The 144,179-nt window shown below is 38.4% G+C and overlaps 1 long non-coding RNA gene across 1 annotated transcript; it reads right to left on the reverse strand.

Annotated features, from left to right (window-relative positions):
- Window positions 1-41,686: 41,686 nt before the first annotated feature.
- On the reverse strand, window positions 41,687-107,855 carry LOC122794734. The gene is made up of 2 exons (XR_006363682.1): window positions 107,756-107,855; window positions 41,687-42,019 (listed from the first exon to the last, which is right to left on the reverse strand). It is a non-coding gene; the product is annotated as an uncharacterized LOC122794734 (long non-coding RNA).
- Window positions 107,856-144,179: the final 36,324 nt, after the last annotated feature.

Below are 144,179 nucleotides of genomic sequence, written 5' to 3' on the forward strand. Positions count from 1 at the left end.
ACATATATATGTATGGTTCCCCTTTATAATTGCGAAATACTGAAATCTCAAATTTCAATATTTTGCGACCATAAAGGTGAAAAGGTGAAACCTTCAAACTTTGAACCTTCACAATCCCGAAACTACAAATCCCAAACACACTTCATACATCACACCACACATAAACCACAACACCCACACTACAAAACAAAAAAACAAACAAAAACAAAATACCACGCATCCACATACCTACACTACACATAAGCAGGGGGCAAGCCCTCCTGTACCCCACACCTCCCATACTTATATATACTAACTCCGAGATTGCACTAACAGTAAAAGACAGTACACTCACACCCAGACATTCCACAGTCCCTTGCACACACACACATCATACATACACAAACACCAACACATCCAACAATTACACACTCATGCATTCACCTTCCTACCCTAACCCACACATACAACTTACAAACAATCTCACATACACTCAAACTCCCACCCAAAACCCTTACAAAACACTCAATTACCTTACATTCCACGTAAATCCATACTCTGCGCTGAACAGCATCCAAACCAAACAATGCATGTCACATAACGTAAAGCCATCATCGCAAATTCAAAATATTTGAATTTGCAATTATGCACTTTCAACATTCTAAAAATTTGCCTTTATAGTCGCGAAATACTGAAATTTAAGATTTCAGTATTTTGCAATTATGAAGGGGAACCATATGTATGTGTGTGTGTGTGTGTGTGTGTGTGTGTGTGTGTGTGTGTGTGTGTGTGTGTGTGTGTATATATATATATATATATATATATATATATATATTGGTTTCAATTAAAGTTTTTTTTTTACCTGATAAAGTCAATTTTGTATTGAAGATGAAAGTATTCATTTATTTTATTAAATCCTGTCTGCTTATGCTAAGTGGTCATTTAAAACTTTTTTGGGGCACTGCAGCATTGGTTACATAACACAGGTGGCAACATACTTTCTGAATCTCAACCCTTGTACTCATTTAGATGGAAATGACTTGTAATAGAAATAAAAGACATTGAATCACACTTGGACACAGAAGGGCATATTACTCAGCAGTTTTTTTTTATTTAATATTAGAATGGACATACACAATACTGATAATATATGCAGTTGTTAATAACAACAGATGCAGAGAAATGCTAGCCAGATAGATGAGCATAAAAGGATCCATATGTATATTAATCTCTATCATCATCATTTTTTTATTCAAGCCTGAGCACTTTCCATACCATAAAAGCAAAATATTCAGTAGTATAGCAGTAAATAAATAAATAGAAGAAAGGTTAAAAGTACAATCTAGAACATAAAATATTGAAATTAGATACATTTAAACCCCTGTACCGAGGCTGTCTTTCCTAAAGATATTGTGTGCTCAGCATACTACCTAAAAATAAGCTATAAATATGTTGGGTCTTCAGATCTGTAATAACTATATATATATATATATATATATATATATATATATATATATATATATATATATATTATACACTTCATGAGAAACACTATAACATTCCCCCGGATTCAGTAATCTTCCATGCAGGACTAGCTTAGTCCTGCACAGAAGCGACCGTTTAGTGCACATTAATGAAGGCTTGGACACAGAGCGTGGACGAGTGCAGGGGGCGTGTCTGAGACCTGAACTCTCACAATATACATGTCCCTGAAATCAAGAACTGCAGTTTAGCTATAACAATGAGTGAGAGCACTCATAGGGGGTTGCATACCCCCAACACCCCCCAAGTTTATAAGAGCAATAGTTAAAATATAATAATATAAACAAGTTAATTGATTTTATCAAACAGATAACATTTAATCATAGGTGCATGGGTTTGCCTATTGCTTAGCTACATTACTGCAGCTTAAATGGCACAAGAAGATAAATATCAAGATATACACAAATGAAGCAATACTGCAATAGTATAATGGTCAGAGCATTCGCCTTATGAGTAGTCATTCCCGGTTTGAGTCTCACTCCAGTACATTTCATGTCAAATCACTTTATGAACAAATATTGTTTTGCTGCATAACCTACTAAATAACATATATTTGTGAACTGGAGTACTGCATTAAATGCAGATGTGAGGTGTCATTGCAATAATGTTGTAAAATCCACAGATAAACACAAGTGCCCCATACAGTACATGTACACATGAATCAGGGATACAAATCGAAGGTATAATGTGTAATGAATGATAAATCCATAGAGTGTCCAAATCCACCATCTCCCCAAGAATCATTTTACATTTCTGTCTACATTAGTGCAGGGGTAAGCAGAAGTAAGCACTATTAAGCAGTAGTAAGCGGGAGTAAGTATAGTTAAGCAGTAGTAAGCGGGAGTAAGCATATTTAAGCAATAGTAAGTGGGTTTAAGCCCATTTTCATGGGGTTAAGCAATGCCCACATAGGTTAAGCAATACTGAAACTAACTCTCTGTAACCATATTTAACCAGAAGTTAGCATTGCTTACCATCGCGCAAACCCACACAACCTGCTTACAATTGCTTAAAAGTGCCTTAATTACTCTGTATGCAAAAGCCGTTGTTCTGCCTGGCAGCAAAAGAAACAGCCCTTGCAGGTCTTGAACCCAGGACCATGTACATTTAGTCACAGTAGTTAACCAGTAAGCCATCACAGCAGTACATAAGACTAAGATATCACCAAACAGATCCTCACTATAGGAATATTAAACTTAACATGTGAAAGGAATTTATATACAGTTTTATGTTGTATAACCTACTACATAACATAAATATGTGAACTGGAGTTCTGCATTAAGTCCAGACGTGAGGTGTCATTGTAATAAAGTGTTGAAATCCCCTAATAAACACAAGGACCCCATGCAGTGTACATACACATGAATCATGGATACCAAACACATATATAACATGTAATGAATAATAAATAAATGCCAAACAGCAAATAGTATGCAAATTAAAAATTAAGCAATGCTAAGCATTGCACAGCACTGCTTACTAGGTGTAAGCAATGTGTAGGCCAGCTAAATCAGTTTGCCCATTGGTATACCTCTTTAAGCAATGCCAACTTTAGGTAAGCAGGTTTGCCCATAGCTTAACATTTTCAAAAAACATGCAATCATGGCAAAATGTGGGAAATCAGCCCTATTTAAACCCAACAGGTGGGAATACATCTCATAACTGGTTGCAGCTTCCTCCTCCAAGCACTATGACCAGTGTGGAAGAAGGAGTGCAATTTATGGCACAGCGCTGGGGCATGCAGGAGTCCAAAGTCTTGGCAGGACTCCTTGTTAAAGACCATGACCAGAGACTGCTGCAGGGCAAGTACCAGAGTTAGCAATATAAAGCAGAAACCTGGGTCTGTCTCACTCATGACCTCACCAGTGCCACTAGCATACCTCAAACTGGTGAGGAGGTCAGGCATCACTATGTCGACCTGAAGTGGAGACAGAGAGAGCTCCTGGATCAGTGGATCCAAGATGCTAGGTGGATGGGGGATGTCCCAGCCATATGTAAGTATCAGTCCACTACCTGTTTAATAATTGCCAGCTCATGTATATTATGGATAGGTATGACTAAATATTCCTAGGTATGACTAAATATTCCTCTTATGTCTTTGACAGCAGCAGATGAGTGGGCTGTGAACCGGGAAGCCCGTGCATGTAGATTGCAGAGGTTGCGTTGCGAGGCAGGTTACTAATACTCTTGCATGTACTGTCATAAGAAATAAATCTAAAAGTAGTAGAAAGTTAATTGCCAGTATAAAACCTGTAGTATTTAAGGCATGTACTGAATACACAAGACAATATGGCAGGAAGAGTCTCATATAGGTTGTATGTAAATAAAGGTTTAACAGCCTGACAATAAAGATCTAACTTCTGGACTGCCTGTGTTTACTCTGGTATCATATGGTAATGTAGTGCTGCAATCTCTTAATACTACTGTTGTATTAAGAACTGTTGCCCACACTGTGCTACATAAATAAAATGTGTAGGAATGTCTGTGTACAACTGGTGTAATCACAAGACGTCATATTGTACAACTGAGAGAGAATTAGAACATAGTGAAAAGATAGACAACATAATCCAAACAGCACACTCAAATGAGACATGAGCTGTTGTATTTTTAGCACACACAGCCATGGTTCGAATCCTGGGAGTGGTAGTAAGCTGTATGCAGAATCATACCCCACAAGTGTACAGATTTGTCCAGAATATCCAGTTAATTGGCCCACATCTGCTGGCTGTTACCCTGTCCCCCTGGCATATCAGTGTGCTAATTCTGACATGTAGGCAGCATTTAATGACATACAACTGACTGTCAGGCCTGTACATATTTGGAAAATGTCTATGAAAACAAACCTGTCATTGTACAACTCACCAAAGATTTATGAGGGCAAAACTCAAAATATGTCCCGGTTTCACCTGCATGTTGTCAAGACATGCCCAGAGTGTGTGAAATAAGAGATGGACAGGTATGTGCATAACATCAACCTGGAATCTGGGAATATGTGTAGAAACAGTCAGGTAGTGCTAACAAACAATATCTCCAAAGGTATACCAGGTAAGAGGTACCTACTGCAGGTAAAACTCAGTTCATGTATATAGTTGTCTACATCCATACCACTGTCCAAACTAAGGCCATAGGATAGTGTAATAATACCTGTAAGGTACAGATCACAGCACTGACTAGGAAAGCAATGAGAACTGCAGGGATATACAAGTTGTTAATTCACATCTTTCTCACCCCCTCACCATATCTGCAACAATAAACTAAATAAACAACTCAGTTGGTGTGTGCTCTATTAAATCTACTGTTGGGACATATGTCCTATTGTTTGATAAATATTTAAATTTGTTTCTATGCATGTCCCATGTTGAAATACTCCCACATTGGTGGCATGCTGCCATCAATGTACCTGCATGCTGTTGTAATGGCCACTGTGGTTCCATATATGAATGTGTTCTGTTTGCTATGCAACTGTTACATATCCGGTGTTTCGGGTTAATGGGAATATCTATGCATGCTGTTATACCTACTCCTGGAATGTATTGACTATTACTAACCCACATATGTTGTAAAATTGAAACACAATAGCATGTTTGGGAAGGCCGGTCCCAGCGGACCCACCCCTCCCACCTCATCTGGCCGTGGCACCGGCCACCAGCACATCTGTGTCCTACCCTGGGACCTCCTAGTCTGCTGGTCCTGCACCACCTTTGCGTGGGACCACCTCAGGGGATGGGGTCACCTGCCTGGGAGCGGGCACAGACAGGACACTGTCACTAGTCACCAGGTCCGGGGTCTGATGTATAGTGAGCTCCGCAGGGAGTTTGGAGATCTGCTATGTCAACTTGAGGGCTGGGTGCACAACCAGAGGGTCAGCCTGGTCCTACTACTCAGTCCCCAGCACAGCCACATTTGGGGCCATGAAGGTGCAGTGGTGACTGCCCATGGGTGAAGACCTCAGTCCCACTGTTTCCACTAGGGGGCTCATGGGCTTCTGACTTCCAAACACCCCTCCCCATCCAAGATGTTAACCCCCGACATGTGTCATATACCACTCCTGTATGCGGTCTTGTCTGTTATCCTACCTAACCTACCTCCCCAAATATACTTACTATCCCTCCCCAACATCCCACTCTCACCTTAAAAAAGAAGGGCAATCTGTTCCCCCCAAAAATCTTGCCCCATATGTAGCTGTCCATTTCGCACATGTGTCAGCTGGACACATGTAATCTGGTCTAATTGGCTTCACAATATATTATTGTTGTCCTCACCCCTCTCTCAGGGGTGTGAGTGTCCACATCTACCTCCAAATCAATGTTTATGCACAGCTGTTGCTGTAGAAGAAATGGGCAGCTATGGACCTTCCCTAGACCCCTGCTGCACATCCCTAGCTATTTTTCCTACTGTCTTTCCCTCTTTGAGCCCCTTTTTTACCACTTTCCTATCAACCCTTTTTCATTTCTTTTAAAGAAATTAGCATAGGGGTAAGTGAGAGTAAGCACTCTTAAGCAGCAGTAAGTGGGTTTAAGCTTGTTTGCACAGGGGTAAGCAATACCTATACAGGTTAAGCAATTGATAAGCTAAATCAGTATAAGAAACTGTAACCGGAAGTTAGCAGTGCTTACACATATATATATATATATATATATATATATATATATATATATATATATATATATATGTGTGTGTGTGTGTGTGTGTGTGTATATATATATATATATATATATCTATATATATATATATGTTTATATATATATCTATATATATATATATATATATATATATATATATATATATATATATATATATATATATATATATATATATATACAGATATATATCTATAGATATAAAAGAGAACATAACAAATACATATATGACCAAAGGCACCATTAATGGGGGTGAGGGGGCCCAAGCTAAATACGTCTTATAAGTATTATCACCCCATCCCCCACACCCAAACAGATCTGCCTGCAACACAATACCAACTGTTGCAAGTTCCATACCCAGGACACTACACAACATGGCCACATGACGTTAACAGTAATCCATCCTACCTGTATGATGTCTGGATGGTATCAATAACATATCATGCAGTACAGTCTGGCTACCATAGGGAATGTACAATGTGGAAGAAATAAACATTCCAAAGATATATATACACACACATATATGCAGATATATACACACACACACACGCACACACACACACACACACACACAAGTATATATATATATATATATATATATATATATATATATATATATATATATATATATATATATATAGATAGATATATATGTAACTGCACATACACATATAGATATGTATAGGAAGATACATATTTAGAGGGTCGCCAGTATTACTAGAGTTGCCACCTTTTCAAATGGACAGTGTATGAGTCACTCATACAAAAGACAACTGTTGCCTGAAACATATAGCCACAGAGAAGTCAAAGGATATGACACCACACACAGGTTTGCGTCCATAAGAAAATTTTATTTGTGTACTATTACAGTTGAATATGCCATGTCATATAGCTGTTAAGACTTTGAAATACATACTAACTGATTAATACACCTCTCAAGCAGATCATTTTATACAGTAATCCAAAAGCATAACATATGTCGCTGTTCAGGCCAAGGCCTTCAAATAGTATAACAGTAAAGACAGACTGGGCCAGAGGATAACAATCAATCAACAGTAAGTAATGCAGATGTATAGTCCAGCAGCCTCTAATTACACTCTGTACTCAATCCCTAAGCAGAAAAGACATAAGTTGACAGAATGGGATGTATCTGTTACATAATGCATAACTGAAAACATCACAATCCCACTGACAAACAGAAAAGTCTGTATGGCAGTAAGCACTAGGCCACCAATGTTCCCAAGGTAAAATGTATGGTAATGTACAGCAATATAGCTTAAGGCAGCTTACTACTGATATCCCTCACATGTTATAACAGCCTAGGTTATATATGGTGCATACCCCTCCCCCATAGACTGACTTACAGGGGCATATAACACTGTTACATACACTGACCTCTGGACTGCAGAAGGGCAGACATGTCTTGTGCAGCTGAAGCCCACTTATATATGGACCCAACCCCACAATATGTGTGGGAGCCACAACAGCACTGGAATGATGGCAGGAATGGCAGCATGACATAAATACAGGCCACTACATAACAACCCCTTACTGCATGTTATGAACAAAGCCTGGTATGTAGGTGGAGGACACAGGCTGGAACATAGGCCCATATGAAATAGTGTTGTCATACACTGAGTAAGTTGCTGGTGTTACAGGATAGTCTGCAACATACCCTTAGTCAGGAATATGAAGTCAGAAACACAAATGGATTTAGCCAAGTACTGATAGCACTCAAAACACACAATTCCAGTGATATATCTGACACAAGACCTGTGTGGTGGACAGACAAAACATAACAGGCACACCTCTAGCCATCATGTGGATAGGCCCACAGTTGAGAGCTATGCAGACAGACTGCAATCCATGTTAAACTACTATGTACACACAAACCCTGTAACACTGGTGCTATACAATGTATATAACAACAATACTCACACTGTCTGTAGTTCTGGAAACTTATACAAATATATAGCTGGACTGAGTCTGCAAGTCCTCTTGTAAGATGTATTGCTATCTGCAGTCTGTAAGAATGCTGCCCACACACAGGAAGGATGTCCTCCATACAGGAAAGGTAAAGGGACCATGCCCACATGATGTAGGGATTTATAGTAGTGGGTTGCCATGACTGTGGTAATTGGAAGTACTACACAGCATGCTCATGCAGGTAGCAAGTGGAGGACACTGATTGGTGCAGAGGCCATCACCTGATCATGTGCATCACTTACAAAATCCATGCTGCAATCTATTCAAAGCAGCTTAATCCATTTACTGGAGAGAGAGAGAGAGAGAGAGAGAGAGAGAGACAGCTAAAGCCAAAAAAATAAAACAAAACACAACCAAAAAAAAAACATCCATCCAGCAGACATCATTCCCACAACAGGTATGCAATGTATATATGCTTGTAATTGAATGTAGTACTTGGTCCATAATAATGGGTTAGATTATGTAGAATGATTTATATGTGTCATTAGGTGTTGTAATGATGTTCAGCTGAACAACTGCTATGGACAATAGTGTCTGTCCCTGTGGGTAGTGGGCCATACCCATCAACTGTGCAGATCAGCACTGACTAACAAGATGTAAGCCATCATAGTATGTGTTGTGTAATGCAAAACATGTATATTAGTGTGGCCAATAGCTGGTGGTGGAAGTAATGCCATTATGATGGACTCATTGGTTCCAGAGCCCACCACTTGCAGGACAGTCAAGTAAATGTGTAATGTAGCATGCAGACATGCCATAGGTGTGTAACAGGCTTACCTGTAATCTGTCCCTATATATACCCCCATAATGTTAAGCTGTGTCCACATGTGGCACCTGTCTGTGCTGTAGCAAGGCAGAACAGTGCAGCTGTGCAGGAAGGAGAGCTACAGAGTGTGGAACTGATGTCTGAATGCACCCTATATACATATATATATATATATATATGTATATATATATATATATATATATATATATATATATATATATATATATATATATATATATATATATATATCTCATAATATATATCTACACATATATAGATATATATATATATATATATATATATATATATATATATATATATATATATATATATATATATAAGTCATAATATATATCTACACATATATATTTTTATATATATATATATATATATATATATATATATATATATATATATATATATATATATATATATAAACACACACCTATGTATATAAATACATGTCCCCTAGTTTTGTATCACAGTGCTGCATGCTATATGTGAGGGAAAATCACACATATCAATACACACACACACACACACACACACACACACACACATATATATATATATATATATATATATATATATATATATATATATATATATATATACAGCAGTAAGTGTGTGCAACATGGAAGGATATGTCACATGTGAACTCCATGTTGGGAACACATTGCCCTTGTTTGTGAAGGTGGGACTGGGAATTTGGGGAAGGATAGTAGGTATATTTGTGGAGGTAGGTTGGGTTAGAAGATAGAGAAGACAGCTTACAGGGGCAGTATATGACACATGTGGTGGGAAAAAACCCTGGATGGGGAGTGTCGTCTGCGATGTGGAAGCCTCTTGAGCCCCCATATGGAAACAATGGGAACAAGACCCCCACCCATGTCCAGTCACAACATCAGCCTCATGGCCCTGAAAGTGCCTGGGTTGGAAGCTGAGCAGGAGGAGCATGTGGACCCCGTGAGTGTCCTCCCCTGTGAGTGTGTACTGAGGACCTCAAGGCACTGTAGCACATCCCCCAACTCTCTATGGAGCTCCCAATGCACCAGACCCTGGACCTGACCTCGGGTGACATGATCGTGTCTGTGGGTGCTCCCCGGGGAGGGGACACCATCCCCTGAGGTGGTTCCATCTGAAGGTAGTGCAGCACCAGTAGATGAGGAGGCCCCAGTGTGGGTCCCACATGTGATGTGGCCTGGTAACATGGCCGGATGAGGTGGGAGAGGTGGTTCTGCTGGCAAATGTTCCCTAAACATGCTACTGTGTCACTGTTATAGAACATATGTGGGTAGTAATAGTCCACACATTCCTGAGTCATGCCCAGCAATGTGCATAGGTATCCCCAATAACACAAAACAATAGATGTGCAGCAATCACATAGCAAACAGACCACATGCATATATAGAACCATAGCGGCCCTTACAATGGCATGCAGGTGACATTGTCTGTAACAGGCCAGCAATGATAGTGTCCCCACAGGGAACATGGCTACAAACACATAGCACATAGTGTGGTCGAATACGATATATGTCCCAATGGTAGGTATTCTGTAGACAAACCTATTGATTTGTGTGATCAGATTGTTGTTGCAGATATGGTGGCGGGAGACAGAGATGTGTATTAAGAACTATGATAATCTTGCTGTATGAGCTGCTCAGACCTGTTTCCATCTTTACATCTTTCAGGCAAGATGTCTCATGAGAGGCTTCCTGTTTATACAGTGGATGAGAATGAGGTCATTATCACTCACCTGGTGCAGCACTACCAGGTGTTGTTTGGCAGAACAGCCCATGAGTAGCAGGAGCAGTCTACCCTGTGGAACGATCTTGTACACAGGGTAAATGATGTTGGCCTGCATAACCGCAGATATTAGCAGGTCCGGCATCATTGCACTGACCTATTTCACAATGCCCATTGGCATGCTGCTGCAGTCAGGGGGGGATCACCTCGCAACGGGGGGGGGGTCATGCCATCCATTCCCCCTGACACATGTTGAGGAGCTCCTTGCTAGCCTCAAGACACGTGCCTGTCTGCACACACAACACCTAGCAGAGAGCATAGTGGAGGTGGGTGCTACCCACACAATGGAAGGGGAGGATGCAGGTAAGGCCACAGGGCACATCAGTAGACCACTGTTGTGTATCCATCTACATCTGTACAGTTAGAGCATGCATTTGTGAGATGACATATATATATAGTCTGTTGCTGCATAGTAGTAATAAACAGATGTGCATAAGCTGTAGTATTGTGGGCTTGTACTGTTAATGTACTGTAATGCTGCACCCACCCTGTACCAATGCCACAGCTGTGGCTTCTGAGATCACATCTCTCACAAACTTATGTAGGTCTCTCTGGTATACCTCGAAGGCAGCAGCCTGTAGCTGGTGAGTATGGTTTTTGTTCAGGTTTGCCAATACACTGGTCATGTTAGGCTATGGTATATTTCATGCACACATTTAACACACCTACCAATAATGCATGCCATACATGTTCATGTATTATTGCTGTTAACTGCACTGTATCAAAGTGGTCACCATGATGGTGTATCTGAAGGGTATGTCACACTTCTGCAATATAACTTACATCCTGTCATTGCAAAATGTGTGCACAGAGATGAACATAATGGTGGAATAAATGGCCTACAGAAGGGACATGTGTGAAACATCACCCTTATACAGTGCAATAACAGTGTATATATCAGTATTACAATGGCAATTGTTACAGATCTACACTATGGCATATAGAAATACTGCAGTCCACAACCCTTACAACCTGCAATGTGGTCCTAACATGAGCAATGACTGTTTAATATGGAGATGTATGTTAGGGCAGCAAATATGGGGAATACATACCTTTACAAACACTGGAAGCATATGTGTGCACACACTCCAGATAAAATATAATGGAAGCAGTTGTTGAGATACTGACTGCATGCATTTGTCATGGAAATGCACCTTCCAGCAAGTACACGTTCTCAATGTTGCACCGAGAATTGGTCTGCTGTCCAAGATGTTTGGCCATCAAATGTGCACACTTACCTGCAACAGAGGCAGCTGTGGCTTGCACACATCTTACATGCCATGGCGTGGGCCCCATACCCAACAGGTAGCACCCATGAGCTGGACATGTAGCCATACCTCACCATTGCATATACCATGGCAAATAGTGCAGACAGTTATGTATGTGGCGAGGATGTATGGGACAGGAATAATGTAGGAAATAAACAGATGGCCATCCAAGACAGATGATGTCACATGTAGCAAACTGGTCATGCAGGCTTCCTAGTAACATGCCACAACATTGAAGGGGTTGCAGAGATGTCTAGCAAGTACTGGGTGTGCAGTACCCGTGTCAGCAATTGCCTGGACTCTGCAAACATGTGGCCCATGAGTTAGGGTAATCAGATGTGACAGTTGTACCACAGAAAACATCAGCCAGGCCTCTCTACAGGTAGCGTATGCATAACAGAAGAGGTCCCCAAAAGGCATGCATTGCAATGTGTACTGGTGTACCAAGACCACACTGTAAACCTACAGACAGTATCATGTACGATACATGTGCTGCACAACCCCATCTGTACAGTGCCAGTGCCAGTGTACACCTGCATGTTTGCCATTCATTAGCTGGGACTAGGCTGTTACATGTGATGTTCAGTGTTTGGGCACTGTAAACTGACACACATGTGTAGGCCATCGTTGTCAATCATCTGCAAAAAGGCTGAAGGTGGGGAGGGGGTGTCATCATGACACAACAGTGCATTGCAGCAGGGAATCAAAGGATGCTACGAATGGCTGCATCTGCACACATGCAGGGTCAGGAACTATGGCAGACTTAACCCTGACTCCACAGCAATAGTGACGGCAGTGTGTAAACTCCAAGGGATGTGCACATGAGCTGACCTTGCAATCATGCACAGTTGGGGGACATGTGTAGGGCAGACTGATCATATACTGGCAAATGCAGATGGCCCATGCTAGTATACCCCTGTCAGGAATACTGACTGCTGTACTACACATAACAGTAGGTGCAACAAACCAGCATGGTGAGGGATTTTACAAACATGCACCCATGAAGTGTATGCATCTCAGTCAGCATCAGCACAACTAATACATTTGTTTGACACTGCATTTGATTGTACAGAATATATGTCACATATCAGGCTCATGTAATGTTAACATATGCAGTAATGTGGTCCCATGACATATCAAGGAAGAGGGTGTCATATCATAGCCACAGTAAGGGTTGATGATTGTCAGTGTAATTGTAACATGTTGCTCATACATGCACCACTGATGATGCCATCTGTAAATCAGACAGCAGGCATTCACAAATTACATCTGTCCACATATTATCCCAGGTATGTGTTGGACAAACACATAGGGACTGTGAGCAGCAGAACAGACATAACTGACACAGTACTACAGATTCAGCAATGGTGTGTACACCTGTGAGGTATGGCACACTGTACATGGCAGAGTGCTGAACAGGTGCACAACAATACTGTGTACATGTTTGCAGTGTTTTCCAGGGGAAGGGGCATCACCTACTAACACAGCCCATGCACCACGCACATGTATATTGTTGCTAGCATGGATTGACTATAGCTGCACTGCATGCTGTTGAGTACCATATGTTATGCATGTTGAGAGATGGGCAATGGGAAGACTGTGTGTAATATCTTTGTGAAACCTCCCCTGTAAGTGTGTGCGTGTGTGTGTGGGGGGTTGGGGGCATTCTTTTGTCTGTAAGTGCAATCTGGTGGAGTGGAGGGGGTGGTTGATGCATGTAGGATGTGTGTTTGTATGTGTGTGTGTGTGTGTGTGTGTGTGTGTGTGTGTGTGTGTGTGTGTGTGTGTGTGTGTGTGTGTGTGTGTGTGTATTATGCACATGTGTGAATGTGGTGTTGTTCATACGTCTCAACTTCCCTTTGGAATTTTACAGTTCATGGACATGGACTGACACATGAGACACCAGGAATACTTGTCTGATATATAATCTCAGGACAGCTGATAGTATAATAAGGTATGTAGCATGGAACATGCATTGGGAGGGAAACTAGACACCAGGTATACTGTTAAAACTGCAATCAGCAGACAGGTGAAAGAATATCCACGTGTGCAGCACTGCAGATGCATTGTGGAATTACTAGACAACACCAGTGAGTGTAACCAAATATTAATGCTGTCCACATAATAAGTTAATAGAGCAACAGATCTTACAACTACTGAGCAATAGTTACATATGACACTCCAGTGCGTGACATTATTAATTGACTGTAGTAGCCCCTAACATATGGGGGCCATGCTCAAGATGTCTGGATAAACCCAGAGTGAAAACTGGATGACAGCAGTGAGTCCTTACAAAACCGACTCCAATAAAGTCAAAAAGGTAATGGAGTAACAGGTCATGTTTTGTGGTCACTTGTCTAGGCAATTAGAACAATGATACATTAATGACTGGTATTAATGTGTAGGTTTCCAAGTGTGATGCAGGATGGGGAACTTAAGAGAATAAACTTGGGACATATTTCACAACAAATAAAATAAAAACAAAAGTAAAATCCAAGATATAAATGACCAAAAACCAGGATCTTCCACAATAAATATTTAATCCAACCTCTAGCACCTTGGCAGTAGCCTTCTAAGGAGAATACATACACAGAAAATACAGCACATATTTATACAATAATATAAATCAATGAATCAATAAATCAATAAATCAATCATTTAAACATTAATTAACTAATTAAAACATTTTAAATACAAAATTCATATAAAAACTTTCCAGTTGCATTCTGTATTAATGCCCCTAGGGGCTAAAGTGCTATATTTCAATATAAAAAGAGTTTTTTATATACATTTTTTTCTTTACATTGCTATTATACTGTGTACTAGGAATATGTTCCAAAACTGTTCCTAATAAGCCTAGTGGGTTACTATTGTGATGTTTTTTAAAATGCATTGCACGTGGGCTCTCCATTTTCTTATTTCTGATGTCTCTGACATGTTCCTGCATCCTGGTTTTGAATGCCCTTTTACTTTCACCTATATAGAACATTTCACATGGGCATCTCAATGCATACACAATACTTTCTGTATTACATGAAAACTTAGCATTAGGTTGAAAATGTATTACATTAATACACTGAAATGTCCTACATATATATTGACATATTATACATTTAGTACATGGATATGTTCCCAAAAAAAATCAGGATTATAACTTAGACCTATACTAGGTCTTATAAATCTAACATGGACTAACATGTAATTTATATTTTTACCCCTTCTGAATGAGAATTTCAAATTTTTGTCAAATATATCTACTAAATCCCTGTATTTAAACAAAGAAGTCCAATAGAACTTAACAGTTTATTATACTTCTTCTGCTAACAAATCATAAGTCATAACTGTATACATTTTCTTTTGTTCTATTCTGATATTTTCTATTATAACTACTACTAGGTTGGCATATAATGCCTTTCTTGACCTTGTCCAAGGAAAATTGCACTTCATCTACACTATAGCCCAGTTTGATAAACAATTGTGAGGTTTTCTCTAACTCACTATTTACTTCTTTTGTGTTATTACACAGCCTCCTTACCCTAGTCAATTCTCCATAGGGAAGAGATTTCAGGAGATGGGGGGGTGACAACTGGAGGCATCCAAAAAATGTAAGCCATCCTCAAATTTCCAATATACCTTACTAACAATTTTCCCACTCTTACTTCCTTCTAGACTAATGTCCAAAAAATTCACTTTGTTTCCCAACTGGAAACCATTAAATTTCAACAAGAATCTATTCTCTTGGATGTCATCCAGAAAGTTTGTCACTTCATCTTTACCCCATTCACATATAAAAATGAAATTGTCAATATATCTATAATATTTGACTACATACTTTTTAAAGAACTCTATTTGATACAGAAATTCAAGTTCAAAAAATACCATCATAATATTGGCATACATCGGGGCAAATGCTGCCCCCATGGTTGTGCCCTTTAACTGATGAAATATTTGATTATCAAATTCAAAATAGTTGTTTTTCAAACAAAATTCTACTAATTCCAAAATATAATATGCAAGGGTGCTGTCTCCCAAGATATTATGCAAAGCTTCTAGACCATACTGGTGACTGATACTTGTATATAAACTTTTTACATCTGCTGTTAGCCAATACATATCTCTAGTCCATGTCAAGGGCAGTACCTTATCTAGAAAATCAGCACTATCTTTAATATAAGAACTTTGTTTAGTGACATATGGCAAAATAAAGTTATACAGAAATATGCCCATATTATTGAGAAAATAGTTACATGCCGACACTATAGGATGACCTGGTGGGTGCAAAATGTCTTTATGTAACTTAGGCAAGCAGTAAAACTTTGCCATCTGACAGTTATCAATATTAAATCTTTTATCTACATCACCCTTAGTAAAGTATCCCAAACGTTTTCCTTTTTGTAACAAATCTTTACATTTCTGCATAGCTATTTCATACTCTCTAGCAGTACACTTTTTATAAGTTTCATCATCTTTTAAATCGTCAAAACACATCTGCATATATTGTGAAAAATGCATTAATACAACCTTGTTCCCTTTGTCTGCTGGTTTTACCACAAGATCTTAATTTTTACTAAGTTGTTGCAGTGCTTTCCATTCTAATTTAGTTAAATTAAATTTAACACACTGTTTTTTATTATTAATAAAATCTAAGTATACTGATTCTACTGCAAAGTCCACCATGGCTGCAAAATTCTGTATACCCTCTTGTGTACATGGTTGCATAAATTGACTTTTAACCAAAATTTTAGATGCATCTAGCTTACAATAAGCATTAGCAGCTTCTAAACGTTCATTACTTTCATCATTTGAAGCACAGGAGTAAAAACTTTCTTCTGAATCTTTAGAACAAGACATACTGCTATTTAAATTATTTATCATGCTATTAACATTCTATTTATCCTTAAAAAAGTAAGCTAAATGCAGTTTGCATATCAAACAGAACATATCTTTCTTGATAATACGTAAACTAGGCATAACAGTTGGAATACATTTTAAACCATGATTTCATGCAGAAAATGCACTGTCATTTAATGTGCAACCTGATAAATTCACCACATATGCATCTACATTATCCATTTGTTCATTATTACATATTACAGTCACTAAACAAGCCGTTTTGGAATTCATTCCATCTACTTCTTTTGTACATTTGTTGTACTGCTGACTGTCCATCATATTGTTGTCTGTTTCCCGGTTCAGTGGTCGCATTGCCATTTCTAGCCGTTTCCCTCTCTGCAAACTCAGTTCTCTTGTTCTTCTGAAATGGTTTCTGTAGAAAATGAGCATCCTGGGCTGCTGGAATGCCAGGATAATCACCAGATTCGCTCTCCCATTCAGTAGAGACATCCGAGCCGACACTCGAGTCGCCATTATGTCTCTGGTCTTCTATCTGATCAACAAACCGGATGTTCCTCTGTTGTCGCTTCTTATTGGTTAACCGGGAAAAGGCAGACCCACTACTGTAATCTTTGATGTCACGATTCAACTTACATTTCTTAGTATTCAGCAATTCCTTCTTAAAGTCTATCGGTTTATTTTGAATGTAACACTGTTCCGTACGTTCAACCCCTAATATGCTAGATAGGGATTCACAAGTGGAAGCAATATCATTCAGAAGTTTAACTTGTTTTACTCTATCTCTTTCAACCAGTATATTAATCAATTCAATAGAATAGGCAGTGGCTACCACCCTAGATTGATTTTTTTTTATCATTCTCATCTTGCATATCAAAAGGGGTAGTAGGATTTTTAAAGGCTCTTAAGCCATGAGGTGTAATGTCCAATTCCAAATATCTCTGTAAACTTAGATAGTTCAAGTGGACTGCCAGTTCTTTTGACATTAATTTATCTAATTTGTCAAATACCTCTTTTGCTTCTGCTGTTAAAGAGTTGCCTGCTCGTTGTCCAATACAGGAAAAAGGATTATTAGTTCTTCTTTGCTATTCTTTTTGTAGGAACTTCTTTCAAAAATTAGTAGATTCATCCTGGGCTGGTCTTACACCTGTTTTTTCACCCAAGGACATGGTAAATTGTTCTATGGTAGTTTGACTAGAATCCATAGAATCAAGCATAAGAATCTTAGGCACTGTAGTAGAAGGATCACTGGACATAGATATACTTCACAACAAATAAAATAAAAAACAAAAGTAAAATCCAAGATATAAACGACCAAAACCTTGGGACAGTCTGGAAACTCAGGGACAGGTAGGTATTATGGTGGAATGTCAGTGTGTGTGTGTGTGTGTGTGTGTGTGTGTGTGTGTGTGTGTGTGTGTGTGTGTGTGTGTGTATATGTGTGTACTGTTAAGCAATGATGTACAGGTCTTAAAGTATGTTTCTTGTTTTCCCCTCACAGGTGGCGAGGTGGGTCAGGGTCCCTCCTGCATGCAATCTGATGTTGGTGTTCATACAGACACTGAAAATGATGATCGGTGTGTTGAGGCACAGGCGGGGTTGTCAGAAGCCGAAACTGCACCATCGTTTGACATCCCCCTGTTGTCCACCCCATCCCTGCACACAGTCACAGTGCCTATAGATACCCCATCACCAGTGGCCATAGCAGACAGCCAGTTGGTGGTTGGTGGCAGTGCACTAGACAGTGTTGTATCTATGGCTGCTATGTCTGGAGACATAATCGGATGTCCGGCAGGGTACCACACAGGCATATGTACAAGTACATTATCCACACAACTACTACAATTTTAACGTTAACATTTATTTATAATTATATTTTATATTATATGTATTATGTATATGATATATATTAATATATATAATTATTTGATTATACACACAACATACACAAGTTTTAGTTTATATGTATTTATTTTTTTATTGTGTGTTGATATGTTTTAACATTTTATTTTTTAATTATTTATTTAACAATTACATTAACAATAATTTATTCAAAGTGATAATTAATGTAATTAGTGAGTAGTCATTATTGATTTGATTATTATGGTATACTAACACACTCTGAAGAATTTGTTTTTGAAACCTAGGTCAGTTGTGGAGAGAAGTTTTTTCTCATTCTTTTTCCAGTTGGTGAAGCTGTGCAATAAAAGTACTGTGGTGGTTGTTGAGCTTCAGACTCGCGATTTCTTATTAGTGGAGTGTGTGGGTTTTGGTTCCTGGTTCGATATGTACAAGGGTGCTCATGGGAGATCCGCTGGTCATCGTGCCCTGCCAGAAGTGCCTCATCTGGAACCACCAGACACATGTTTCAGGTGTCATGGAAGCGCGGGCACATATGGAACGGTACACCAGACAGGGTCTGAGGCTGCAGAGAGCTGCATTTTCAGCTGTAAGTGACAACATCCATGATCTTGCAGGTGCCCTCCATTATTATACAGAGGTCAAGGATAGATGGTGGGGTGAGATGGTGGGCCTCCTTGACCGTGGATTGTCCATGCTAGAGCATGTGGTGGGACTGGTACGAAGCCACATGGACGTAGACCAGCAACACCAAAATTTGGCGGTCAATGTGGGCTTTCAAGGACACCAAGCCACTCCCATAGTGGCAGTACCAGCCACAGTACTGCAGGGGTGGGCGCTGTCCACACCACACCACAGCAAGCCATGTGCACGTGGCCCTGGCCAGTCCCAGGAGGGACCTAGTTCCATCATCGGGGAGAGTAGCATATTGAAGCTTTTACCTGGACTTGCCCGGGGAACCCCTGGCAGGAACAGTTCTCATGTCTGTGACTGGAGGCAGTGAACTGCACACCATGCCAGGTATGGTCTGCAGCTGTCCAACAAATACCTGTATAGGGCAGCCACATGGCAGAACTGTGTGCATGCATACCCACACACAATACAAACATACCTAGGGCAATCCCATAAGTGCACACAACACATCACCATGGCCATATCAGTAACTTAAACCCCTCACTCACACACATGGTGTCAAATGTATGGCCCACCCTAGGTCTCTGGCAAAACAACAACACACCCTGTGCATATGATGATACCTGTGACACATCCCTATCATCCATAACATTGATACAGGGACAGGCTAATATGGTTCTAATGCACATGGTGACTGTAGTACAGTGTACCAATGTACTGCTGTGTAACATGTTGTCAGCAGTAATGCTTAATGCTTACATGTCAGGTAGTTTAGCTGTCCAGTCATGATGCATTATAGATGTTAGTAACACCTAGTGATTGTGGTCTCCATAATGTTATCCATTTGTGTTGTAGGTGTTCATGTGTCAGCAGGAGGATGGTCTGCTGTCATATCTCACAAGGGATATGGCACTATGGTGACACCATATCTGTACCATATCCTGGGTACAGTTGAACATGTGTCAAAGGTCTGTATAACAGTTACTGCCTGTGCCACATGGACAGATGACCCCCCTGGGACATGTATATTCAGCAACCTAAAGTAGATCCATCCACATACACACACACTCTTACTTGGCAACACTGGGACTAGACCCCTACATAGGTATGTAGTGCTACTGATATGTGTGGCTTTAATTGCACACACCACACAGTGTTTAGGATGAAGTGTGTTCCAGATTATATGTTACATGCAGAACATCCCCAGGCATATACAGTATGGTAATGGGGGATGTAATGGTTGTACATGGACAATACATAGTGTGACATACCATCATATACACATTAACAAACACATAACAGGCACATATCCAAGAGACCTGGGCCTTGTCAGTGTATCCAATGTGTTATAGGTAGGATGCAGACAGCACATGCATAACTGGGCTGGATAGTGTTATCAGATACTTGTATGGTTGATGGTGACAGTGGTCACCATACAGTGGTACATGGACATGTACTGGGGGTATTATGGTGTAATGACAGTATACTCAGTACCACACCCCACTGTGGATATTGTATGCATTGGATCCCATGATGACACTCTGACATACCCACCATCACACATTGACCAGGACTGCAATACAAACCCTTGTCCATCCCAAGAATGGTACTACAGGGATAGGCATCCAATGCACATGCCACAGGCATACTAGGGTGATGCATTGTCATGCCTCTCCTATGGACAGCAACATCACTATCCCTAATACTGTGTGGCAATGCATATTGTAATAGGAGTATGTGGCCTCAGAATGCTGTACCCTACATATATACACACATGCACACAGCCACACACTTCCAGGAACAAAGTGGGTATCCCATGCCTATCAACCCATTTGTACAACAGTGTTGTGCTGGTACTGCAAGGCCCAGGTAGCCCTTAGGGAGAGGAGCATAACAAAGTACATGCAGTGTTTAGTACAGCAGCAGCCACATCTAACTAGGGCAGTGGGTGGTGCTGTGGGTGGGAAGGGCCTCAGGGTATTCCCAACTACAGTTCTACTAACACACAGACACTGATATCCTCAGTAATGCACACGTACACATTTGTCAGTACTGGGGAGCATCGGTGCAGGTGTTCATAGTTGTGTACCTGGCTATTGTCCATGGAGAAATGGGAAGTGTAGGGGGTGTGTACAGTGGTATCATGCCACCCGCCATGTGCCAGCAGGCCATCTATCTACAGACACCACTGTGGTGACCCTCAAGGTGAGAGTGATATGCATCAGTCAATCCTCTGGGTGCCTCCTGCAAATGGTCAGTGAGGTGCTCCAGTTGACATGTATGCAACATGTATTACATAACATGGTTAGTGTCTGTCTTGGTGACCTGTACCCAACCATGTTCTGTTGACTGTGATAGTGTAGTGGAGGTATCCATGGCATGTGGTGCGTACAGGGTGTTGAGTCCTATCTGTGCCAGTTATAACACAAATGGGCAGACATATCAGTGTCAAGCATAGATTGCCTGTACATATCCAAGATCGATACCTGACATCTGCACAGGGCCATCTGTACAGGGACTGACAGACATCAGCTTGCCAACTAGCTATGCAGTTATTGCATGCGCCACAGAGCTTACATGTTAGGGAGCTCTCCAAAGGTATATTCGATGGTGAGTGACATCTGCAGTAATGATAAAGGAGGGATAAGGTAGGTGCAGTACATGTGCCTGTCCACATAAACAGGTGTCAAGGTCGACACAGCCACACTCTCACAGGGACTCACACACATTATCACAGTTGGCAGGGTCAGGATTAGAATTCCTAACTAGCTAGTTTGCTACAATACAGTAATATGCAGGTATCACATGCATCACAGGGCTTATCAGGATGATATATGGGCAAAGGGTACGTCAAGGTGTCTGACATCAGAAGGCATGCTTCAGTACACCATTCGGAGGTGTAGTGAGTGTGAATGGTGTCCAAATCATTATAATTCACACATACGCACACAGACACAGGTTGCCAGTACTGACATGCATGGGTGCATTACTTCACACACGTGTAGTGGTTGACTGTGCCAGAAGGCTGTACAAGACTAGGTAAAGGGTATACCTTGGCATCAGGCTACATGGCAGTGGTCTGCAGTGTGGCTCAGGGGTGTAGTGTCTGGATTGGCCCACACAGGTGGGTACTGTATACATCATCCAGTCATCTGGGTTACTATTGTGGGTGGCCAGTGCTGTGCAATGTTTGCCATGTATATTTTCTATAGTCCATGATGTGGACAGTGTCTGGGATGTGCACATGTCCCACATGCATGTTCTGTGACATGTGGAAGTGTGCCTGGGGTGTCTGGGGCATGTTGTGTAGACAGATTGTTATCATCAAATGTGCCATTCCTGACCTCATTTGGTGAGAACTGGCAATGGACACCAGGTTGACCCTGCACCTACACTGACAACATGATACAGGTATTCCCTGGTGTCAGTGGCATCAGTCCATATATACGGCATGGTATGTCCTTTGTGGATTACATTTGCTGGCTCTACAGTTGTTGCAGGCATCCAGTGGGGAACATAGTGAAGGAGCCCTGTATGCAATGATTTGCCTATTATAGGGATGGGACAGGGTACCATGCCCTCTGTAGTCCACTGCAATCACACCATGGTTACTATCTGTGGGCAATATGCAGGGAAATACCAGCATAGTGGTTGTTGCCTAGCCGACTGTGTTTGTGTATGAGATATGGGTGGAGAGTGTTCTCTGAGTAATACAAGGGTTGCCTATATTGTTCACCAAGCCATGATGTCACATGTAGGGGTATGGATTGCCTACCCCAGCCTCTCTGCTGTTTGACATCTGTTATCCTTGTAAGGTGGACATTGAGACATATAATAAGCCCACCATATAACAAATTTGCAAAACCCACTCCACAATGAGTCCACTTGTTACACACTCACAGCTACCTCCACACAGGATGCGAATGACAAACACACATGCACACAGAAAGTCTCACAGTTGCCATGTCTGGGATTAGAATTCCTACCTAACTAGTACATCATACTACAGCATTATGCAGTTATAGCACACGCCACAGAGATGAGTGGGCTACTTTATCCCCAAAGGTGTATTTTAAAGTGAATGACATCAACAGGCCTGCCAAAGTAGGGCAATGGAAGTTGTAGTGACTGTGAATGGCCTCAAAAGCATTGATCCCTACACAGACAAACATACACACAAACCATTACACTTGCCATGTCTGGGAACAGAACTCCTACTTAACTAGTGTATCACATTACACAATTATAGGCTGCTGTACGGGGATTACTGGGCTACTCCTTCCCCAAAGGTGTATTTCAAACTGAGTGACATCAGCAGGCTTGCCAAAGTAGGCAAATAAACACACACACAAACACACAAACCCTTACAATTGCCATTTCTGGGATTAGTACTCCTGCATCACACTGCATCATTACGCAGTTATAGCACATGCAACAGAGATTACTGGGCTAAGCCTTCCCCAAAGGTGTATTTCAAAGTGAATGACATCAGCAACCTTGCCAAGGTTGGGCAATGGAAAGTGCAGTTCATAGGTTCATAGGTTGATACTAGGCTATCGGCCCTAGGACCTATACATGCCTCAACATGACAATTCCCTGGCTATGTCTTCCCACAATATTTACTTCCCTGGACCCCTGTCTAGCAGGGCAGCTGACATGAAACCAGTGGTCAATTTCCTATCTCACATCCAATCATCCAGGTACCTTTTGAAGAGGACCAAAGAGCCACACTGCTTGACATGTATGGGCAGTCTATTCCAGAGTCTGGGTAGTCACTGGGTTAGGAACACATCTATCCAGCATGTATTGTTCATTGTGATGATAAGATTTGGATCCCTGGAGCATGTGGCTTTGAGGGTTTGGAATTCTTTAAGTGTAGCATGTCCAACAGCTGTAAGTTTGACATGGCATGGTATGTTATGCAGAGATCACCTCTGAGAACACAGTATGTGACAGAGTATAGTGGGATGATTTTCAGACGGTCACCATAGGGTGTCTGGTTTAGGCCTGTGGTTCATTTCATGAGGTATGTCTGCAGCCTTTCTAGTTGTTGCAGATGTCTTGTGAGGTACATACATAATAAACTGTTGTAGTCTGTACTGGGTCTCCTGAGAGATGACTACAATGGGACAATGGCCTCCTTTTCCTGGATGTAAAGCCCTTGGTGGTGAGGTGTGCTACATAGGTGGGTTTGCTGACTGTTGGGGCAATGTGGTTATCAAAGGTGAGACCACTGTCCACCTATGTCCCTAAGTCTGTTATCACACTTTAGGTGTCTAGTGTACTGCCACCTATGTGGTACTTCACAGGTACATGTCCCTTCCCAAAAGGGATAACTATATATTTCTTGGCATTGATCTTGAGGCCATGGCTCAAGCACCAAGCATGTCTTTCTGTAAGGCCCTTCTGTAGAATATTCACATCATGTGGGGATTCAATATTGGCTCCCAGTGTGCAGTCATCTGCAACCTTTGTTTGCCAGAGTCCCTTACTGTTGGACTGTACTTCAGAGCAGTAGATGCCAAACAAGGGCAGTGCCAGGACTGAACCCTAAGGTACTCCAACTGTCACTTGTCTGGGGCTGGGGTTGGTGTCACCTACATTTATAGTGTGGGTTCTGTCAGTACAGCAGTTGCCAGTGCATCAGGTGACTTAGGGATTAATGGCCAGCTTGATATATTTATCTATGATTCCAGACTGGGGGATGGTGTCGAAGGCCTTGGCGAGGTCCAGATAGGCTGTGTGAACCACCTTACCTTCGTCCACAGCTCTGGAGATGGATTCACAGTTGTCAATCAGGTTGAGGTGACATGATTGGCCCTTCACAAACCCAACCTGGTTGGGGTCCAGTGTTTGCAGGTTGCCAATGTCTTTATTTTATTTTCCATGATAATACATTCCATGGCCTTGCAGATCAGGCACATCATACTGCTGGGGCTGTAGTTCCCAGGATCCAAGGTGGATCCCCCTTGTGGACTGAGATAACTTGTAGCTGTGCACCACACAGTGGGCATGAAGCCTGTGGTGTGGCTATGATTAGACATGGCATGTAGGTGAGGTGCCAGTTCAGTTTGTAGCTCATAGTACACAGCCCGGGATCTTGACTGGGCCCATGGCTACTGTTGTCATAGCTCTGGAGAGTGTGGTTTTTACCTATGTGGCCATTATTACTGGAACCTGGCAATCTCTCTGTGTTGAGATGGGCTTTTTGGGGGTGGGAGGGGGTGCAGTTGGCACTGAATCGATCTGCCAGGATATTGGCAATATCACTCGGAGTAGTATATTTAATACCATCCTGTTGTTGCTCAGAGCAGATCTGAGCATTGCCGTTTAGATTCCTCACATTGCTATGGAATGGCTTGCAGTTGTTTTTGACATCTTTGGCTATATTATGTTCGTAACTAGCTTTGGTGGATGTTATGAGGGATCTCTGCTTTTTACTGTGGCTGTTAAGGGAGTATTTTGCATCCTGGAAATTCCCCTGTTTCTGCAACAGTTTCCTCCTTTTGTTGTACAGTATGTTTATGGCAGGGGGCCACCACATTGGCTTCCTTTCTTGGTGGGGAGTGTCTTGGTTCTATACTGGATGGCATGATTCATGCATGAGTGGATGCGCTCGTATAGTCCCTTAATGTAGGATTCAGCAGTCGTTCTTTCAGTTCCCATCTGCATGGGTGTCATGATGTTAGTCACGTCTGACATGTGTAGCATGACGTTGGCTTTGGAGATGTGCGTTACAGAGGTTTCCTTACTGGGGTGTGGGGGAGGGATGTTGATGTCAAGAGTGATTAGCTCATGGGCAGACCTGACCACCAATGGGGTGACCATAGGTGTGGAGCATTGATTTCCCATGTTGGTAATGACCAGGTCTAGGATATTTGAGCCCCTGGTGGGAATATGGGTTACTTGATCCAGGGCAATGGGAGTTATGACGTCCATGAACCGTTGAGCACACGTGTTGGTACACAAGTAGTTTTCCCAGTTAATGGCAGGTTAGTGTAAGTCACTCAGTATTAGGGTGTTTGCTTGTAGCATAATATTTCACAGTATGTTTTAAAAGCTGTAGTGGGAAGTTATGCTATCAAGTACTGTCAGGTATACATATTTGCTTGCAGTGATGTCCTGGGGAACATAGGGTGAATGCAGCTGTGTCCAGTATTGTGGTCAGCAGCCTACATATTCTTGCACAATCATGCCATTCTGGAGGGGAAGCTGCAGACACTTGCTGGTGGGTCTGTGTAAATGGTTCAGCACCTTGGTGCAGTGGTGGCTGAGGATCCCATGCTTGTACATCCATCAACGTGACAGCATGGCCATATCCTGCTGTGGCCATACCTTACAGCAATACAGATTCATACAGGTTACCCAAAGGCAGGGGTCATAATTCTAGACATTACCCCTTCACATTGTGGTTTATGAGCAGGTTTTTAGCCACCCATTCTTGTGTTTGCAGCCAGGGATAGTATGTGCTCAGGGATGAGTTTCAGACTTCACACACTCCATGCTGCCCATGCACCTACCCCAACCCCCATTAGTCTATCCTCACGAAAACATTATCTGATATGTTCCCTATTGTTATCACCTCATCCCAGCATTAATTTGGTGTTGGTCCACAGTTCATGCAGTAGGACATGGTGGGCATGTTACTGGGATTTGTCCACATGGCCTTGCATTTGGGTTTTGTGGACTGTGTTATGTTGTTATTTGGGAGTCCATGACATAACATACATTGGCAGTACGGGTGAGACACAGGCTTTGGCAGAGGACTGGAGGTCATTTGGTATTGATGCAGGCCAGTTGTAGCAGGCCATTGCATTCTGTCACTCCTACAGTCCCAGACAGCAATACACTATATTCCTCTGGGGTGACAGGGTAGGTGTGCAAGGTGCTCATGCCAATATTTTTTGTCATTATTGATCCAGTGGTGTGGATGCTGGCAGGGTGCTGCTTACAGCTAGGAACACACCTGCATGGGACACCTGTTCTGTATGCTGCATTCTTTAGCTATTGCCATACAGAGGTGGGGGTCATATTGTACTCATTCCCAACAGCAGGGATAAGACTGCAGAAGTACCTGTGGGTGATGGTGGGGTGAGCTGGGTGCATGTGTGCTATGGACACTACTTGCACCTGACTCGCAGATATGCATGGGGCATTCCACTTATGCTGGCTTGTGGAGGGACATCAGCTGTTTCTCAATACTTCATACCTGTGACCTTTGTGGTCTGCCAGTGTTTGGCCAGATGACATCGGTATTCCCCTACTACAAGCCCAAATAATGTGCTGCTAACCTGTATGTACACTTCCAAGGGTGTGTCCATTTGACAGTTACATATTATACACTGTCTGTCTGGGGTACTTCCCCCTGTGTACTGCTTGTATGTCTGGGCCCATATTCATGCCATGTCCATCTTTCAGATGGTGACACATATTACTTCCAAACATTTAATATGGCTTATTGCTGGAATGTGTTTTGCTGGGAAGCATTGTTTTTGGCACTGCAGTTGTGAGAACTTGGCCCTGTCATCAGCAGTACTGGCCAGTGGCCACCAGGACAAACCTCACCATGCATACATACTGACCACTCTCACACAATATACAACACACAACAACCTAACACACACAGCCCTGCATATTGTACATGTGCTACAATATATCCTGCTACCTTGGCCAGCTGAGGTAATCTGTGCTCCACTATTATTATACCTACACATACATGTTACTACATTTCTACATAGGATTGGTGGGGGGGCACACCTGACTGTTATTACATTTCCATATAGGACTGGAGGGGGCACACCTGACTGTTACTACATTTCTACATAGGATTGGGGGGGGGGCACACCTGACTGTTACTACATTTCCAGAGAGGATTGGGGGGCACATCTGACACTTTTACACATTTGCTATGATTGTACTGGTATTTCAAGTGCTCCATTTCATTCTGTATTCTGACCTATCATGCTGACTAGAGGCATATCAGTGTAGTGCAGGTCTTAGGATCGATTGACCTATATTTCAGTTTCAGACTTCTTACCCTTCAGAACTAACATCCCACTGCCTGACCTGTTGTAGTCTGTCTGTGTAGGTCTGGGGGAGATATTCTCCATAGCCATCAATCAGAGGCCTTAGCACAGCCTTTGTTTGTGTTTGTCTATGCCTGTCCTGCTGGCTGAGACTGTTGTTGGATATGTGAGCCTCCCTGACTGGCATGTGTGTGTCCTATGGACACACATGTGGCCCAGCACATTTCCTGCAGTGAGTTTTGTCACCTTGTCTAGTACTAGCTACTATGGTGACACCAGTATTTGTTACAGATCTCATGCTGCCAGTAGAGGTGTCTACTATCTGCTGGCATCCCATTCAGCCACACGATTCCCTTGCATGCTCACATCCATACCATAGAGACAAGTAACAACACATACTACTCCATTCGGCAATTGATAGGGAGAGTGACTTACCTTGTGGCTGTGCCAGTATTGACAATGGTGCTGGAGGGCTGACTAAGTCAGATGCACATAGTACACTCTCTATACATGGTTAAGCACAGGTAGTGTCATGTTTGGCATCCCTTCTACTGTATGTGCGAGTCAGAGAGAGGTGTCATTCCCTGGGTTCCTACCATGTCAGTGTATGTGCTATGCATTGCCTCTTTGCCACAGCCTGGGCTTACTGGACACACCTCCTTCTGCCTACTGGGGCAAGCTCAGGTTGTTCCTCCTCCAAGTCACTCTGTGCCTGTGCAGGTCTTGGCAATGGTGGGGGGCTGTGTGGCCCTGCCCCATGCTGTTCTTGCTGCAGCTGTTTCCGCAGGATCATATTGTGTAGCATGGCACATACGATGACAATTTGGGTACATTTAGCTGATGAGTATTGCAAGGCTCCACCGGATGTTTCCAGATACTGGAACTGTGACTTGAGCATTCCAAACACACACTCTATTATGATTCTGGTCTGTGTGTGTGCATCATTATGGAGTTCTTGTTCAGGTATGTGTGTGTGTGTGTGTGTGTGTGTGTGTGTGTGTGTGTGTGTGTGTGTGTGTGTGTGTGTGTGTGTGTGTGTGTGTGTGTGTGTGTGTGTGCATTTCTGATGGGTGTTATCAGCCACGGCTCCAGTATGTAACCAGCATCCCCCAAAAGGTGGCCATAATGAATGTCCCCACTGGCAAATCTGTGGTACAGCTGTGTCAGATGCCAGATGTGGGAGTCGTGATAGCTTCCAGGGCAGCCAGCACACACATTTATTATAATGCCCTGGGCATAGCACACAACCTGGCAGTTGATGGAGGGGAAGCCCTTGCAGTTGATGTAGACCCTACCCCACTCACCAGGTGGTGCTTTGATGCATATGTGCATGCAGTCTATAGCACCCACTACCTCAGGGTATTCTGCTATTTGGTGTAAGAGAAGCATATTGCTGGCCAATGCCTCACGGCTGTTGTGGAAATATACACACTCACTGGCATGTGCTGACATGTCTTTCAGGAACTGGTGGAATGCCCTGGATGCTGATGCCTGTGAGATCCCCATGATATCCCCAGTTGGCCTTTGGAAGGTACCTGTGGATAGTATTCTTAGACCTACACATACCTTGGTATCCACTGGGATGGGTTCCCCGCTGTTGGTTCTGTATATTAGGTGTAGCTGGCAGAGCTCAACAATTTGCTGTAGGAGATCCCTGTCCACCCTATAGTGCTCCACTATCTCCAGCTTATGTAGCTCCTGATAGGTTACCCTGGGTCTGTACACTCTTCTCCTTCTCCTCACTGTAGGTTGGTCATCAGCATCCTCATCCTCACCACCCTCAGCCTCTTCCACATGTTGGTTTATGATAGCTGCTGCAGCTCCTATCATTTTGTTGCTTTTGTTTGGTAAAATTTTCCTGCTTGTGTACACCGGTGGTGTAGAGATTGTGGGAAAAAACAGAGGGAAAGGTGTTTGCATAGTTTATAGTGGTGTGCTGGGCTGGGTTGGGCTGCTGCCTGTGTAATTGGCTGATTCTGATATATTTCACCTGCCAGCTATGCTAGTTCTCCTTGATTACCTTCCTACTGCTGCTTTTCCTTCCCATTACCTTCCTGTTTAAGCACAGGGGTGCACCGTTCAAACACAGTGCTCAGATATGCACGGAGCAGCTATTTCTTGGTTTACTTTTTTTTTTTCCTTTAAAACATGGTGCGCGGCACGCACACCTGTTTAGGCAATGTAAAGAGTGCTAGGCAGCCTCAGACACACCCCCTTGCTTAGCTCTGCTAAACTAAAGACAAACCCGAGCCACAGGGCTCCAATAAATACTAAAATTCAAGATTTCAGTATTTCGCAATTATGAAGGGGAACCATATGTGTGTGTGTGTGTGTGTGTGTGTGTGTGTGTATATATATATATATATATATATATATATATATATATATATTGGATTCAATTAAAGCTTTTTTTACCTGATAAAGTCAATTTTGTATTGAAGATGAAAGTATTCATTTATTTTATTACATCCTGTCTGCTTATGCTAAGTGGTCATTTTAAATATTTTTGGGCACTGCAGCATTGGCTACATAACACAGGTGGAAACATACTTTCTGAATCTCAGCACATATAATCATTTAGATTGAAATGACTTGTAATAGAAATAAGAGAAACTGAATCACACTTGGACTCAGAAGTGCATATTACTCAGCAGTTCTGTTATTTAATATTAGATTGGACATACACAATATTGATAATATATGCAGTTGTTAATAACAAACAGATGCAGAGAAATGCTAGCCAGATAGATGAGCATAAAAGGATCTATATGTATATTAATCTCTATCATCATTTTTTTTATTCAAGCCTGAGCACTTTCCATACCCTAAAAGCAAAATATTCAGTAGTAGCAGTAAATAAATAAACAGAAAAAAGGTTAAAAGTACAATTTAGAGCATAAAATATTGAAATTAGATACATTTAAACCCTTGTACCGAGGCTGTCTTTCCTAAAGATATTGTGTGCTCAGCATACTACCTAAAAATAAGCTATAAATATGTTGGGTCTTCAGATCTGTAATAACCTTGTATGCATATATTATACACTTCATGGGAAACACTATAACATTCTCCTGGATTCAGTAATCTTCCATGCAGGACTAGCTTAGTCCTGCACAGAAGCAACTGTTTAGGTGTACATTAATGAAGGCTCGCTGCCTGAGCTCCTAAATGGACATGGAGCGTGGAAGAGTGCAGGGGGCGTGTCTGAGACCAGAACTCTCACAATATACATGTCCCTGCAATCAAGAACTGAATATTAGCAGGAAAAAGAGCAATCACTGCACAGGTTGTCTAAAATGTTTATAAGAGCAATAGTTGTATTATCTCAATATAAACAATATTTTTTTATCAAACAGATAAAATTTATCCCTCCCTTGTCTACATACACAAACACACTTTGCTGGAAAATATGCAGGGCTGTAATGCTGGGGAACTTTGGGGGAGTTCACATACTTGTCCAGAAATAAGTTGTGCATACCACCTTCTTATAAAAAGAAGGGACTACATAGCAAGGATATCTTCTCATAGAAAGTGAATATTAAGTTCAAGGAGAAGAAGCCAAATATAAATATTATTGGAAGGGATCCTGAAGCAGCAGATACGTTATGACATTTAGAACATAAGTTGGACATGCAACCAGAAGTATAATAATTTGGATGTTTTCCTACTGAAGAGTTAAGCCTGTTTTCATTTCATTGTTATATTTGACTGTATATAGAAACACAATTCTTTTACAGAACAGAATATCCAGCATGTTCATATACTATACTACACTGGTGGAGAATGTGGGCACTGTTTGGTTTAATATAGACTACTCTACAATATTATATGTTGCTGCATTACCATCCAAATGTCCTAATACCCAATGAGTTAGTATCCCCACTTGTAAAACTGCAGAGTCTGTTAACACGAGGCAGGTTAGTAATACTCTTGCATGTACTGTCATAAGAAATAAATCTAAAAGTAGTAGAAAGTTAATTGCCAGTATAAAACCTGTATTATTTAAGGCATGTACTGAATACACCAGACAATATGGCAGGAAGAGTCTCATATAGGTTGTATGTAAATAAAAGGTTAACAGCCTGACAATAAAGGTCTAACTTCTGGACTGCCTGTGTTTACTCTGGTATCGTATAGTAATGTAGTGCTGCAATCTCTTAATACTACTGTTGTATTAAGCACTGTTACTCACATTGTGCTACATAAATAAAATGTGTCACTGCTGTTTTTCCTTCCCATTGCCTTCCTGTTTAAGCACAGGGGTGCACCGTGCAAACACAGTGCTCAGATGTGCACAGAGCTGCTATTTTTTGGTTTTCTTTTTTTTTTTTCCTTTAAAACATGGTGCGCGGCATGCACACCCATTTAGGCAATGTAAAGAGTGCTAGGCAGCCTCAGACACACCCCCTTGCTTAGCTCTGCTAAGCTAAGGACAAACCCAAGCCACAGGGCTCCAATAAGTTTACAGTATGCCTGACACACCCCTCTATGATGTCAGCAAGCTCTTAGGCTTACACTATGGTCTTCCTGCACCGACACAGTTGGGTGCAGGCTAGCCATGAGGGGGGAATCTAGGATTCAGTATCATTCCCCTCATTTACATAGGATTGCCTGCTAATACCTAGTTACAAGTCCCACACTGAGTCTTTCCTTTTAGCAACCACTATTCACTGGCCTTGTTGTCTTCTGCCTGCCATTGAGTATAATGGCAAAATTGTGATTCTGGATCGAATGCTTATTTCAAGTTTTTTTTTTTTTATTTTTGGCCCGATCCCATTTGCACACTGCTACCCTATGCTTAAACAGTCAAAATCAGCTAAAAATATATATATTTTTTTAAATTTTTGCAGCTGTTTTCCATGCCAATGGCCATATATTTGGCCATTGGCATTTCCATATTATATACACCCTTTATTTGGAGCTGTTATGGCTCCGTGTTGTAGTTTGCAGAAATGTACTCGCTTACTAACCGAATACATTTTTGTAGACTACACTAGTCCTGCACAGCCGGCTGCCAGCTTCCTGGATCACAAATTTACCTCATTTGCTTGGTTTTCACCTGCAAATGAGGTAATTTGCATACAGTAGCTGTGTCCATGCAGGAATAGTGCAGGAGCACTTGTGCAGTCCCAGGAGCTTATTCCTGGATTGCACGGTGGCCATATTGCCTCCAGCAGCTCCTGCACTATTCCTGCACACTGTGCAGAGCTTGCTGAATCCTGGGGATTGTTAATATAGTGATAATACTGTAAATTATAAATCAGGCTGATTTAACATATTAATGTTGCTTTAGCCCCTCTTTTTTCAGCTTGGTGCCTAGGAAAGTGTGATGTGTTGTCTACACTGATGAATGGAATTTGGCCAACTCAGAAATTAAGTATTACAGGAAAAACACTAACATATGTGCATGAGATCAGAGCATGGTGAAGGCACTGCTGTCAGTTCTACATGGAATAAGGAACACCACATTGTTTGAAGTTAATGGCAAAATTATACTTGGAAGTTGTGTATTAGTGTGTGGAGACAAGATACATTTGTGATATCAGAGGCTATGGTGTATACACACACACACACACACACACACACACACACACACACACACACACACACACACACACACACAAACACACAAAACTGGTGATATATGATGCTATGACAGATGCTATAGCAACACTGACTCTTGTTTGTGCTGCTTAAAATGTATAAAAAAGGGACTTGAATAAGGAATATCAGGGTACAAAAAAGCAGAGTTACAGAGTTAGGGTTTTGCTTATTTCATCTGTCCATTTATTCAGGACATTTTTAGTACCACATGGATTTAGTCTCATAAACATTTTCTTTTTTTTTTTAAACAAGTTTATTAGTTTTAACATACAAAATAAATATTATAACAATCTTATGCAAGCAGTTAACATATAAACAGTTATAACATTTGATAAAACAACTAAAGTATTTACAAAGACATCCACTCTAAATCAAATCAATGAATTAAACTGTAACATCTTACTAATGAAACTAAGACTGTTTTAACAAGTTTTGTAAGGTATCCCATATATTATAGTAAGATGTTTTCCTAATGGTTCTTGACTTTATTGTCATTAGTTCCACATGACACACTTCAATCATAACATTTTTAAATTCATTAAATGAAGGAGGAGTATCTGAAATCCAGTTTCTGGTTATTATTTTTCTAGCCACTGCTAGAATTGACCATAATAAAGGAAGTTTAACTTTTTTAACACATTTAGGAACAGGGGTGTTAAATAATATAAGTGATTTAGAGACTATGAAATTATCTGTGAAAAGAGCCTGCAAAAAATCATTGATTAACATCCAATATTCCTTCAGTTTTATACAATCGTAAAACATATGTGCCCAATCAGCATTTATTTCTACAGTACATCTCTTACATATGTTGTCTTTATTGTTTATTTTATTCATCATTAAGGGTGTATAGAAAGATCTATGTAAAAATTTCCAGGTAAAAAGTCTCCAATTAATAGAAGAAGTAGTTTTATAAGCAGATTCCAATATATATTGTTTATCTTGTTGTTTTGGTGATTCACCATTAATGGAATTGAAATAATTCCAGTAATTATCTGAACTATAATAGGTTTCATCTCTAATAATTTTATGTATGTGTGAGAGCTTACCTTTATCAGAAACCCTATGTTGTAAATTTAATATCAAGTAGTCAATCAGTATTGGGACAGATTCTTTAACTGTTAAAGACATTAAATCAAGTTTGTTAGTAAGATGTCTAAAAGTTTGAATCTCTAACCAACATGTTTCTCTCAAATCAAATTCTTGCTTTAAGAAGTCTAAAGTTTTTACTTTATTGTCAGACAGCATCTGATACCAATACTTTAAATTATTCTCTGTGACTAGAAGAGTTCTTTCAGAGGTGGATGATAAAAGAATACCTTGTGTATACATTATAGGAAACAAGATAAAATTCCATTCCTTATACTTAGGATGTATATATATATAAAATTACAATATCTAATAATAATATTTAATGGGTAACTAGCTATATATTTTGGTGTAATAGATGAGGTACAAAACTCTTTTAGTAACCATAACATGGGATTGTTTATAATAGTATTTTTGTGTATTAACGATATTTTTGTGAAGTGCATGCTAATTAATTCCCAATATTCCTTCCATTTTGCAACATATGACTGATCTATTAGCAATGTTATAACTTTTATAATAGAAGAGATAGCATATAAATTAAAGTCTGGAAATGATATGCCCCCTTGAGACCAACTATTAGTATGTTTCTTTAATGCAATCCTAGGTCTATTAGGTGCCCAAAAGAAATTTAACATTTGTGAATTTAATTTCTTAATAATTATTTTTGTAGGTGGGAGTATTATTGATTGTATTATGTATAATATCTTCGAATATTATCATTTTAATAATTGTGAGTCTTTCTTCCATGGTAAAAAACATATTGTTCCAGCTATTGAAATGATTTTGTATATTATGAAGACAATTATTATAATTATTATGTATAATAGATTTAATATCTTTAGTTAATATTATGCCTAAATAAGTTATTTGACCTGAATTGGGTATGTATTTGAGAAAATCATTAGTGAGAACATTTTTCCCTGTGTATATTGATAATATTTTAGTTTGTTCTTCATTAAATATCAAACAGAAATATTCTTGAAATCTGTCATCTTATCAAATAATGACTGCATAGAAGAATTTGTTCCCGCTGATGTAATTAAAACATCATCTGCAAAAAGTAGAGTTAAAGTTCTCCTTATATTATCAAAAGTATTTCTATTTATAATAAAGCCTGTCTGATCTATATCTATTATACTTGGAATGATTGTCTTTAATCTGTCAGCAAATATATTCATGAACATTTTATAGTCAACATTAAGTAATGAAATAGGTCTATATGAAATTAATCTAGTTGGATCTTTATTGGGTTTCAAAATTGGTGAAATAAATGTGTATTGCCAGGATGGGGGAATTGACAATTCATTTTGAGCTGAAATGAAAACCTTATGTATTAATGAGTAGGTACTCTTAGGAAGGATTTTATAAATCTCAGGAATAATACCATCATTACCTGGTGCTTTGTTTGATTTAAGTTTATTTATTTGTGTGATAACCTCTGTATATGAAATATTTTTATCTATTAATCTAGTCTGTTGTTTATTAAGTTTTTTGTTCATGTTTGTAATTATAAAGTTCTTTATCTTATCTTTAGAATCCATATTAATGTTATTATGGTTAATGTTATGAAAGTGATTTCTAAATTCATCTAATATTTCTGGTAAACTAGAGACATTCTTCTTTTTCCTTGAAGAGAAAATTTCTTTGATGTGATTTTGTTTATTCAGCCTTTTTGTTTTATTTTTAAGTCTATGTAAGTATTTGGGACTTATTGAGTAAGACAAAATTTATATTTCTCTAATGTTATTTTGACTTTGTGACTTAAAATTTCTTTGTATTTCTCATTTAATTTATTTATTTCCTCAATTACATTTTTGTCCATAATATTTTCCTTATTATTATGTTTATATGAGTCTAATTTGTTTTGAATGTCTATTAATTCCCTGTCCCAAGATTTCCTTTTATTATTATACCATTTGATACTTTGTCCATATAAATAAGATTTTAGAGCATCCCAAATGTAAATAATGGAGACGCCAGGTGTAGTGTTTAAGTCTAAGAAATGTTGCACCTCTGTAAGTATATAATCTTTATAATCTTTTAGTTGAGTTAGGTATGCTGGTATTCTTTTGATCTGAACATTATAAGTAATATTTACCATAAATTCGAAGACAATTGAATTATGATCTGATATAGGGCATGAAATGATCTTAGAATTAATTAGGTCTGTTACCAGTTGGTTAGAAATAAAGACTCTATCTATTCTTGAATAAGTTTTATGTCTGTTAGAAAAAGTATATGGTAATGATTTAGAATCTGTCTGATTATTAATATCATTCAAATGATATAAATTAATGAAATCCTTTAAATGTTTTGCATTGGATGTGATTTTCCTTTTTCCTATAGTAGTAGTATCTTTTTCATGCAGGATACAGTTAAAATCTCCAGCTAAAATAATATCTCCTTTAGAAAATGATATAATCTTATTGAGATGGTGTTTCACTGTATTAGTGCCAATTCCTGGTATCCAGTATACATTAATCAATGTATATGTTTTCCCATTAATCTGTATTGTAACCAGGCAGAACATTCCTTTGTCATCTTTATATGACTTAATAGTTTTAGGTATGGGCATATTTTTGTTCCATAAGATAGCCACTCCTCTTTTTTTCTGTGTGTGTTCTGAGCTAACCAAGACTGTATATTTATTAGTGGCTAATTTATCTATATCTTTTTTCAGGAGATGTGTTTCCTGAAGGAATATTAAGTTGGCTCTATGCAGATTAATATATCTCATTAAACTTGCCCTTTTACATGGGTTATTCAATCCATTAATGTTTAAAGAAATTCCTTTTAAAGTTACCATTTAACTTTTATAAACATATAAAACTTATAATCAGAATAACATTTACTAAAGTAAGTATTATTATGTCTCCTCCTTTAGGTGTTCTATTAATTATAGCTGTATTTAGTGAAAATCTTATGGAATTTTGTGAGATTTTAACTTTTATTTGTAGTGACAATGAGTTTATAAAATGTGATGTGGATGTCAAAACTATATACACATAACAATAATCAGGTGAAAATATTGTTTGGATTAAACAATGCATCCAGCCTGGAGTTAAAAACTCCAACTTCGAGTAGCAAATACCATTCAAGTTATCCCCCTATCCTAAGCAGCAGTACTCCAGCTGCCACCAAATTAATTAAATACTAACTATTATTAACTAAAGTTAAACTAATTTATTTTGATTATCTATTATAGCAAGACTTAAACAATTTATATAACAGCTTCATATAATCATATAAAACTTTATAATCAACTTAATAATGCTATGTACATCTATTCTATATAATGAGTTCATTATTATAATAGCATTCTAACAATCTTGAAAGTGGGAGCAGAGAAGAGAGAGAGAGAGAAAAAAAAAAAAAAAAAAGAGAGAGGATACCCATTTGGCAGTTTAATAAAACTTGTAATGATAGGTTCTTATTATATGTTTATGCTCATTTGAATTCAATAACATTTGTTATCTCAGGCTATTATGACTCAGACATTACTTACATTAGAGTATTCACATTTTCTGCCATAACAGTACTGTTAGTAGTTTTAAAACTTTAAACTACATGCACTAGAAGCTTCCTTCTCTTACTTATTCTTACCATTTAAATAAAAATGATTATTCTCAGTATATAAGCTAAAAGAACATACTACAAAGCAATGTTGATCCCTAGTTATGCATAAATCATTGTGATGAAAGCCAGCTATATCTTATATATCTGCACTGCAGTTTTAAAATGTATCACATGACATTTTCTTCTGAAATAGAATCATAATAATGCACATACTTATTTATCTTAGTTAAAATAAATGCATTATAATATTATATATCCTTAAATTATAAGCATCTATATGCATTAAAGTGCAGCAATTATATAAGCTTTCAGAGTCATATATGCATAAGTTTTAGCTTCTATGCATTCTAAATTATCTCATTTGTTTACTATGGCATATTAAGCCATTTAAAATCATTATAACTTTTACATTTTATAAGTTACATCTTAAATAAGTAAATTATTATAAAGAGAAACTCACATTTTGTTGTCATAAAGTTAGTTTTTCATCACAATACCGCAATTACAGCAGTTCTACTTCCTGAAACAGGTTTACTTCTTGAATTTGCGACGAGTCTGTGTGAAATCAGGGGTCAAAGTTCAAAATGGCTGCTTTCAGCTTCTCTGTGCATTTTCTGTATGTTGAAGCTTTTAAAACGGCTTGAGGACACTATTCACGAGGATACCTGTAACTTAAATTGTCTCTTATAACATTCTGGCAGGAATTTTAATAAAAGTAAGTGACAAACATTCATTTTGAATGCAAATGGATTTATACAGTATAAAACCTTCTCGAAGTACTTCACAAGTCATTGCAGTCTCTATGGCAGTGAAACCAAACCTTCAATTATTTAACATATACATTACTTATATTTATGTGTCCCATTTCATTTTCTCATTCAGAGTATGTTACAAACACATATCAGTATTATCAGAACCTTGTTATCTTAAAAAAAAAAAAAAAAGTACCTACATAGATATTTACTTGCTGTTTGTTTTAATAAAGTAAAACCTGAGACATATTACTTACAACTGCTTTAGTTCTAGTCAACTGCAGTTATATCATGACATATTATTTAATATCATGTATTTAAGCAATTTAGTCATAGTATAATATATGGCAGTAATACTTAAACAGCATAAATAATTTTAAAGAGATAATAGATTATTTTTCCCCTTTTTTTTCCTTCTTTTCATCTTTCCCCCCTCCCTGCCCTCCCTCTCCCTCCTCTATGTGTTTAGTTTAAAGAGAATGTTATTATTTAAAATAAGAAAAGAAAGGAAATATATCATATTACTAACCTTAGGTCTCTTTGTCACAAAAGAGAAACAAGTTGATTTATATCAGGTTATTTGTTCCTCATGAAAGTTTGATTATTCATAAAACAAACTTCAGTTCTTGCACAGTAAAATAACTTTGTACAAATCATTAAGATATTTGTGGTTTTCTTGTAAATGCAGAAACTGTAATTAAAGAGTCCAAAGAAATATAAAACATGTCATTTGTTTTTTAGTCTTTTTTGTTTCTCTGATGTCTTCCAAGAAGTTCCTGCTGCCATTCTTTTTAACGAAGGGCTTGCCCATTCCATATCCTCTATTTTATCTAATATTTTATTTTTTTTAATATACAACAAAGCAGAGTCCAGGTGTTCAAAAATTTTAGGGCCATCAGGTAAAAAGATTTTTAGTTTGGAAGGAAATAAAAGATGAGTTTTGAACTGTGCTTTCTTAAGCTCTCTTATTAATGGTAAAAAGACCTTTCTTTTTGATATTACCAAAGAAGAATAGTCATTGTCAAAGCACAGTTGCTTCATTAATTTTATAGGTGATTTAGCCCATGCAGATTTTAATACCATCTCCTTGTCATAAGATGATAAAAATCTTACAATAACTGATCTAGGATACTTTTTATTTGTATTAGAAATGGATAAAGACCTATGGGCTCTTTCAATGCCAAAAGAAAATGCCTCTGACAGATCTAAAGTTTTGGGAAGCCAAGTATTTAAACAAGATGTAATGTTATTACCTTCTATATTTTCTGGCAGTCCAAAAATCCTTATATTGTTGTGCCTGAATCTGTTTTCCAAGTCATCTAGTTTGGATTGAAGGTGCGTGTTTTGTTTCAATAAGAATTCAGTGTTTATTTATTCTTCCTTAATTCTGTTGTCCATATCATTAAGTGTCTCTTCTATACCTGTAATCTGAGCTTTCTGATGTTGTAGATCTTGGTGTAGCACATCCATTTGTTTTGTGGTTTTCTCTATAAAGTTATCAATTTTAACATCCAGTCTGTCCATTTTAGTTGTTAGTTGCTGTATAGTTGATAATAATGTCTGAAGCTCTTTCTTAATGCTGGAATCCTGACTGTTAGCCTTGCTGGAACTCATTCTGAACAGAAGTGATGAGAGAGAAATTTCCAAAAAGATTTCTGACAGGAAAATTAGTTAAATTTTCTTTCTTTTTTGGATATTATTCAAGGTACTGATATTCCAAACGTTTTTAGAAAGAAAATTATTCCATTAGTTGAATTTTGAAGTAATAATTTCCTGTTAATGTAGTTATGTTGGTGGAGCTGAAGAAATCTGCTGCTATCCTGTGTTCATCCTTGGCCACGCCCTGTCATAATAAACATTTTCTTGATAACATACAGAGCTTTTTCTATATCATCCTTTCCATCAGGATTCTTTTCCAGCCAATAGATCAAAGCCACAGGATCTATGTACAGATGTTGTTCTGTGAGCCGTGTCAGTACTTCACGTATGTTTCCCTGTAGAATAAGAAAGGCTTCATTACCATAGAACCAGCATTTCATATAACTGCTGGCCATATCTACAAGACTTCTAATCTTATCTCCATACTCTTTTTCATTGAGCTGTATATATTCAACAACTGATGGGATGTCAGTTTTCCATTTTCCCTGAATATCAATTTGAATACTTTTCAGTTTTGTTGGTTTTGTCAGTTGTGGTGTTGTTGGTTTTGTCAGTTTCTGTTTCGTAGTGTTGTCAGTTTTGGTTTTGTTAGTTTCATCAGTTTCGGTTTCGTCATTTTTTTCAGTTTCATCAGTTTCCATTTTTCTGGAAAACCAGTTTGAATACTTTTAATTAATAAAGGGTATTCTATTTCCTTGTACACCTGTAGGTCTTTAAGTTGCTGGACTGTAGTCAGGTTAGAAAAATTGCATTTTCGTAAGAATGTAGTCACAATATTGTAATAGACTTTCAAAACTCCTTTGTTTATAATATGTTCAGATTGTTTAGATCTCGTATCTCTCTTTCTGGGAAAACTGAAGCGGTCTGAAATGCTATATTCCATTTCCATAATAATTTTTTTCACATATTCATTACACTCTTTCGTGAGGTTTGCACTTTCCAGCACTCTTTCCAGACATTCATGGGCTTCTTCCATAACCTGTGAAAGACAATTAATATTAGCAGGAAAAAAGAGCAATCACTGCACATTGTCTAAAATGAGCTTTAGCAGCACTAATTGTATTATCTCAATATCTATCTCTATATATAACATAGATATTTATCACTCTCTTGTCTACACATGCAAACACACTTTGCTGCAAAATATGTGGGGCTGTAATGCTGGGGCACTTTTGGGTGAGTTCACATACTTGTCCAGAAATAAGCTGTGCATAGGACCATCATACAAAAAGAAGAGACAACATAGCAAGGATATTTTCTCATAAACAGGGAATATCAAGGTCAAGAAGAAGAAGCCAAATAGAAATATTATTGGAAGGGATCCTGAAACAACAGATACTTTATGACATTTAGAACATAAGTTGGACATGCAACCAGAAGTATAATAATTTGGATGTTTTCCTACTGAAGAGTTAAGCCTGTTTTCATTTTATTGTTATGTTTGACTGTATATAGAAATACATTTCTTTTATGGAACAGTATATCCAGCATGTTCATATACTATACTACACTGGTGGAGAATGTGGACACTGCTTGGTTTAATATAGAGTTCTCTACAATATTATATGTTGCTGCATTACCATCCAAAAGTGCTAATACCTAATGAGTTAGTATCCCCACTTGTAAAACTGCTTTGCGTCTGTTAACACAATAACCTGCAAAGACAGAGTATTGTATATATGCTTGAGACACTGCTACCTTTTTGGTAAGCAGTTATTTCTACAATGAGTAACCATAATGAAAGGATATAGGAATGCTTCACAGATACTGTGAGTCTGGAAGAGAAGGATTACTGACTAAATTCTTAACTGAGTATTAAGCAGAATCAGAGACTTTTTCCACACCAAAAGAACCACAGTGATGAACCCAGAAACTAAGCTTTGAGAGTGAAATAAGCAAAACAATTTTTAAACCAAGTTTTAAAATAAATCATATAATGTACAAAACAGTGGCTGAATGATAAGTAATGTTGAATGTTTTAACAAAGTGTTATTAAACTGTTATAAAGGTTGTCTATCAAATAAATATTGTACTTCTAACCAACATAGTAAATCAGTATCATATTTTAGCAACAACAAAAAATATTCAATTTACAAGACTCTCTCTCAGCATATGTTTTTTTCCAGATTAAGCATATACATTCTTGCTTTCACTGCTGAAAACACCAAGTCCACCAAATCTCTTAAAAATCCCTCATTCTCATATGGTCAAACCACAGAAAATTAAACTATCCTAATTTTTATAAAACAATACCTCAGAATTTATTTTAAATACTCTCTTCCCTATTTTCACTTTCCCTCCACCTATAGTATCAAACACAGCCTTATACTCAAATAACTTTTTTCCACCACTTCATCAATAATTCTTTTTTGTGGCTAAATTACTTCTGTGATAAGGTTCCTAACCCCTCTGACATCATATCCTTACACCAGTAATTCTAAAACAAAAATCAACATTTTTTTCTTCACTGTTTTTGTTTAGAAACTACAGATAAAATCACAAAGAACACTTCTAATTAGTATTCTTAACATAATTTCTTAGTGTGTCTAACATTTTAAACCTCTCTCCCAGCACCAACAGGAGCATATCAATTATTTTTCTCACTACCTGATCCCTTACTTTTTCAATCAATATGCAATAATCTCCCCTCCACCCCATCCTCATATAACTACTTCAACATTATGCACAGTCCTCACTGAAATACCCATGAACATTCATCTAAGCAAGAACAAAAATACTAGTCTCCCCCTACTGCATGATTTAATATATCTTTCTAGTTGAAAAAGAAGTCAAATATATATTGAAAGTATTATACTAGTTTTTAGCCCAGTCATTTGCACCTATCTTTTTTATGTGTTGCCTAAACACAAAGTCACAACTCCTATTTCCTGATATGTGTTTATGTTTTGTCTTCCTTCTCTTTCTGACCCATGTATCTACTGACCAATTCCTTTCTTTGCTTCATTCCTTATCAGTGTTATCTGTTTCTCAGAATCATCCCCTGTAAATGCATACTCAGAATTCTGCAAGATACTGTACTGATTTTTATGATATTCAGTGTCTATGTGATACACAGTGCTATTTTTTTCTCGGTGTTCTATCTCATCCAGTTCAAAATAAAATGGACCATTTCCGTGAATTGTTCTTGTTCATCTTCACTGTCACATTTTCATATAATCTTTTCACATGACAATTACACCCAAATGCTTTCTGTCCCCATACCTCATGTATTTTTGGCTTGCACTACCACCTAAATACCATATCTCTTTCCAACAAGTACAACATCTGTTAGGACAGTCTTTAGCCAAAGCTTACTCATTCTGGCAAATAAAACATTTGGCAGGTTGGCTTCTGTATCTTACCACTCCCCTCCATCCATTTATATTAATCACATTGCTAAGATGACAGGTTATTATTGGTAATATGCAAGTTCACAGAAGGTTCCCAGCTTCCAGTTCATATATTACATTTATCTAAGATTTTTTCTGACAAAATAAACAGTCTTGGATAGTATTACAAACAGTTATTATGTATACATCTAAAATAGTCTCTGGTCTGAAAAACAAATACATGTATGCAACCTTTGTTTAGTTTGCCATTACTCTTTGAAATTCCAAATCTCTAAATGTATAATTTATTAAAGTCTAAACTCCAGTGGAACAATGTGCTGAATCAAAAACTACTGTAAGTTGTAAATACATTTTGCACAATATATCAAAGTTAGATAACATTTGTTCTTTCCTGACGGTTTGGAGGCCAAATTCCTGTGTCAATCAATGCAGCAAAAGAAAAATGCACCTTCTGAGCTTCCTAAACATCAGTTTGGACATGATCCCTTACCACTGACATCACTATCAGCAGCCCTGTCTTCTCCACACCTCTGAACCCTCTCAGCTGCTTGGTGAAAATCAGTAGCATTATTAGGATCACTTAGTCTCTAGTTCTCAAATTCCATTCTCTCCATCATGTCTGCCCAGAGTGAAACTAAAATTATAAGCTGACAATTTGAAACATCCATTAAATATTCACAAGTGTCTCTATGCACTCAATCTCCACAGCTACTGTAAGAGTATCCACATTCCAGTAAGTCTTTTCCATCACATTTACTGGCCGTCTGTTTAAGGGCAAACACTACAACAACTTCTCATTCATAACCTTGTTTAAAACATTTCATTCTCTCTCTTACCCCCATCTTTCTAGTTTTGTTTAAATGTTCCCATCCACATAATAAAACTTATCTATACTTCCTTTATATCACTTTTTTTGCAATAAATATACCTTATCACGTTTCATTATTTTCTCCCTTCCAGTTCCCTTGTAAATAATTTTTCAAATATTCATATTTTTCTTATGCAATAATTTACCTAACATTCATTTTCTAAACTACTTGAACACATAATGCATGTAAAGTGAAGTTAAGTGCACCCCAAGGTGCAACAAATCCATCCTACCTTTCTTATTATTCATGATACCACTTTTACCAGAGTTCAGTCTGCAACCTTACATACATTGAAATCTTACTTGTATCAATTCCCTTTCTACTTTTCTTGTAAGTATACATACACTTCTTAACTAATAAGAATGTTCCATTCACAAAGTAAACCTTCTTTACAAAAAATTGAAAACTTTACCACATAATTTATCAAGATTTATCTTCATTAACTTTTCTTCCCATAACATTTCTACATTTTTGCTTTCCATATACTACTCCTAATGTCAGAAATCTGTTTCATTAAGCTGAATTTCTCCTACATTAGATTTTTGCATACCCTTATGGTCATCTTTTTTAAATTAATTTCCATTTCTGCAACAATTCTTCTTCTTAATGACATTCTTTTTCCTTCCTATTAATAGAGATAATCAGCATAAGCCAATGCTACCAGTGAATGTATTACTTTTAATATCTCCAACCATTCTTCTTTCAACTTCTTTACTTTTCTCAGAAATAGTTTTACTAGACCAAATATATTGTTTATGAGATAGTCTTGTCTTAAGCATATCTCCATGTTTATCTCTTCTCCACTCAACCATCTACTAAAAACATATCTACAAATTATCATATAATATTTAGTTATATTCATTATTTTTCCCCCAAATCCATGGGCTCTTAACATCATCTATGTCTGTTTACAACTGACATTGTATACCTGTTTATCCTTCTCTTTCTCCTATATTACTGTCTACCACTTCATTAATAATCAGCATTATTCTATTCAGTTCTCACTTTCATTCCATAAATACATTAACAAAATAAAACACATTTGACAGTCTTTCTTTTCATTATTATGTTATGATCAATGTTGCATAAAGCTATGAGATACCAATTTATCTTCTTTCATTCCTTTCTTCTGTAAATACATTTCACAATTATATTACATATCAATGCTTCCAATGTCCCATTCAGCCATTCATTTAATACTTGCAAAAAAAGTATTTTATCTGTTTGAGACAGTTGTTATAAAAATGCAACTTAGTCTTCTATTGGTACCATCCAATCATCCACCACATTTAATACCATATCCAACTCCTCCATTGTATACTTCTAATTCTTTTCTTAATCTTATATCTATTTTTATTTTACTCTTGTCAGTTCTAATATTGTCTCTATTATATTTGCAACTATTGTCATTTTCATAGTAGCAGTTTTATTATCTTTTTCCCTTTAAAAAGTATATCTGATTTTTACTGTCTTTCATCTTCTCCACATTCCTACGACACATCTAATCTCACTTAAAATGCTACTTTTCCATTTGCTGTAATTTTTTCCACAAGATACACTAAAATATTTACTTTTTTCTTTATTTCTTAATTAGTTCTCTATCTCCAAATAACTTATTTTTATTTCAATTTTGCCTTAAAAGGAATCCAAATAGAGTCCAATTTTCATAGAAACCTTTCATTAATATATGCTCTTTCAGCAGAGATTATGCCATGTCCTTCATTTTTTCCAATTATTTATGTTCCATTGTTAACCTTCTTGAGATTTCCCAGTTCTGAATCCATTTTATTTTTGCCTATTAAACTTTGTTGCATAATGATATGAAAAAAACTGCTACCTGATTTAACACTTGTAATTTTCTTCTGTTTTTATGAATAAGTCACATAATCTAGTTTTCTTTTTAAATAGGTTTTTTAATACGTTTATTCATGCTTGCTGCTTAATATTAACCCTCACCATCCTATCACTTCCTATATTTTAACATCTTTAACTGTTTTTGATCTCTTTCTCAAACTACACATAAAATATCAAGAACTTTCACACATACAACTTTTTATATCCTCAAACAAATCCTCTACTTCCTTAACAGGTACTTAAACAGTTATGGCTCTCATGGGACAGCTATTTGTTCTCATATCTACTCTCTGTACTAAATACCATCATATCAAGTATTTCAATATCAATATTTTCAATTAACGCACGTATCCAAGAGCATAATCAGGTCCAAAGGTCTTAACTATTTGCTCCCCTACACTTAAAATAATTCATTCTTTTCCCTGTAGTAAATATTATATACAATAAACATATTATATCCCTCAGAATTTGTTCACACCATTTTAAGGCAACCAGCCTTCTAAGATCATTCTCTGGGCTGTTTACATTTAGTGCTACAAAGTTTCCATGATCTTTTTCCTTTTGCAGCTCAAAGCTTGGTTTTATAAAGCTTTTGTTTTGTTTTTCTTTATAACCACACTTTCTTTTAGTATTTCTTCCCCTTTTCTTGTATTCCCCAGAATCTTCACTTCGCTCTTCTGAGACCAGAATGTCGTATTCATTTTCTTCTAAAATATTTTTGCTGTGTGTTTCAAAAAGCAAATAGCTCTGTCTAAATCACTTTCATGTTGCCCAGTCTCTTTATCTGATGTAACATGCTCATTTACTGCTTTTGCCCAATACATATTAGATTCATCTTCTTTATGCTTTGCACATTTTGTTCTTGAACACATTTTTTCTACATTATCTTCTACTACATTCACGCATCAAAGCAAATATGTCATTCTTCTCGCACTTTTTACATTACAAAACAATATGTTTGTGTCCATTTTCCCCATATTATACACACCTCTGTCTTGGGAATTCTACTAACAAATGGGAAAAATTCCTATGAGAAAAAATAAAGACCAAACATTTGGTTGATTCCACTAATAAAGTATTCAACTGTTTCCATTTATAATAGCTACACATTTGATAAGTGACATATATTCTTATCTTTAATACACAGAATGAGCTTCACCTCCCATCCCTAAGTCCATATAGTACATTCATAAGTCATTTTATGTATATATCAACACATTTTTCTTTTACATACACCTCTATATCATTTTGTGAATGTCAGTCCTAAACTACAGTAGCAGTTTTCATTTTGGCAGCATGCTAAAGTCATTAATATCAGACTCCCAGAGATCATAGTCATTTTTTACTAAACTCTGCTACAAGGAATATCATTAATTGAAAATGTTCACATGTCACTTTAGCACTGGTTGATATGCTATATATATATTATGGAATGAATGTGTGGTGAAATGAAATCTAATGCCTTTATCAGATTTCCCTGTAAATATTCCTGCCCATGTTTGCGGTTGCCTTATTTCTGGACTCCTTTGAGTTCTGCTGCATAAGAAATAGAAATTCTGGTAATGCCATTATTCCTTTTCTTTACAGAAATCAAGTTCATCTCCATACTGACCTTACAGCACTTTAGTGACTTTTAACTTTTTGCAAAGCTCTTATTATTGTATCCTTTGGTTTTACCACACCAGCATTCTCAGTCATGGCATTCTTCAGATTTCATCTTCTAGTGACAATTTCTTTTGTGTAAATGTTATTCCATGAGACATTGTCATTTCACTTTTCAATATCCATTAACCACAGAAATTCTGAGTATTGCAGTGTGTCAGCTTGTAGTTCAATTATTAACCCCTTTTTTCAGCCCTGCATGCAGTTCACATCAGTTACATAGTGTGGCTGAGTTAATGATGAATTCACCTCTCCTTTACATACAACTCTTTCACACATTGTTTCCCTCCCAACAGCTTTCTCTCCATAAAACAGGAAAAGGAATTTTCTCAGTGTCTGTAAAATTTCTCATGGTCATCATGAAAGGCGATATGTATATATGAACACAGTGTCAATGAGGGCTGATACTTCAAAGTCATTTTGCTGAAAGATACTTTCAGTGTTAAATTTTCTACTTTTCTCCACTGCTGTGCTCCCATGGAGTTGGCATACATAAGTTTGGAGGGTGTAGGAGGTATCTTCCCAAAACTGGGGATGTTGCATAGGGGTGCCTGTACAAAAAAGAACAAGGTTTAATGAATGTGGCTTTTGGCAATTTAATTATGTCATATTTTCACTTTAAATTTCCTTTGGTGAGGCAACATTGATCCATTATGAATGCCACCTCGAGTCCCTCCTGAAAATGGGCCATACCTTGTTGAATGAAAGAGGACATTAAAAAGAAAATAAATACATTTATTGATTAATTAAAGTAAATTACCAAATATACTCCATGGAGTTTATTTGGAAATTGGGAAGTCACACACACTGTGCTTGAGACCATTTCTGAAAGTATGGCAACACCACAAGTGCCATTATAGGTTCATAAGTGTTTACTAGGCTAACGACCACAAGGGTCTTTTTAAGCCTAGCTATGCATCCCAAATCTCTGACAAGTCCTGATGCCCTTGATAAGTTTCCTATCCAATTGTTCAAGTTGCACTTGAATTGGATTAGGGAGGAACTCTGCTTCATGTGGATGGGGAGGCTGTTCCATAGACGGGGTAATCTCTGGAATACATACCTATCTCTCCAGCATGTCCTATTTATATCACAGGCAAGGTTTAAGTCTTTTGAATGGGTACTTTTAGTACTGTTTGTTTTGTGAATAAGCAGGAGATCCATCAGAGTGGGATTGAAAATTCCCTGCATGCCAATCATAGATGTCCCCTCAAAAGCCTGTAGGAGACAGATTACAGGGATAGGGCCTTGAAGTGGCCTGCATAGGACATATTACTTATGCCCTGTATTCTTTTAGTGAGGAATCTCTGTGGATATTCCATTTGTTGGATATGCCTTGTTAGGTGCATACCAAAGGGGGGCATTGTACTCAATTATAGGTCTGATGAATGCCAAATACAGTGGGACAATGACTTCCTTGGACTTAGATGCCATACCTTTGTTTATAAGTTGTGCAACATAGAATGATTTCCTCACCACTGTAGAAATGTGATGGTCAAAGGCTAGATTACTATCTACATGTGTCCCTAAGTTCCTGACTACTGGGTCAACTCTAAGGGGTGTGTTGTCAATATGATAGCTACCAGGGATGGATGACTTCCTGAAGGATAATATTATGCATTTCTTGGCATTTAGTTTTAGTCCATGACTCTGACACCAGTTGTTTGTCTGTGTCAGCCCCTCCTGGAGAACATTTGTGTCAGGGTAAGATTCAATGATGGCTCCTAATTTGCAGTCATCTGCAAATTTGTCAGCCAGAGATGACTAACACTGGCCTTGACTTCTGAGAAGTAATGTAAAAAATGAGCAGTCCAGGGAATGATCCCTGAGGGACTCCACTTGTGACTGGCCTCTTTGTAGAGGTGGACTCCCCAATTCTAACTTCCTGGGTCCTGTCTGTGAGCCAGTTGGTTATCCACTGGGTGACATATGGGTTTGTACCTCACCTCTTGAGTTTGTCAACAATGCCCGAGTGGGGTATTGTGTCAAATGCCTTGGCCAGGTCAAGGTAGACAGTGTGAACAATTTTGCCCTCATCCATTGCTTTGGTGACCTTTTCAATGAAGTCCACCAGGTTGAGTAGGCATGATCTGCCCTTGATGAAACCAAACTGGGTTGGGTCCAGTGTCTGGAGGTTTACTATATCTCTATTGATCATCTCCATGATAATTCTTTCCATGACTTATGATTTTGATCAGCATGTAGGATATTCTAACAAGGACTAGGAAGCTGTATTATCACTGCTCTTGTGTTTTAGCCATATGTCTGAAACTACATGCATATCAAGGTGATAGAGAATGAGACGACTTTGTATTAACTGACACTTATTGTGATAACTGCTAATTTGATACTAAAGTCCTTAAACCAGATGTCATTTGCAGACTTGCTGTATATACAGTTACACTGCAGACTTCTACTAGATGAATATTATCAGAAAGTATGGCAGTGATAGGTTGTGAGGTATTGGTAACTGGGGACATGAAATTATACCTGTATTTGTTTGAGAGACTCATGATTTTATTAGAGAAGCTATAGGTTTAAAGGAACAAAATTTCAGGCATATTGCAGCTTGTACAGCTCTATAGCCAGTCAGAGAGGTGCTTTTAGTTTGGCAGTAAAGAGCTTCTTTTAAGGGACACTGAAAGTGTAATGTCTGCAGACAGAGATTGCCATTCATTACATACACACTTCTGTCATAAAACTGTAAATAAAACAGACAAAATTGTTATCTTACACCCTAGTGCTATGGCTTCTGCCTTCTTGAGCAGATAAAATATTTATTGGCACACAATATAAATAGTATCAGAACCTATTGGTAATTAGCATCTTAAAGATACATGCATACATACTTATATAGTCTTCTGAAATAACACATTCTCAAGGATTCAGAAACAGGCCCACTTCTCACAGTAAGAACTGGTGTAAAAAGGGGCTATTTCCCTGATGCAGTATTTTGCGATTCAGAGAAACATTAGCTGTAATGAAGGAGGCCCTCAATATCAGCTAATTTGCATGTCTCTGAATCTGTATTAATTACAGAGAGTGCAGATCAGCACTTTCCTGAGGTAGTTAACACAGTGAAGCCATGCATCGCATTGACACAGGCACACACCAATTCACTCTTGTAGACACATACACACAGTAAAACACATCCGCACACACACAGTAAAACACACACACTACATACTCCTTTCTTGTTCCTGAATTGACAGAATATCCCCAATGTCTCCTCTTACATTTTTCACTGCCCTCATAAATCATGAATTATTACACTCACTCATTAATGTTAGACATTAAAGTTTCAGACTTCATATCCTTCAGTAATTGCATGCCAATGCAAATGTTGTTATTCCAGTAACTTTCTAAATTTATGAGTAATAACTGCAATCTGTCTCTCATTGTGTGTCTTTGTATCACTATTAATTTTGTCTTTGTTTAGCTTTCTTATTTTACGAAGTTGAGAGGTATGCTTAAATGTGACCTGTCCCCCTCACATGTGACTTACGAATTGTTGCAGGGATTGATTAATGCTCAAGATCTTCATTATGTTTACTAACTTAGCAATTAGCACAGTTGGTTAATGTTGCTGTTTTCAGTATCTGGGGTGCAGGGGTTGAAAGCTTTCTCTCTTTTGTATTTAGTTTTTATCCTCATATTATTTCCTTGTGTCTGTTGGTGGCATATATGACAAATATCCTCTGTGGGGAGGGTGCAGAGTTTGAAATCCTAATTACCTTTAAGGCATACTATTTAAAGTATCCCTGGTGCCAAGGGGTCCTCCAGCCCACATCACTTTTTCTTTTCTAAGTGTCCTTAAGGCATGTTGTTAAAGAGTTATCCTCCAGTGGCTATTGGTTTCCCCAGCCATATGTGCCTTTAAGGCATGAAGTTAAATGCCCCAAAACAGTGTCAGTGCCTCAACAGGTAGAACACTTGCCTTTGGTTAGAAGGCTGTGGGGTTCTATTCCCACACCAGGTAGATTGATTGCTGACACTAAAATTCAACATAACAAGGGTGCTGCTCTCCTGAGTCTGCTTGAGTTGGTGGCAGCTAAGGTGGATATAAAAGATCCCATGGCACGTATCAAAAAGAGTAGGGGTCTTTTATTTATATACAAAAAGAACTCTTATTTAGAGCATGTTTGCATATTTACAAATTTGCAAATATATAGATATATAAATATATTTACATATATGCATGATTTCCTTTACATTCTTACATTTTCATCCCTATTAGACCCCCTACTCCTTTTTCCATAACCACCATCTAATTTTACTTAATATTGTTGCTAAAAGCCAGTTAACATTAAACAATTTCATTTATTTTTTCATTCCATATAACCCATATTGGATAAAATAACTTATCTATTCTTTCAACATATTCTTCACTTCTATTCTTATGAAATCCATATTTAATCATATCTATGTTTATTTTATCCACTTTTATAACTAATTTTCTTTACATAGATTCCCCATAACTTTTTTATTCTTTTACATTTCACAACATATGTTCCCTAGTTTTTTTTCTTGACAATGTAAATATATTCTATCACTTTTATTTTTAAATGGCATATTTTGTTTTACTGGCAATTTATCTAGTACCAGTCTCCACAAAAAAATCTTGACAATCTACTTTCTGATTACACCATTTGCTCTGTATCTTTATAGCTTTATTTTTTTTTCATCTGTTAGATTTTCCCATGGTTTTACATAGTAATGTTTTATCATTACATTCTTATACAATACTTTTCTTTTTCTATATCATCAATGTCTATATTCCACAAATTGTTTTGGTAACATTTTATTTCTTCATTTATGCACTCTTTCTTTACTCTTTTTTTATCATACCCCAAACTTTATCATATTTATATCTATATAGTTTTACTACTAATCTCTCACCGTTTTCATTTATCCTTTTTAATACTTTGTGCAAATTTAATGAAGCAGCATATAGCAGTGGTTTAATTAACCCTAAACCTCCTTCCTCTATTTAGATGCAAAACTCTCCTTTTTACTGGGTTTAATCTAGAACCCCATAGGTATGAAAAAATATATGCAATAATTCCTTTTCAAATACTTCTAGCAACATAAATACACTTGCTAAGTCTGCTACTCTTCCCATTAGTAGTAAATTTATCAAATACATTTTTCTGAATGATAATTCATACATTCACCAGAAAAGACAGGTTTATTTTATTTCTTCTATTGTTTTTCCCATTGAATTCTACTTAACATCTTTATTCCCAAATGTTATACCTAACACAGACATTTCTTTGTTAAATATATACCTCATCTTTACATCACCTAAATCTTTACTTTTTCTTTTATTTAAAGCCATTCCTATCACCTCTAGACACTCATTTGTGCAAATTATTACTACTTTTATCCAAATGTTGTTTTTTGTAAACATTATGAGGTCATCTCCATATGTTAACAGAATTGGAATTCTTAACCCTTTAGGTGTTACATAACCCGCCTCCTTCATTTTGTAATTTATTTCACATACTAGCACATTCATAACTAATGCAAAGAGTATACAACTCATTGGACATCTCTTCCATGCACCACTCTTCATATGTACCTCTTGGCTTAACCAGCCATTTACAAGTATTTTAGTTTATTATTACTATACACTTGAATACATAATTTCCTTTCTCATTTACCTTAATTCTTTCATTATTATCCATAGGATTTCAAGTCCAGTTGTATCAAATGCCTTAATCAGGTCTCCTACCATGATTTTTGCTAGCCCTGTGGCAGTAGTTCTTCCACACCACACATTTGCATGTACACTCTCACCTATGGCCAATTTAGAGCATCCAATCTACCTAATGCATGTCCTTGGAATGTAGGAGAAAACCCACACAAGCACAGGGAGGATATGCAGACTCCACAGAGAAAGTACACCAGCCGAGAATTGAACTAGGGAACATCTTTCTGTGAGGCTATAACATTAACCACTGCACCACTCGTAATATCATCCACAATTTCTCTATCATTAATCATTCTTGACAACCCTTCTCCTTTTTACTATATATCCTATCTTCGATAATATTTTCCATTTTAGTTTCAAATCTCAATCATTATTGTTCAGTACTATTGGTATCCAGTTTTTTAATTGTCTTCTGCCTTCCTTCCTCCATATGAATTTAAGTATTCCACTACACAACTCTTTATACATAAAACCTTCATCTAACCATTTATTCAAAATCTTTAAAAAACATTTTGCCAATTTCTTATATTTGTATACATTTCATAGCCTATTCCATCTTGACCTGCAGCCAAATCTATATTTACTTGTCCTAATACTTTAGCTCATTTAAAGACATTTCCTTTTTCAACTCTGTTCTCTTTTTCTGTTAACCTTTTTACTTTCCATGTTTTTTCCCTACCTACTTTTTTATACAGTTCTTGTACATATTATACTATACTATTTACAATCTTTTCGTGAATTCTGTTTCTCCTTTTACATTTTCTCTCTCTCATTACACTACCATCTTCCTTTACTAGTCTGCTTAAGTAACTTGATATTTCTTCTCTTTTTCCTTGTAAAAATATATGTGTTTATATATAGCAATTCTTGTTATTTTTTCTTGACTTCTTTCATACAATTATTTTTTGTCAAAGTACTTTAAATTTTTATATTTCTTTTTCTCACATCATACTGCCACTGCAAAGACCAATTTTTATAAAATGTTCTCACAGTAATATATTTTTTCCATAACTATATTACTAATTTCTTTCCTTCATCATTCCATGGTTTCTCATTTATCATTTTTATTACTTTGTCTATATTTATATATTTCTTATTTCCTTTATTAATAGCCATATTGCAAAGTGATCAGAAAATTTGTGTTTCAGCTACCTCCTTTTCTCCTATAACTAATCCTGCTGATACTATAAAATAATCCATTTCAGTTTTATACATATCCCTTTTGTAAGTCCATGACTTTTTGTCCCAATGTTTTAACTTACCACATCTTATAACTTCATTTCCTTTCTTTTTATGCTTGCTTCTTAAATCACAATTAAAGTCTCCTGTTATCATATTCATATTTATCACTACATAATCTAAAATCTGATTAAATATGCTTTTGCTTTCTTTACAATTAGTATAAATATATAATGTTATAATTCTATGTACTTGTTCTTTCCATTTTAAGTCTACAGTGGTTAACCTTCCATTTTTGCTAAAGTTGCATCTAATATCTTTACTGTATTCCTACAGAATACAGCTATTCAAGAACATCTCTCATTTCCCATATTCCAGATTATTTTTCCTCCCCATAGTTTCTCTTTTTGTCATCTTTCATTTGTTAAAAAGCTTGTGAATTCTAATTACATCTATATCAATGTACTGCACCATTCCAAAGTTCATATTCTTCTTACTATATTCTTAATACTATTGGCATTTATAGAAAACACTAAATTTTTCATTTTTCCTTTTCCATAGATTCATAGTTTCAAAAGTTCATAGTTAATTCCTAAGCTAACTTTCTTAATAGGCCATTCTAAGCCTAGCCAAATTCTCTAAAGATGAGAATCACATTGTCCCTTGTGCAAACATCTTAACCATTATACCAAGCCCCAGTTGTTAGCTGTATATATTTTTCATCCATTTCCTTTCTTTGTTTTGTATTTTCCTTTAACATTTTCCTTTGCTGATTTTGCTCTTTTACCAATAGAATTCTTTTTTATTTTACTACCTGCCAATTTGTCTTCATCACCTGTTTCAGAACCTTCTTCTATGCCCTCTATTTTTTCTCATCTATTTTTTCTTCTATTTCCACTAGTTCTAAAATGACTTCTCTTTGTTCATTTTATTCTCTTTCTTTTTCCTTATTCTTATTTTCATTTTTCAATCCATCCACAAATGCCCAATTTTGCTACATTTATAACATTTCAAATCTCATTTGTTTGTATCATGCACCATTTCACCACAAATACATTTTCTTTTGTCACAGTTACTTATCAAATGTCCTTTTCCACAAAAAAAAAAAATTGGATTGTCCCCAGTATTTTCCAACACCCTTATTTCCCTCCACATTTATCATGCTTGATATATGTATATTTTCTCTCTGTTTTTAATACAGTATTACAAACTCATCCATCATTCCATAAATCACTTTTGTCACAAACTTTTACACTGTCCTGTACTTCTTTACATAAAGTCTTCAAATGCACTTTCAAAGTCTCTCTTTTAACCTCTGTTCAAAATTGTACATGAATTTCTTTTTTGTTTCCCTGTTAAAAGTTTTTACCACATAAAGATTCTATGGGTAACAGTCTTTCTTTTTTCAAATTCTCCAAGAGATTCATAGTGTCCTGAAATTAAATGACATATTAAAACAATTTGGAGCTGAGATACAAAAATACAAATAAAAAATGCTCATGGTGCTATAGGACCAGAGAAGATTATCTTCCTGTTTCTAATATGGCAGCATTTAAAATGATGTGTTAACTTAATTGAAGTTGTAAAATATTTTAAAGAACATATAATTAAAAATATAGCATGGTACATAATTAAGACCCCTTTTTTTTTTTTTTTTCAAAAAACCCAAAAAAAGCCCCAGTTGTTAGCTTATATATTTTTCATCCATTTCCTTTATTTTTTTTTCCCCCCCTTTTTTTTTTTTTTTTTTTTAAAAACTTTTTTTTTTTCCCCCTTTTTTTAAAAAATTTTCCCCTTTTTTTTTTTTTTTTTTTAAAAAAAAAAAAAAAAAAAAAAAAAAAAACAAAAAAAAAAAAAAAAAAAAAAAAAAAAAAAAAAACAAAAAAAAAAAAAAAAAAAAAAAAAAAAAAAAAAAAAAAAAAAACAAAAAAAAAAAAAAAAAAAAAAAAAAAAAAAAAAAATAAAAAAAAAAAAAAAAAAAAAAAAAAAACAAACAAAAAAAAAAAAAAAAAAAAAAAAAAAAAAAAAAAAAAAAAAAAAAAAAAAAAAAAAAAAAAAAAAAAAAAAAAAAAAAAAAAAAAAAAAAAAAAAAAAAAAAAAAAAAAAAAAAAAAAAAAAAAAAAAAAAAAAAAAAAAAAAAAAAAAAAAAAAAAAAAAAAAAAAAAAAAAAAAAAAAAAAAAAAAAATTTTTTTTTTTTTTTTTTTTTTTTTTTTTTTTTTTTTTTTTTTTTTTTTTTTTTTTTTTTTTTTTTTTTTTTTTTTTTTTTTTTTTTTTTTTTTTTTTTTTTTTTTTTTTTTTTTTTTTTTTTTTTTTTTTTTTTTTTTTTTTTTTTTTTTTTTTTTTTTTTTTTTTTTTTTTTTTTTTTTTTTTTTTTTTTTTTTTTTTTTTTTTTTTTTTTTTTTTTTTTTGTTTTTCTTTTTTTTTTTTTTTTTTTTTTTTTTTTTGTTTTTTTTTTATTTTGATTTTTTTTTTTTTTTTTTTTTTTTTTTTTTTTTTTTTTTTTTTTTTTTTTTTTTTTTTTTTTTTTTTTTTTTTTTTTTTTTTTTTTTTTTTTTTTTTTTTTTTTTTTTTTTTTTTTTTTTTTTTTTTTTTTTTTTTTTTTTTTTTTTTTTTTTTTTTTTTTTTTTTTTTTTTTTTTTTTTTTTTTTTTTTTTTTTTTTTTTTTTTTTTTTTTTTTTTTTTTTTTTTTTTTTTTTTTTTTTTTTTTTGCTCAAAAAAAGACTTTTAAATTTTCCCCCCTTCAAAACCCCCAAACCCCCAAAAAAACCCAAAAAACCCTAAAATCCCAAAAAAAAACCCCCCAAAAGAAAAAAAACCCCAACCCCCACCAAACCAACCAAAACAAACCCTTTTGCTCATTTCTCCTAGGGTGACTCCCAAACCCCCAAAAAATACACCCCAACTTCAAACCTCCACAAAAAACCCAAAACCCAAACCCCTTTATTTCCCCAATTTACCATGTGGAGGAACCTCTTTTTTGTTTTTATTTAACATCATCCAAACACTTTTTTAAAATTTAATGGTTGGGCTCTTAAAGCCTCCAAGGCATTTAAAGGGTAAAACTGGTAATTGTCCCCCAAAATTTTCTTTGCTTTAGTTTTAACATAGCTGGGGAACAGCCCTCCTTCATTTTTGATTTTAGAAACGGGGCTATTGTAAACAAAAGGGTTCGGGGTGATAATCTGCCCCTTCAAAACTTTTTTTCAGGCCAATTTATATTTAAAAACCCTACATTTGTTTTTTACATCCTCCAATCCATAAATTCTGCCCCTGGTACACTTTTTCTTTTTACTTTCTAGGTTTTATTTATTAATCTCAAAATTCTCACCTCTGGGAAATTTCTATGTTTCAAAACCTATTCGACTCCACTATTTTTAAAAAATTTTCCTCTGGTTTGAAGTTGTATTTCTCCATCTTGGGTATCTCTTGATTTTTTTAAACATTTTTCAAATGCCTTTATCTTTTATGGCTTTAATTCTTAACACTCTATACTTTTTATCCCTTGTTCAGCTTAACATTTACAATTTATAAATTTTTTTCAAAATGTAACTAAATTTTCTCCAAATTTTTGATAAAAAATATCTTTGTTTTTCCTAAGGCCCTTTTTCCCTATTTTAAAAAGTTAAAAAGGGAAAAAAACAATTTATAATAAAACTTTTTCAAATGTTTTTCCACCCTTCTTTAAGTTCTTAAAAACATAATGAAGGTTTTTAAACACGTCATTTTTTCTAAAGGCTTTCTTTTTTGAGAATATGACCTTATTCCCACCAAAAACTAAAAATTTTAATTTTTTGCACCCAAAAAAACAAAAAACCCAAACAAACGAAAAAAACCACCCAAACACAAAAATTTTTGTTTGCAGGTAGGAATGTATTAGTGTTTATTTCTGGAATAACTTTTTTTAATCAGGCTATCCATACTATCATAACTTATCTAATTTTAAAAAATCAACAGATTTACTCATTACGCTTTCTGAACCATAAGAATGAAACTCTAATGTCTAGTATTGACTGATGGTAATAATCCATGACTTAAGAGGGGTAGGGAATAACAGGATGTTTCAGGAATGTTCTCTCCACTCAAGTGACAGGTAGTATGTATAGTGATATGTATTTTAGTGTGTGCATGTTTGAATGTCTGTATGTGTGTGTGGGAGAATGACTGAGGGGGTTGCCTGTAGCAATGCAATGACTGGGCTGCCAGACATGCTTATGACAAGAAAGTGTTGATTATCTGAATTCAGAGTCACACAAATTAGTTGATAGCAAGGACTTCTCATTGTGGCTAATGTGTCTCTGAATCACATTTTCCACAATCACAGAAACAGCCCCTTCTGGCTGCAGCTCTTACTGCCTGTGGTGGGATTCTTTCGGGTCCCAAGAAATATTTCTAGATATATACTGCCCATATGTGCTTAAACTGTCATGTATGTTACTGCAATATAGAGCAACTGTCCAGTTGTTTAAGCAGACTTCAGGTGCACAAACCAGGACAATAAAAGGTCTAAGTGTTATTTATAGTGAAGGAGCTGTAATATAATACTGCTAATTTGTCAGAAGTACACTAACATGGTTATTTAGGCTGGTCACACTGATCTCTTTATTGTCATAATGAGGACAAAAGCTATTACCTATGCAAACAGTATCATGCAATCATGAGATACAAAATTTGTCTGAGATGGACAGAAGTAAATTATAGTCTGATCTAAAACAGTAACAAAAAGAAAACATAAACACATCAGCACACAGGTCATGCTGTCATTTCAGTTCAGCACACTGTTTTCTAAACACTACCACTGTAAGGGTAACTCAGTTGTCTCCTCCATTAAATCGGATGCAATATTGCACAGTGAGTGAGCAGGGGTTGTGAAAGCTTTGTCTCAGTGTCTGATCTAGTCCACTGTTTTTAGTTTCTTTATATCTGTGCACAGCTGGCTATGAATAATAAGACCATTTATCATCTCTAAGAATAAGAGCTATATAAATATCTCATGGTGTGTACAAACTGCCTGTTACTTCACCTTTATTAAATTTTGATGTAAATCTGCATGTGCTCTTCAGTGCCCTGCATGAGCTTATCCCCAGTAGTGTTTGAATCTGCAGTATGAAGTATGGACTGAAACATGCTGGTGAAATACAACAAAAATGTGTTACTGCATGTTCTGTGCTTCCTGCTAGGAAATGCCCTAGGATATCTGACTCCTTGGGGGCTAAAGGTCTTGTTGCAGCAATGTCAGAGCAACAAAGAGGAAATAAGCATGACGTGTTTCGACTGGAGGGGAAAGGTGAGATGTGAGTGATGTCATTAAAGTGCCCAAAGCAACTACTTTCCTTGAGAAATGGCTTACACAACTACAAGTGTATTGCAGATATTTTTTTCAGTTGTACATAAGAAAGCCATCTAAAAGAGACCTTCAGTAAACATGTCTATTTTGTTTCCTTAGGGATTGTGGAAATGGTGGCTCATAATTAAAAACAGAAATACACAGTGTGCAGTGATTTTTGGAGTTTTTTCTTAAATTCTTTTGATTAAACCAGTTGCTATCTTTAGAAAGTTAAACAATTCAAGTACGTCACATTTTATTTTACCAGAATGTACCTTATGTCATTCACAATTGGGTTATAGAACTGTGACTTGTTTGCTGTTTTCCAGTATCTGTAGTACTAAAATAATAATCTTCATAGACGTGTTCAAAGTACTCCCAGGTCACTCCTGAAAAAGTAATTTCTGCCTCCTACAAATAGATAAACAAAAAGAAGAAGAATCTGCAGGTTAGGTTTCAATAGCTTGACATCCATTGTTGCCACCTGTCACAAAATTTTCCTGATAGTCGGGAAACCAGGATCTCTGTCAGGAAATCCAGAAATCAGGTTCTCTGTTAGGAAATCTAGTTATGAGTATTTTGCATCATTCTAAGAGAAAACACATTTCAAAGTATGTTTCTTAAACTGTTTACCGATTAATTTGGATTTCCTAAATGCATTCAAATGCAGTGTAAAACAAACATTGCTGTGATTTATGCTTGTGTACATGTTAGGGAAGTTGAAATGTATATAAGAGCATCAAGTTATCCATAATTTCAACTTTCCATTACTCTCAGACATCAGCACTGCACAGAATAAATGGCTATTTTTGGTGGTCTAGGTAAAATGAGTGGGAAAGGATCACATCATTGGGACAGTGGCACAGAGTTACGATCTCACAGTTCTTTTCTTCCTGTCTGAGTTCTTGGTTGTGACTGTTGTGTGTACTCCTAATTGCTGTGTTTTTTTTTTTGCCACAGGTGAATTGATGTTTTTCTAGTTTTCCTGTAGAAAGTATGGTGTGTGTGTGTGCGTGTGTGTGTGTGTGTTTTCAGGTGCTCTCGTTTTTTCCCACCCCCCAAATACATGCCACAGGTGAATGTGTGTGTGTGTGTGTTCCTGTAGAAAGTATGGTGTGTGTGTGTGCGTGCATATGTGGAAAAAATATTGATAGGTGCATACATAAATCTTCTGGTAGTGACAAAATAAAGCATAAAGTGCATCTCAGAACATCTAGAATCCCACTGCTTCTGGGGGCCATCATTCCTGCTATGAGCCCCACCTAGTCTAAAACTACACCAGTCAGAGGTGGGTGCAGAGATTGCTGTAATTTGTGTGGAGGCTAGGGACATTGTGGTCATTTCTTTAACTTTCCTCCAAAATCACACCTTGCAGGTGTGAACAGAAAGCCACTGCAGCTTTTCTTGGGGCAGTGTACTGTGCAGGAACAACAGGTTGGAACAAATTACTTTGTGTTATTTTTCACTTTTTTCTCAGTTGAAATCAGATGTGTATGGAGGTGGATATCATATGGATGTAGGGTACAAAGGCATGATATGTACAGCTGACAGCAATAGAGTACAGCAACACATTTCAACCTATTTGCTCTTTCACTTTCATCCTAGTTTGACTTCAGACGGGTACAGAGAAGATGTCGGTGATTTTGGCTTGAGGTTGAGGAGGCATGCTGCGCTCATATGACAGCAGCAACTTAAAATATATCACTATGTTCTTTTATCCTTTCATTTTCAACCCAGTTTAACACTAAAAGGGTACATGGAAAGTCACTCTTTTTTATGGGAGTGAGAGGAAGGCAATCATCCCAGATAGGATCTGTGTGTCCTCATAAGCATTTTATTCTCAGATTACGGATAATTGCTGTACAGTTTTGTGGTAACTACTGTGTTGTTAGCCTTGAATATCATGTCTTGGACATAACCTAGTTCTTAATTGTAAGAAAAAAAAAATCATTTTTTTCTTTAGTCAGTTTTTTCAGGCCATCACTGAACCAAAGGTTGTTGAAAAAAAAAGCTCTATATTGTACTTCAGAGCATCTGAACCCCATAGATTATGGGGATTCATGGCTCCCAGACTCTCAGCATACTTACATTTCTTCCACTGAAGCTTTTACACTACAGTCTTGGCCAGTTAGTATGTATTGAAAGGATGTAGAAAAAAGATGACAAGTTAAGACAGTCTGAGAAAGTAAATCAAATGTATTCTGGTTACTATAAGCAGGCAAGCATGGAAGGAAAACAATGGAACACAGGGGTGTATGCCAGGGTGACAATAGAAAGTGGGGATGGGGGGTGCAATGGAATACTTTGCCTAGGGAACCATGTCATCTAAGGCTGCTCATGCAGTCATGTATATGGCATTTAAAAATTGGTGCTTCTGGGTGCAGCTTACTAAAAGGGATACGGCTACCATGATGCAAGGAGTGTGTTTTCCTTATGCAGGGTTCATGGCTTGTTTGTCAGGAAATGGAAGAATGCAAGGGTGGCAACCCTATTGACATCCAATCCATAATGAAAAGTCATAGATGAATTAAAGGAAAACTCCACCCTAGAACTAAACAAATCTTGTTTTTTTTCACTCTGTTTACTGATTTATTTTAACACCTCAAAAATCAATGTAATTTTAGCCTGTTTTCCACAACATGGTTACCAATGGGGCTTGATGTATTAACGTGATCTTGTTCTCCCTCAACCCTTTCCCATAATTCTTTGTATGACTCATGCCAGACATAATAAGGAATTAACTGAATTCCCATGCTACTGACATATAATGCGGTTTGTGTGAGTCACTGTTCTCTTCTTTACCTTCTGTAAAAGACTGCTTCTTTTCTGTCTCTAATCACCCTCATTCATGTTTGGCTCAGACCTTGTTTTACACTATACTTAGAAGTTATCCAGCTACAGCCAGAAAAGTAACTAAATTGCAGGTCTTTGTTCAGTGTTTTCTTTTGTAGTCTAAGAGGAATTGATTCTGCAAGGATCTCTCTGTGCAGTGACAGTTTTAACACCTCTGCAGTAGCATGGGGGAGGGGACTGTCAATTCCTGTTGAACTACAAAAGTTAGAGTGAATGAATCCAGTTACCTAAAAAAAGAAGTTATGTACTCACCATAACGTTCCATGTGTGTTGTCCATCTTTGCCATCATTCTTACTAGGTTGAGTTCGGATCCAATCCTCGGATCCATTTATATTCAAGCTCAAGGTCTTCTGCCAGCTCATGACTAAACCCTATCCCAGCATGCACTAGAACCTTCCCCACATGTTGTTTGCTCTTATAAGGGTATGAGTGTATCAGAAAAAACAGAGTCAGATGAAGAAGGTCAGAGATTAAGGTAATCCAATTGTATAGACTTGGTCTTTTGGGAGTAAGAAGGGTAGGGGGAAAGAGGGTGGGATGTAAGAATGAAGGCAAAAATGGACAACACACACATGGAACTTAATAGTGAGTACATAATTTCTTTATGTGATGTTGTCTTATCTTGCCTTCATTCTTACGAGGTTGGGACAGCATATCTAGCATCTAGCCTCTTGGGTGGCTCAAGAGAAAATATTCCTCAGAATCGTGGAACCAGAAGAGGCCCTCTTCCTGGAGGCCACATCAACTTTGTAATGAGTGGTAAAGGTATGTGGTTTTGCTCATGTTGCTACAGCACAAGTGGTATCAATTAGTAATTTAGCCAGAAATGCTGAAGAGGTTGCAATGGATGTTGTAGAGTGGGCTTTAACTCTTCTGGGAAGATCTTTATTCTGAGACTTGTAGATAAAAGTTATGCAATCTGAAAGCCATTTTGAAAGTGTCACCTTAGGAACAGTGGAATCTTTCTTTGAGTCTGAAAAGGAAATAAATAGCTGGTCATGTTTTCAGAATTCTGTAGTTCTGTGTAAGTAAAAATGTACCTGTCTATGCACATCCAGTTGATGCAACATGTATTCTGCCCTGTTCTTGTAATTTGGGAAGATGATTGGCAGTTCTATAGATTGGTTCAAATTTGACTCTGATGATACTTTGGGCAAAAAAGAAGGGATTGTTGGTAAGGACACCCTGTCCCTATGGAAAAACAAGTATGGGGGCTTTATAGACAAGGCTTGCAACTCTGAAACTCTTCTAGTAGAGGTGATTGCTACCAAGAGGATGGTTTTCCAGGTCAAATACTTGAGTTCACAAGATGATGCTGGAGCAAAAGGGGGAAAAATTAACATAAATAAGATGAAATTTAAGCCCCATGGTGTTGGTGGGTCTCAGATAGGTGGTCTTAATAATACGGTACCTTTAAGAAATGCTTTGCATAGCCTATGAGATAATGTTGGAGCCCAATTCACCTAGATGAAAATTGGAGATCGCTGCTAGCTGAACTCTAATGGTAGCTGCAGCTGCATCTTCATTGAAACGTTTTGCTAGGAATTCTAGAATGGAATTGACTGGGACAGAAAAGGGGTCAATGTGGTTATGAGAAGCCCATAAGGACAATCTTTTCCATTTGCTGCTATATATCTTTCTTTTTGAAGCCTTATGAGAAGAAATAAGGATATCTTTAACTGAAGAGAGGTTAGGAAACCTGGCTATTGTTGGAATCTGCACAGCCAAGCTGTCAGTTTGAGGGTCTGAAGGGATGGATGGAGCATTCCTGATGCATGAGTCAAAAGGTCTAGAACCAGGTCCAGAATCCAAGACTCCTCCCAAAGATGAGGACACGGGAAGGAGAAACAGATTTGATGAGGCCAGTATGGGGAGATGAGTATCAAGTCCCTTCCCAAGCAATTGGCTTTCTGAAGCATTTTGGGAATTAGTGGAAAAGGAGGAAAAGCATAGAGGAGTCTGAGGGCTAATCATGAACAAGTGCATCCCGTGGTGACTCCCCCAGAGGGGGGATAAGGGCAAAGTAGCTGCTGCATTTGGCATTCATGGATGTCACAGAAAGAAAGGTCACAGTAAGGCTGGCCCCATTTACAGAAAATCTTTTCCACTACTTCCTGTTTTAGGGACCACTCATGGAGCATCAGAATCGCTCTGCTGTGTCTGTCTGCTATCATGCTGGATTTTCCCAGAATGTGTATTGCTATCAGAAAATGCTGGGAGGAGGTCACCCACTGCCATACTTTCAGGGCCTCTCGACAAAGGGGGTAAGATCTGGTTACTCCTTGTTAGTTTATGTACCATACAACTGACATGTCTGTATTGCAATAGTTCTCAGTGGAAGAGTCCTGGAATGCTTGCAACACTAGAAGCACCACTCTCATCGCTAGGACATTGATGTGTAAGTAGGCCTTGTGATCCTACCAGGTGCCTTGGACCATCTTTCCCAGATAAACCCCCCCCACACCTTATCTGAGAGGCATCTGTAGTCACTGTGGCGAGTGGTTGAAGAAGTACAAATGGTCAACCTAGAGTCACTTGAGTGGAGTAAAGCCACCAACGAAGATCCTTCTTGCAAGTTTCTGTTATTATCACCTTGTGAGACATTGGTAGTTCTTGCATGGACCCTGAGTGGAAAGCAATCACTGGAGAATTCCCATGTGCAGATGTGCTAGGGAGATCAGAACTTTTGCTGCTGCCATGATTCCCAGGGCTTTTAGAACCATCCTTGCTTGAAGTTTTTTCTTTTTAGGTATGAAACCTGGTGTCTTAGAACTTGAATTCTTTCTGGAGGGCGTCTGGCTGTCATGTTTGTCGAGTTTAATTCTGCCCCTATGAAAACCACATGCTGAGAAGGCAGTAAGGCAGATTTTTCATAGTTTATTGTAATCCCTAGGTGACAGCAGAGTTGCAAGGTTGTGCCTCTTGTTTTTATTAGTAGATGCTTCTTCATGGCAGTTAGAAGCCAGTTGTCTAAGTATGGAAACACCTGGAATCCTAGACATCTCAAGTGATCTGCAACTACTGCCATACATTTGGTGAACACTCTGAGGGCTGTAGTGAGGCCAAAGAGCAGAGCTCAAAACTGGTAGTGACTGGCTCCCATCTGAAAGCTCAGGTGCCTCCTGGATCATTTGTCCTTTTTTATGTGGTAGTACACATCCTGGAGAGCTATAGAGCACATACAATTGTCTTGTCCCAGAAATGGAAGTATTGACTGCAGTGTTACCATCTGGAAGTTGGTCTTTCTTACTGATTTGTTTAAATTGCTGAGATATGGAATTGGCCTCCAGTCCCCTGTTTTCTTTGGAACCAAAAAAAATCTTGAGTAAGTTCTGGATCTTATTTGGTCTGCGTGGACTGTTTGGATGACTCTTTTGTCTAGCAATGTTTGAATTTCTAAAGTTGCTTATTCCTTTTGACTGGGTTGAACATCCATAACCTTTTTTATCTTTGTAACGGGAAGGGAAAAGGGTATGGTGTAACCTCTGGATATGATGCTTTGTACCCATTGGTCTTTTATTTGTTGCCAGATTTCTGGGTACAAAGATAAGTGACCCTCGACTGCCTTCAGAGCTGGACAAACTGGCCTCCATTCAGGAGCACTGAAAGGGCTTACCAAAGAAAGAATCTATATTGCCCTGATTCTGCAGACCCCCTCTGCCATGTGGTCAGGTCTTCCATTACTATTTCCCCCTCTGCCTCTGGGAGAAGCTTCACCACATGTGTCTTGAAAAGATTTCTGATATTTTTGGAACCATATTTTACCACTTCCTTTCTGACCTTTGGGATAAGGTCTAGTAAGCATGGCAAAACAGAGACCTATGACAAACAGTATTTCCTTCCTGCTCACAACTGGTGAGTGTGTCCTTGACTTTGGGCCCAAACAGGGATGAGCCATCAAATGGGGAATTCACAAAGGAAGATTTAAAGGGCTCCGCAAAGTCACACAAGCACATCCAAGAATGTCTCCTTAGGGAAATTCCAGAACCTGCTGCTCTACTTACTCCATCTGCTGTATATAAGATGAGTCTCATGGAGGTATTGATAACTGAGTTTAAGGTAGAGAGCTGAGAAGACATTTTATCTGCAACCCCTTCAGCTACTGAACCTTGGAGAGTATCTCCTAGCTCTTTAAGGAGGTCTCTCCGCAACATTGTAAAATGAGTGGGAGTTCAGCTATCTGAGAGAAAAAAAGTTGTTGAAGAAAAAAATGCACTTTCCATATCTGTCCATTGTCCAAAACGTCTTGTTCAGGGGATGGACAGAAGAAGAAGTCTCTGAGAGTTCCTTCTTAGTGGCTGCCAAAACAACCATAGCATCTACTGGGACTCCCTTGGTTAGAAAAGTCTTGTCTGAAGTGGATGTGATAAATTTGTTTGGCCTCCTAGGAACAGGTTCCACTGAATCTAGGGACTCCCACACCTTCTGAGAAACTAGGTACATAAGTTCATTGAAAGGTGGAGACACTCAGGAGGTGGAAGGGTAAGATCTGAAGACCTTCAGGTATATGGACTCCTCCATTGAAGGGATGGTGGACTTCCAGCTGCCTCTCTGCTTTAGCATTTCCAGGAGACATCATCAGGAGGTGACCGTGAGGACCCTTAAGCTTCATCAAGATCCGAATTAGAAGTGATGGACAACTCTGGGGAATCTAAATGCTTCCTCTTGCATAGTCTCTTCTGAGGGACCTCCAGGGAGGGGTATTCTGGAGAGGTTTCAGAAGAGTAGGCAGTGCCTTTTGGGGCATCCTTAGGCCTAGGATCTCTGTGTCCCTGTGGATGCAGGGGGGTATAGAGGCGGACACTGAAGCTTTTGGGGGTAGAACATCTGGAGATGACAGTGGAGCCATCTGTTGAGACAGCACTCTCCTCATTACCTCAAAAGCCCTCCTGTCCCTGATCTGAGGATATTCCTGGATCCAAAGAAGAGGAGGGAACCCCCGGAATCAAAGATGACAGGCTTGATTTAGGAGCCGAGCTCAACCGAACCGAGGCCCCAAGAGGCAAACTGGGATCTGACAACTGTTCAATCCAACTCACCTCCCTGGACCTGATTGGACAGCATCAGCTCCTAGACTCCTCCAGCTCCGATAGAGCCAAGGATGTTGGAGCCATGGTTGGATCCATACAGCTCGTAGTAGGTCTGACATCCGAGGGTTCCACTACAATCAGCTCCAGATCTTCTGACTCCAATGCCAGGGGTTGGATCAGAGGAGGAATCAAAGCAGAAGAGGTGGATGTGGTAGGATTCAAAGCCCCTGTGTTCAGATCTAGCAACTTGGCCAGGGCTGGTGTACTCAATAGCCTCTGTACCACCCAATCCATGTCGTCATCAGAAAGACTCTTGGAAGACCAAGTAAAAGAGGTTGGAGACTTGAACCATTGTAGAATTGGTGATCCTAGCAGAGGGGAGAACAGCTCCAAGGCTGGAGACCGGCTCCATATCTCAAACTCAACTGGCACTGAGGTAGATGGTGTCGGAGCTGGGAATGATTTGTTGGATCTGATAAGCTTCAGATCCAGTGTGGAGGTTTTTGGAATCTTTTTTGACAGTTGCAATAAAGAGGAAGAGGAAGATCTCTTCCAGGACTTGTCAGATTTTGAGGTGGGAGACTTGTCAGTTTTGGATAAACCCGGACCTTCTTCTAAAGCCTGTGAGAAGGGGGGTTTTAATAATCCTTTCAATATTAATTTTCTTTTCCTCTCCAGGAGCACTCTGTGATTGAAAGCATGACAAATAGAGCACGACTCATGGAGCTGGACAGCCCCAAGGCAACAGACACAAAGAGTGTGTCTATCACTTAAGGGCATTTTCTTTCCACAGCCTTCACATTTTTTGAAACCCACTGGTTTTGAATCCTTGTTAGACATTTTAACACAGAAAACAGGAAACTAACTGGATAGAAAACAGAACTTTTTTTTTAAGCCAGACCCTCTAAACTAAAAAAGGTTCAAGTTATTGGAAAGAAATGGGGAAAAAGTTACCAAGAGAAACAGAGGGAGGCACAGCCTTCTAACTTAAATGGGCTATGCCCAGGAGACAGAAAAAGGTTAGAGAATGGCCTCTAACTTGAACGGGCTTAGAAGAAAACAGTTTCCAACTGAAATGAACTGTATTTAAAAGGCATCAGGAAAAAAGTAGATGGAAGGAATAAGAGCCCTCTAACTTAAATGGGCTATTTAACTGTAAAAAGGAAGCTGGGAAAGGGACAACAAGGCCTAAATGAAAGACGGCCAATAGCAAAAAACAGAGCCACAAAAGCGGAAAGAATTACACACTAAGTAATGACAATATAAAGTTAAATAACACTTTTTAAAAGGTTGAACAAGAAATAAAGGTGATATTTAACCAGAGCTAGCAGACAAGCACCCGATCTTGTTTAGTGGCAAACGAGATCTGGAGATGGTTTTAGTGAATGCTGGAATAGGCTTTAGCCACAAGATGGCAGAAGACCTCGAGCTTGAATATAAAGGCCAAGACGGATCAGATGATTGGATCTGAATCCAACCTAGTAAGAATGAAGGCGAGATAGGACAACATCACATTATCTAATTCAGTGAAAAATCTTACATTTTTATAGTACACAAGGCAATACTAATTCTGGAATTTCTGGATATTTTCCTGGAAAAATGAAAAGTCAGCTTTTCTCAACTCTGAATTGAGCTAGAAAGAGAGTAAAGCAGAAACTAAACGGGTTACTACAGAAATGTGGGAGCCAAAAACATTAGCATAGGAAGAGGCCACAGCATAAGGAATTAGCAGACACAGGTAAGAACATAAGCAATAAATCAGAAGGCTAACATACCTGAAAGTAACCAAAGGAATTAACAGAGATCAACTGCAGAAATGTAATCATCAACTTCCATTATACAGTCATAACTTCACATTGTTTCCCCCACCCCACCTCAGGTTAAAAGGAGCACACATTTCTCCACTATCACTACTTCCAGATAATACATGGATTCATGATTTTCAACTGCTGTACATGGCAACAATACAGATTTGTTTTTCATACAAGTAACTGTTTAAGTTACACAGCCATGATGCAGACATTACCACAGTCAGGTATTAACATCCACTGGCCTGTCTAAGTCATAACATTTCTGAGAGACGGTCAGAAATAATACTCAGCTGAGCCTGGCTATGATCAGCTGTGAATCATTTAGTGTTACAAAGATATTAACTTCTTCTTCTTTCAGCTTTTTCCCGGTTAGGGGTCGCCACAGCGGATCATCTGTCTGCTCATGATTAGCAGTGGAGTTTTACGGTGTTGTTGCCAGTCCAGCGCCCAACCTTCCACAGAAGGCACACACATGCACACACTCATACCTAGGGCCAATTCACCTACTGCATGTCTTTGGGATGTGTTACAAAGATATTAACACTGCCTCAAAATTCTCTGAGTAAAATGAAAAGTAAAATGTAGTAGTGAAATAGTATTTACAACTAGTGTGATGAAACAAGAAATGTGCAGAAAGGCAGGATGACTAGGACATGCAGGCCTGTAAAGTCAGCAATATGATTCAGTAATCATTTGAAATTTCAGGACCCACTTTAACAAGTTCCATAGTATAGTGACTGAATGGCTGGAAAAAACTACCTTACTGATGCTAACTCTGGGATGGCCCTTTCTTAGAGCATTACCTTTTCTCCAAGACATGACAATCTCAGAGTTGGTTTATATAAGTTCATAGGAGAGTGCAGGGGGCTTGACCCATGCAAAAACCAAGTTTAAAGAAGAACAGTGTTTGCTATTTGCTCTCCACATGCATTTTCAGTATCTTTTTCAGTATGTCGATACTCAAGGTGCTTAAATGGAACATGTAACTGGAAATTGTTTAGTGCAGGTAATGAAGTAGTGTGCCAAAGAATACCACAATGCAAGTCAGCATATTGATGCATGCAGACATGACAGAACACCATAAAAGGTGTGAAAAACTGAAGGGCTACCAGCCCAGCTAGATAGAATTTTATAAATAATTCTCTGTCATTGTAAATATTAATATGACCCACAGGCTTGTTTCACAAATGTAAAGAAAATTGTATGTGTTGAGCTTCAAAAATGTAACCACAGTGCACCCTGCCGGAAGAAAGCTGATAAGTGAAGAATTTTACAACTGTGTGTGATCTCAAGCTCAGAGACGGGATGTCTGGGCTAGTAAGTTCTTCCTGTTGTTTTAAGATAGACAATTATTAGGTTTCACATGTAAAGTGTCTTTTATTGCTGTGACTTCCTGGCAGGTGCAAAATCAAAAAGAAATGTTAAAGTTTGAGTTATGTTAGCCTGGGAACTAAATCAGAGAAGTGACAAGAATGATGTAATCTGAAATGACTCAGCAGTAATATGTATTATCAATTTAAGGGCTATCTCAGAAAGAAAGTATAGCATTTTGTATCTATGTCTGAGCATGAACACATCAGCTCACCAGCACTCGCATGCTCTGTAAGTAGAATTTAGAACAGTGATTTCTCTTAGAACTAGATAGAAATATAACCAGATTAGTCTAGCTGTTTTCTATATTTCAGTGAGACTATCCTACAATGTTGTTTTAAAGTATTTCCTGAGATTTCTGAACTCTCTAGTGTCACTGTGTTGAATGAATAAATATTGTCTTGTGTTTTTATTATTTATTATTAAATATTTTAAACTTTTCAACTGTGGCTGTTTTGTGTACAGTTAATTTAAGCTCTGAAAGTACTTGCATGTATTTGGTAATACTGTATAGGCATCTCCTAAATAGCCTTCAAGTCTCAGTCACACTATTTGGATAACAGTAACATTGCACAGTAGAATTGGACACCCTTTGGTAAGGGTCTTTAGAGTAGCTGATAAGAGTAGTTGGTGGCAGGTGTTCAACCGTATAGTTTAGGCAGAAGGGGGCATAGCTGGAGAAACTGTGCCAGCCTTCCCCAGGAGTGTCTGTGTGGTTGTATATAAATCAAATCTCAAAGTGTGTGTGTGTCAGCTACTTGGGCAGGGACATGAAGCACTGGTTGGACAGAGGGGGTACTGAAAGTTTTGTCTTGACTACTCAGCTGAGATCTGAACCCTATAGCTGTGCCAGTGGGGAGTCTTTTTGGGGATCTGGAGAGAAAGGGAGAAACCATCCCCAGACTGACTGTGATCTCTGTGTGCTCTTAAGGGAAATTGTACTTTACTGTGTGTGTACTTGTTATCCTCCCAGTGTGGATGCCCCTCACTGGTGCTAGTTAGCAATGCCAATGCAGACGGGCTCTCAAGACAGGAAATGGGGTAAGGTATACCCAGATAGACCTAACCCTCTCAAGCAATGTTTCTCAAAGGTCACTTGAAAAACTAGCTTGAGTTCTCGGGGGGGGGGGTGAAAAACTGAGGGGCTACCAGCCCAGCTAGATAGAATTTTATAAATCATTTTATGTCATTGTAAATATTAATATGAGCCACAAGCTTGTTTCACAAATGTAAAGAAAATTGTGTCATGTGTTGAGCTTCAAAAATGCAACCACAGTGCACGCTGCTGGAAGAAAACTGATAAGTAAAGAATTTTACAGCTGTGTGCGATTTCAAGCTTGGTGACAGGATGTCTGGGCTAGGAAATTCTTTCTATTGTTTTAAGACACCGATAATTAGTAGGTTTCACATGTATCGTGTCTTTTATTGCTGTGACTTCCTGGCAGGTGCCAAAAAGAAATGTTAAATTTTGAGTTCTGTTAGCCTGGGAACTAAATCAGAGATGTGACAAGAATGATGTAATCTGAAATTACTCAGCAGTAATGTGTATTATCAATTTAAGGGCTATCTCAGAAAGAAAGTATAGCATTTTGTATCTATGTCTGAACCTGAACATATCAACTCACCAGCACTTGCTTGCCCTGTAAGTAGAGTTTAGAACAATGATTTCTCTTAGAGGTAGATAGAAATATAGCCAGATTAGTCTAGCTGTTTTCTTTATTTCAGTGAGACTATCCTACAATGTTGTTTTAAAGTATTTCTTGTGATTTCTGAAATCTCTAGTATCACTGTGTTTAGTGAATAAGTATTGTTTTGTGTTTTTATTATTTATTATTAAATATTTTAAACATTTTAACTGTGGCTGTTTTGTGTAGAGATAATTTAAGCTCTGAAAGTACTTGCATGTATTTGATGATACTGTATAGGCCACTCCTAAATAGCCTTCAAGTCTCAGTCACACTTATTTGGATAACAGTAACATTGCACAGTAGGATTGGACACCCTTTGGTAAAGGGCCTTTAGAGTAGCTGATAAGAGTAGTTGGTGACAGGTGGTACTACCATATAGTCTGGGCAGAAGGGGGCATAGCTGGAGAACCTATGCCAGCCTTTCCCAGGAGTGTCTGTGTGGCTATATATAAATCAAATCTCAAAGTATGTGAGTGCCAGCAACTTGGACAGAGATATGAAACACTGGTTAGACAGAGAGAGTACTGGAAGTTTTGGCTTGACTACTCGGCTGAGCTCTGAACCCTATAGCTGTGCCAGTGGGGAGTCTTATTGGGGATCTTGAGAGAAAGGGAGAAATCCATCCCAGACTGACTGTGGTCTCTGTGTGCTCTTAAGGGAAACTGTACTTTACTGTGTGTGTACTTGTTATCCTCCCAGTGTGGACATCCCTCACTTGTGCTAGTGATGAAGATTGAGGTTCCTTGATTACTAAGTCAGTGCATGGGTGTCACAGAACGGCAAGCAAAATTTATCTCATTCCTGTTGGAAAGGCACAGGTAAGCAAGATACATGACATATAACAATGCTTTTGTTAGGCCACACACAGCAGCCTAGGATATGTTGCATCAGGAAAGTGAAAGTGTATAGCTAGGCACAAGATAGCAAGCACCTGTGCAGTTCTGAAGGAAAGCTGTTACAAGCTGACACATTAATATAAACATAAATATAACAAATAACATAAGTAACACATGTACAAATTCTGTTATGCATGGCAAGGCTAGAGGATTATGAAAAACAACAAAAGTGGAAACCACAGTATCTGTTCAACAGAACAGTGTTGTATGGGATATAGCAGGTCAAGCACCACTGTGGCAGTAGAACCAGTCATATCAATATGGTGTACCAGAATGGTACAAAGGATACATTGCAGAGATGGTCAAACGGTTCACTGGGCCTATAAGGGGTATCACATATTGCCAATGCCAGGTACAAGCAGATGAAAACTGCAGGGCAATATGATGCAAAATTCAGCCCAGAGTGGGGTCACAATACATGCCACTTCAGGGAGCACTACATCAGGTACCGGTGCACAACACAAACTGTACGTTCAGCAGATACAAATACATACAGCATGAAGCAGTATGTGCATGCAGTGACTGAGACTGGAAACAGAAGCAACAGAAAATAATCTGCACACTACATGTAGTGTGTAGGATGGCAGCAGGAGAACAGGACACAAACTGAGGGTGGGACATTGACTGTACAAGCCATACAGGTGCACTGAACAAATGTTGTGATTGGTTGGATAGAGTGGCAACATGGAGAAATAATTCAAACAGACTCAGGAGGCATCACTTCTATGATTCAGACAGATAAAGCCCTGACTGTCACCTACATGTTCCAAGATTGAATACTGACCCATGAGAGGGAGTAGCTGATGAAGAGATATGAATGAAACAGAGAGCAACAGACACAGGAGATTAGGATAAGGGCAGTGTGCACAGAGAGGCAAACTAAGTTTAAGACTAATGGTGTAGCTGTGAAGGAAAACAATGACAGAGTGAGTGGGTTGTGCATTGTAGAAGATGTGACAGTGATATGCAAGGCAACCATGACACAAAACAGAACAGAAAGGAATATCAATGAGGGCAAATAAAAGAAAAGGTGCAGTACTGTGCAATAGCAGTATATAATTATACTTTAACTTTTACTTTAATTTATTTACTTTTATGATAATAGTTCCTCAGTGTTATCTTCCTTGCACCCCCTTCCCTCTTATAAACTCTATCATTAATCTGTCAACTCCACAAACTTTATTTCTATACAAATTATAATGTTAAATGCTACTGCTGTAATATATATCTAGCACTTCCATTTTACTGACAAAAGCTCCTCCATTTTGTTACACTGCATGTTCTTCATTATTCTATCAGATACCATCTCCATTTTGCTAAACAATTTGTTCATGCTATTTTCATTTTCCCCTCTTTTACATTTAATTTTACGTTAAATTACAGTATGAGTTTGTTTTCTGCTCATGGTGTGATCTTGCTGAGGGCACTAGTGATTATTCTGTGGCAGAGAATAATTTGCTGCTGGTTTGAGGGGTGGACATTACTGGGTTGGGATCTGGCTGTTTTTTATTGGTTCTTTCTCTTAATTTCATCAGTTTGACAACAGTGGGTAGTATTCCACACAACGCAGCACAAGACTGTATTTGACAGATGTAGGCACATTCAGTTTTAGCTTTTCTCTTAGGAATCAGAATTAGCTGCACCTTCTGGTTTAAGCTGTAAAAACATACAGTAAAGTAAAAGCACATCATTGCACTTTAAGTCAAAGCATAACCAGACCAAATTATTTAATGTATGTCATGTTCTAGTGCTTGAACCAAATTTTGATTTACGTTTATTATTTTACCTCTAGACAATACCTCAACTAGGAACCAGAATGCAATTATCTTCTCTTATTTACCCTCAACATCCACCAAACAGTCCTTATAGACAACCATGACTAGTCTTTTTACTGAATACTGTTATCTAAGTGCTCAGACCTAAATTAGTTTATGTCTGCTCTTCTTTGAACTACTACTTCAATCCAGGAACCAAACACTATTGCATTCTGTTATTCCTCCTTAACCCACCTTGCAACCTTGGTCCAAAATGGAAGGCCTAACAGCTAGTCTGTCTTATGCTGCCAGCCTCATAGCACTTGGTATACTCAATCAATAAAAGAATTACCTGATGTTCACAGATAATGATTTTTGTTTAACTCACCACTGTCTATTTGTGAGATATGCATGTATCTAGCTAAATTCAAGGCCACGCACTCGCAAACACATCCTGTGACATCACTCACCTATATTCCACATATACCGACACTAAATTATGACAAGCTGAGGCACTTAACAAAGCCTTGCCCAAGCTGCAACAGACTAGTAGGTGAAAAGCCCAGTGTAAACCAAGGACTGCAACACCTATTAGGGGTATTTACACCTCTCATATATCAAATCATTGTGAGGTAGCAATAAAGAGTTTTTGGTAAACATGAATAGTTAATAAACTGTCTCAAAATACAAGAGCCAAAAGCTGACTGAGGTTCCAAAGTGACCAATACAGATGAAAGGATATAATAAAACATGATAACTTAATAACTTACTCTTGCTATAAGGCAGCAAGGGATAATTGACTGGGCTAGAAAAAGGTGATAATACGGGATATGGTTAAATGATACAGGAATATGAGGTGTAGTATTCACAAGTGCAAAACAAGAAATGTAAAAGTGACATAAATGTGTGGGAGTAATAAGGTAATCAGTAACAGGTGGTAAATTTGAATCAAATAACTTTACACAGTTGGCTCATATGGTCTGTACCTAATTGGTGAAAGCAATAAATCAATGAGCAACAGATAAACTAACACAATGGATCGGGGTGCAATAACTGTAATAGCTACAGCTAATCTGAATGAGTAGTTTCAGGTTATGTAGCTGTAAGGCAAATAATTTCAGTGCAGTAATAGTATAGCAGTCAGCCAAGTAATAAAAGTATGTTACACGGGTAACCCTGTACTCTCCAGTGCAGCACTATAGAGCAGTAACTTTAAACGCTGCAACAGTACAATATTCAGTAACAAGCAAATAGGTAGCTGCTAAGACTGGACTTAAACTAGTGAAAGGTTAGTAGAAGTAGTAGATAGGTGATAAGGCTGACCTTGTGGTCAGTAAATTTGTGTTCATATTTATGGTCCCCCAATGACAGAATACTATTGCAAAGCATTCTAACAAATAAATATTAGGGCAAATATTAAGGGATTATTGTGGGAGGACTATAGATAGCAGGTTAATGATTTGTTTTTCGGGAGCAAGTTTAAGAAGGGACAATGATTTAAACAAAGTGCCTTGTATACAGAAAAGAAGAAAGAGATGCTGGTCGTTTGAGTGACTGGGAAATATTTTGTTTTACGGAAGGTGGTACAATTATGCTCAAGATGAGTTGAATTAATCATAACCTATAGATTTTGCAAAGTAGCGTGATTAAATGGACATATACTGTAAATCTACACCTGCTTTCACTACATGCATTGATGGACAGTTGTCAAGGTCTCATGATTTGTACTTCTGAACACCAAAACATAATATGTGGTTAACATTCCCAGCATACTTCAAATCTGCATTGTTGCCTAGGATAATAGACAACGTCAGCAAAACCCAATTAAGCTTTACACTGGCCAGGTGAGGAGTACAGTTACAATCACTGGCTCCCCTGGATCTTAACCAGAAAAACGTCCTCCTGCACTTAGGCAATGCACGGCCCCCAAGCGTCAACCACAAGAATCAAAAAATGGAGCCAGCAAAGGTGACTGAAAATGATATAATATTAAATACAAAACATCACAGCAAGTACAAACATACCGGTTTTGGCTGGTAAATTACACAGCCTTCATCAGTGTATGGAAAAACATTTACAATACATGCTGCTTAAATATACAATAAATGGATACCATTGGTGAAATACTTATAAATATTCATTAAGCCCGGGAGAGAAGAGACCACCCAGTTTTATTATCCACTTTTTTTCTTTACCATTTAAAATGTTGTGCCAACCAGCTTTGTTCCTCCGATCACCTTGTATAACATCAATGATAGTGAACATAAATTTGGCAGTTGGATGTAACAACTGGTGTTTGTATAAAGCATTGGTCATCTTTTGTTGTTTAATGTTGCTATAGTGTTCTGATATACGTAACCTAATGCATCTAGAAGTTTGCCCAATGTAGAATGCACCACAATTACATGTGGCCAAATAAATGGCCCAATCACTACTACAATTAACAAAAATATTTAGATCAAAAACCTTGGCGCAATTTCTACTAGAAAACTCCTTGGTGGTGCATATATATTTACAGTTCACGCAATGGCCACAGGGGAAACAACCACGCAAGCTATCTCCAGAAATGGTTGTTTGAATCATGTCACTGAACTTATTGTCCCTAGTTTTGTAATGGTTAAAATAAGAGTTAAAATTTTTGCCATTCCTGTAAAAGAACATACATTTATCTGGGATAATCTTAGCGACCTCTGGATCACATTGTAAAATATTCCAATGTCGCTGCACAATCCTAAATTTTTTAGGCCTGCTATTTAGTTTTTGTAGCATATAGGTACATTTTGCCTTTTCTATGTATGCGGCAATTTCATAATTTTCTATGTGGTTCCACACTATAGTTGTACGTCATCTCATGATGGAGTTCAGTGGTTAGTTATATATAGACTTCTCATTGTCTATATTTATAACATTTTGATGATAATACAGGTTTATATTACCAATATACTGTGTTTTATCAGAGTATATATGGTATTTTATGTCAGTAATGTTTGAATTCCCCTTTTGGGTTTGAATACAACAATATTGTTACATATATTAGTGGGCTATATGGTTTTTTTGACCATTTTTTCTTAAAGTTGATATATTAATCACAGTGATCTAAATGTCTATATGGTTTTTACAATTGGTTTTTTGATTACCATCATTTATACATTGCAGTGGTGTCCAGGGAAATGTTTTCCTGTCTCTGGGTCATAATATTTATGTCTATATAACAATAATTTTTTGGTCTTCATTTGCTTGATTAGTGGTTAAGCATCAAACTTTTATATACATTTTGATATACATTTCTCTGTAGGTCTTGGTCATGATTCTCTGCTGCCTTTTTATGAAAATATTTTTTTGATATATTTTTTTGGTGTAATGATTAATCTAGGTGACTTGATATTTGGATATTACAAACGGACGCAGCTTTTTCTATTATAGTGAATAATATCACTCTGTTGGCTGCCATTGTCCTTTATAATAAGTTTTAGTCTAGCTGTCGTGGTACATCTTTTTTGACCATTATTGACAGTTGCACTATCAGATATCAAGCATTCTTTTCATATTTAATATGGACCTATCCAATCTTATTTCAGGATTGGTGGCTGATAGGGAAGATCTTGGGGCCTTTGGTCTGAACTCTCCCATTAATGGGAATGTTGATCAGGTTGCACAGCAACCTTGACACATCAAGTCAGAAACTCATTGAAGACCTGAATAGGCAACGGAGGGCATTACGTGCTAATGTCTGGCATAGTAAACTTTTTAAGGCCTATCAGGCCGCGAATATCACCCCAAGGGGGTTAAGGATACGTACTATCCCACACGTTAGCAATGCAGATGATGAGTTGACCACAGAATGGTCCAAAATACAACATGATGCTACAATGTCCTTTGTGGTCCAATTATACAAATTTCATAACCGAGCTATAGATAATGGGTTAGCAGAGATCATGACCTTGGCAGACAAATTGAAATGTTATGAACAAGAGCCCTCTTTTGAGGTTAAACTTAATAAAGTTGCTCTAGATTTGAAAAAGTTTGATGCGGAACTACGTTCTCGGAAAATGAAGAAATTTACCAGGGACCAGGAGGACTATTCTCATGGTAATCCATTTTCTTTTCAGGCAAAACATGTGAGATTTAATAATCTCCCTATTTCTGCTAGGAAAAGAAAAAGACCTAGGTCCATATTGCGTAAAAGCAATCAGGATGGTATTTCATCTTTTGAGGACACATCCTCAGGTACTGATAATGAATCCCTGGCAGCAACTGGGTCTCCATCCTCTAAAAGAAGTTCTGGAGGTGCCCCTTTAGGAGCACATACAGACGTGGTGGGCGTAAACACAGGAAAAGTTCGCAACTTACAGGGGTTACTGGAGATGGCATTAGGGATGTAAATCAATGTACTGTCGACAATATTTTGAATTTGTCTGACTATGATCTGTCTGATGTACATGTTCAGATTTTGAATAAAGGTCTAAATTTTATACCTGGTTCTATTATTTCTGAAGATGTATTTGCACAAGATTTGTCTCAATTTTGTAGATCTATTAATCTTAGGATGTTTTTTGGTGACTCTGGTTTTGATTCTGATATAAGTAAATTTACATACCACAAATCTAATTTTTCCCCGCCTATGAATGCTGTGGTTCACCAGTTCCAAAATAGTGTACTTAAGGATTTGCATTTCCTTAGCTCGGATATGGTCTTTAAACACAATAATATCACTCTTAATGAAAGACGGGCAATTTTGGAACTTCAGGGTAACAAACAAATTGTAATAACATCAGCAGACAAGGGTGGAGCTGTAGTGGTACAAAATTGGTCTGATTATGATAAGGAAGCTCGTAGGCAGTTGCTTGATGCCAGATACTATACACAGATGGTGGTGGATCCTACATATAGATTTACTAAATGTATTGAACGGTTCCTTAATGATGCCAATGATAGGGGAGTCATTTCTAATGACACATTATATCAACTAACTATAAGGGATGTCAGTTTTCAATACATTTACTTCTTACCTAAGATTCACAAAGATGCTAAGCATCCTCCAGGAAGACCAATAGTATCTGGCAGAAAATATTTGACCGAGCCCTTATCTTTGTTTTTGACCAATTACTTGAAACCTCTGTTACCATTCATCCGTTCTAGACTAAAAGACACCACGAATTTTCTACAAATTATATCTGACACCCAATGGGAAGAAGATTGGTTCTTGTGTACGCTTGATGTGAGTGCTTTATATACCAATATTCCACATCAAGCAGGTCTCAAGGCTTTGGCATATTGGCTAAACCATACCAGCTTATATAGTCCCACATTTAATTCATTTTTGGTGGATATGGCAAGATATGTTCTTACCTGTAATGTCTTCTATTATAAGGATGCATGTTTCTGGCAAATTAAAGGTACGGCTATGGGGGCGTCTTTTGCCCCCATATATGCTGACCTTTTTATGGCTTATGTTGAAACCAAATTAATTTATGATTCTACCAGAAACATCTTTCTTTTGGACATGGACATTTGGAGACGTTACCTTGATGATGTATGGCTGGTGTGGAGGGGCACTGAGTCTAGATTACAGGAATTTGTTCAGTATTTGAATAACAACGAATGGGGTTTATGTTTTACGGAACAACATCACATCCAGAATATAGTTTTTCTGGATGTGTTAATACATAAACTTCCAGATGGGACATTAGAGTCAGAGATACATAGGAAGTTCCCACAATACAATTCCCTGTTACATGCCTCTAGTTATCATGCTCCACACATAGCCAGGAATATACCCAAGTCTCAATTCATCAGAGCAAAACGTAGCTGTTCACAACAATCCACCTTTTGTATGAGCCAAAAGGATCTTACACGAAGATTTAAACAAAGGGGCTATAGGGACGGAACTATTGCAGTTGCAAAGAGTCAGGTTAATAATATGGAACGTACAGATTTGCTTCAGTACAAGGATAAGTCCATTACACCATCACAACCATTAAGACTTATTACAACATATGGACGCAACACCAATTGTTTATTTAGGATTGTGCAGCGACATTGGAATATTTTACAATGTGATCCAGAGGTCGCTAAGATTATCCCAGACAAATGTATGTTCTCTTACAGGAATGGCAAAAATTTAAAATCTTATTTTAACCATTACAAAACTAGAGACAATAAGTTCAGTGGCATGATTCAAACAACCATTTCTGGAGATAGCTTGCGTGGTTGTTTTCCCTGTGGCCATTGCGTGAACTGTAAATATATATGCACCACCAAGGAGTTTTCTAGTAGAAATTGCGCCAAGGTTTTTGATCTAAATATTTTTGTTAATTGTAGTAGTGATTGGGCCATTTATTTGGCCACATGTAATTGTGGTGCATTCTACATTGGGCAAACTTCTAGATGCATTAGGTTACGTATATCAGAACACTATAGCAACATTAAACAACAAAAGATGACCAATGCTTTATACAAACACCAGTTGTTACATCCAACTGCCAAATTTATGTTCACTATCATTGATGTTATACAAGGTGATCGGAGGAACAAAGCTGGTTGGCACAACATTTTAAATGGTAAAGAAAAAAAGTGGATAATAAAACTGGGTGGTCTCTTCTCCCCCAGGCTTAATGAATATTTATAAGTATTTCACCAATGGTATCCATTTATTGTATATTTAAGCAGCATGTATTGTAAATGTTTTTCCATACACTGATGAAGGCTGTGTAATTTACCAGCCGAAACCGGTATGTTTGTACTTGCTGTGATGTTTTGTATTTAATATTATATCATTTTCAGTCCCCTGGATCTTACTCATGTTCCTCTCAGCCCTGTTCCTTGTAGTGCCATTTTACTGACAGCGACCAAAACTTGTCCAAGATTATTTACCACGCACACACACATTCATTGCGAAGGGTTAATTATTGTTCTACAGTAGCATTACCCCTTCCTTATCTTTATAGTATCACACAGCATCTAACCAAACCAATCACAATTAATGTTTATTCTTAAAACAAACCATTCATTGAATACTTGTATGGCAGGAATCCTTTTAAGTAGTCACTCGTCAAAAGGCAGAAGGAAAGAGTTGAGATGTCACTAGCAGTACACACATACACTTGTACTAATAAACACCAACCACACGTTTTGAAATTAACACTTTTTACTTAAAATAAATAAAAATGAGGTAATGTAGATTGGAAATTAAATATAAAGACAGGAGTAAACTTGCACAATGAAATACAAAAATAAATGAGTTTTTAAAGACTGGAGCATACAAAAAAAAATCATGCTAACAGCTGATCCTAATACAGTAGCTAAAGATTTTACTGAACGATAGCTACCTCTGAATTACAAGTCCAAATACCAGTTGTAGAGTCTCACAAGTAAAGAATTACAGGCTAAAGTATCTGTTGTAGGGCTGCAGTTCACTGTGCAGGCATCAAAAGCAAAGCAAAATCTGAACTTAACCGATCCACTTAAAACCACCCCAGGCTGTTTACTTTCTGTTAAGTTCCATGTGTTGTATTTCCTATTCTGCCTTCATTTTGTAAGCAAGTTTTTTTGTTCCTTTAGCTAAATAGCTCAGGTGGGCAGCTAGAGTACAAATAAAAGAGTACACCGTTTGAAGAAAAGTAACATTTCAAGGACTACTGAGCATTAGGCACTGCAACTACGTGCACATTTGAGAAGCCAGTTTCACTTTACCAGTTGTATTTCTACTGAAAGAAAGTACATAGTGTACTGCTGACATTTTTTGCATCCTATACATTTTACACTCTACAATAGCTGATGAAAGCAAGAGCCATTGTTATGAAAAATAATTACACTAACGTCAGCTTAATACAGTTCATAAATGTTTTAATGAAAGATAACTACAAGCTTTGTGCTGCTCATCACACTTCTTAGACTGAAGTGAGTTTTCTTGTGATGCTACTTGCATTTTAAGTTCCCTGTTTTTACAGATCATCTGCATTTACATTACTGAGTCCCCTGTGATGCTGAATTGCCATACTGTAGAACTGCAGAACTGTATTCACAAACTCCACCTAGGAAGCTTTGCATTTTGCCCACTGTCTCTGTGCAAGTACTTTGGGGGGTTATTATTTGTAACTACTGTGAAGTTTCTATCATTTAGGTAGGACAGAAACTTGACGAGATCTCCAGCTGTTCCCAGACATTCCTTACCTACAGCTGTATATGATGGCTTCCTTGGCTGGAATCTATGACTAAGATTTAGTATTGTGCTTTCCTCTCTCTCTGAAAGACCTGGCTAAGTACAACTCCTGTCTGTGGTTTGAAACATCTTATTACACAATAAATTATTATTTATTTGTTTACATTCGTTATCAAATAAATAAATAAGAATTTATTGTGTAATAAGATGTTTCAAACCTCCCGTTATCAATCCGCGGTGGTGGTGTTGCTTGTCGCCTCACAGTCAGACGCTATCCGGTTCGATTCTCAGCTAGAGTGTCTTCTGCGTGGAGACATGTGTGAATGGGCGTACCTTCGTTGAAGGTTGTGTGTCAGGGCTGGTAACTCGGCACGTAAAAATTACCGCTGTGGCGACCCCTAACCGGGAAAAGCCGAAAGACACAACAACATTCGTTATCAGTGGGTAGAGGACTGATCAGCATGGACTATTCTGAGGCTTTGCCCAGAAAAAGAATAATGTACAATTAAAAAGTAGTAAAGCAACAGTGAGGCATTTCAAAATGAAACAGAGAAAACTGATGCAGCTGAAAAGTATACATGCAAGAAAGCATGTAAGGTATAATATGGCAGTGCAGGAGAATAGTGTTTAGTACAAAGCTACTAAGATTTTACATTACAACTCTCTATACACAACATTTACAAGAGTATGGTGAGGGAAAGGAAAAAGGCAGGGGAGTGTAGGGATGAGGGCAGTAGAAAAGAGTTAGGTGTAGAAATGTAGGTCAAAGTGAATTATGTAGGAAATAGTTATGTTTTAGATGAGGAAGGTGGGAGGGTCTTCAGGATTCAGATAACAGTTCCTGTTAAAAAGTATTTACATTTGGTTTCTTGGAGCATGAGTTTGAGGTTAAATTTCAGATTTGTTGGTAATCAGATCTAGCTAGTACAAGGTGTGGCTAAATCAAAGCTTCCTTAAGATTCTGAAAAGTCTGCTCATGATAAATATATCTGTCCTTTTTTTTTCAGAAAGTTCCATAATAGGAATAGCTGTTCCACTCTAGTGATGGACAAACTTTCTATAATTGCCTTCTTTCCTAAGAAATGCCCTTACCTAAATTTTGGTAACAGGAGCAGGCCATGTATTGATAGCCTTCATTTTAACAGGCTGTAGCCAAATTTTTTCACCACTTACCAATGACCATGATAAGTTACTTCTGCCATTCCTACCTGACATTGGTTTGCCTTAATAATCGAGCAGTCCCTTTTTAATCTTTTCAGCACCTGACTGACACGTGACATATGTTGCTTCAAGGACTGATTAAAGATTGTAATATCATCTATGTAAACTAGAACAAAATCCATAGCTTCTGCTGGGATGCAATTTATCAGTCTTTGGAAAGTTTCTAGGGCATTTTTTATTCATAAGAATACTTTGCTGAACTCAAACATCCCAACCAGGATAACAAAAATGACTCTTTCTTGGTCTTGGCATCAAGGGTACCTGCCAGTAACCCTTAGTCTGGTTTAATAATGGTCAAATGCTTAGATCCACCCAGCTGTTTTAAAGCTTCATCTTTCCTGTACATGGGGTATATACCTGCTTCCAATAATATACAAAATTCTAGTGTTTATGTCAATTTGGCACCATTCCAATCAGTGAGGCTCAGGGACTATTAGATTCCTGGCTTACCTCCCTGACTCATTATCTCCTGCAGGTCACTCTGCATAGGTTCATAGGTTCATACTAGGCTATCTGCCCTAGGGCATTTATAAGCCTAGCCAGAGTATGTTTGTCTTTCGCCACCCATTTTAAATTAATTTTGCTATGCCCTTTTTCGAGGTTAGTATACTGTGCCTCTGTCTAACAGTGACACAGAAGTGATACCCGGGTAAACCTACGATCTCTCATCCACTCATCAAGATTCCTCTTGAAGAGAGACAATGAGGGACTCTGCCTAACCTGGACTGGGATTTTATTCCAGAGTGAAGGGAGCCTTTGGGTTATGAATCTGTCCCTCCAGCATGTCCTATTTATTTCAGTGCTGAGGTTCAAGTCTCTCGAGCGTGTAGCTTGATGGGATTTGGATTTTTTGAGGTGCATGTCCCTTAATTCCGGGTTGGACATGGCTTTATACATCAGGCACAGGTCACCTCTGAGCAGGCGGTATGCCACTGAGTAGAGCTGGAGTTTCTTTAACCGGGCAGCATATGGCATCTGTTTGAGCCCTTTGATCCTCTTGGTGAGGTACTTTTGGGGTCTTTCCAGTTGCTGCAGGTGTTTGGTAAGGTTCATCCCAAAAGGGACATTGTACTCGATTATGGGCCTGATGAGGCAGTGGCGGATTTAGGCATGGGCGCAGGGGCGCGCGCCGGCCCCTTTTTCAATTTTTTTTTTTTTTTGGAAATCGCGCCAGCCCAACTTCTTTTGGAAGTCCCAATCAATCTTTCCGAAGAAACCTGTCACCAACGGGCCAAATACATAGATCGGAGATGATTGGAGGTTGCAATCAGGTTGGGTGAGCGAGCGAGCGACTGAAACACCATAACTAAGGAGGTGTTGTTAGGCAGCCGTTATGGAATGTACTTGACACCTGTACGCGTTTTATGAGGAGGGCCTTTCAGTTGATCCTAACCGGAACACTAACATTGGCATGTTGCAGCCTGATGTATGAACAGCACTTGGATCACGGATATTTATTGGATTTACAGGAAAATGGCATGATTCGCTTGTAATGGATATGATGACTTACTTGGCTGATGTTTTGGTGGCCCCCTCGCCTTCGAGTATTGTAAGAAGCAGTTACACCTTCATTTTGGGATTACTAATATTGTTTCCAGTGCAGGAGTAAATTGGGTCTAATGTATCAGGTAAGAGAGGCCATACGGTTCCCTGTTTTCCAGACGTTGTATGGATTAAAACATACTTTGCACAGGCAGAGTAGTTTTGACTCTCCCTCTGAAATGACTTTTCATTCACAGAATCGTTCTTGTCTGAACAGTGAGTGCTAGGAGCAAAACAGTTAAAGGAAATGTAATCATAGAATTGTTAGCTTTCTGCAGACAGTAAGCAATTAATAAGGAGATTGTGTCTGTGGGGCTGGTACTTTGCAGTCCTCTAAAGTGTTGCTGTTGATAAACGTGCTGTTTTTTGTAATTCACAGATGCATCATATAAACAGTATGGAAAAAAGCAGTTGCAGTGCAGGGCAAAATATCAGTTTGTCAAAGTCAAAATCAGTTTTTTAAGCTGATATTACATTGTTTGGACTATTTGCTTTCTGCAGTAAGTGGTGGTGTTTTAAATTACTACGTTGAGAAAAATGCACTATCTTTGAGTGGTTACCTCTGCTTTTATTGCACCAATTTTTTGACACCAGCGTGTCATGCATACCTCTCAACTGTCCCTGATTTCCAGGCATGTCCCTGATTTGACTCCAACATTTAGCTCTGTCCCTTGTAATCCCTCCTAAAACTGGTGACTCATGGAGGAAGGGTGGTGAATTATACTCAGTAAATAATGGCAGTAAGTAAGAGTTATAGATTTCTTTTATTTCACAAAATGTATAGTAATTAGCATTCTTTTATTCTGACAATGTATTGAGTTAATAGTATTAATATTTCATAAATGTCCCTGATTTTTTTCTGGGTTTGTCCCTGATTCATTTGAAATATGACCCTGATTATTTGAGAGCTATGATGTGATGAGAGTTGAGGAAAGTTTGTCTTGGTGCATTAAAAAATGTACTATGTAGTTCACCCATATGAGCATTTATTACACAAAGTCTAACAATGTATTTTTTTCTTGCATTGAGTCCACTGTATTTTATTTTCGTCATTTACCACTAGTATGTGAACTCTGTGGGAGTTGCATAACACAAGTTATATGGTACATAAGCAGTGGCTTTGCAGTTTGCATGCACAGTATTACATTTATGTAGTGTAATGTATCTGTGGCAATGGAATCATTTTTTCATTAATATAATAATTAATTTCTCAGTTAATGGTGCATCAATATTTAATGATCCTAAGTGCATTAGCAAGAATACATCGAGCTTCTAGAGTGTCTTTTCTTTGAATGTTTTGATAGCAGAAAGATATCCTGTTCCTAGGGCCATAAATGTTTGAAAGGTTGCCTGTCTCTACTTAGAATTAAAACGGCACTCATAGCTCTCAGTTGCTATGATTTACACATAGGCATGGTTATGTTCCCTTAAAGTAAGCCTTTCTCCTTTTGGGTTTATGATGTTTTTGTCTCATAAAATCAGCCTGTTTATCAGTACACATACTATTAAGTAATTAAAATAAACTTATACAGAGATTCATTAGTCTGTAAAGTGCATATTTTGTAAAAAAATAAGAAAGTCCTACTCTTTCTGATCATGTGTTTTGATTTTTAAAGGCCAGGGCTGTGATTTTTAATGCTCAGAAGCGGAGAGTTATGATGGGGCATGATGACATTATTTCAGTGTGGCAGACTGTATTGTTGTTTGTTTCTTTAGATACAAAAATAAGGAATCCTTGAATTAAGCATTTACTTTCAAGAGGTGAGAAGGGTATCTGCAAAAACATTTAAACGACTATTGTAATGGTAAATAGTGTTAACTGAAGAATTATTTTTTTACAGGAAGAAGTGTTGGAGAGCTAGTACTATCAAGTGATTTTTTTTGGGGGGGGTGGTGATTATAAATCAGTGGGTAAAAGTCACATTACTGTTACCTTATTATTGGTCTGAAGTGAGTATTCAAAAAGGTCAACCATACTATTCTGTTATACCTCCTTTTCAGTATGACTTTTTTTATTATGCGTTACAGTGGTTGGCCTCATATGTAAATTAAAAGACTTTCCACGGTAACTCCACAAGTGTGAATGGCACTTTCCAAGCAGGAGTTTAACAGAGTTCAGCTCAACACCTTTATTATATTTTCTGTTTGTGAATGTCTACTTTTCAATATCCCATCTAGTAACTCCAGGCTTTACACTAACAGTATAGTCATTCTCATCTCAAACTCGTGTTCTATCACTAGGCACCAAAGCAGCTTACACAAGAGTTAGACAATCTTAGAACTAGATGAAGTGGACTTTGTAGTCATCTGCAGCAAATCCCAAGGCTAACTCAACAGTACAAATAAATGGCTCACAACAGATTTCATTCCAACAGTCACTCTGCAGAGATAATTGGGGTTACTTCCTGATCAGGATTAGGGACAATATTAGTGTTAACTTGTGACATTGGCAGAATTAGAGAATGTGAATTAATATACATTTTCTGAAGTAAACAAAGTATTTCCATAATTTGGTCTGCAAAGCTATGGAAAGGATCATCATGGACCTCATAAATAAAGATATTGGGGACCTACAGACTCTGGATCCTACCCAGTTCGGCTTTGTTAAGGGCAGATCCTGCCTCTTAAACCTGGTTGATTTCTTTGAAACAGTCACCAAGGCCATTGACGAGGGGAAGGTGGTCCACACAGCCTACCTGGACCTCGCAAAAGCCTTCGATACAATACCCCACTCGGGCATTATAGATAAGCTCACCAGCTTAAATATAAACCCCTATGTCACTAGATGGATTGCAAACTGGCTCAAGGACAGAACCCACATGGTTAGAATTGCTGGAGCCATGTCAGACTCCAAACCAGTTACAAGTGGTGTCCCACAAGGCTCAGTCCTGGGACCTCTCTTGTTCGGTATATATTTCTCGGAGGTACAGGCCAACACGGAAGGACTGTGGCTGACCAAGTTCACAGATGACTGCAAACTGGACGCCATAATCGACTCTCCAGCCGAGACAAGCATCCTCCAAAAGGGCCTCATAGAAACAGACAACTGGTGCCAGAGCCATGGCCTCAAGCTAAATGCCAAAAAGTGTATAGTCATCCCCTTTGGCAAAAACAAAGTGCCCACAAATTACCACATAGGTGGTAATCCATTAAGTACAGAAGAAGTAATTACAGACCTGGGGACCCAAGTTGATAGCAATCTCTCATTTGACAACCACATGGCCAAAGTGGTTAGAAAAACATTTCATATAGCCCACCTAATCATGAAGGGATTCACGTCTAGATCAGGGGAGGTCATCGTGCCTCTTTACTCATCCCTCATTGGGCCCATAATTGAGTACAATGCCCCTTTTGGGATGTACCTTACCAGACACCTGCAGCAACTGGAAAGACCCCAAAAGTACCTCACCAAGAGGATCAAAGGGCTCAAACAGATGCCATATGCTGCCTGGTTAAAGAAACACCAGCTCTACTCAGTGGCATACTGCCTGTTCAGAGGCGATCTGTGCCTGATGTATAAAGCCATGTCCAACCTGGAATTAATGGACATGCTGCACCTCAGAAAATCCAAATCCCATCGAGCTATGCGCTCGAGAGACTTGAACCTCAGCACTGAAATAAATAGGACATGCTGGAAGGACAGATTCATAACCCAGAGGCTCCCTTCACTCTGGAATAAAATCCCAGTCCAGGTTAGGCAGAGTCCCTCATTGACTCTCTTCAAGAGGAATCTTGATGAGTGGATGGGAGATTGTAGGTTTACCCCGGGTATCACTTCTGTGTCACTGTTAGACAGAGGCACAGTATACTAACCTCGAAAAAGGGCATAGCAAAATAAATTTAAAATGGGTGGCGAAAGCCAAACACATTCTGGCTAGGCTTATAAATGCCCTAGGGCAGATAGCCTAGTATGAACCTATGAACCATCTCTTATAATTTAGGCGCGTTGGTGAGAGCTGTCAGTAATTGTTGTCGGAAGACAAACAATCTTGTTCAATTTTAAAATAAAAATAGCTGGACAAATTGTCATTTGAAACGACTTGTAACTACTGCTACTGGAGAGATCTACTTTGAGGTATGTGCTAATTCTTTTGACACCACCAATTTTCAAGCCGCCAAAGAAGCAGGGTATGAATAGCACTCTGATTGTGCTAGAAAAACAGATTCAGATGCATTTGCACAAATCGATACTATTTAATTTCCAAAGTTATTTTAATATCCAGCACGTAAAGTAGGCATGCGCCAAATGTCACAGCTAGGCTGTCCCACATCCCTTGAACTCAAACCCTAAGGCCGGCAGTTACATACCATGTTGTTACTGCTACTAGGGAATAAGTTAACCTTTGAAATGGCTCACATCAACACTACTACTCATTCTCCAACAGTTTTTAGAACAGAGTCTGCAGTCAGCCCCTGAGTCTTTCCCGGGTGGGGGGAGGGAAACAGACTGAAGGAGTGGGGACCAAGAGAAGGTGAACTGTCACCAGGGACTGAGTGACTCTACTGGCATTAAGTAACTAAGGGGACTTGAATGGAGATGTTGACCACTGACATTTGTCATTGTTAAGACTCTTAACTTAAGAGACAGGTGTGTCAATGAATACCACATGTATTCTGATGTCAATTAAATGCTAGCTCATACAGCTGCATTTCTTAACCCATTCATCTAAAATCATTCACAGTTACTTATTCCAGCTCTTAAGACAGTTGTAAAAGTTGTGCATTTGACACGTAGTATGGTACACTTACCCTCACACGGATACAGACAAGCGTACGCACACACCCATGTGCCACCAGTTCCCACCATTAAATCAGTTTATTTCACTTTGTTTCAAATTGCTGCAGTTCTTTTCTGTGACTTTTCCCAATATCAGACAATTCTCAAATCCTCATTCTGGAAAAAAATGCTTCATTCGGGTTAGGTGGTGAAGCACACATCAGCATGTTAACTGTGATAGACGCCAGCACAGCACTATATTCAAAACTTGCATTTAAAAAAATGTCTGTCTAGTTAGTGTTTGCTTTGTTATTTCTGTCCTGAAGTGCCATTAAATTATGTTTGTATTGGCATGTCTGATATCCAGCGGAATTCTTTATAATATTGTCTATTCTGCTAGTGTTGGACTAGCGAGTAGTCCTTATTGCTTCTTGGTGCCATGATTTGTTTGATGTCTGATATCATCTTACAACTTCAATTGATCTGAGCACATTAACAAAGTGAATGACTGAATGAGGAAATGCTTTTAGATGACCCATAAATCCAATTGTTCATTTTATGCATTTATTTTGCATTGTCTTGTTTTGCTTTGCTTCTTTCTCGGAAGACAGCTACAGCAGTTCCCTGCAGGTCCCAAGGAGAGTCTCCAGTTTATAAGCGATTTGGTTGGTATAAAAATGGTTAAAGGGTTCAATTCTAATCAGGGAGTTTCAGCTCTACTGTATGTTTTTAATTATTTTGGGTATGTCTATCTGTGGAATAAATGTACTTACACAAGGAATCTGATGTATTGGGGGGTATTACTGTCCTTAAATTATGTGAATATTCTATAAAAGGGCCTTACAGAAACATATGCCTGGTGCCAAAGCCATGGGCTCAAGCTTAATGCCAAAAAATGTATAGTTATCCCCTTTGGAAAAAAACATGTACCCATGAACTACCACATAGGTGGCAGGACACTAAACATCGAAAGTGTGATGAAAGACTTTGGGACACAAGTGGACAGTGGTCTCACTTTCGATAACCACATCGCCACAACAGTCACAAAATCCTTCTATGTGGCACACCTCATCACTAAGGACTTTTCATCCAGAAAAAAGGTCATTGTCCCACTGTACTCATCCCTCATTAGACCCATTATAGAGTATAATGCCCCATTTGGTATGTACCTCACAAGACATCTGCAACAGCTGGAAAGGCCACAGAAATACCTCACTAAAAGAATCACAGGCCTAAAGCTGATGCCATATGCTGACCGTCTAAAAAAAACCTCCAGCTATACTCTGTGGCATATCGTCTACTCAGAGGCGATCTCTGCTTAACATACAAGGCCATGTCAAACCCTGAGCTGTTGGACGTGCTCCACTTAAAGAAACCCCAATCCCTCAGAGCCACACGCTCCAGGGATCTAAACCTTATCATCACAATGAACAAAACATGCTGGAGGGAGAGGTTCCTGACCCAGAGACTCCCCATACTCTTGAATAGACTGCCCATACTTGTCAAGCAGAGCACCTCATTGGCCCTCTTCAAAAGGAACCTTGATGATTGGATGGGAGATAGGAAATTCACCCTGGGGATCATGTCAGTCACCCTGCTAGACAGAGAAGTAAATATTGTGGGAAAAAATTTCCAGGGAATTGTTATGGCTAGGCTTGCATAGGCCTTGGGGCCGATAGCCTAGTACCAACCTATGAACCTATAAAAAGGAATATGTCGGCCTCTGTGTGTTTAAAGTTTAACATGGAAAGAAAATTACTCAAAACAGCTGGATTGATATCATTTTTAGGGTATTGGTTTCATATAGGACTTATCAGTTAAGCAGTTAAAACTAAATAAATGTAAGCTGCCTTCATTCAACATAAACAGTAAAATAAAATAAAAGTACTTTGCTTGCAGTTGTCCTTACGTTAAGTTGCATGTTTTGGAACCATAGAAAGGATAATGGATGACCCTTACCAGTAGTCAAAACATTAACACTGTGCTGCTCCTATTTATGGAAATAGATTTAACTGTAATACAGACACAATCTAAACAGTTTCAGTTTTCCAATAGTCTGAATCAAGGGGTTGGAAATGCATGCACTGAAAGACATATGTAATATTTAATGTCCTAAATGTGAAATTCCTAATGCACAAGAAATTTAGAAATTAACTGTAAAGGTAATACCTGGGTATTGTTTTTGAATTATGATTATAATTTTATTATGACACACACACGCACATGCACACACACACACACACACACACACACACACACACACACACACACACACACACACACACACACACACACTTCCTCTGAAAACCACAGGACTGACGATGCTGTTTAAGTGTTTATTGGGAAAAGTTACTTAAAACATGAGGGATGGTCGTCTCAGGGCATGAACGGTGCTAATTTCTGTACATTTTATTTGTTTGTTTGTTTGTTCATTACTTATATCTGTTAACTAGTGTAGGGCTCTGATACTTGTACATCAGTTTTAGGCTCATTCTCTGAGTGTAGATATGGGAAAGGGAGAAGCGGTAGTAAGTATACAAAATTTTACAGAAGAGACATGGCACTTGCATGTTTATAAGATGTACAGAGTAATTTCACTAAGGGTATCCAAAGATGTACTATATGAAGCATGTTGTGTGGGCATGTATGGAAAACAGTATCTGGCATGCGAGAATAATATAGGTAACACATCACACAGGCAATGGGTTTGAAATAATGGTTTAAGTCTTTGCCTCATAGACATAAGGTACAGAGTTTGATTCTAACCTTGGCTTATTGAATAGATTTAAAATTACCCTTCTGGGCAGTTAGCCTTAGATTCATGTAGAACCTATCGCAAACATATACAGTATGTACATAGCAGACACAGTGAACCTCTCACAAGGCCTGTCAAAAGTTGTCAATTATACTTTTTTGTATTTTTAATTTTCACCTATTGGTAAGGCAAAAGCTGCATATCTAAATTGGGTAAGAATGTGAGGTAAGAATAGAAATGGAAGAGTAGAGTCTGATTATAAAGTGGAAGGAGTTGTTGTAGAGTATATATAGGAAGAATATTAAGGTGGGTGGTCCATATATGTAGAATAGGTTGGAACTGTAGGTGGGGTTCTGAAGTGATTGTCAAGAAACTATAGGTGATGTACTGCAGTGTAAAGAACATATAGAAAGCTGAAGCTCTTTTTTATTTCTTTATACGTTTGTTGGTTGAGAAAGATTAACAGAGTCAGTGGAAAATCCTTTTTTAGTGGATGCCTGGGGAGAAAAGCTCCACAAGATACAGAGAGAAAGTAACACACATGCATATAAAAGTGCTATTGTTGTTTTTAATTAAAAATGTAAACCTGTTAATTGAACTAACATTTTATAAAAACTGCAGCGGTGGCTTTTGGTGAAATGTATGTATGAATGCAACACATAAAAATTTGTAGAAGAAACAATGATAATAAGACTGCACATCTTCCAAACAGCAAATGGCAAGTATCATACAGCAATTGAACAAGTGAAATTCTAGTTTGCAGTCAAGGCGTCCAACAGGGCTCTGTCCTAGGCCCTTACTTGTTTAGGTTGCAGCTTTCAGATCTAACTTTTTCATCTGATGTGTTCTACAGTCTGTATACTGATGACTTGAAAATAGGCAAGCAGGCTTACATCTGTCATAGGTAGAGCACGTCAGCAAAAGCACTTGACTAAATGTACCATTTGGGTGCAGGAGAATAATATGTTGATAGATACATTAAAATCTAAATAAATGATATTTGAAAGACAAATTGAAGGGTAAATATTTAATACAGCACACCTTGATTGATGCTGTAGATTCATTCAAGGACTTTGGTGTATGTGTAGATGCAGTTTTAAGTATTTTAATCATACCAAATGGTTATGATGATTATAAAACTGTAGGATGCATATAAAGATTTATAATGTCTAGGAAATGAAAGACTGATAAAATCGTTTGCAGGTTACATTAAACCCATACTACAATATGGAATAACAACATGAAAACGTTGTAAGAGAACAAGCAGTAGTAAACTGGAGTACAGCTAAAATATACCAAGGGCATTCATGTATGTGAAAATTTAAGTTATGATGAAAGACTAAAATATCTGAACTTGTACCTCTTATTCAAGTATATAGGGCATTTAGAAATGGCTACCTCTGAGAATGTTTGGGGCTAGCAAAGTGTAGTAGACAGTCATCAGAGAGTCTACATAGAAGATTATATAGGAATGAGAGATGATGCATGAAACAGACAACTAAATTATATTAAAGCAAGCACTAGTTTAAATATTTTTAAAAAATAGCTTGGGTATTTATTATGGGAATGATTGTTTGGTGTATTGGCAGGCTAGAAGGGCATTATTGCACATGCCCAAACTATTTATATATGTGTGTGTGTGTGTGTGTGTGTGTGTGTGTGTGTGTGTGTGTGTGTGTGTGTGTGTGTGTGTACATACCTAAGTATGTATGCAAAGGAAATGTAACAATTGTGCTCTGCTGGTTTAATACACTGAAAAAAAGCATAACTTTTTTCTGTGGGGAAAAATAAATTTATCACACACACACACACACACACACACACACACACACACACACACAGTTTTTTTCATTTGTCCGCTCCCGTTAGAGGCTGCCACAGCAGATCATCTGTTTCCTTTGGCATTTTTGAACTGCTGGAGAGCAGCATTGCCTCTCCCTCCCACACCCACTCCAGAATTTGGTGAAAGGAGAGCAAAGGTACAGTAGGACTTTTGTTATGAAAACACTAATAAATGATAATTAATTGTGCTTAAAACCATAGAACGAACAGTAAACAATCCAAAAACATTATGGCCTGCTTAGGAAAGTTTTATGAGTGTATTTATTTGGTACAGTCATTAAATTAATTTATCACAACATCTGTGACTGTGGTATATATTTTATGTCTCATAACAATAACATATATTTCAGAGGGTTTCTTTCCAAGTTTATAACAGTGCATATGCCCAGTATGACATTGAAGGAGAATGATGTGACTTGGTATGGGCAACCATTCATCTTTTCCAGGCATGCACTGAAAATACTTGTACTACCTGTACATGTGTTGTGTGCTGCACAGGAATTACCTATTTCTACTATCATATCCACAGCAAATTCATGTGCAACTGAATGTAAATTGGTGTCTTTCCACACGTGATGTCAGAGCTTATTAAGGTAATCTTTTCACAGCCACCAAACCCAGTGTCCCACTTTCCCGCTTTCACCTGGTATTCAACTAACCAGAATGCGCCCCCCCCTTTGCAAATTCCTGGATCCGCCACTGTGAGGGATGAGTAAAGAGGCACGATGACCTCCCCTAATCTAGATGTGAATCCCTTCATGATTAGGTGGGCTATATAAAATGTTTTTCTAACCACTTTGGCCACGTGGTTGTCAAATGAGAGATTGCTATCAACTTAGGTCCCCAGGTCCCTAATTACTACTTCTATACTTAATGGATTACCACCTATGTGGTAATTTGTGGGCACTTTGTTTTTGCCAAAGGGGATGACTATACACTTTTTGGCATTTAGCTTGAGGCCATGCCTCTGGCACCAGTTGTCTGTTTCTATGAGGCCCTTTTGGAGGATACTTCTGTCGGCTGGAGAGTCGATTATGGCACCCAGTTTGCAGTCATCTGTGAACTTGGTCAGCCACAGTCCTTCCATGTTGGCCTGTACCTCCGAGAAATATATACCAAACAAGAGAGGTCTCAGGACTGAGCCTTGTGGGACACCACTTGCAACTGGTTTGGAGTCTGACATGGCTCCAGCAATTCTAACCATGTGGGTTTTGTCCTTGAGCCAGTTTGCAACCCATCTAGTGACATAGGGGTTTATATTTAAGCTGGTGAGCTTATCTATAATGCCCGAGTGGGGTATTGTATCGAAGGCTTTTGCGAGGTCCAGATAGGCTGTGTGGACCACCTTCCCTTTGTCAATGGCCTTGGTGACTGTTTCAAAGAAGTCGACCAGGTTTAAGAGGCAGGAGCTGCCCTTAACAAAGCTGAACTGGGTAGGATCCAGTGTCTGCAGGTCCCCAATATCTTTATTTATGAGGTCCATGATGATCCTTTCCATAGCTTTGCAGACCAAGCTAGTCAGGCTTATTGGGCGATAGTTTCCAGGGTCCGTTGAGGCACCACCTTTGTGGAGAGGGACCACTGTTGCTGTACGCCACTCTTTGGGTACATATCCTGTAGTAAGGCTGAGACTGAACAGTAGTTTTATGTTTGGGTTTAGCTTTTCTTGGAGTTTATGTAGGATGCAGCCTGGGACACCATCTGGTCCAATTGATGCTGTGTTTTTTGCTTTGGAGAGGGCGGCTCTTACCTGAGCATCTGAGATGTCAGGGGGGAAGCACTCTGCTGGGATAGATATTTGCCCTTTTGGTAGGGAGGGGGGGAGACATTTGCGCTGAACCTGTCAGCTAGGATGTTGGCAATGTCTGTGGGTTCGGTGTATTTTTTGTCATTTTGGACTAATTCTGAGCATATCTGGGAATTCCCACCCAGGTTCCTACCATAACTAAAGAAAGCCTTGTGATTATCCTTAGTGTCCTGTGCAATTTTTCTCTCGAAGCTGGCCTTTGACGATTTTAGTTTTTTGCTAATACTGATCAGAGATGCCTTCCCTTTTTGGGATTTTGCTCTATCATGTAGTAGCTTCCTCCTTCTATTGTATAGTTTGTTTATGGCTGGGGTCCACCAGACAGGACGTCTGCCTTTGGAGGATTGGGTCTTGGTTTTATTTGGGATTGCATGATCCATGCATTCCTGAAGGTGTTCATAAAATGCATTTATAAAGGATTCTGCGGTCTGGGCCGTATCTTCCACAGGCCCGGGGGCTTTGAATGATTCCACCTCTGTTTTGAGGAGTGTGAAATTTGCTTTAGAGAAGTTTTTCACTGTGGTTTTCTGGGCAGGGGATGGGGTTGGGATGTGAATATCCAGTGAGATCAGTTTATGGTCTGATCTTACCAGTGAGGGATACACTTCTGGTCTGGAGCATAGAGTCCCCATGTTGGTGATGATCAGGTCCAGTATGTTTTCCCCTCTTGTGGGAGTGGTAACAAGTTTGGTTTGCTTAATTTGCTTAGGCATACTATGAAATAGCTATCTCAGATTTGCATACTCCTGTTTGATTGGCTAGTGGGTTTCTGTAACAATATGTTGCTCCATTAGTTGGACAGACCCTGACGTAGCAGTGAACATGTCAACATACACTCTTAACACAGTTTAGATGTACTGACTGTGTATAAGGGATAGCTGTTGTGACAATACCACCTCATTCATTGAAGCATCAATTCAAGCTTTACTGAAGAGAGCTAAACTGCGTTCCCCCGACTCATCTTGTAACCCACATCATATACTAAGCATTACTATCTTTCTATCTCTCTTTCTTCCTCCCTCACTTTTCTGGTATGGTTTCTTTACATTAACAAGGCAACTGTCTTACAAATCCACCAACTATTTGATATCAGTTACTTTCTTTCATAAAAGTTAAAGGAGCCGTCCATGCTGCCTGTATTCTCCAGATCACCAACAAGCACTGTTAACTGTTGTCCAACTATACACTTTTGGCTCTCACCACTCAGTTACATTAGACCATTTGCTGCTTTAAAGCTTGCTCTAGGTACTCTAGTGTCAGGACCAAATGGACCCCTAAGCTTAGTCTTACAATTCAGCACTTACTCCCCAATGGAATCTGTATGGGTATCATATTTACCCATGCTCTCATTACAAATTAGGTCTAGGGGCCCTCTCTTGCATTGCTTATAAAGTACCTTAAGTGGTGAAACACGTGTGAATCCCTGAAATGTTTTCCTGAGTCTAAAGAACAGATGGTGCTAGTACATGCAAATGCTATAAGCAAGGTGTTGAGACTATAGTTAAACCTCTTCACCAAACCATTTGTTTATGGATGGTACAGGTTATTTTTTAACTGCTTTACCCAACAGCACTTCCATGCACAAATCATGTAGGAGTTATATGAAATTATCCCTTTTATCTTATTTATCAGGGAAGAATCCAACTTGCTAAACCTTTCTAACAGAGCATTTGCCACCTTTTCTGTCTCAACAGATAATAAAGAAACTGCCACTTGGCACCTTGCAATGTAGCCTACCATTATCATAATATATCTTGCATCTGTGGTGCTAGTGATACTATGATGCCCCCACAATATCCATTGCTATTTTTTGGAGCAGTTCCTCAATAAACAGGAAAAGGCAACAAAGCAGTATTAGCTTTGTCTCCTGCATGCCATTCTTATAGGTTCATAGGTTTATAGGATGATACTAGGCTATTGGCCCGGAGGCTATTATAAGCCTAGCCAAGAATTTTGCCCATGTTCCCACAAAGTCAACACCTTTTTCCCCTGTCCTGCAGGGACACAGGTGGGATCCCAGGAGTTTATTTCCTGTTTCCCATTCAATCATCCAGGTTCTTCTTTTAAAGATGGCTAGAGAGATACTCTGCTTGACATGGAGAGGGAGTCTATTCCACAGATGGGGGGGGAGTCTTTGGGACACAAATCTATCCCACCACTCACTATGAGTCTACTACTAGAGGTGGCTTCCCCAATTTTGTCTGAGTGGGTTCTATCAGAGAGGCAGTTAACTACCCATCTGGTAACATATGGTTTGATGCCTAGCTGGGACAGTTTATCTATTATGCCCAAGTGGGGAATAGTGCCGAAGGCTTTGGGTAGGTTAAGATAGGTGGTGTGCACTGTCTTCCCCTCATCTATGACTTTGGTGACTGTTTTGAAGAAGTCGACCAAGTTTAACAGGCATAATCTCCCTTTGACAAAACCAAACTGTGTGGGGGTCAATTATTTGGAGGCTGCCAATGTCCTTGTTTATAAGGTCTGTAATAATGAATTCCATAGTCTTGCAGATCAGGTCAGTTAGGCTGATGGGTCTATAATTGCCTAGGTCAGTGGATGTTCCACCTTTGTACAGAGGGATGACAGTGGCTGTCCTCCATTTGGCTGGAATGAAGCCGGTGCTCAGGCTTTGGTTGAATAGGGTGCCTAATGAAGGTGAGAGATCGTGCCTGAGTTCATGTAGGATACAGCCAGGGATGTTGTCAGGTCCCATGGATACTGTATTTTTTGCCTTTGAGAAGACATTAAAGACCTGCTCCCTGGTGATGAGGGGAGGGGGGAAGGTGTTGTGGATGTCCTGGTTTACTGATGGGGGGACAGGGGGGTGAAGTTTTCACTGAACTTGTCTGCCAGCCCATTGACTATATCTATAGCACTTGTGTATGTGGTGTTATTGACCACCAGTTCAGAGCAGATTTGTAGGTTACCTTTGAGATTCTAGACGTATGTGAAGAAAGCCTTGTAATTGTCCTTAGTGGATGTGACCAATTTGGACTCGAAGTTACCTTAGAGGATTTCACCAGTGACCTTATTTGCTTGCTCAGACAAAGGAGAGATTGCTTTCAACTTGGCACCTGCTCCTTCTTGCTCCTGGAGAGCAATTTGTTTCCTTTTATTATAGAGTTTATTTATTGCTGCTGTCCACCAGACAGGTTTACTCCTCCTTGAGGAAGATGATTTGGTCCTGTCAGGTATTGCTGAGTCCACACAGCTATGTAGGTGCTCATATAGTTTTTCGGTGTAGGCTTGGACATTAGTGCTAGTTCTAGTTGAAGGGTTGATGGCTGTGAAGCTGCTTATACCTGCTCTTAGGAGATTCTAGTGAACTCTGGAAAAGTTTTTTTGTTTGACCCTGATGGAGGGGGGGTTCATGGGAGATGTTGACTTTGAATGTGATCACTTTATGGTCAGAGCTTACCAAGGAGGATGACACTGTTGGGGTGCTACAGTGGCTACTAATGTTGGTTAGGACCATGTCCAGGATATTTTCACCTCTCGTAAGGGTGTCGACCAGCTGATCCTAGCATTGACATTGACTAAGTCAAGGAATCTCTGGGTGTTCATGTTTGGTCTACAATAGGTCTTCCACTCTATAGTTGGATAGTTAAAGTCACCCAGGATCAGGGTAAAAGGTAGAGGGTTGACTCTTGATGGATACAAGTAAGTCCAGCTAGGTGGAGTGGGCATCCTTAGTCATGGTTGGGGGACTGTAACTAGCTATGATTTGAATAGGTGTTTGTCAACAGTTAAATGCAATTGGAGCATCTCCAGTGTGTCATACCATTTGACCAGCCAGGAAGTCTGTATGTCTTTGATAAATATTGAAACTCTACCTCCTTTAGCTTTGTAGCCCTCCATTCAGGTCTGAAAGTATGGTAGGATGAGTAACCTGGTAAGGCTGGGGTGCTCTCCACAGTTTTGAAATAGGTTTCAGTGACTGCACAAATGTCAGCATCCCCCAGGACAAGGACTGCTTGCAAAGAGCGCAGTTTCATGCTAAGACTCCTAGAGTTTAGCAGCATGACCTTTAAATTTTGTTTACAATAATTTTTTATATTGGTAATTTTGTGTTCATGACTTTGCCTAAAAAAGGCACTATGGGGGAGGCAACAGCCTTTGCCAGATGCCTGAAGCCCAGGGGAGACAGATGAAGGCCATCTCTGGCAAAGCATTGTGGTCTGTCAATCATGTCCTTCTAGGCTGTCAGGTACTGGATCCCCTTGGAATGACACCAGAAACTAAGCCTATTGTTAAAGTCAATAATTTTCTGTTTGCATTGAGGGATAATCCTTGGTGATGGTAGAATGCTGCTTAAGACTAGGGACATTCCTGCCTGGAACACATTCAGTGAGTTCAATCATGTCTCTCCTCATGTAGTCCAGAGAGGTACGTCTCAAGTTACTCACACCGACATGGACTATGACAGAGTCATATCAGTACCTGTTATTAAGAGACTTGCGTGCGTGCATGATATGGTGGATTCTAGTATCTGACAAGCAACTTACTGTGACTTTCTCCTTGTCTAGCCTGGTGAGGGGCACATCTGTGTGTCTCATGATAGATTCTCCTATGACTAGTATGTTGGGTTTGTGTCTGGGCCTTAGAGGCTGTGAGACATAGTCGTGTGTACTATGTGTGATGCTCGGTGTTGTGGGTTGTGATGTGCATGTGTGTTTTTGCTTTGGCGGTCGCTTTTGGTTAGGTATGTTTTTGTTGAGAACCTATGCATATGTAGAAGTGTGCTGTACAGGTGTGGGTGGTGTTAGAGGCTTGGTGTAGGTAGTGTTTGCACAGACAGCCTTCTCAGTGCCAGATGTACTAGCTTGTGACTGAGACGGCAAGGATTCTAGGTTCTTAATGTAATTGCAACTCTCATATATTGTGTTCCTTAGTAATAGTAGTAGAGGGTTGTTCATGTACATAAGGCAGTTGCTACACTGTCTCAGGATGCCCATATGAACCAGACTAGCAGGAGAAACCATCAGAAATTGTCTGTCCATAGATGTCAGAAGCTGTGGAAGGGAGGTCAGGGATAGAAAAGTGGGTACTATCTGAGGACAATACCTATAGGTGTGAGTAGGACCGGATAAAATCAATACAGTAGCTGCAAGCATGTGCCTCACTTACACTGGAGTGCTGGTAAGGGAAAAATGCAGTTGAGATACCTTGCAAAGTGTTAAAACAGTGCAGTGGCATTGGATGATATGCAAACAAGCACAAAGCCATGCAAACATGGGGTTTACATACCACAAAAATGAAAGTAAAATAGAAGCACTGGAATTCACCAGTCAACCATTGTCCCTGAGCTCTTAGCTCAACACCCTATGCCAGACCAGTTCCAACCAAGTGCAGGTCCCAGCCAACAGAAAATGGTGTGGCAGGAAACACAGGAATCACACAAACAGATCTGGATACAGCAAAACCTGTAACCAGACTATGCTAAAGATATTTAAACTATGTTTAGGTTGATTTAACACAGCAGAAAAGATACACACATAAATATAACAGTAGCAAACAAAAGCAAACTGATTTAAACAAATTAACCAATTAATCAATAAAATATCTCAAAACTGAGCCCTGCTCCAGCAACCTTCAATCAGACAAGTTCTAACTGCACACTCCTGACACTAGGGTGCAGGGGAACCCTCTCCAAAAAGATGGCCTGGATTAATGCTCAAGTTATACAAACACAGCTAGATTCGGCAGGTCTGAATCTAGTCTATGCTACAACAAGGCACACCAATTTCAGAAAGAAGCAGTTCAAATACGCAGCCACAATAAGCCTTCAACCAGCAATTCTCAGCTCAGAGAGGCAGAATCTACCCTCTCCTCCCACAAGAGTGTAGACCACAAACCTTCTTAAGGTAAAATAACTGGACTGAAGCCCAAGTGCTTAAACCAGAACTAAGACACTTTTAGAATAACAGACAGACTAAGTTTTCAACCATTAATTCCCAACTTAGAAGATTGTAAGCTTCCTCTCCCGCCACAAGAGTGTAGACCACAAACCTTCCTAATGTAAAACAACTGTTCCCCATGTAGACTATCATGTCTTTTGCAACTCCTGACCAATACAAAACATTTAGCCTTATTTTGTATTATTTATTCCCAAAAGGATTATAAGGGGAATATTGTGAGCTATGGTGAGAAGTGCCTGACAATAAGCCTTTGGACTATTAACTGCTGTATTACTTTGCACTGCAGCCCTCCTTCACGAGTCCATTCTTTGCACTGTAAGCCTTTCGGCCAGTATATGGACTCCCTTACCTTGAATATATGTGTCCTTTTGGATACTTCCCTCATATTCTGCATGGTGAGATGTTGGAGGGAGCTGTGCCTGTGTCATTTCTGTATCTGTGATCCTTCCCAGTTCACCTTCCAATGTGATTATACAATTTTTCAATAACTGTGTGTCATAATCAAGCTTGCATCTGCCAACCATCTCTTCCCCTGAAGTAAACCCTTCTTATAACCTCATACCTTTTGATAACTCTGACTCAAATTCAGAAGCATTGTCACCATTTAGTCCTTTCTTTGAAGCAGTAACAGCATCAGCATGTACTGTAGGTGTGAGCACTGATTGGATCTTCTCTGCAGCCTTTTTGATGCAATTGTCTTTATGCCTGGCAGCATGAAATTCCATGTTCACAAAGTGCTGTCTCAAGAAAGTCATTATCTATAGGAACATCTGCTGGGATGTCATCAAGCACTGCCACTTGTTGGTTTTCCTGCCCTCTTCCCATTCCAAGTGAACCATATCCATGGAAGAGAACATGGCTAATTAGCTCCCCCAAAATGTTTCATTAGCATTTTGTATTTAATATTGGTGCAGAGACAGCCCTCCATGGTGCTGCATGTCTTCATGTTGTAGAACTATGGCAGGGCTGTTTATAAATCAGGAATGGTTACTGCGAGGTGTACACTTCATGTACACCATTCAGTAACCTTTCTGATTCAGGCCAATTATATACTGGTAAAACCTTTTATCACTGAATGTTTATATTACATCCTGCCAGGAAACCACTAAATTCATGCCCCTAGGTATCATAGTGTATCATATTTTACAATTAATCTAGGTTATTATTTGATTAATGCCATCCAAACGTCATCACCTCTGGGTAACTTTACTGATGCTATTACTAAAACCTGAAATAATCAGAGCTACCACTATGTTTTAATACTGCATGTGCAGCTACTGGATTTGACAGAATTGTATTTCTCACATCTCTGGTATGCTCTTGTATTTCTTCTCATCTTAACCATGCATTTAGTTCATTATATGCACATTTATCTGGATTATGGACACATTTAATATCATATACAGCTCTACTACATTTACTAGAATATCCCTTGTTCAGCTTAACATTTTTACAATTTATATTAACCATATGAATTTTCAAAACAATGACACACACTATATTCTCCAAGTGTTCTCATATCTACGTCAGAACAACTATCTTTGATAACATTTACCATATAGGACAGCATTCCCCCTATATTTAAAAGTATAATAAAGGAAAAAAGCAGATTTATCAAGTAAAAACTTTCTCATATTCTAATCAGCTAGCAATTTTCCAGTTCCTTCTTATAATTTCATGTAAAACATAATGAATATGTGGTATATTTAGAAACACAAAACATGTTCTTATCTGAAGAAAGTTCTTTCTCACTTCTTTGTCAGTACCCATCATGACCTGTATCTCTACCTCTACCTTGCAAAACTTTACTTCTGGATTTAACAATAACCTCTTTTGCATAAGCTGTCTTAATCAATGGTGAATACCATAAAAATATTTCATTCAAATTACTAAAATGTGTAGTAATATGTTTTTAATTCTAATGACGCCACCCAGTGGAAGGCATGCAATTAAATGTGGTTGATGTACACTGTTTGCAGGTAAGAATGTGTTAGTCATTGTTTATTTCTAGAATAACTTGTTTTTTATCAGGTTACCCATACTATTATAACTTATCTAATTCAAAAAAAAATCAACAGATTTACTCATTATGTCAGTATGCACTTTCTAAACCATAAGAATGAAACTCTAATGTCTGGCATTATTGACTGACTGTGATAATCCATGACTTATGAAGGGTAGGTAAAAATAACAGGATGTTTCAGGGATGTTCTGTCCACTCAGGGACAGGTAAGATGTATGGTGATATGTTTGTGATTGTGAGAATGTTTGAATGTGTATGTGTATGTGTGCGGGAGAATGACTGAGGGGGCTGCCTGTAGCAACGCAATGACTGGACTGTCAGAAATGCTTATCACAAGAAAGTGCCGATTATCTGAATTCAGAAACACACAAATTAGTTGATAGCGAGGTCTTTTCTCATTGTGGCTAATGTGTCTCTGAATCACGCTTACCACAACCACAGAAACAGCCCCTTTTGGCTGCAGCTCTTACTGCCTGTGGTGGGATTCTTTCCAAACCCAAGGAATGTTTTTAGGCATATGCTGCTCATATATGCTTAAACTGTCATGTATATTACTGCAATATAGAATAACCTTTCAGTTGTTTAAACAGACTTCAGGTGCACAAACCAGGACAATAAAAGATCTAAGTGTTATTTATAGGGAAATAAGCATAATATAATACTGCTAATTTGTCAGAAGTACTCTAACATGATTACTTAGGCTGATCGCATTGAATTCTTTATTGTCATAACCAGGGGAAAAGTTATTACCTGTACAAAGAGTATCAGCAGTCATGAGATACAAAATTTGTCTGAGATGGACAGTAGTAAATTACAGTGTGATCTAAAACAGTAACAAAAAGAAAACTTAAATACACCAGCAGGTATTACACAGATCATGCTATCATTCAGTTTAGCACACTGTTTTCTAAACACTACCACTGTAAGGGTAACTCAGCTGTCTCTTCCATTAAATCGAATGCAATATTGCACAGCGACTGAGCAGAGGTTGTGAAAGCTTTGTCTCAGTGTCTGATCTAGTCCACTGTTTTTAGTTTCTTTATATCTGTGCACAGCTGGCTATGAATAGTAAGACCATTTATCATCTCTAAGAATAAGAGCCATACAAATTGCCTGTTGCTTCACCTTCACTAAGTTTTGATGTAAATCTGCATGTGATCTTCAGTGCCCTGCATGAGCTTATCCCCAGTAGTGTTTGAATCTGTGGTATGAAGTATGGACTGAAACATGCTGGTGATATATGATAAAAATGTGCTACTGCATGTTCTGTACTCCTGTTAAGAAATGTCCTAGGAAAGTTTGAGAAAACAAACAGAAAAATAAAAATAGGCACTGAACTCCGGAACTGTTACTTCTCAGATAACACAGACTTACTGTTTAAAAATTTGTAATAGAAGAGTTTTCTGGCAGGTATTCAAGATCTAACTCCTTGGTGACTGAAGTTCTTGTTGCAGCAGTGACAGAGCAATGCGGAGGAAATAAGCATGACGTATTTCCGCTGGAGGGGAAAGGTGAGACGTGAGTGATGTCATTAAAGTGCCAGAAGCAACTACTTTCCTTGAGAAATGGCTTAAGCAGCTACAAGTATACTCCAGATGTTTTTTGTTAGTTGTATATAAGAAAGCCATCTAGAACAGACCTTGTTGGGGTTGTGGAAATGGTGTCTCACAATTAAAACAGAAATACACAGTGTGTAGTGATATTTGATATCTTTTCTTAAATTCTTTTGATTAAACTAGTTACTATCTTTATAAAGTTAAACAATTCAAGTACTTCACATTTTATTTTACCATAATGTACCTTACGTCATTCACACTTGTGTTATAGAACTGTCATTTGTTTGTTGTTTTCCAGTATCTGTAGTACTAAAATAATAATCTTCATAGATATGTCCAAAGTGCTCCCAGGTCACTCCTGAAAAAGAGCAACTTCTGTCTCCTAAAAATAAATAAATAGAGTAGGAGGAGAAGAAGCAGCTGTAGGTTAGCTTTAAATAGCTTGACATTCAGGGTTGCCATCTGTCAGGAAATTTTCCTGATGATCCGGAAACCAGGTTCTCTGTCAGGAAATCCAGAAATCAGATTCTCTGTTAGGAAATCCAGTTATAATGAGTACTTGAAAGATATTTTGCATCATTCTGAGAGCTAACACATTTCTGGAGTTTATTTCTTAAAATGTTTACTGTTTTACTTGGATTTCCTATATGCATTCAAATGCAGCGTAAAACAAGCATTGCTGTGGTTTATGCCTGTGTATATGTTAGGGAGGTTGAAGTGTATATAAGAGCAATAAGTTGGCCATAATTTCTTCAAATTTCCATTATTGTCAAACATCAGCACCGCACACAATAAATCCATATTTTTGGTGGTCTGCGCAAAATGTGTGGGAAAGGATCACATCATTGGGACAGTGGCACAGAGTTATGATCTCACAGCTCTTTTCTTCCTGAGTTCTTGGCTGTGCCCCTCTGCATGTCCTCCTAATTTTTGTGTGTTTTTTTTTTCATGTGCTCTTGATGTTCTCATCTAGGTTTCCTGTAGATAGCATGGTGTGTGTGTGTGTGTGTGTGTGTGTGTGTGTGTGTGTGTGTGTGTGTGTGTGTGTGTGTGTGTGTGTGTGTGTGTGTGTGTGTGTGTGTAAAAAATATTGGTAGATGCATACATAAATCTCCTGGTAGTGAAAAAATAAAGCATAAAGTGCATCTCAGAAGATCTAGAACCCCACTGCTTCTGGGGGCCATTAATTATTGGCTGTATAAGTGGCTAAGAAGGGTCCTCTTTCATGAGACCCACCTAGTCTAAAACTAACCACAGTCAGAGGTGGGTGCAGAGATTGCTATCATTTGTGTTTAGGCTATGGACATTGTGGCCATCTCTTTAACTTTCCTCCAAAATCACACCATATAGGTGTGAGCAGAAAGCCACTGCAGCTTGTCTTCAGCCAGTTAACTCTGTAGGAACAACAACAGGTTGGAATGAATTACTTTAACTGTTATTTTTTTTTCACTTTTTTCTCAGTCAAAATCAGATGTGTATACAGATGGATATCATTTGGATGTAGGGTCAAAGGCATGTTGCATATGTACAGCTGACAGCAACATAGTACAGCAACACATTTCAGCCTATTTGTTCTTTCACTTCCATCCTAGATTGACTTCAGACGGGTACAGAGAAGGTGTCTGTGATTTTGGCTTGAGGTTGAAGAGGCATGCTGTGTTGATATGACAGCAGCAACTTAAAATATATGACTAGGTTCCTTTGTTCTTTGATTTTTCCATGTACCCATATAATGTTAACTACTCAGTTTTGTGGTAACTACTGTGTTGTTAGCCTTGAATATGAAGCCCTGGATATAACCTAGTTCTTAACTAAAAGAAAACATTTTTTTTTTCTTTAGTCATAATTTTTTTTTCAGGCCATCATTGAACCAAAGGTTGTTGGAAAAAAGCTCTGTAGTGTACTTCAAAGCATCTGAACCCCATAGATTATGGCTCCCAGACTCCCAACATATTTATATTCTTTCCACCACAGCTTTTACAGTAAAGTCTTGGCCAGTTAGCATATATTGAAAGGATGTAGAAAAAAAGATGACAAGTTAGACTAAGTGAGAGAAAACAAAACAAATGTATTGTGGTTACTATAAGGGGGCAAGCATGGAAGGAAAACAATGGAATAAAGGGGTGTACACCAGGGTGACAATAGAAAGTGGGGATGGAGAGTACGATGGGATACTTTCCTTAGAGAACCATATCATCTAAGGCTGCCCATGCAGTCATGTATATGGCATTTAAAAATTGGTGCTTCTGGGTGTGGCTTGCTAAAAGGAATGCAGTTACCCTGATGCAAGGGATGTGTTTTCCTTATGTGTGGGCCATGGCTTATTTGTCAGGAAATGGAACGATGTAAAGGTGGCAACCCTAGTGACATCCAATCCATAATGAGATGTCATATCTGAATTGAGGTCCTAGAAGCTAGCACTGCTACCTTGACCTATCTAAAGTAGCTGACAGTGTGAGACTGTTACTTCACTGTAATGTATTTCTACAAGTATCCCATATCACTGCATATAATTCCACATGTGCCATCACCACATCAAGTGTTTAATTCCTACATTGAGTAAATGAAGATGTTACATGAATAAACAGCAATGTGTAATACAGTCCTAATATAATACAGTCATACAGTTCAAGTGAAAATAGCAAGTGACGAGATAACATGCACCCACTAAACCCAACAAGGACCACTGACAATTAGTGTTAAAAAAAATGTAGTTTAATTTTCTTGAGCTGAAATTCCAGGAATTATACCAGTGACTTATAGGTATCATATTCACACAAGTTACTTGATTCCATTATGACTTTTATTGCACATATTTAAATGTAAAATTAAAACAGATTCTTAGTACAGAACACTCAGTAGTAAATATTAGAACTACAAGTTATAGTGAATGAACGCAGTTACCTAAAATATCTAATTCAGTGAAAATTTTACATTTTTACAGTACACTAAGCAATACTAATTCTTGAATTTCTGGATATTTTCCTGAAAAAATGGAAAATCAGTTTTTTTCTGAACTGGGCTAGAAAGAGACCATAACAAAAACTAACTAAGGGGGTTACTACAGAAAGGTGGGAGCCATAAACATTAGCCGAGAAAGAGGCCACAGCAGAAGGAATTAGCAGAAAAAGGTGAGAACATAAGCAATAAACCAGAAGGCTAACATAGCTGAAAGTAACCAAAGGAATTAACAGAGATCAACTGCAGAAATGTAGTCATCAACTTCCATTATACAGTCATAACTTCACATTGTTTCCCTCACCCCAACTCAGGTTAAAAGAAGTACACATTTCTCCAGTATCACTACTTCCAGATAATACATTGATTCATGATTTTCAACAGCTGCACATGGCAACAATAACGATTTCTTTTTCATACAAGTAACAAGCAGACATTACCACAGGCAGGTATAAACATCCTCTGGCCTCTCTAAGTCATAACATTTGTGAGAGATGGTCAGAAATAATAGCTGAGCATGAAGGCTACACCTGGCTATGATCATCTGTGAATCATTTAGTGTTACAAAGATATTAACACTGCCTCAAAATGCTACGAGTAAAATGAAAAGTAAAAGGTAGTCGTGAAGTAGTAGTTACATGTAGAGTGATGAAACAAGAAATAGGCAGGATGGCCAGGACATACAGGCCTGAAAAGCCAGCAATATGTAACCATACAGTAATCCTTTGAAATGCCAGCACCCACTTTAACAAGTTCCATAATACTGAGACTGAATTGCTGAATTGTTTAGCACATAATTCAGATAATCATGGGAGGAATCAGAAACTATATGGTTTGTATTGTCTGTTTTTGAAACAAGAGGGCTTTAGTTCTTCTAAACAAACTATTAATTTCAGAGTTCTTTAGGGTTATTTACAAGCTTAATCTGACATGATTTTAAAGTAAGTGGCCTTAATTTAGCAAAGACTATTTTTCGCACTCATTTCTACCATTATAAAATTCAGTCCAGGTTCAGTGAGAATTGAGGATTTGAAAGGATTACCAGGCTATCTTTTTAACCATTGTTTATATCTGACTTTAACTGTGGAAGATAGAACATATTTGTCCTGTAACGACAGAAGAATAATCAGTAGCCCTTCCGGAGTATGTTCAATAAATCTTGCACAATGTTTTGAGGTTTTGTAACAGGCCTGGTCAATCATTAATTCATTACAAGCAAGGGATGCCTCCAAGCATTTCTGCAGTACATCCTACTGAAACATCTAGAAGACAAATATTGCATGCTCTTATTTGCACTAATAATTCCAAAACCATGCTACAATCAAAGGAGTAAAAGATTTCCCCAGGAATCAATAAACTCCATGGAGGAATAGTGCTATTCCTGCATGGAGTGAACCGTGTCGATTTCCACATAGCCTTAACAGCAGCACGCATTGCATATTCATGAAGGCACGCTACTGCTAAGGCTAAATGGACACAAACACTTCTGAGTGCAGGGAGCGCATTTTAGTAGTGCTCACACAACCAACACCCCCCCCCCCCTGCACTCTGAAAGTGCCGTGCAGTACTTCCTACCTCCTTTTAGTATCCATGGACACTGAAAGCATGAAATTAATTAGGAAGCAATGCAGAGGTGTGTGACAGGTACTGTCACACACCTCCTGCATTGCCAAAGTGCTGTACAGCACTTTCTAACTGCTTCAAGTGTCCACAGACACTTAAAGCAGGAATTACAATAGGAAGCAATGGAGGGGGAGTGTGACAGGTACTGTCACACACCCCCTGCATTGTCAAAGAGCTGTATGGCACTAGGGCCATACTTCCCAACTGTACAGATATTCACAGAATGTCCAGACTGCAAACCCATCAGAAAATCATGCTAATGCAAAACCTGTTATTCTATCAGCTTGCAAGTTTGTAAGAGCAATATTTAAAATGTGACCCATGTTTGCCCATTCTACCATTGTTAATCTGCGTTTGTACAGATTTCTTGCATTAAGAGGTTGAGAGGTATGACTATACCTCTGAACCTCTGAGAGGCAAAAATCTGGACAAAGCCTAAAATATATGTAATTAAAATTCATTCAGTATTTTTTTCCATTCTAAGTTAAGTTTAACTGTAGCTGAATGGGTTTGCGTGTTATGGCCCTCTGCTCAGTATTGCTTAAACATCTCATAGGAGCTAAATAAAAATGTATAGCTAAAAGTTTAATGACAAGATAACACACTGGTTAGAGTCCTGGCTTTGTATGCAGGTGTTCACAGTTCAAGTACCAAGACTGGCACTTTATTTTTGCATGGGAAAGCATTGTTAAAATTAATTTTTTTATGTTAAATTATGTAGTAAGTGATATTTGTTACCCAGGGTAGTATAGCTGGTCCAAAATGGAGTGTGAGGGCATATAACATGTAAAATTACCCACTTATACAGAAGTGTCCCATACAGTATAGTTACACCACAAGATAATGTAATGAAAGCACATAGGGGGATGTCATGTAAAGTAAATCATATACACTTAATAATATGTTGGTAATGATGAATTAATCTACAATCCTGATATTTTTTAAAAATGAAAACTGAGCAATACTAAGCAGTGCTCAGCTCAGCATAGCCAGTTTAAGCATTGTTTAGATGTAAATTCTAAGCAGCAGTCAGCTCAGCTAAGCATAATTGCACCCACTAAGTACTGCTCAGCATCCACCCCTTTAAACACAGCTCACCTCTGCTTAGTGGGTTTGCACACTGATATGCTGTGCTCAGCATTTTCAAAATGGTCCAATGACAGCAAAGGATGGAAATATGACCTTATTTAAACTGTACAGATGGGAATACAGGCAGAACTTGTAGTTTGATCTGTGCAGGAACTATGTCAGGTGTTGGAGAGGGCTTGTGCTTTTGGGCACAGCGCTGGGGCACTTTGGAGTACAGGGTCATGGCTGGGCTCCTCGTATCAAACTATGATGACAGACTGCTGCAGGGCCAGTACCAGGGCTCACAGTATAATGTGGAGGCCTGGAACCATCTGGCACATGACCTCACCAGTGCCACTGTTATCCCCCGAAATGATGAGCAGGTACGCTATCACTATGCCAGCCTAAAGCAGAGGAAGGGGGGTGCTGTTGGCCCAATGGATCCAAGATGCTCGGGACAACCATGCTCCAGCTGTTTGTAAGTATCTCAGGTATAGCTGTACTGAATTCTAGCCTGAGTATTTGATAGAGAGTTATGCATGATGTTTGTTTCTCACCCATACAGCTGCAGCAGAGAGAGCTAGCAATACTGAGGCCCATGCTGACAGACTGACATGGATGCGCTGACAGGCTGGTGAGTACAGATCTATCTTGCAGTATATAGTGCCATATAGTATAAGGAGTACATTGTTTACTACCAGCAGGTATAGAGTGTACTGTGCCTAATGAATAAATGAAGTTTGTCACACTAATAATGATCCACAGGATATCCATTAATAAAAGTGTCATTTCAATGTAATAAAGATTTATAACACAAACTGTTGTGTTTACTCTGGTATGTTGCAGAAATAGAATGTGAACAGGTTCTTCACAGCAAATATCGCATTGACGGCATGGATTAACTGAGGCTGCTCTGAGAACCAGCTAGTATGCAAAACAGTAGAATTTGGAGCTGTAAAACAAGATATAAAGGAAATATGTAATATTGCATGCACTAAGATCTGAACCCTGAATAGTAATGTCTACAGTATTAAAGTGTTTCCCCTGCAGCATTGCATTCTTGTGTTAACCTTTGCTTTCCAGATTGTATTATTTCAAAGGATTAATACACAGTACAATAACTATCTGCCATGCATGAATGGCAGGATTACATGGTCAGACTGTCTAACCCAGAGAATATTAGGCAGAAATCAGTCAAGCAGGAGACATACGTTTCCCAGTAGCTCAGTGTGATGAAAAATAGCCATGGCATTCATTTTAGCACACACAGACAAGGATTGAATCCAGGGAGTGGTACTGAGATATGTATATATATATATATATATATATATATATATATATATATATATATATATATATATATATATATATACTAAAGAAATCTTGAACATTTGTAGAAACAGTCAGAAAGTATTAACTGATATTTTCTCCAGAGGTCTTACAGGTAAAGAAATGTGTGTAGTAGCTGTATGTAGGGTATACTAATACACCGTGTACAACTGTTCCACTGTCCAAACCCATATGCCTGAAAATGCAGCAGGATAGGTACATACACCATGCGGTCTCCCCGATACATGCCCCTCAAATGTCATGGCTAGTGGTCACTGCTGCCAATCACCTTGGACACATACAGGAATCCAGTGAAATATGCATGTAGCAGACTCACACAACATCAGTGCAGGGTACCCTTCTTTGTCAGATATGTAACCCTGACATGTACAAGCCACCTCTAGTAACATACCCATAGTTGTTGCAGTGCGCCCCATACCATTACAGGTTGACAGTTTAACATGTAGGTATGTGCTACAGAAGCTGTGGGCCATAGGTAGATGTAAAGTGAGGGCAGACCTGTAGAGTATTGACCAGTACTGTTGTGAAAAATAGAAGCCTATGCAGATGTTAATGGACTTTTTTCTCTCCACCCACCCCTAATCTGCATCACTACTACATGTATGTTTTTCTCAAAACCTAATGTTGGGACTTGTGTTCTATTATTCCTCATATATTTAATTGTTTGTATAGTAACATACCTTGTTCAAATATCATTGTTGGCAGCCTATTGCTGTCAGTGCAACTGGCATGCTGTTACAATGCTTACTTTTGTTCCATTTATTCACATGTTCTGTTTGCTATGCAACTGTTTCAAATCTGTTGGTTTGGGTTAATTGGAACACCCACCCATGCTGTTATAACTCATTTTGAAATGTTTTGTTCAAGACTAACCAATATATCCTGGATAACCTCAACAACATGGGATTTTTGAGAAGGCAGATCCCCCTGGATTCCCAAGTCCCACCTTATCTGGCCATGGCACCAGGCCCAAGCACATCTGGGACCCAACCTGGAACTTCCTCATCATCTTGTCCTGCACCACCTTCAGGTGGAACTGCATCAGGAGATGGGGCTTGTCCCCCCTGGGTGCAGGCACGAGAGAAGCCTGTCACCTGCCACAAGTTTTGGGGTATGGTGCGCAACATAATCCGCTCTGAGTTGGATAGCTGTACCAGATGGAAGGCTACCTGGTGCAACCTGGAGGGCAGACTGCCCCTGTTGTCTGGCTCCCAGCACAGCCACCTTTGGGGCCATGAAGGTGCAGTGGTGACTGCCCATGGATGGGCACCCCAGTCCTATTGTATCCATTTGGGGTTCATGGGCCTCTGATTACCAACCACCCTCCCCATCCAAGGTGTTTACCCCCCTCATGTGTGTCTTGTCTGTCTGCGAATGCAACCTATCCTACCCAACCTACCTCCCCAAACATACCTGCAGCCCTTCCCCAATATCCCACTCTCATCTTAATAAAAAAAGGGCATCTGTCCTACAAAAAACTCATTGACCCATACATAGCTCTACATTTTGCCCTCATGTCCAGTCACATAAATCAATCAACACTCAAATTACTATACAAATGTATGTTGCCAACACCCCTCCCTTTGGGGTGTGAGGCTGTAAATTCCAAATTTTCCACATCAGTCACAGCTGTTGCTGCTGTAGAAATGTAGAGCTATGGTCCTTTCCTAAACCCATCCTGCAGATCTCTAGCTGGTTTCATAATGTTTTACCCCCTGCTTGCCCCCATTTCACCACTTTCCTATCACCCTTTTTCCTTTTCTTTATTAAAAATTAACATGGGTGTAAGCAGGTGTAAGCACTGCTAAGTGAAGCTAAGAGGACATAACTGTCTGTTAGCATCACTTGGTGTAGCACAAAACTGCTCAAACCCATTTGCAACTGCTTAAAAGTGCTTTAATCACTCTTTATCCATCAACCCTTGTTCTGCCCAGCAACAAAATAATCACCCTACCAAGGCTCAGACCCTGGGCACTGTGCACTACAATCACAGCAATGTACTACTTCACCATCTGAGCTGTGAGGATGTGGAATGCTTTTACAAACATATCATACATTATGGTCATATAACATTAATGAAAGAAAGTCATCACTACCAAGTCTTGAACCCAAGACCCTGTCCACTACAATTACAACAGCATACCTCTACACCATCTGAACTGTGAGGATTTGTAATGCCTCTACAAACATATTATGCACTACACTCATTTAACATAAGGGAAAAATACATATCCGTAGTACTGTTATATACAGATATATATATATATATATATATATATATATATATATATATATATATATATATATATGAAAAACACAGACAAGCAGAGCTCAAATAACCAAGAAAAAATGCCAAAGTGGATCCAACAAAAAGACTCCCAAAAATACTTTACTGTTTGTGAGCGCTTTCATGCATAAAATACATGCACTTCTTCAGACAAACTAAAAGCAAATGCTACAGTAAATTTATAGTCCCTCTAACATTTCCCTTAATAGGGTAATTGAATTAATTAATTAGTTAATCATTACTGCAAAGATCTTACTGCAGTTAAACATTTGTCAATAAGAAAACATACATTTCAAGCTTAACCTGGCGAAACATAAAAACTTCAAAGAGTTTTAAATAAAAAGTTACAGTTCATACCCTTAATTTACTTTTATTTTATAATTATTTTATAAACATTACAATATATTTTCATCTAAACCCCCCCCTTTTTTTATTTTAAATTACTAAATAGATTATATTATATTATGTATAAATGTTTCACTAAAAAGAAAACTTTTTCAAATCATTTTGTGTTGAATAAAAATGCATAGACATTAAAACCATCCTACATATATACTTCTTTACTAATGATGTTTATTAATTCATTACTTTCATCTCATAAGAGATTTTAACTTTAACAAACATTTAATGGAGCACATTTCATTTATACCTGGGTAAGTATAAGCACAAGTTTTAAGCTGCCACAGTAACTCGGATTCTTCTAACTTAAGGTGCCAAGGGCCACCTCTAGGATTCAACTCTATCTTTTGCACCACTGTGAACAAAAAACCATGAGTTGGATTTTCAAGTATATGTTTAGCTAGAGCATTTGTTTGCACTCCCTTGGAAATTGCATATAAATGCTCATATATTCATTATACATAATATAATATAATCTATTTAGTAAAATGCCAAAATGAGCAAGCCAAAACTGCTCCCCAAACTGTAGAAGCACAAAAATAGTGCTAGGTAAAACCAAACAGCATCAAAGATAAAATACAGTACTGCAAAAAGTTAGTAGATAATAGTCCAAACAGAACGTAATCCAAACAGAGTTTATTTAAGCGCTTTTCGTCTGCTGCTAATGGCAAACTTCTTCAGAATGAAAAAACAAGTTCAGTCACTGCCATTTTATATAAATCACATGGTTAATTAGTAACCTAATTAAATGCTCGTTAAGTTTTAAAAAGCAATACTAAAAAAGTACCAGGAAGTAGTAGATTCAAGTGTAAAAGGTCAAAAAAGTTCAAGTAAAAACTATAAACATCAAAGTAAAATTAAGAATATGTAAAGATTCAACAATAAATAATACATCATAGTAAAAAATAAAAATATATATATACATATAAAAATAAATGTATATACTAATAAACATTTTGCATTTACTTCTTGTAATATATAATCAGTGAATTGTTACAAAATGTATTTGTTCCTATACTAAAGTGTTACAAAGTGTATAACAGTCTATCTCTTAAAGCTTAACATACTAAGGAAGCTGCCTATAGAGCAAGCCTCATTCAGACCAGGTGGATGGTAGGACCCCAACCTAATTTGCCAGTAAAGCTCTAAAACTAAGAGCTTCACTGCAAATGCACCCCCTCTGCTGTCATTACAGACTTGGTCAATTCCTATAAATTTAAATAAATGGTTTGGATATTCTGAAACATGTTTGGCCAATGCATTAGTAAGCTTGCATTTCTAATGGCGTACTGATGTTCATAAATTCTTTCCTTGAATTTACATTCAGTTTTGCCAACATAGTGGGCAGTACAGTTTTGACATTGGGCTAAGTATACTAACATTTTAGAATTGCATGTAAACCTGTGTTTAAGTTTGTATTCACTCCTGTCAATATTAAATCTGTTAGATTCTATAATATATCTACAGTAGTTACAATTGTGGCATCTAAACATCCCAGGTGTTCTAACCGGCAAGTTTTTAGTTTCAAACCAGGATTTCAAATTCCTCCCTTTTTTGTAAGTAACCAAAGGTGAAGTACCTAATTTGGTGGATACAGTTGAATCCACACTAAACACTTGCCAATTCTTAAGAATGGTAGACCACAAAAGTTACTGTCTACTGTAAACGTGGTAATAAATCTAGGAGTGTCAAACAAATCCATCCTGTTAGTATCAACTTGTACACTGACATCACTAATCATTGTACAATTGACCTTGTTCTCTTCTACTCTAATTTTAAGTAGTGGCACAAATATCTTGTTGTTCCTTTTCATGTTGATCTCTTGTATTAGTTCGTCAATTAACTGAGTAGGATACCCTCTACTTAAAACATGGTTTTAAGTGTGTTACATTCAACTGTAAAGTCTTCATCTTTGCTACTGATTCTGGCTGCTCTAACAAGCTGCCCCTTCACTACTGCACGTTTCTGTTTGTAGGGATGGCAGCTTGTAAAGTGAAGAAAGGTGTTAAAGTATAGCGGTTTCCTATATATCTTCGATGTAAAACAAGCCATGTACTTGTCTTTGGATAGGAGGATGTCAAGGTACGCTATTTCATTACTTCTAAAAGTAGAAGTAAATGCCAGGAAATCAGTAGAATCATTCAAAAACTCCATGAATGTAGTAGCTTCCGCTTCAGTTCCGTTGAAGAGGACAAAGATGTCGTCCAAAAACCTGGTGTAGAATATTATTAAGTCCAAAAATGGGGTTGTTAAGAATGTATAGATGTTCCCACTGGGCCATGACCAAATTGGCCACACTGGCTCCATAAGGTGAGCCCATACCAACCCCTGTTGTCTGCAAGTAATGGTTGTCACCAAACATGAAATAGTTCCTGGTAAGTGTTAAGTCTAGTAATTCTGTAACAAGAGAGATGTCATGTCCCTTAGCCCCTCTTGCTTTTAACCTATCACTTACCCATTCAATGGCTATTTCTTGAGGAATGCAGCTATAGAGGTCTTTCACATCTATTGTAAGCATGTTGTATTGTTGGTCAAATCTTAGTTCGTTAATTTTAGAAAGGAAGGACCAAGAGTCTTTGCATATCTGAGACTCAAGAGGAATGTATTTACTCAGAATTTGGTCTACAACCTTAGCACATGCGTAAGTTGGTGATCCACGGCTGTCAATAAGTGGACGCATGGGAGGGTCCATGATGTTCTTATGTATTTTAGGTATTCCAAATAAATACGGTGTCCTTGGATATGGTGTAATCATGTAGTTGTACTGATCTTGGTTTATCCTTCCTTCTATAAACATCTCCTCTAGGTGGTCCTTGATTACCTTATAGGCTTGATTGGTTTCGTTTTTTGAACTCACAACATAGGAAGGAGTATCCAAAATTGCTGCCATACGATCCATGTATTCACTGTTGTCAAAAACCACGACACCTCCACCTTTATCTGGTTTATACGTAAATTGTTCAAGAGTAGGGTACGAAATGTTTTCAATTTCTTCACTGTTGGTATGTGTGAGCGTATTTGTCCGATTCTTAATGTACCTCGAATGTCCAGTTCACATATTAGTTCAAACATGGCTAGAAGTGGGTGTAATGGAGGGTTGTAGGTACTAGGAATATGTAACCTATTATTAACTCGCAAAAGTTCTCCTCCTCCCATCATTAATTTCAAGTTTAATTTATGTAAAAGTTTTGACATCAATGATGGCTTTAACTAAATCCATGTGATGTTGTGGGACATATGTGAAACCTTTGGCCATTAAGTCTGCCATGTCAGTGGAAATGTCAACACTGGAAAAGTTATACACTTTAAAGTCCCTAAGAATTGGTGGTGATAGTAGGACCCAGTTGAATAATCTCTACACTTGGCTCTGCCTCCTCTATGTTAACTACAGTTACAAAGTTATCACTTAAACCCAGAATATCTGTTAACGATTGTTCCTGGATGGGTAAGAGTAATTCTGACGTTGACGCTGTACTTTGGGTCTTGCTCCTAAAAAATTGCCTTGACCATTGTTGTTATTGTGACTATCTGAGTTGTTTTTATTCAGTAGTCTCTCACTTCTTCGTAATTCATTGGGAGGCTCAATTCTCTCCATGCTCTGAATTCCATTACCATTGTCATTCTCATTAGTTTGTATAAGGGCCGTATCAGAGGGAGCTGAGTTAGCATGGGTGTAAGTTCGTATGTGTCCATTGTTACTTACAGTCGTGTTCCCTCTCCATGTCTGACTAGGTGCAGGTTTGGGGTATGCTGTCCCTTCTCTGTATGCCTTGGTGTCCCTGTCTAACTTTTTAGCTTTCACTGCTTGCAGTTTGACCAAATGTTCATCAATGTTACTAAACAATTTACTGTATTCATATCTATAACTTTCAAAACTTGCATCAGATACAATAGATTTATCTAATGCTGTAGCTTCTACATTAAGTTGATCAATTTGTACTCCATAATGTTTACTCATAATTTTCAACATTTCAAAACCATGTCTATCATACATGCTACATAAATCGAGATGAAAATCAGAATTTGCAATAAGACCTGTAGGTACTGGTAATACCTTAACCCTTTAGGTACAATTTTCCTGGTTAAACATTCGTCAAAATAAACAATTTCTAGTTTCAGTTTTTTAATTTTAAGTAAAACACTGTCTAGCTGTTTCAGTTTGTTCTGAATGTCTGTACCAGAATTATTGTTACCATGCTGGGCATTGATAGCCGGTTTTCCTTGACAAAATGATGGATTAATGTTAATCCAATTTAAAAAGTTGGGTACATTGTTGTTATTAGAACTTAACAAGACAGGCTCGTTGGTACTTACTCGCACTGCTGTAGCCATGCTACTGGAAGGCTGTGCTTCAATATTCCCTTCATTGTCTCTAGCATTAACTGTGTTAACTGCATTAACTGGAAAGGCATCGGTTTGGTTAGTCCTCCTTTGGTGTCGTGTCGCTGGTATGTTAGTGTTAGTTCCAGTCGTTGAAAGATCTTCAAAATATTGTAGTTCCACGTCGGCTGGATTTCTCCTCTGCCAAGAATGGTGTGGTTCAACGTCGGCTGGACTTCTCCTCTGCCTAGGTTTAGTGGCGCAACCTAACTCTGTGTCAAACGTCACGTTAGAGACATCAGAGGTAGGCTTGTTGGTAAATGCGTTGTACGCTAGTCGCTGTTCAGCTCTTGAATTTATCAATACCTATACAAAGAGATCTTTTTTTCATTAATATCTGGAATTGTTTGTTGTGTTGTTTGAACCATTGTTCAATTCTCCTTGTGCTCCATTATGTGTAGTGTAGTAGATAAAGCAGCATTCAAACCTGGGGCAGCAGTAGTAACATTAAGTACATGTTTATCATTGCTGGCTACATTGTCGATGGAAGGGTAATTAAAATATATGCCATGTGTTCTTCGATTTTTTCAATTAGTAGTACTGCATCTAATTTACTAAAAGTAAGTCAAACGACTTACTGTTGATGTTCCGTATCATGGAACAAATATCGATGGCTTGTTGGTTATCAGATGCAGAGGAAATACCTGCTTCTGGTTGATCAACTCTTAAAAGTTCTGGTGTGTATGAAAGCAACTGGCTGGCTCACGTGAAGACTCAGACGCCATACCAAAGAAAATTAAACACCAACTGTGAAAAGCAAGCCAAAACTGCTCCCAAACTGTAGAAGCACAAAAATAGTGCTAGGTAAAACCAAACAGCATCAAACATAAAATACAGTACTGCAAAAGTTAGTAGATAATAGTCCAAACAGAGCGAAACAGAGTTTTAATTTGTGCTAATGGCAAACTTCTTCAGAATGAAAAACAAGTTCAGTCACTGCCATTTTATATAAATCACATGGTTAATTAGTAACCTAATAAATGCGTTAAGTTTTAAAAGCAATACTAAAAAGTACCAGGAAGTAGTAGATTCAAGTGTAAAGGTCAAAAAGTCAAAAACTATAAACATCAAAGTAAAATTAAGAATATGTAAAGATTCAACAATAAATAATACATCATAGTAAAAAATAAAAATATATATATACATATAAAAATAAATGTATATACTAATAAACATTTTGCATTTACTTCTTGTAATATTGTTACAAAATGTATTTGTTCCTATACTAAAGTGTTACAAAGTGTATAACAGTCTATCTCTTAAAGCTTAACACATTAATACATTTTGTAACAATTCACTGATTATATATTACAAGAAGTAAATGCAAAATGTTTATTAGTATATACATTTATTTTTATATGTATATATATATTTTTATTTTTTACTATGATGTATTATTTATTGTTGAATCTTTACATATTCTTAATTTTATTTTGATGTTTATAGTTTTTACTTGAAATTTTTTTGATCTTTTACATCTGAATCTATTACTTCCTGGTACCTTTTTAGTATTGCTTTTAAAACTTAATGAGCATTTAATTAGGTTACTAATTAATCATGTGATTTATATAAAATGGCAGTGACTGAACTTGTTTTTTATTCTGAAGAAGTTTGCCATTAGCAGCAGATGAAAGCTTTAAATAAACTCTGTTTGGATTACGTTCTGTTTGGACTATTATCTACTAACTTTTAGCAGTACTGTATTTTATCTTTGATGCTGTTTGGTTTTACCTAGCACTATTTTTGTGCTTCTACAGTTTGGGGAGCAGTTTTGGCTTGCTCATTTTGGCATTTCACAGTTGGTGTTTAATTTTCTTTGGTATGGCGTCTGAGTCTTCACGTGAGCCAGCCAGCTGCTTTCCCCACCCACCACACCAGAACTTTTAAGAGTTGACCACCAGCGTATTCTCCATTTCTGATCAACAAGTAATCAATTATCAATCATGAACGGGTTGAACGAAAAAAACAAATAAACTTACTTTCTTTTTTTTTAAAAAGTATGCAAGAATGTTTTTATGTATTGAAAATCCAAAAAGCACATGGTATAATGGTTTAATTTATCTTTCCATGTATCCACAAATGATGTACCATGTAAAATATGTATGTACTTAATGTTACTGCCCCTAGTACAGATTTGAATGCTGCTTTACACACACATAAGTGTTACAACAAACACAAAGTATAACAGTCTTCTCTCTAAAGCTTAACACACACATACTTTGTAACAATTCACACTGATTATATATATTACAAGAAGTAATGCAAAATGTATTAGTATATACATTCACCAGAAGCAGGTATTTCCTCTGCATATGATATTTTTATTTTTTACTATGATGTATTATTTATTGTTGAATCTTTACATATTCTTAATTTTGTTATAGTTTTACTTGAACTTTTTGACCTTTTACACTTGAGTCTACTACTTCCTGGTACTTTTTAGTATTGAAAATCGAAAGAACATGGCATTATTACTTAATTTACCTTGATTTATATAAAAATGGCAGTGACTGAACTGTTTTTTCATTCGACAATGTAGCAGCAATGATAAATAAACTTTGCTAGTAACTTTTGAATGCTGCTTTATCTACACATAATGCATTTCAAAGAGCACCTACAGAATTGAACAATGGTTCAAACAACAACATTTTGGGTCCAGATATTAATGAAAGACCTGACTGTATTCCGTGTGACACAATGAATCCAGGAGCTGAACAGCGATTAACGTACACCATTACCAACAAGCCTACCTCTGATGTCTCTAACGTGACGTTTGACACAGAGTTAGGTTGCGCCACTAAACCTAGGCAGAGGAGAAGTCCGGCCGACGTTGAACCACACCATTCTTGGCAGAGGAGAAATCCAGCCGACGTGGAACTACAATATTTTGAAGATCTTTCAACGACTGGAACTAACACTAACATACCAGCGACACGACACCAAAGGAGGACTAACCAAACCGATGCCTTTCCAGCTAATGCAGTTAACGCAGTTAATGCTAGAGACAATGAAGGGAATATTGAAGCACAGCCTTCCAGTAGCATGGCTACAGCAGTGCGAGTAAGTACCAACGAGCCTGTCTTGTTAAGTTCTAATAACAACAATGTACCCAACTTTTTAAATTGGATTAATATTAATCCATCATTTTGTCAAGGAAAACCGTCTATCAATGCTCAGCATGGTAACAATAATTCTGGTACAGACATTCAGAACAAACTGAAACAGTTAGACAGCGTTTTACTTAAAATTAAAAAACTGAAACTAGAAATTGTTTATTTTGACGAATGTTTAACCAGGAAAATTGTACCTAAAGGGTTAAGGTATTACCAATACCCCACAGGTCTTATTGCAAATTCTGATTTTCATCTCGATTTATGTAGCATGTATGATAGACATGGTTTTGAAATGTTGAAAATTATGAGTAAACATTATGGAGTACAAATTGATCAACTCAATGTAGAAGCAACAGCATTAGATAAATCTATTGTAACTGATGCAAGTTTTGAAAGTTATAGATATGAATACAGTAAATTGTTTAGTAACATAGATGAACATTTGGTCAAACTGCAAGCAGTGAAAGCAAAAAAGTTAGACAGGGACACCAAGGCATACAGAGAAGGGACAGCGTACCCCAAACCTGCACCTAGTCAGACATGGAGAGGGAATGACTATAAGTAACAATGGACACATACGAACTCATACCTATGCTAACTCAGCCCCATCTGATTCGGCCCTTACACAAACTAATGAGAATGACAATGGTAACGGAATTCAGAGCATGGAGAGAATTGAGCCCCCCAATGAATTACGGAGAAGTGAGAGACTACTGAACAAAACAACTCAGACAGTCACAATAACAACAATGGTCAAGGCAATTTTTAGGAGCAAGACCCAAAGTACAGCGTCAGAATTACTCTTACCCATCCAGGAACAATCGTTAACAGATATTCTGGGTTTAAGTGATAACTTTGTAACTGTAGTTAACATAGAGGAGGCAGAGCCAAGTGTAGAGATTACTCAACTGGGTCCTACTATCACCACTAATTCTTTAGGGACTTTAAAGTGTATAACTTTTCCAGTGTTGACATTTCCACTGACATGGCAGACTTAATGGCCAAAGGTTTCACATATGTCCCACAACATCACATGGATTTAGTTAAAGCCATCATTGATGTCAAAACTTTTACACGCAAATTAAACTTGAAATTAATGATGGGAGGAGGAGAACTTTTGAGTTAATAATAGGTTACATATTCCTAGTACCTACAACCTCCATTACACCCACTTCTAGCCATGTTTGAACTAATATGTGAACTGGACATTGAGGTACATTAAGAATCGGACAAATACGCCCAACAGTGAAGAAATTGAAAACATTCGTACCCTACTCTTGAACAATTTACGTATATGTAAACCAGATAAAGGTGGAGGTGTCGTGGTTTTTGACAACAGTGAATACATGGATCGTATGGCAGCAATTTTGGATACTCCTTCCTATGTTGTGAGTTCAAAAAACGAAACCAATCAAGCCTATAAGGTAATCAAGGACCACCTAGAGGAGATGTTTATAGAAGGAAGGATAAACCAAGATCAGTACAACTACATGATTACACCATATCCAAGGACACCGTATTTATTTGGAATACCTAAAATACATAAGAACATCATGGACCCTCCCATGCGTCCACTTATTGACAGCCATGGATCACCAACTTACGCATGTGCTAAGGTTGTAGACCAAATTCTGAGTAAATACATTCCTCTTGAGTCTCAGATATGCAAAGACTCTTGGTCCTTCCTTTCTAAAATTAACGAACTAAGATTTGACCAACAATACAACATGCTTACAATAGATGTGAAAGACCTTTATAGCTGCATTCCTCAAGAAATAGCTATCGAATGGGTAAGTGACAGGTTAAAAGCAAGAGGGGCTAAGGGACATGACATTTCTCTTGTTACAGAATTACTAGACTTAACACTTACCAGAAACTATTTCATGTTTGGTGACAACCATTACTTGCAGACAACAGGGGTTGGTATGGGCTCACCTTATGGAGCCAGTGTGGCCAATTTGGTCATGGCCCAGTGGGAACATCTCTATATTCTTAACAACCCCACTTTTTCGGACTTAATAATTTTCTACACCAGGTTTTTGGACGACATCTTTGTCCTCTTCAACGGAACTGAAGCGGAAGCTACTACATTCGTGGAGTTTTGAATGATTCTACTGATTTCCTGGCATTTACTTCTACTTTTAGAAGTAATGAAATAGCGCACCTTGACATCCTCCTATCCAAAGACAAGTACATGGCTTGTTTTACATCGAAGATATATAGGAAACCTATACTCTAACACCTTTCTTCACTTTACAAGCTGCCATCCCTACAAACAGAAGCGTGCAGTAGTGAAGGGCAGCTTGTTAGAGCAGCCAGAATCAGTAGCAAAGATGAAGACTTTACAGTTGAATGTAACACACTTAAAACCATGTTTTTAAGTAGAGGGTATCCTACTCAGTTAATTGACGAACTAATACAAGAGATCAACATGAAAAGGAACAACAAGATATTTGTGCCACTACTTAAAATTAGAGTAGAAGAGAACAAGGTCGATTGTACAATGATTAGTGATGTCAGTGTACAAGTTGATACTAACAGGATGGATTTGTTTGACACTCCTAGATTTATTACCACGTTTACAGTAGACAGTAACTTTTTGTGGTCTACCATTCTTAAGAATTGGCAAGTGTTTAGTGTGGATTCAACTGTATCCACCAAATTAGGTACTTCACCTTTGGTTACTTACAAAAGGGAGGAATTTGAAATCCTGGTTTGAAACTAAAACTTGCCGGTTAGAACACCTGGGATGTTTAGATGCCACAATTGTAACTACTGTAGATATATTATAGAATCTAACAGATTTAATATTGACAGGAGTGAATACAAACTTAAACACAGGTTTACATGCAATTCTAAAATGTTAGTATACTTAGCCCAATGTCAAAACTGTACTGCCCACTATGTTGGCAAAACTGAACGTAAATTCAAGGAAAGAATTTATGAACATCAATCGCCATTAGGAAATGCAAGCTTACTAATGCATTGGCCAAACATGTTTCAGAATATCCAAACCATTTATTTAAATTTATAGGAATTGACCAAGTCTGTAATGACAGCAGAGGGGTGCATTGCAGTGAAGCTCTTAGTTTTAGAGCTTTACTGGCAAATTAGGTTGTCCTACCATCCACCTGGTCTGAATGAGGCTTGCTCTATAGGCAGCTTCCTTAGTATGTTAAGCTTTAAGAGATAGACTGTTATACACTTTGTAACACTTTAGTATAGGAACAAATACATTTTGTAACAATTCACTGATTATATATTACAAGAAGTAAATGCAAAATGTTTATTAGTATATACATTTATTTTATATGTATATATATATTTTATTTTTTACTATGATGTATTATTTATTGTTGAATCTTTACATATTCTTAATTTTACTTTGATGTTTATAGTTTTTACTTGAACTTTTTTGACCTTTTACACTTGAATCTACTACTTCCTGGTACTTTTTTAGTATTGCTTTTTAAAACTTAACGAGCATTTAATTAGGTTACTAATTAATCATGTGATTTATATAAAATGGCAGTGACTGAACTTGTTTTTTCATTCTGAAGAAGTTTGCCATTAGCAGCAGACGAAAAGCGCTTAAATAAACTCTGTTTGGATTACGTTCTGTTTGGACTATTATCTACTAACTTTTTGCAGTACTGTATTTTATCTTTGATGCTGTTTGGTTTTACCTAGCACTATTTTTGTGCTTCTACAGTTTGGGGAGCAGTTTTGGCTTGCTCATTTTGGCATTTCACAGTTGGTGTTTAATTTTCTTTGTTATATAATCTATTTAGTAATTTAAAATAAAAAAAATGGGGGGAGTTTAGATGAAAATATATTGTAATGTTTATAAAATAATTATAAAATAAAAGTAAATTAAGGGTATGAACTGTAACTTTTTATTTAAAACTCTTTGAAGTTTTTATGTTTCGCCAGGTTAAGCTTGAAATGTATGTTTTCTTATTGACAAATGTTTAACTGCAGTAAGATCTTTGCAGTAATGATTAACTAATTAATTAATTCAATTACCCTATTAAGGGAAATGTTAGAGGGACTATAAATTTACTGAAGCATTTGCTTTTAGTTTGTCTGAAGAAGTGCATGTATTTTATGCATGAAAGCGCTCACAAACAGTAAAGTATTTTTTGGGATTTTTACTTCGACTGGCGTCTTTTTGTTGGATCCACTTTGGCATATATATATATATATATATATATATATATATATATATATATATATATATATATCTGTGTGTATATATATATATATATATATATATATATATATATATATATATATATACATACACATATATATATATATATATATGTATATATATATATATACACACACACACACACACACACACACACATATATATATAGATATATATATATATATATATATATATATATATATATATATATTGGTTTACTATCATAATTACGAAAATTTTAAAAAAGTGTACTTATTAGAGAAGTGTTTCACTGAAAGTACACAATTCTGAATGTTCCCAATGTCGGAAAACAGCTGTTAATGTCGAAAATGTCGTTCACGACATTTTCGACATTAACAGCAATAACACCTCTCCCTTAACTCCCTAACTAGCTAGCCTAAAATCATGTTTATGCAGGGGGACAAGCCCCCTGCACCCCCCACCCCCCTAACTTAATATTCCAAATCTAAGATCGCACTACAGTGTGAAAAGGGATGTATTTCCCTAACCGCACTGTACCGCGATCCCTTTTACATGAGCGAACGTTATAATTGCGAATGCACAGTTCATTCGCAATTATACCGTTCGCTCATGTAACCTGCCGAAATATGAAGTATTCAAGCATCTGTTGTTCGAATACTTCATAGCCGGGCAATTGCACGGCAAAATTGTAATGGTAAACCATATATATATTTTATATATATATATATATATATATATATATATATATATATATATATATATATATATATATATATGTGTATATATATATATATATATATATATATATATATATATATATATATATATATATATATATATATATATATATATATATATATATATATATATATACATACACTCAACCTCTTACTGCAGGACATCTGCAAAAAGCCTGACAAAGTGGGGGGATAAAGGACAAACAATTGTGATATATTTGAAATATGGCTGTTATAAGCGTAGAAGTCTGCTAGAGTAGCATGGTTTGTTCTAACATATATTTCCTGATAGATTTCAGGTCTGAAACACAAATGATTATAATCATTTACTGATGTCAATGCTCATATCATCCCAGTGATTTGTCAGAAACCCACAACTGTTATGGGGAACAGACCAAACATATGAGCCAAGCATCTGGACAGTGTTTAGAAATCTGGACAGTGGAGAGGTATGACTGCAGTCATGTAACAGAAGGGAAAAAACACTAAGAGCTGCCAATCATTTCACCCAGCACCTTCTGAACTACAGTCAGACCAACACAACACTACCCCAAATCAACTCTGGGGAATTACTCACGCATTTGCAAATATATCATGCATTACAGGGATGTAACTGTAGGGAAAAGTTGACATTGGTAACAAATTGTCCATGCACAAACATTTGCACCACAGTCACAGCAATGTACCAGTACCCCAACTGAACTCTTGAGTGTAATGACTGTCTGCACAAACATATTCTGATTGCCAGTCACACACTACACTGGCATATACTGCCCCAAGTCACAGTCTACTTGGAATCCTGAGGTGTTATAGGACATTTTTCCATCTGCCCCTACAAACATATACACCTGATAGACCACCAGCAACTGTAGCAGCATGCACAGTCATATACAAAAGGACCACATGACACTCACGTCTACTCCCCTCCCTACACAGGCCAACTAATATTTAAACACTACACTGTTACACAATCCTGACAGGCTGTTAACAATGGCCAGATATGCACTGACCTCTCTACTATGCAGAGTTCTACAGAATGTCCAGGCTTTGGGGCCTCATATTCATGGCCTCTTCCTCATAACATGTCTGGGATTCTGCAACAACACTGGGATGATATCAGGAATGAAGGCACTAAATAATGATATACCACACCTATCAACCTTTTAGTGCATGACATCTGGACAAAGCCTGACCTAATTGGGGTACAGAGGCCCAAACACAGGGGCATAATTAAAATATTGCTGTTATAAACTGAAAAAGTTGCTGGTGTAAAAGGGTTTGTTGCAACTTTTCTGAAGGATATGATGTCAGAAACACAAATGGATGTCAGCATTTACTGACTGCAGTCCTCAGAGTATCTTACTGATTTGCCTAGGACAGGAACTGTCTGAGGGACAGACCAAACTTAAGAGGCAAGCCTCTTGGCATTCTGTGGATAGCCATACAGTTGAGAGTTATGTCATATACATAACACTGTCAGACTTGAACTTACTCAGAAAATGCATATTCATTCAAATATTGTTAAACTAGCATTCTTCCAAATGCATAACAGCAATACTTACATTCTGTCCCTAAGTCTGGAACCTCCTCCCCCATTTTGCTGGGCTGTCTCCACATTTCATGTTCTAAGAGGTATTTCCACCTACCCTCTGTGATGCTGTAGCTCACACATGTCCATGATGTCCTCCTCACAGGCAAGGAAAATGGCCAACGCCCACATGAAGTACTTAATTATAGGAGTGTGTTGCCATGCCATTGGCTGTTGGAATAACAATGCAGCTGTTCTGGATACAATTAGCAAATGGGGTACATCAACTGGTGCACAGGTCATCACCTGCTCATGAGCATTATGGCAAGCTGCTGCCTATGCAAGAGAGGTCTTTTCCTGAAAGACACAGAGGTAATAAACAGAGGAATCAAGAAGCACAAGAATACTTGAAAACGAAAAAAAAAACAGGTATGTCTAACAAGTAAGCATGTAATGGAATGCAGAAGGGGGTATGCAAAAATGGGAACTAGAAAGTTAAACAATATGTCTCAGCAAGACTTGCTGTACTGATATATTGCTGTTCAGCAACTATGGCCATCACATCTGGCTCTATTTGCAGTGACACAGATCACAACTCTAGCCCCTGAGTCACTCCAGGAAAGGTCAGCTCACATATGATTACCACTGGAGTGTCTGTTGCACAATACTGACAGTGACACTGCCAGAACAGCTACTGGGATGTTGTAAATATCCAAATATCACTTGTGAATACCACTATGATACATATGCTTGTCTTACAAATCTAAGATACCTATATAGGGTATGTGCTTAGTAAACAACTGTTGCAGAGGTGTGTTTGAATTTCATGTGATATACTGAGCTCATACTATTCAACTGTCCGGTGTTCTACACACTGACCACATGTATGCCTCATATTTATAGTCATTTTCTCATAGAGTTGTGTTATGTCTGGCAAATCACTGGCAAATCTGTGAAGATTGACATCAGGACATAACATGCATATGAATATTGGATGTCATATCCTCCAGGGTATGTCTGTAAATGCAAAGTCTACTGTGCTATCAGCTGACTTAAGTGTGTTACAGCAATATTAATATAGTGTCACCATATGTGGCCCATTGCCCCCTATTAATGTGCACCAGCATCCAGATGTCCTGCTCCAACAGGTTGAAAGGTATGACTGAGCAGCAAGAGTGTTAATACAGTGTGCCAAACTGACATCGAACACAAATGTATATCAGCTATTACCTGTTCACATGTATATATTAATAGGTGTAGCTGGAAGCCTCAAAAGAACAGACATAAGTTGCAAAACATCAGGTAGATAAACTGTACATGTTGCACATCAGTGCATCAAACAGACATAAATGTCTACAGCTACAGGTTGTTGCATTGCCTTGACACAGAAATGAGTACTATAATAATCATGATTATCAGGTTGAAATTGAAGAAGTGTCCAACTGTGTTTTGACATCATGTCCATGCCTACAACAAACATCTATATGAGAAACTACATAGCTGTATGGACTCAACAATACCTGATTCGTAAAACCCGCCTTCACCAAGGTAGAGTAATCCCCTTTGGTGGACAGCAGCAATACACAAACCACATAATAGCTCAATATATTAGCTGTACAGGGCAAAGTAGGAGCAGGCACCAAACTGGAAGCAATCCCACCTTTGTCTGAACAAGCATATAAGATCACGGGTAAATCATTGTAAGGCTAACTATGAGTACAAATCAGACACACTCAATGAGGCCAATCACAAGGCCCTCTTCACATATGTCTCCAATCTTGGAGGTGACAACCCAACTCACCCTGTACTGGTGATCAGTCACACCACATACACACACCTCCTGCAGACAGGTTAAGTGGAAACGTCATCCCCTGTCCCCCCCATCAGTATAGGAGGATATGAACAGCACCTGCCCCCATCATCAGGGAGCAGGTCCGTGATGCCAAGGCAAAGGCAACAAACGTAAGTCTCCATGGGACCTGATAACATCCTTGTCTGCATCCAACATGAACTCAGGCATGTGCTCTCAGCTCCATTACACACTGTAGTCAAACAAAGCCTGAGCACCAGCGACATCCCATCTGCATGGAAGATGGCCACCATGATCCCTCTACATAAATGTGAATGATGACTGGAGGATTATGCAAATTACTGGCTGTCATTGGGGGGAACATGACACAGCAGGACTAGGAGTGCAATGCAAGCTCATACTGTGCTGCTAGATGACAGGGGCATGATGTGGTTGGAAGTGGTGGATAGAGCTAGTCAATGTTGATGTCCAGGTTCTGTAAATAACATTGACCAATGTATGAGGTCCTGTGACATCTTTCCCAGTTTATGTCTTCCAGGTGGAATGCAGCGCAGTCACAACCTTGCATACAGTGATGTCAGGACCATGGCAATAATTGAAACAATCAGCCAGCACTATGGGGCCATGTTTGGCCATAGCCAAAAGCAGTTATGGGAGTGGACTGCTCTGTGGGAAGACATGGTAACCAGGGTAAACACCATTGTCAGCATGATGGAACCTACAAACAGGTCAGACACAGAGTAACTGACCTCATCCACCATGCCTGGCGAAGGGTTGCTGCCATGGCCAGGAACCATTCAGCCACAGGTGGGGGTCTTGCTATGCAGGCCCCACTGACACCTACTGAGGAGCTCCTTGCCAACCTTGGGGCAGCCACTACACAACATCAACTGCAACACACCCACACCATGGAGGTGGGTGGCACACAGACAACAGGCGAGGAACATCCAGGTAAGTCCCCAGTGGACATCAATTAACTACTGTAGCAGCCATAATGGCATCCATAGAGTAACTAGATGCATATGTCAGGTCACAATGCATTTGTGGGTGGAGTTCTATAATGCACAGATGTGCACATCTATGGTGAATGACAGCAAACTGTGTAGTATCACAGCTTATACTGTACATGTGCAGAAATGCAGCATTCATCTTGTACAAATGCCACATGTGATTCTGCTAACAATACCTCTCTCCCACAACTACAAAGGTCCCTCTGGTCTGGATGTGGAACAGTGGCCTGAAGCCAGTGAGTATGGAGATGTCTGGTTGTGGCTCACCCATACACTAGACATGTTTAGGGCATGCATTTTACCATGCACACAACTGTTAATCTTCTCCATATTGTGATATGTACAAGTTCACTTGTGGTGGGGTTCACTGCATTGCATCACAGTGGTCATCAAAGGAGCCTATTTGCAGGAGATGTGACATTTCTGTAGCATACCTCTCAACCTGTCTGTGCAAGGCATCTGGACAAAGACTGACAATATGGGGGCTCAAATGCCCAAACATAGGGACATATTTTAATTATTACTGTTATAAGCTTAGAAGGTTGCTAGAGTAACAGATTTGTTTTAACATACAATCACTGAAGTATTTGAAGTCTAGAACCCAAATGTATGTCTGACAACAATCCTCAGATCATCCCAGTAATTTGTCAGAATAACACAGCTTTTATGAGGTACAGACCAGAAATATGAGCCAAACATCTGGACATTCTGCGGAAATCTGTACAGTTGAGAGTTATGCTCTGTATGAGTCGCCACTGTGCTATACTGGTGAACAGCAATAAGGTATCCATGGGTGCAGTTTGTGCTAGGTGAAGGCCCATCACCTACTAACACTACATGATGTTGAGGGCCTGTCCAGTGTGTGTGTATGTTGTGTTCTGACTATGTGTCGTGCATGCCACCACTCGGATATTGTGAAGTCTTTGTAATGCCCTTGTGCCACCTCACCTGTATGTGTGTGTGTGTGTGTGTTTGTGTGTGTGTGCTTGTGCGTATGTGCGTGTGTGTGTGTATGTGTGTGTGCATGTGTGTGCGTGTGTGTCTGTGCCAGCAAACTTTATATTGCAGGTATTAATTTACATATGTTGTTTTCCCCTCACAGGAGGACATGGGGGTCAGGGTCCCTCATGCTCAGAACCTGATGTCAGTATCTCTGCAGGCTCTGACAATGATGGTGGTCATATTGAGACACAGGTGGGGTTGTTGGGGGTTGAATCTGTCCCATCAGTTGGCATCCCACTGTTGACGACAATGTCCTCGCACACATTCACAATGCCCATACATACCCAGTCCCCAGCAGCCACAGAGAATGGACAATTGGTGAGTGGTGACATGGAACAGGCTAGTGTGGTGATTTTGGCAAGTGTGAGTGTAGACATTAGCCATAGCCAGAGATCACGTTAAATCCCACACAGGCGGATGGACAGGGGTGCTTGAAGGAAGACTGCTGCCCACCAAGCCCCTGTCACAAGTGCCACAACAGGTGTCACCATTGCATGTTTCAGACTGTCATGGAGGCACAGGCATGTACTGAACGCAACACCAGACAGATACTCAGGGTCTTGAATGCAACTCTTCCTGCCATGTGTGATGACCTACATGCCCTTGCTGAGGCCACACATTACAATAGTGAGGTCATGGATAGAATGTGTGGTGAGACATTGGCAATCCTCGACCACGGAATATCTCTGCTGGAGCATGTGTTGGGAGATGGGCATTGGCCACGTGGATGTAGTTCAGCACCAAGATTAGCTGAGGGTCCACATGGCCATGCACATTCACACTCCCTTAGTGGCAGTGCCACCAGCATTACTGAAGGGGGTGTTGTCCCCACCACAACAGAGCAAGCCATGGGCATATGGTCCTGGCCAGTCCCATCAGGGACACAGATCTAGCAGACAGCAGTCATCATTGGGAAGTAGTACTGCATCTGGCCTTGGGGCCTGGTGCTTCCAGTGAGACCTCTGGCAGGACCAGTTCCTGTGTACATGGCCAGAGATGGTGAACTCTGCACCCTGCCATGTGCGGTCTGCAGCTGTCAAACATACCCCTAGGTAGGGCAGCCACATGGCTTGATTGCGTGAATACAAACACATACACATCTCTATCACAGGCAGGTCACCACCAGACACACACAGCACTTCTGCATAGCCCATTTAGAGAAAACCCATCCAAAAACATGCACACAGGATGTCAACTGTATAGCCCAGACTGGGACTCTGGCATACCCACACCACACCCTGTGCATATGATACCTGTGCCACATCCCTGTCATCTGTACCACTAATGCAGGGACATGCTAATTTGAGTCTAATGCATACGGTTATAGTACAGTGTAGTTATGTAACGCTGTGTAAGGTGATGTCTGCTTGCATTTGTTATAGGTATACATCAAAGTGTATGTACCTTTTCAGCCATAATGCAGTATTGGTGTTCATACCACTGACTGACTGTAGTCTGACATGCTGTATTCTGTTTATGTTCCAGGTGTTTGTGTGTCTACAAGCTGTGGCACTGCACACATTACCAATGGGTAGTATGGCAGAGTGGAAACACATTGACTGTTTCATAGCCAAGATACAACTGTATATGTACATGTTTACTAGGTGTGTATGAATGCAACAGTGTGTGAGGGACACTGTTGGCAGACAGGGTGACCTTGCATACATACCCCTTGTCACACCCAGCTAGCCTTCATACATGTCACCTCAGTGTTCTGTAGTACCACAGGCTCATACATATAGAGGAGGTTACTGGAGCACTGGCACTAGGTTCTTCACAAGCCTAGCCATGACTGTAACCCAAAAAAGATTCACCTATAATGCGGGCACACAGTAGTCACAGGGCTTCTCAGGTCTACATATTGCACACAAATAGGCAACACACACTGTCTGTGTGACATTATCAATTGTGGAGTGTGGGACACAAGTTGTAGTAATGGTGAAAGTTGGCAGCACATAGCATGCCCACGGCAAGTGCAACACACAGGATGTCCTCTGGTATGCTAGTATGACACCTTCTTTGTGTGACATTACCTTACAGTATTTCTCATGACATTAAGGTGCTTCTGATGTGCAATCACTTCTTTATGCAATAAATACAGAACTGTATGGCATGTTTTTTGTCCTACAGTTCTGGGACCTCTTTTCACTGTTTCAATTGTCATCACAAGTTACACCTTGCCAAACATGGACTGCAACCTGCAGGATGATTCTGGCATACCTCTCAACTGTACAGTTTACACAGACTGTCCTGATACATTCCACATATCAGTAGTCCATTTTCACATACACCTGTGTCTGTCTGGCAGATTGTTGCCAAATCATTGCATGCTGAAGTCATAACATAATGACAGAAATTATGAGTTGCACACTTCATACCATTCAGACCATCTATGCTAATGGAAACCCTGTTATGCTATCACCGTTATATGTTTGTAGGAACAATATTTGACAGTTGTCCCTATTATATGGCCTTTGTCACCCCATTATGTATGTCTTTGTAAACATTCCTTGTGCCAACAGCTTGGGAGGTATGGGTACAGATGGTGGCCATACTTCTGACCGCTGCACATGTGCATATATTATCCTGATCTCTGACACATGATTTCTTTACGTGTCATGAACATGTAGTTTTCTGGCCAACATCTGGTAAAATCATGACAGACTGACATTGTAGATTAATGACAGCTATTGTCATGTAACAACACATACCCTTTTGAAGGTGCATTCCATTGCATGACCTGTTCCGCTATCCATCTCCCATGTGTGTCACAGCAATATGTAACAGGTGTGCCCAATGTTTGTTGTTTGCCCCAGCTTCGCATATGGTATTCACCAGATGTCTGAGTGGTTGGGAGGTATGTTGGTGGCCATAACACAGGTAGACGGCTGCAAGGTGATGTGATACAGTGTTAGAGTAACAGACTGTTTATCAGCATTATGTGTCAGACAGGTCTGCTGCTGCCATGTCTGTCACTACAGTAACTGTGACATATTTGGAAATGTGTCTCAGAAATGCCCATTGTTAGGGGACACAGATAACATATTGGTTGCAAACATCTGAATATTCCATATACATATGTACAGATGGCTGCATTGGCCTGTACATTTTAACATGCTGCATGTGCAGCAGATGCGATTAACTGGGTCCTTACAGTAATGCCATGGGGAGGGAGTCAACGGGCCATAAAATGGTATAACCAACAGGCACCGGGGATATGCTTCACACACAAACACACACAGTTGCCAGTATTGGGATTAGAACCCCTGCCTACCTAGTTAATTGTACTGTAGTATTACACAGTTATTGCACACACCACAGAGCTTATAGGGCTGAGGAGTATATACAGGTATGTCTATGGTGGATGACATCCACAGCCCTTATAACGAGGGCAATGGGAAGTGTACTGGGTGGAACACACCTCAAAATGGTAAAACCCAGACCCCAGAGCATATGGCCTCAGCCAAACACAGATACACAGATAATACTGTTCACACGCACACACACACACACACACACACACACACACACACACACACACACACACACACACACACACACACACACAGTATCACAGTTGCCAGTATTGAGTTGAGAACCCCTCCCAATCTAGTTGTTAGTATTACAGTGTTATGTAATTATTGCATGTGCCATGGAGCTTATAGGGTTGAAGAGTGTCCCAAGGTATTTCTAAGGTGTATAACATCACCAGCCCTTGTAAAGCATGGTGATGGGAAGTGTTCTGGGAGAGAAAGGCCTCAAAGTACTGTAGCCAACAAATATACACACTTAAAAACACACACTTAAATTTGGCAGGACTGAGATTAGAACTTCTACCTATCTAGTTATCTGTACTATACTGTTACATGGTTATTGCACATTCTATAGTGTTTATAGGGCTGAGGGTAGTCCAAGAGTACTTCTAAGGTGAATGACATCGACAGCACTTGAAAATTAGGGCACTGGGACATGTTGTGGATGGGAACCAAACCAACACACACACACACACACACACACACACACACACACACACACACACACACACACACACACACACACACACACACACATACACACACACATACACACACACACATATATACATATGCTGGGACTGAGATCAGAACCCCTACCTACCTAGTGATTTGTACTACAGTGTTACACAGTTATTGCATGCACCACAGAGCTTATAGAACTGATAAGTGTTCAAAGGTACTTCTAAGGTGAATGACATCAGCAGGACTGGTAAGGTAGGGCAGTGGAATGTGTTGTGGGTGGAAAAGTCCTAAAAATACTTTATCCTACAAACATATACACTTACAAACACATTTACACAGACTTACACACACACACACACACACACACACACACACACACACACACACACACACACACACACACTTACACTTGCCAGACCTGAGAATAGAACCCCTGCCTATCTAGTCATTTGTACTATACTGTTACATAGTTATTGCACTTACTACAGAGCTTAAAGGGCTAGGGCTGTCCAAAGGTATTTCTAAGGGGAATGACATTAGTAGGACTGCTAAAGTGGGGCACTGGGAAGTGTACTGGGTGGGAATGGCCTAAAACTGTTTCACCTACAGATAAACAAATGCGTGCATGCGCGCACACACACACACACACACACACACACACACACACACACACACACACACACACACACACACACACACACACACACACACACACACACACACACACACACACACACTTACATTTTCCAGGAATGAGATTAGAACCCCTACCTATCTAGCTATTTGTACTGAATACTGTTCACACACACAGGCACGCACACACACAGTATCACACTTGCCATAATTGACTTGAGAACCCCTACTGATCTAGTTGTTGGTATTTACAGTGCTACGCAATTATCACATGTGCTACAGAGCATATAGAGCTAGTAGGTGTCCAATGGCACATTTAGGGTGAATGATATCAGCAGATCTTGTGAAGTAGGGCAATGGAAGTTGTACTGAGTGAAACTGCCTCTTAATACTTAAACCTGCAGACACATACACACACACAAACACACATACAGACACACAGACACACACACACACACACACACACACACACACACACACACACACACACACACACACACACAAAGGTAGGTGATGTTATATTACAACCCCCACCTCAGTACTATTACACAATGGAGCTCACCCTCATGCTGGCATGTGTGACTGGTTATGGCCAGTATGCCACTTTCTGCAGCATGATATCACTCTATGCCATTCAGGGTATCCCTGTGTATGACTCACTCTCTGTGTGTGTCTCCCTGTGTCTGTCTCTCTCTCTATCACTGTCTACATGTGTATGCTTGACATATTGTTATATGTTGCTCATATATATGTTTGTGTATCGCACACAACAGATGCAGCTATATCACATATGGGCCACTAACAGCTAGCTGAGGGTAATCCTGTCCGAAGTGGGTTCCGACAAGGGCTGTGATTCTCTACGTGTGGGAGCATTCCCAATATGACCTTCTATAATAAGAGTGGGACTCCATTCCAGAGATAGTTAAACTCTGGTCTGGGGTTTTGTGTGCTACAGCCATACCTCTCAAAAGTAAACAGGAAGTTGCTAAAGGTACAGGATTTGTTTTAGCAGACATTTTCTGACATATCTGACTTCTGACACTGGAATGTATTGTATCATTACCTAGTGACAGACATCCTCAGATCATCACAGTGCTTTACCAGAGAAATACAAGATGTATGATGCACAGACCAATATTATGAGCCCGACTATAGACATTCATGCCCAAAATAACCAGTTGAGAGGTGTGGCTACAGCCAATTGCCTAATGAAGCTGTGTAAACAGTCCAGCAACGTGGTGATATACTGGCTGAAGATCTCCTGCTTATGTGGTATTCTTCTTACCTGAGAAGTCATATCCTGGTGTGGCCATACCTCTCAACTGTACAGTTGTTGGCAGATTGTCCAGATGTTTGTCTAGAAGTTCCGTCCATTCTACATAAAATTGTGTTGTTATGGCAGGTTAGTTGCAAATAATTAAAGACTGACATTACAAAATAATGACAGACATTAGTGTTTCAGACTTCATAACCTTCAGACAATTCCTGCTAATGCAAAATCTGTTGTTATACCAACTTTCTCAGTTTGCAAGAGCAATATTTACAACATGTGCCTATCATTGGACCCTTGTCCCACTTTTATTTATGACCTTGTCCAGATGTCTTGCAGTCATAGGTTGAGAGTTATGGGTGTGGGTACAGAGTGCATTCTACTGTGCAGAAATGTACATTATATGTGTAGTATATTCCACATAGCACTGTGACTTCCAGGTATGTCAGTGGCAGAGCAGTACAGAGTAATGTGGTGAACCACTGACAGACAGTTGTGCATAGGTTGATATGACGTTAGTAGGGTATTGGCCCTGAAGCCCTTATAACCCACACAGATGAGAGTGCAGCCCATGTTAAGACATGTCAGCACACAGAGCCCTTGTCCAGCAGGGACACAGGTGGAATCACAGGACTGTATTTTGTGTTTCCCATGCACTTATACAGGGAGCACATCACTAGTGGTATTGAGGCACTTGGCTTGCTGTGGACAGGGAGTGTATTCCACAGATGGGTGAGTGTGTGAGACATGTATCTGTTGCACCAAGAAGCCATACTGATATCACATCCTGGGTTGATGGTGTGCCTACAGGTTGTTCGAGTGGGCCTTGACTTCCAGATGTGCAACAGTCCCATCAAGGCAGGGTCTGGATTGCTTTGTATGCCAGAACAGGGGTCACCTCAGCAGAGTCTGTATGGGATGGGGTAGAGGGTCAGTGCTGTTAGTCTATCTGTGTAGGGTAGATGTTTGGGGTTTGGGGTAAGACCTTAGTGTTTGCAAGATCCTGGTGTGTGGAGTCTGCATAGTCTGTGGTGTGTAGGTTTGTGGAGTTCTCATGTGTGTTTGCCTCTGAGGTGTCCTTTGTTTGGGTTTTTGTTTTGATGAAGATGTCCTCTTACATGGGTGTGTGCTGTGTATTTGCAGGTAATATTTACTGACTCCATACACTGCATGGCACATATGTTACGTTCTGGTGTGCATATTCTCCATTTGTCTGGCCAGTGGTTCCCCTTCCCCTTATGTGTGTCTATTTGTCCTTCTGTAGTCTAGTCACAGGCTTTGCCCACAGAGGCTGCTGGCATGTATTTGTAATTCTGATGCGAGCAGGGTAAATGCTGTAACATCGCACACAAAGTTGTGGGCCTCACACCTCTGAGTGTACCTATTTAGCAGGTTGTCCATCATTGCACCACTACATTTGTTGTGGTCCTCAGATGGTTTGTGTTGCTATATGTTATTATGAGGCTACATGTTGGCCTAGCTGTCAAACCATCGCAGACATGACATCTGGACAGGCCTATATATGACAGTCAGACAAAGGCCCACACATGGGGACAGGGTGTTAATAATGTTCTGCCAAACATAGGCAGTTGGGAGACCAGTTTGATAATTGCTTGATTTCTCTTATGAGTATGAAATCTGCTTCCCCACTGTCTGCCATTGCTGTTTTGACATGACCCTTTTTTGTTTTGCAAATAGTTGGCAGGCAAATACAATGTTAGGACAAGTAGAACAGATATGCAAGGCATACCTGTTCTCCTTCTGTGACAACCTGTCATTCCAGGGGTATGGATGTTGGCCAGTGACATGTTGTCAGTGCTGACACAGTAAGTTGGCAGTCTTTTATAACCTGACAGTGCACTGACCTTCAGGTACCTGCTGTCCTACTAGGCACCATACCTCTCAACTTTTTAGAGCCAGACATCTGGACAAAGCCGTAAGTAATTTGGGGCTGAAGGCCTACATATAGGGACCATTGTTAACTATTGGCCTTAAAACCTAGAAAAGTGATACAATAACAGGTTTTGCATTAGCATGTATTTTCCTTAAGGGGTATGAAGTCTGAAACTACAATATGTCATTATGTTTTGACTTTAGTCTTTTGTGTTTTGTTAATGATTTGCCAGAAAACCACAATTTCCTGATAAAGAGACCATAAATATGATGCAAACCTCTGGACATTCTGCAAAATGTCTGTACATTTGAGGGGTATGCCAGGCACTGTGTAGGTTACTCTCAGCTGTGTACTGTCCATATGTGTGGCTCCCTGTCCAGCTTTCCTGCAGTAACAGATATTGACATCTGGACAGTGTGTACAACTCCTACTATAGCAGTATTTGACATGCAGAATAGTTGGCACTTTTTTTCTTGGAATATGGACCCTGTCAACCACAGTACTGTACCTAAGCCACTAAGAAACGACAGCCAGGAGAAAGCGCAGGCCACATACTGACAGTATTGACCACACATATACATATCTCATTGACCCCTGCATATTGTGGACATGCAACACGCTATCAAGTTGATTGACACAGCTCTGGGAATGTGTGCTCTGCTGCTTACACCCTAAAACATTACTGTTATTGCATTTTTATGGGAACATGGGTGTGTGTGGGTGGAGGGTGCACACCTATCAACTGTCCACATTTGCACAGACTGTGTTGATGCTCCCTTTACATTTTGGTTCCATTTTGCATAGTATTCTGCCTGCTTGGAGACTACAGGCATATCATTAAAGACAGCAGGTTAGATTGTAATGGCAGACATTTAGGTTTCAGACTTGTTACCCTTCAGAGCCTTACTGCAACTGCAAGACCTGCTGTGATATCACTGTGTAGGTCTGTATGGGCATATTTCATCACTGTCCCCATTTGTGGGCCTT

The sequence above is a fragment of the Protopterus annectens genome, chromosome 2.part1 (assembly GCF_019279795.1).
Source record: "Protopterus annectens isolate FY-2018-M chromosome 2.part1, PAN1.0, whole genome shotgun sequence".
Lineage (NCBI taxonomy): Eukaryota > Metazoa > Chordata > Ceratodontiformes > Protopteridae > Protopterus > Protopterus annectens.